The 144,179-nt window shown below is 39.3% G+C and overlaps 1 non-coding gene across 1 annotated transcript; it reads left to right on the top strand.

The window, feature by feature from the left end:
* The first annotated feature begins 120,557 nt into the window (after window positions 1-120,557).
* LOC126068532 (U6 spliceosomal RNA) lies at window positions 120,558-120,664 on the top strand. The gene has a single exon (XR_007515728.1). It is a non-coding gene; the product is annotated as a U6 spliceosomal RNA (small nuclear RNA).
* Window positions 120,665-144,179: the final 23,515 nt, after the last annotated feature.

Here is a 144,179-nt window from a genome sequence, read left to right as displayed (position 1 = left end):
TATGGAACACTCCAAGAAATTGAAAGTTTCCATTCCTAGCCTTCTATAATATTGATTCTGTTGGTTATACACCTTTGTTGTTGTTAGGCGTTGTCAAGTTCATTCTTACTCATAGCAACCCTATGTAAAACAGAAGGAAATGCTACCAGGTCTTGCACCATGCTCACAATCATCGTATGTTTGAGCCCATTGTGGCAGCCAACGTGTCAGTCCATCTCATCAAGGGTCTTCTTCTTAATCACTGACTCCAGGGACTCATTCCTTCTCATAACATGTCCAAAGTACATGAGACAAAGTCTTGCTATCCTTGCTTCCAAGAAGCACTCTGGCCATACCCCTTCTAAGACAGATATGTTCGTTCTTCTGACAGTCCATTGTATACAGGCAATCTTTGGGTTATGAACTCCCAACTTATGGACAACTCATACTTGCCTTTTAATGTTATGTGAAAAGATTGAACTAACCCCTACTCACAACGAACTCTTCATCACAATACCTTCACTTGCTGGACTTGCACCTTTTAAATCACTGAAAAGGCTTCAAGCTTTTTCTTGCACTAAGATAAGGTTAAATAGAACAACATGTGCCTGCTCCGACTTACCTGCAAACTGAATTTAAAGACACAGGAATGGATCTCGTTCTTAACCCAGGAACTGCCTTATTCAGTATTCTTCACCAGCGCCATAATCCTAATGCATCAATTCTTCCTCGGTCTTCCTTATTCATTGTCCAGCTTTTGCACGTGTATGAAGCCACTGAAAATATCAAGGCTTGGGTCAGGCACACCTTAGCCCCTTCAAGCTGACATCTTTTTAACACTTTCAAAGAGGTCTTTTGCAGCGGATTTGCCCAATGCAATGCATCTTTTGATTTCCTGACTGTTGCGTCCATGGGTGTTGACTGTGGATCCAAGTAAAATGAAATCCTGGACAACTTCAGTCTTTTCCCCATTTGTCACAATGTTGCTTATTGGTCCCGTTGTGAGGATTTTTGTTTAAACTGACGTGTAATCCATGCTGAAGGCTGTAGTCTTTGATCTTCCTCAGTGCTTCAAGTCCTCTTCACTTTCAGCAAGCAAGATTGTGCCATCTGCATAACACAGGCTGTTAATGAGCCTTCCTCCAAACCTGATGCCTGGTTCTTCTTCATATAATCCAGCTATTTGCTCAGCATACAGATGGAATAGGTATGGTGAAAGGATACAACACTGACACGCACCTTTCCTGACTTTAAACCACGCGGTATCCCCTTGTTCTGTTCGAAAGACTGCCACTTGATCTATGTACAAGTTCCTCATGAGCACAATTAAGTGTTCTGGAATTCCCATTCTTTGCAATGGTACCCATAATTTGTTATGATCCACACAGTCAAATGTTTTTGTATAGTCAATAAAAACGCAGGTAAACATCTTTCTGGTATTCTCTGCTTTCAGCCAGGATCCATCTGACACTGGCAATGATATCCCTGGTCCCAAGACCTCTTCCGAATCCAGCTTGAGTTTCTGGCAGTTCTCTATCAATGTATGGCTACAGCTGCTTTATGATGATCTTCAGCAAAATTTTACTTGCATCTGATATTAATGATATTGTTTGATAACTTCCTCATTTGACTGGGTCACCTTTCTTTGGAATAGGCATAAATATGGGTCTTTTCCAGTCATTTGGCCAGATAGCTGTCTTCCAAATTTCTTGGCAGAGTGAGCGCTTCCAGCACTGTATCTGTTTGTTGAAAAAATCTCAATTGGTATTCCGTCAATTCCCGGAGCCTTGTTTTTCACCAATGCCTTCAGTGCAGCTTGGACCTCTTCCTTCAGTACCATCAATTCTTGTTCATATGCTACATCCTGAAATGGTTGAACGTCAATCAATTCTTTTTGGTATAGTGACTCTGTGTATTCCTTCCACCTTCTTTTGATGCTTCCTGCATTGTTTAATAGATGTATATAACACATTGTATGAATATAACACAATGTATTCATCTACTCTCCTGTGTATCTGCTTTTGAATAGCTTCTAATTGTTTTATTTTTGTTGGTTTTAATTTTATTTTACGAGCAATCATCATTATTTTACAAATACCTTGGTGCAAATACACAGGACTATCCTTTGGGTGGATGCCTAGAGATGAAATTGTTTACTTGGGGTGAAAAGAAATGAACATGTATAACTTTGCAAGCTAATACCACAAGGCTTTCCTAGGTGGGTATGTCAATTTACACTCCCAGGATTGGTGCAGAGAGTTCATGTGACTCTATATCCTCGCTGAATTTGGTATTATTTACCTTTTTAAATTTTGTCAATGTAGTTCGTGTGAATTGGATCGCATTGTGGTTTTAATTTGCATTTTCCTGTTTACTGAAATTGAGCATCTTGCTATGTGTTTGTTAATCATTTAGGCTTTCTCTTCTGTGAAATGCAAGTTTTATGTCTTTTGATAATTTTTCTATTTGGTGGCTTTTCTTTGTTTTGATTTGTGGCAATGTTATTCTCAAAGCTAATGCTTCATTGGTTATATTTGTGGCAAATATCTTCTTCTAGATTATAACTTTGCTTTTCAGATTTTTACATTGTTGGCAAATGGGGATGTTCAATTTTAATATAATTAAATATTGTCATATTTTCATTTATGGTTAGTGATATCTGTGTCTTGTTTATGAACTCCTTCCCTATAATGAAGTCATTCTGAGAGTGACTCATCCATCCCCTCAGTCCCTAATTTAATGCCACTACACTAGTGCCATACAATGCCAGTCCTTATTAAACTATGCCAAATACAACATTCCAGCTGAACTCTGTGACTCCACTATTCTCTCTTCCTAAATCTATGAATCTTCCTAATTGTAGCCAGCATCTTCTTTCACCTATTACAATCCTGTTGTGAAACCCTTCTCCTACATTGTTGTCTGCACGTTTTGCCTGCTCAGAATCATCCCTGCCCTCCCTGCTTGATTCGTATGGGAGGAGGAGGGGTGGACCCCCTAGGCAGTATTTCTAAGGCTTCTGTTGACCAACCATTGGGAGACAACCTAGGAAAGGGGAGGCCAGTTTCTCCTCTCCACCCCTTGCTCCCAATGACTCGGCAGTATCTCTGGCAAAAGCTGCAATCTTTCCTCAGCTCTGGCAGGTGACAATCAAAGGGATCCAGCTTCCATCAGGAATTCTGGCCCTTGGGTTCCCATAATACTACCTCCTTCCTTTGCTCCTCTAGTTGAGGGGTGGTTATGGATTCTTGTTCTGGTTAATATCTCAGTTGCCTCACAATCCCTTGTTTGGCTATCAAATTCCCCGTTATCAGTGTGACCAATTCCTGAATTACTCTTGTTGTGAATACTGGAAGTCCTGTCTGTTTTCTTGGTTTAGACCCCAACTGATGAGATCCCCATTATCCACATCTGAATCTTCTCCCATTGCCTATGACTTTGCAACTCTGCAAGGAGCTCTGTTGGCACAGTGGTTAAAGCGCTTGGCTGCTAACTGAAATGTCAGTGCTTCATGGAAGAAAGATGTGGTAGTCTGCTTTCATAAAGATTTACAGCCTTTGAAACCCTACAGGGCATTTGTACCCTGTCCTATAGTGTCACTATGAGTTGGAATTAACTCGAAGGCAATGGGTTTGTTTTTGTTTTGGTTTTGTGGCTCTTCTTTCGCTGCTTCCTTCTCCAACTTTATCTCCTTAACTCTTCTTGCCCTTAAATTTTATGATATCGACATCCAAACGTCCTTTCACTTGTATCATTCCTTCTCTTCCCTGTCTGGGATATGCCACCATGACCATCTCAGTGTTTATTTTCCTTATCTTCTTATGGCAACTCTACTCACTCTTCAAAAGTCTGCTCAGGACTCAATTCCACTGTGAATCCTTCTCTATAGTGCAGTCAAACAGAATTAATCAATCCCTCTTCTTTAAGAACTGCTGCTGTGCACCACGGAGGACAGGGAGAGGTTATAACATAATAGTAAGCTCACTGATGCCTGAGCCAGGTTTTCCTGGGTCCAAAATCCCAGCTCTATTGATACCTAAATATACACCTTCAGGCAAGTTATTCAACCTCCCTGTACTTCAGCTTCATCCTCTATAAAATGCTGATAACAACAGTTACCTATTTCATGGACAGTTGCCAACATATAGTGATCTCATACATTTATAACATTCAATAAATGGTCACTTATTGTTGTAATTCTATATTGTCTCATACTTTTGGTTTAAATGCCTCTGAACTTTTTTCTTTTCTAAGACATCTCTGAGTTCCTTGGATTCCCTGGATGGCACAAACAGTTTGCACTTGACTTATTAACCTAAAAGTTGACTGTTCAAACCTACCTAGTGACTTCATGGAAGAAAGCCCTCATCATCTGCTTCTATGAAGATTACAGCCAAGAAAGTCCTATGGGGTAGTTCTATTGTCTAACACATGAGGTTGTCATGTGTCGGAATCAATTCCATGGCAAAGTTCTTGTTCTTGTTTTGTTTTGTTTATGAGTTTTTAGAGGATGGGACCACAACCACTTTTTGTTCTTGTTTTGCAGCCCCTTAACTTTGCCTTACTCTTAAAATCTTGCTGAAATTTAGAGACGAAATATGAAAAAGGTACTCCTTCCCTTAAAGCTTTTGCATATTACTTTGTAGAACTGATGCCAATAAAATTCACCATGATTAAAAAGAAGGAAATGAAACAACTAAGCCAGTATCAAGACTTACACCAATATTACTGACCAACTTGTTTCCTAGCATCAGTAAACTTCTATGGAAAATTAATTCCATGCTTGTTTTATAAATGTAGAAACCCTGGAGGCGTAGTGGTTAAGAGCTACGGCTGCTAACCAAAAGATCGGCAGTTCGAATCCACCAGGCGTTCCTCAGAAACCCTGTGGGGCAATTCTACTCTGTCCAAAAGGGTTTCTATGAGTTGAAATTGGCTCGATGGCAGTGGGTTTCTTTGTTTGTTTTTCTTAATAAATGTTTGTTAAAAGGTCCATATCTGTTACAACCTTTGGATAGAGTCCAGCAGGGAGGTTGGAGACATTTTTCTCTCATCTCGCCCTCCACCTTTCAGAGGGTTTACCTTTCTTCCACCCTTAGTTGTCCAGTCTCTCAACTCCCAAACATATTTAAATAGCACAAAATCAAGCAATAAGTCCTTACCTCTCTATGGGAGTGGACAAGCAAGAGATTTGCTACATCTATAAATGCTTCACTCGCCAGAAAATGCCCAGGAGAGAACACCACTTACAAAACACACACTAGTCTCAGAAACTAAAGGAAGAATTTTTTCCCCTTAAATGCTATCAGCAGAGAATGAGAAACTCAGCAGGAGCTTACGTCCCTGGTGATGCCTCCAGGTGCAAAGGGGAGAACCAAGCCGGACCTTTCAAGACGAAGAAGTGATGTATTTGGCAGAGGTTGTATAAGGAAGGTCACCTAAGGAGCCAAGCAGTGCAAGAACAGTTCAGATCACCAGTCTCTGGAAACCTCTACTCTGACCAGGTCTGCTGAACAGCGAACTTCTCTCAGCAAAATACCTCGGGCTTTGCAACACTTCACAAGTTTCTCTGAGAATTGAGAGGGGCTGAGACTGGCAATTCTTAGCTCCATAAAATTAGGAATAATCTCTCCTATTAATCAAAAACCTATATCTTTAAAACAAGTGACATGCAGTTTCTGAAGAATTTAATGCAACAATTAAGTCTAACTGAGAAATCTATTGGAGCCCTGGTGGTGCAGTGGTTAAGAGCTCAGCTGCAAACCAAAAGTTTGAACCCACCAGCCGCTCCTTGGAAACCCAATGGGGCAGTTCTATAGGGTCACTATGAGTCAGAATCAACTCGACAGCAATGGGTTTGGTTTGGTTTTGGAGGTATCTATTAGGTTGCCAGGAAACCCTGGTGGTGTAGTGGTTAAGTGCTATGGCTGTTAATCAAGAGGTCGGCAATTCGAATCTGCCAGGCACTCATTAGAAACTCTACGGGGCAGTTCCACTCTGTCCTATTGACCAGACAGCCGTGGGTTTGGTTTTTTGGCTGTTATTAGGTTGCCAAGACATAGGAAATGTTTTCGGCTTTACATGGGGAAAGGAATTATCCAAGTTAGAGTTGCTTTTTAAACAAAACAAAACAAACAAATAAAAAACAGGTCATTGCTAAAGCAGAAGAGGAGTTTCGGGCCTTTGGTTACTCTGTGGAGGGGTGGCACATTTTTCCTCCAGCATTGTGTATGCTAGGTGAGGCCACAGCCAAGACTGATCATTAAGTTGTCTTGCTAATAACAAGAAAAAACAGAGTATTGTGCTACTATAAATCTTGCTAAAAGTTAGAGATTAAATTAAAAAAAAAAAAAAGTATTCCTTCCCTTAAAGCTTTTGCATATTATATACTTTGTAGAACTGATACCGATAAAAATTCACCACAATTAACAAGAAGGAAATGAAACAGCCAAGCCAACATCAGGACTTATACCAATGTTACTGACCAGCGAGTTCCCTAGCATCAGTAAACGTCTATGGAAAATTAATTTCATGCTTGTCTGCTCTTGTAAAACCCCTCACGGAGTTGTTATTAAAAGAGAAAATTGAGATTGGCTGTGGGAATACCAAAAAGAGTTGATGCAGCTAAAAAGAATTGTCATGTTTACATGTTTTATTGCTTTAGGGCTTTCACACATCTAGAACCTTCTGTAAGGTCGCCTTGCCTGCTGATGTCAGGGCTCCAAAGTATTACCCACATGGGTCCTCGCAAAAATTTCAGAAATACACATGTGCACACAGAACAAAAATTAATAATAACAATAAACAAGAAATAATTAGCTCATTTAAGGAACAGGTAGACAAAGTCCCTCTGTGAACTACTAGCTACTCATCTGCAAATCTGTATAATGTGTCCTGTACAAAATTCAAACCTCCATTCTATAATATTTGTCTTTGCTTTAACTCGTTTCACAAGAATAATGTACGCTTATACAGGTTAGGGAGCTCCATAACTTCACAAATTCCATAGAAACAATTCTGAGTAGAAACAAAACATATTATTTATCTTTGTAAGCAATTTGCTTCAAGGCTAAATTTCAAAAACTTCACCTTCCAAATGATTTCACATTTTTTTGTGATCATGCATTTGAAAACAGCTTGGTCATGACATACCACACCTTCTGCTCTCCTCAATAAGACTGGGGAGCAGATGGCTACTGACCTTTATCTCCAATCAGGTTCTGCCTGCCTGCGTATGATCTTATTTATAAAAATTAATCTTCTTTCCTCCAAATATTTTTCAAACTGAAAGAGTTGATTCAACAGCCAATCAGTAATTGGCACAGTGATAAAAAGCTTGACACACATATATACATTCTCCCATAAATTCCTGCTTAGGAAACAAACTTTTTAGTGTTTTTAACAATCAGAATCCCAGGTAGAGCTGTAAAAATATAAATATATTTGCAAAACCAGTGTGTCCACCCTAAAATGCTCCGGTACATTTATCAGGCAAATGGACAAAGCATTCAAAACCATCAGCATAGAAAAACCAATTTTCAATGGTCCAAGCCACATAGAAAAATGTACTTGGGTTAAGAAAATATATTATCCTCATTCTAAAGCAGGTAATTATTAACCAGGAAAGGAAAGCAATCATACATGAAAATTCTTTGGGCTATATACTGTTTCTTAAGCAATTAAACACACATCTTATGCAGATAAAATTTTTGTACTTCATAGGAAATATTTCTAGGAACACAAAGTTTATGTCTGCACACCCACAGGTACAACAGACAAAGGACAGACCAAGGGAGTGTTTATTTACTCAACAGGGCACAAATCCCGCCACATATATTTTCTCATTTCATCTTCATAACATCCTAAATGGTGTATATTATTTCCCGGTAGGTGGGAATCTAGAGAACAGATACATATTCAAAAATTTCCAGCAATAATCTACTATTTCAGAAGGCATTTTGTTTTAGAACTCAGAAATTTAAAATTATCCAAAATAATACTTTGCACATTTTAAGACCCAAGAAACATGGGACACAATCAGAGAGAGTACAAAGTGATAGCATAAAATTTAAAGGAGACGATCGTTCTAGAATTGTGTGATTGTTTAACAAATTTGGTCACATAAGTTTTTGTTGTCAGGAAATAATCTTTTCCAAACTAGTAGTGGTATGGCCACTGGCAAAGGGCTTAAATTTTTGCTCTCTCTGGTCATGTAGTGGTTGAGAGCTACAGCTGCTAGTCAGAAGGGCTGCAGTTCGAATCTACCAGCCGCTCCTTGGAAATGCTATGGGGCAATTCTACTTTGTTCTGTAGGGTCACTATGAGTCAGAATAGACTCAGTGGCAATGGGTAATGGGTATGCTGGTATTTTTTAACAGAACAAATAAGTCAGGTAAGATTTATCTCTTTGAAAACAAAAGTTTTATTGTATTTGTACCATTTTTTGAAAAAAAAAAAAAAACCCGTTGCCGTCAAGTCGATTCCAACTCATAGTGACCCTGTAGGACAAAGCAGAACTGTCCCATAGGGTTTCCAAGGAGTAGCTGGTGGATTTGAACTGCTAACCTTTTGATTAGCAGCCATAGCTCTTAACCACTGTACCACCAGGGCTCCAAGAGTTTTTTTAATGCTAGCATTATTAACCTGATATTTTCTACTTGAAATACAAAAAAAAAAAAAAAATTTTCAGGGTGGACACAGCTGTGCTTACAGATTCAACTCAGTATGACAATTTATAAATACCATAAAGTTAAAGCTACTTACTTGGGGGCCTGTTAAAACTTTTCTTATGATCCTGAAAGTGAATAATAGGGTCAGAGTCCAGAATTCTACTTGCATGAGTTTTTATGAAAATTGACTATAAACATTCAAATACTCTTTGGAAAAGATTTTAACTGATCATCTACCTGGCTGATTAATAGGTTGAAGCAACTCAGCAATTCAAGCTACAATTATAAAAAATAAAAATAATAATGACACTAGTATTTCCGTGAAGTATTAGTGAATGAATACTAGCTTGTCATTAAAAATATACAATGTTACAGTCAAGATAATTTATGCTTTTATGGATAAACTTGATTAACTGGATTTTTCAAAGCTAACAAAAAGAGATAGGTCCTAAGACATCATGCAGTGCATCTATCTACTATCACATGCTTGTTGTCCTGAAATGCAAACTGTACGTGTATATAAATAATATCTCCCAAATACTTATTTTATCTTAAAACTATATAACTATAATTCATACTAAAAATAATTCATACTAAACCATTTTAAAGGCTGTATTTTATAAATGATGCTAATTAATATTACACTCATTTGTTGAGAACCAGAGATCTTGAATGAAAGAGATTATTGAAGGTGTATAAAGACAGATGACAATAAAAACAAGCATTGTAAAATCAAGGAATTTTAGTCCTAGAGGCTTGAGACTTCTCTAACTTCCCCTATCAAAATATTTCTAGAGGTTTGGAACATATTTCCAGGCTACTCAAGGAACTAATCCAATGCAGCCAAGACATTGATTCCAAATTTCTTTGAAGTCATATATTTTCATTTTAAAATTTGTGTGCCTTCTCCAAATATGGGTGTAAAAATGTTTTACCAGAAGATGAGCCAGGTGAACACTATGAATTTTCTTAAACTCTCGTAATTGTAGCACCCCAAAGTCCTGGGCTATGGGTATCCTTGTTGGAGAAGTGTAGATTTGTTGTAATCTCCACATACACTCAGCTAGGTTAGGTAGGGCTTAACCAATGCCAGCAGCTACATAATGATAGCCCTACAAGGAGAAGCTACCTTCTTGACTCCCAGTTCAGGAGCTATGGGTTCCACTTCAGCTTTACTGATCCCTATAGAACCCGTTTTAACACAGCTACTTATTATACAGATCCAGATATTATGTAAGATAAAAATTAATCCCATCAACACCCCTGCCATTAAGAACAAAAAATACATAAACAGGAAGATCAGATTTACCCTCAAGAGTCTTCCAGGGCCCTCAAATTTCTAGAATAGTTTTAAATCTAAAAGGTGAAGAATGAGGAAAGGAAGATAAAACATACTAGAGTAATTATGAAGAAAAAGGAAAATCTTTAATAATGAAAATAAAATGTAATATTTACTGAACCTTTACCTTTTCCCCAGCACTGTGATAAATTATTTACATGAATTTATTATCTTGGTACCGAGAATAATCCTGTGAGGTCATTATCATTAACATCTCCTTTTTGCAAATGGGAAAAACTGAAATTTAGACCATTTAAATAACATGTACAAGTTAAACAACTAGAAAGCATTAGACACAGGACAGACTAAAGCAATTCAGCCACAGAGTGTGAGCTCTTCATCACCAGGTTCTAATCCTTGTAATACAAAAATGAATTGCTGAAATATGGAGGTCAACCACTAAACTGTGGCTCATTAGTTCATCAACCAGAAATCTTGGAAGGTTCAGTTCAGAATGACTGTCACTGCCCGTCACGAGGTGGTTGGCATAGAAACAGATACCTGAGAGACTAAGAAAAAAGAAGAAAAGCAGACAAAGAATGAGCGATATTAGAGGCAGATTGAAACGGTGGTGGGGCTGGAAGTAGCAAAGGTGATAGGTGAAACATCTGAAGTCTCAGAGGGAATGAGAATGGAAGGAAGGCCTGTGCATCAGACCCTGTGACAAAAGACAGAAGCAAGGAATGGAGATTGAGAAAAGAACAGATATTTCTGCACTGAGGTGATGCATGTTGGGTAGGAAGAGGAGGGAGGTGCTGGAGGTGGGAAGAGGAGAGAGAGCAAGCTCTGAAGTTGGCATTAACACCATTCATAAAAAATAAAGACAGCAAAAAAAAAAGCAAAGTCAGTTAGTGCAAATTTCCCTAGCAACAAGAACATTTAAAATGTCCAGAACTGTGTGATCTCGTATAAACCAGAGTGGAAGATGTGAATTGTTTCCTAACAGAAGACATATTGGAGAAGGCATAGAAAATCAACTCACGCATAATCTACTTGTGCGTGATTATACTTTTAATTAGTTGCCGTAGTTCTTTAATGGGTGATTTCCCATAAAAATCCAGATTTGCAGATTCTTTTCTTACAATCACAGTCCTTGGCAACCCTGGGTCCTTTTAGGCAGGGTGTGTCTCTCTAATTTGCCAAAGTGCATAATATTCCTATGTCCACAACAAAGCCAGTGTGATCTTTCTACAATGTATAGTCTTTGTCACTTTTCTATCTAGAATCATTCAGAGTCACCTCTCTATCTTCAGGATCCAAACTCTAGCAAGACGTGGAAGCCTTCTATGGCCTGGCACTGCCAACTTCTCCAGTGTCATTTCTGTCTGCTTTCCCATATGCACTTTCAACAACAAATCATTTACAGTGTCAAGAACACAGCGGTCTTTCTGCCTGCACACCTTTTCCCAGGATGAGCCCTCTGTCTTGAACACCATTGCTTTACCTTCTTTGCCTTCGAGCTCAGAACCACCTGTGCTGAGAATCCATCCATGACCCATGGATTGTCTATGTCATAGTCCCCCACTTGTCTGCCAGAAAGATGTTTATTTGTGTTTCATTGGCTACGCAAAGGCATTCAACTGTGTGAATTATGGATAACTTTGAGGAAGGTTGGGAATTCCAGAACACTTAATTGTGCTCATCTGAAACCTGTACATAGACTAAGAAGCAGTCTTCAAACCAAACGAGGGGATACTGCTCGTTCATGTTTAAAATCAAGAAAGGTGCACGTCAGCGTTTTATCCTTTCACCATACTTTAGTCAATCTGTGTGTTGAGCAAAGAGTCCAAGAAGCTGAACTATATGAAGAAGAATGCAGCATCATGTTGGAGGAAGACTCATTAACAACTTGTGATACACCATTACACAACCTTGCTTGCTGAAAGCTAAGAGAACTTGAAGAGCACTTACAGATGAAGATCAAAGACTACAGCCCTTAGCATGAACTTCACCTCACCATAAGGAAAACAAAAATCCTTACAACTAGACCAATAAGGAACTGATGAAAAATGAAGAAAAGATTGATGTCGTCAAGGATTTCATTTAACTTGGGTCCATAATCAATGCCTATGAAAGCAGCAGTCGAGAAATCAAATGACATATTGCATTGTGCAAATCTGCTGCAAAAGATCTCTTTAAAGTATTAAAAAGCAAACATGTCACTTTGGGGACTAAGGTGCACCTGAACCAAGCCATGGTATTTTCAACTACTTTGTATGCATGCAAAAGCTGGACAATAAATAAGGAAGACCAAAGAAGAATTGATGCCTTTGAATTATGGCATTAGCGAAGAATATTGAATATACAATGGATTGCCAGAAGAACGAACAAATCTGTCTGGAAGAAGTACTGCCAGAATGCTCCTTAGAAGCAAGGATGGCAAGATTGCATCTCACATACTTTGGACACGTTATCAGGAGGGACCAGTCCCTGGAGAAGGACATCATGTTTAGTAACGTAGAGGGTCACCAAAAAATGGGAAGATCCTCACTAAGATGGACTGACACAGTGGCTGCATCAATAGGCTCAAACATAGCAATGATTGTGAGGATGGTACAGGGCTGGGCAATGTTTTGTTCTGTTGTACACAGGGTCCCTATGAATCGGAACCAACTTGACAGCACCTAATATCAACAATAACAATGTCACAGTATTCATCTCACCACTTCACTTTTCCCCATTTGATGTCAATACCTGAAGTCTCCTACTACAATGACCCACTCACCAGATAATACTCAATCATGTATCTTTTCTAGCCTTAGCCACCTACTAATCTACCACACCATTTGGACAAGGTGTATTGGCAATACCTGGGAGCTCTTTAGAAATGCAGACTCCTAGAACATCTGAATCAGTATCTACATTTTACAAGAATTCCTCAGATGATGTATATGCACACTACAGTTTGCAAAGATTGCTCTAACTAGACTACTCCTCAAATTCCACTTCCACCTGTTTCCAAGATCCTGGTCCTTTCCGTGGGCAGATTATCCAAGTACCAGAGTGATTCATATGGAGCTCCACTTAGTCTTGGCATCCCTGTGGATAACTTCTCTTTTTCTTTAAATTAAGGAAAGTTGTCTGTTGCCATGTTTGGCAGGAGGTGGGGAGGAATTTATTCTAGGATGTTGTTGCAGCAAAAAAAAAAAGAAAAAAGAAGGACTATTTTGATGAAAGCTTGGATAGCCCTTGTTAGACTAGTCAGCAGTGCCATCTACATTTCCTGTGAATAAGGAGGAATCCTATTATAACTACAATAGGATTTTAAATGGAGAGGGGAAGTATAAAGCCTTCCCAAGCTCTATGATAGTCACTTTTAGTGATTGCTTCAAGGCCTTGGGTTCATTAAGGTCACATGAGTTGCCTCATGTATTTAGAGGAGTAGGACGCTCCTCCTACTTCTTTATTAGAGTAGAAACTTCAGATGCCTGTCCATCAAGCTAGCATCACAATGACTTTGCCATTTCTCCCTCACTTAGAAACAGGTTTTGCTACTAACTACCACCAAGTAGATTCTGACTCATGGTGACCCCGCGTGCGTCAGAGTAGAACTGTGCACCACAAGGTTTTCAATACCTGAATTTTTCAAAAGCAGATTATCAAGCCTTTCTTTCAAGGTGCCTCTGGGTAGATTTGAGCCTCTAATCTTTCCGTTAACAGCCAAACATGTTAACTGTTTGCACTGCCCAGGGACTCCAGACATTTCACAGACTTGTGGAAATCTAGATAACGACATCTGTTATTAGGGCGTTTTAAATGCCATAAGGAGAGCCTATAGCCTGTTGTAGATACAGCTGTTTATATCAAGAGTTAAGCCATCAAGAGCTGGTATTTGGACTCACCATTGTAGCCCTGTGTGCTCATCAATCAAGCTTAGGGCCCTTTAACATTCAGGGGAAGTTTAGAGGAAGCAGAGGTCAGGTGGCTTCACAGAAACTCGATTCATTTTTCATCCACAGAGTATCTATCATGCTATGGCAGTCAAACACAGCCCTGGTCATAGCCTGGATAAAAGGAGACTCTTTAAAGGTTTTACAAGCTCCATTTTTACGAAATAGCCTTCAGCCCCTCCTAATTCCTTCTTTTGACCTTATCACCACATACATAAGAAAGGGGAAGAAGTGATGTTTCTGACATTTATCTTACTCGGGGGGCCTTATCTTGTCCTTTGATCTCCATAATTTACACCACCCAGGAAGTCACAGCCAGGTTCCTCATCACCTGAGGCAATAAATCCAAAGGCTTAAGTTACACAGATAGAATTATATCTTTATCACTGATGAGGCATGCATTCTTCACCTTCCCCAAACCCCATCCTTGCTCATAGGTACCACAGCTGGTCCCCGGTGAAGATGCCTTCTCATTGTCCATGGAGAGTTAATGTCTGAGGGGGAACTTTGTATATGGATAATAATCTTTAAAATCACTATGTTTAATTTATATTAAAATTGCAAATGCTATATTTTCTTAAGTCTCCTGAGCTCAACTTACAAATCTTGCTGTTTTATTTATATATCTAGTGATTTGGGGTTAAATTTAAAAATACCCATTTTCGCTTTTTAATTGATTAGTTTCCAAATCTAGAAGCTTTATGTTCCCTAAACACTTGTATCCATTATCAAATTTAGCTGATTAAATTTCATTAAGAAATTTAAATGTTAGTCATAATTTTTCTAAGCATTTAAAACACCTACAACTTAAGTCATGATTTTCTTAGAAATTAAAAACACCCTCAGAAGAAGAGAAAAAGCCCTACACAGATTATAAAATGTTTACAAAAATTATTCATACAAGTATAACAGAGCCAAATAAGTTTGGTTCATTTATTTATGATCTCTATCATAGTGGTTAAGAGCTACTAACCAAAAGATCGGCAGTTCAAATCTACCAGGCATTCCTTGGAAACCCTATGAGGCAGTTCTACTCTGTCCTTTAGGGTTGCTATGAATTGGAATTGACTCAATGGCAATGGGTTTGGTTTTGTTGGTTATCCTTACTTTCATACTTTCTCTGGAGTTGTGAAGTCATTTAATTTTGGTGGAGAGCAGAATTAAGATCACAGTAACAAGCTCAACCAAGCGTGATGAGGAGAAAATTTAGGGATGAGGTTAAAATTCCAAGTTTGGGCTGTTGATCAAAGAGATATAAATAGGACACAGAAACCTGGATGCCTTCCAGAATAATCTAAGTAGAAACACATATAAGGGCTATTCAGCTGCTGTCAAGTCGACTCCAACTCCTGGTGACCCCATGTGTGTCAGAGTAAAACTGTGCTATACAGGGCTTTCGATGGATGATTTTTCAGAAGTAGACTGCCAGGCCTTTCTTCTGAGAGAACCCACTGCCTCTAGGTAGACTCAAATCTTCAACCTTTCAGTTTGCAGCTAAGTGCATAACTATTTGCTCCACATAGAGAATCCACGATCCTATTATTAATGGTTGTTTGTAACTGATTCTTCTCATTTTGAGTCACGCCAACACAGCAAATGAAAGTCCCAAAAGCTTGACTCCATCCACATCATTAGGTCAACTCTACTTTGAGGAGGCACCTCTTCCCCAGTCTTGTATTGAATGCTTTTGTACCTCAGGGGCTCATCTTCCAGCACGATATCAGACAATGGAACACATAAAGACCAATATCCTAGGCATTAGTGAGGTGAAAAGGACAGGTATTGGCCATTTTGAATCAGAACCTCATAGGCTCTACTATGCTGGGAAGAACAAATTGAAGAGGAATGAGGTTGCAGTCATCGTCAGAAAGAACGTTTAAAGATCAGTCTCGAAGTACAATGCTGTCAGTGATAGGATAATATCCCAATGCCCACAAGGAGAATCAGTTAATATGACTATTATTCAAATTTATGCACCAAACACTAAAGCCAGAGATAAGAAAATTGAAGATTTTTACCAACTTCTGCAGTCTGAAATTGATCAAACATGCAATCAAAATGCATTGATAACTACTGGGTGATTGGAATGCGAAAGTTGGAAATAAACAAGAAGTATCAGTAGTTGGAAAATATGGCCTTGGTGATAGAAATGATGCCAGAGATCGCATGATAGAATTTTGCAAGACCAACAACTTCTTCTTTGTCAATACCTTTTTCAAGAACATAAATGTTGACTACACACATGGACCTCACCAGATGGAATACACAGGAATCAAATCAACTACATTTGTGGAAAGAGACGATGGCGAATCTCAATAGCATCAGTCAGTACAAGGTTAGGGGCCAACTGCAGAACAGATCATCCATTGCTCATATGAAAGTTCAAGTTGAAACTGAAGAAAATTATAGCTCCACAAGAGCCAAAATATGACCTTCACTATATCCCACCTGTATTTACAGACCATCTCAAGAATAGATTTGACACATTGAACACTAATGACTGAAGACCAGATGAGTTGTGGAATGACATTAAGGACATCATACATGAAGAAAGCAAAATGTTATTAAAAAGCCAGTAAGAGAAAAAAGAGCTAAATGGATGTCAGAAGAGACTGAAAGTTTCTGTTGAACATAGAGTAGCTAAAGCAAATGGAAGAAATGATGAAGAAAAGCTGAACAGAATATTTCAAAGGGCAGCTCAAGATGACAAAAGTAAATAATTATGAGGAAATGTGCAAAGACCTGGAGTTAGAAAACCAAAGGGAAGAACACACTAAGTATTTCTCAAGCTGAAAGAACTGAAGAAAAAATTCAAGCCTCCAGTTGCAGTGCTGAAGGATTCTATGGGCAAAACACTGGATGATGCAGGAAGCATCGAAAGAAGATGAAAGAATAGAGTCACTGTACCAAAAAGAATTGGTCAACGTTCAACCATTTCAGGAGGCAGAATATGATCAAGAACCAATGGTACTGAAGGAAGATGTCCAAGCTTCACTGACGGCACTGCCAAAAAACAAGGCTCCAGGAATTGACAGGATACCAATTGAGATGTTTCAAAAAACAGATGCACTGCTGGAGGTGCTCACTTGTCTATGTCAAGAAATTTGAAGGCAGTTTCCTGGCCAAATATTTATGTCCATTTCAAAGAAAGGTGATCCAACAAGATGTAGCAGTTATCGAACAATATTATTAACATCACACACAAATAAAATTTTGCTGAAGGTCATTCAAATGTGATTGCAGCAGTACATCAACAGGGAACTGTCAGAAGTTCAAGATGGACTCAGAAGAGGACATGGGATGAGGGATATCATTGCTGATGCAAGTTGGATCTTGGCTGAAAGCACAGAATGCTAGAAATATGTTTACCTGTGTTTTATTGACTATACAAAGGCATCCAATAACGTGGATCATAACAAATTATGGATAACATTGCAAAGAATGGGAATTCTAGAACACTTAATTGTGCTCATGAGAAAAGTGTACATAGGCCAAGAGGCACTCTTTCCAACAGAGCAAGGGGATACTGTGTGGGAGGGACCTATACATAGACCAAGAGGCGGTCTTTCAAACAGAACAAGGGGAAACTGCATGTTTTAAAGTCAGGAAAGTTGTGTATCAGGGTTGTATCCTTTAACCATAGTTACTCAATCTGTATGCTGAGAAATTAATCTGAGAAGCCGTACTACATAAAAATGAACAGGGCATTAGGATGAAAGCAGAAGTCAAGAAGTCAGGTGACGTATTGTGTTGGCCAAATCTGCTGCAGAAGACCTATTTAAAGTGTTGAAAAGCAAGGATGTTACTTTGAATACAAAGTTGTGCTGACCCAAGCCATGGTATTTTCAATTGCCTCATATGCATGCAAAAGCTGGACAATGAATAAGGAAGGCTGAAGAATTGATGCCTTTGAATTATGGTATTGGTGAAGAATACTGAATATACCATGGACTGCCAGAAAAACAAACAAATCTGTCTCGGAAGAAGTACAGCCAGAATGCTCCTTAGAAGTAAGAATATTGAGACTTGTCTCACATACTTTGGACATATTATCAGGAGGGACCAGTCCCTGGAGAAGGACATCAAGCTTGGTAAAGTGGAGCATCACTGAATAAGAGGAAGACCCTCAATGAGATGGATTGACACAGTGGCTGCAACAGTCAGCTCCAGTATAGCAAAGACTGTAAGGATGGTGCACAACTAGGCAGTGTTTAGTCTGTTGTACCTAGAGTCGCTATGAGTCAGAACTGACTCGAAAGCACCTAACAGAAACAACAGGGACTCCATGTAAGGCCTAGTATCCTTATAAGAATTGGTGTTTCTGAGCCCATGTCTTTTCCTACAAATTATGCATCAAACATCCTCTGGATGGTCTTAGTTTTTCATCTTACATAATTATAACTGTGCCTTTTACCAAAATTTTCACATTATACTTTAACCTCTATCACAACTTAACGTTAGTTTGACTTCCCAATCTTTTTGATTCCTAAGTAGGGTTATAACACTTTACAGTTTGTAGTGGCCCCAGGGAGTTGTGTATCAGTATCCATTACACCCTTCCACGTTCTAACAGATGCTAGTTTTGTTCAATAATTTACCTGCCAGACATTCCATATAATCAGAGTAATCTGCCTCTAGCATTAGATGCAGGTGCTTCTCCTAATGACTGTAAGCCAATCAGAGCAAAGGTAGATGCCTGGAGGCTATTGTTGGTCCACAGGCACGTGCTGGGCTAAAGCTGTCCCAAACACACTGAAAAGAAGGAATGGGTGAGAGGTTCTCCTCCTGAATGTGAGAGTTTCCACTTACTGTTGGAAGCTGTCTTATGATCACTGTAATCATAAGAGAACCACCCTTGTAGAGGAGCCAACACTGTGCAGGATCAGACAAAGACATGAAAAGGACATGGATTCTTTGGTGATATGGATATTGGAGCTTACCCTACCTCTGAGTGGTCTTATGTGAGACCTTTTTTTAAAAATGATGACTTTCAGTGGAATGCTATGAACTTGGTAAGGAGATTGTAATTTGATGCAAACTTGAATGTAGTGTGCACACAATTAAATCTTTTTCATAATAATTTATTTGAGATTTATGGTTGTCTTCACTTTAATGTATCTCATACTATTTGCCCATTTGGATATCATTAGGGGTTTATAGGAAACCTGATGGCATAGTGGTTAAGAACTATGTCTGCTAACCAAAATGTCGGCAATTCAAATCTACCAGGAGCTCCTTGGAAACTCCACGGCAGTTCTACTCTGTCCTTTAGGGTCACTTTGAGTCAGAATCGACTCAAGGACAACAGGTTATAGCTTTGGGAAGGCCCCTGGTTGATGCCAATGGTTTGAGCTCGACTACTAATCTAAAGTTGGGCAATTCAAACTCACTCAACAGTGTCACAAAAGAAAAGCCTGGCAACATGATTCTGTAAATATTACGGATAAGAAAACTGTACTGAATAGTTCTACTTTGTAACACATGGGGTTGCCATGAGTTGGAATCGACTTGCAGGCAGTGGGTTTACTTTTGGGTTTTTTTTTTTTTGGTATAGCTTTTAGGAATTATTGTTTTCTTTGTGATGCTCAAAATGTAACAACTTCATCTGTGGGAGTCCCTTTAACCTGGCTTCTTTGTCATTTCAATAATACTTCCCACCCGCCCCATTTTTTTTTTTTTTTTAATATTGTTTGTCTCTGGAAACAACAAGATGGTGGGCTCATCCCGTTTCCTTGCCATAGGACCCCTGGTTCCTTTTTTTTCAAAACAGTATTAGAGACCAAAATCAGAGGGCAAATTAGATTTTTCCACATGATTAATGGTGGCTTAAAAGAAAGTGACAGATCTTACAGGCACATTTAGTAACGTAGCTGGGAAATATTTTTAAAGGTGATGACTTCACATTGCTCTTTCTAATTTAACTCTTACAATACTTAACCCCTATTAAAACCTATTCCAAAATACATATATTTATAACATCCTTGCTTAAGTTTCTTTAGCTATTCATCCAAGTTGCGCATCGAATTCTTTCCTTAGAAATACATATTTGTCCCATGAGATACCCAAGTGTAGTCCCTTTAATAACAGATATTCTAAAGTGATTTTCTGCAGGCAAAAGGAAGGACAGAAAGCTCATTTTGTAGGAAAGAGCCTTTCAGTTCTAGGAAATGTGAAAGGCTGTAGAGAAGGTAGCTCCAAGCTTTCTGGCTGTCAATTCTTTCCAGTTGTGTGTGAGTACAAAGGCTTTCTATAAATAATACTAGGGATCTATACCTTCAATCTGATTGTAATTTACTAGTACCCACCCATAGCATCTGCATAAACCCTGAAATTTAGGGGAGCCATAAAGGATGAACTGCGTGATCACCTTGCACGTGGAATTTACAATACCACTCTCCAAGGATGCATCTTGACTGGGATAAATACAACATTTATAGTGTTCCATAAAAAAGCACCAGGCAGTATAGCTGTACCTTCATATGCCAGACAAATTTAAAGAAGTAGCTTATAGCACACTTCCAATTTTCATGCAATAGACAAAACTTGCAAGTAGATAACTTAAAACGTGCCCTGTGCTTGAAGGAAGGAAAATAAAAAAGCAAAAGATTGGAAATGTCCCCTTTGGGGTATCTACTGAATATACCAACCCACGCTTTCCTTATAGTATCTAATAGGCAAAATGTATATTCTGAACAAAGAGGAGCTAGTTTCAGAGACTAGGCCTTTCAAAATTATTACAAAGCAGCAGTTTTACACCATAGGGTATCACATGATTATTTACAAGGCAGCAGAAGACAGGAATTTTCTAAATTCTGAAAGATTCCCAGAATACATAAGACCAAATATATAACATGGATGCTGTCCACGTTGTGTTTAAAAGAACGCCTGTAATATTTTCCCAAAATGCCCTTTAACAAACTGATTTGACATACTGTGCGTCCTTGAATATATCTATGATTAAGCCAGTTTAGAGCTGGGTGTTGTCATGTGAATCTGGGGTAGGACTTTTTCCCAGGGAAGACTTTGCTCCACACAGCAAGGGGGATCACAGATACCTCTTGGGAGGAAAAAAATTAGTTCACACCAGGAAGAAATCAGAGTGCAAAGCATTTTACCATTAAAACAGCCTGACTAAAAGAAACTGTCAATAGGTTTCCTAAATTACTCTCAGAAGAACTGAGAACTTCAGTTAGACAAGGAATCCAGCATGATTCCATCTGGTCCAGCCCTTGCACTAATTCACTTGAACTCTATCAGCATATGTGATGCTTGAAAAAAGAAAACTGGGGACTACTTGGAGCCTCTAATCAAAAAAGGCATCCCTAACTCAGTTATACACAGGAATTCTCTAGAACATTTCCCTGAGACTCTCTCCATCCTCAATGTTGTGTCTTAGCACAAGTGGACTTCATGAAGGTCACAGAAACATAATGTCCTTGAGAAGCACAAATAGTTAATTGCCTTTAGAACTCATCAAACCGGGTGTATTAGTTTTGTAGGAATGCTGTCACCACAAAATGGTTGGCTTAACATAACAAACATTCATTGATACAAAAATTGAAGTGTTTTCTTTTTTTTCCCCAAGATGTTTCTTCTTAAATGACTTAAAGCTTTTCTTTGAAGGAATGTTGTTTTCACTAAGTGTACTGTAATCTTTTCTGTCCCGTTACTGTCTAATACCCTCAACACCCCAAAAGAACTGCATTTACTTTGCTGGGCAATGAACTGTTAAGAGTTTGAATTACTGCACCAGATTTCCTCATCCATAAAAAATTATTGGATCATAAGTTGACCAATTCATAAGCTGCATCAAGGTGACTAGGACACGAGAGCTTGATCTACAAAATACTGTTCAAATTTATGTAGCTTCTAAAACACCCAATTAATTCTCAAGATATAATCTATTGCTGGGAAGAATCTATCTTATCAAATTTATTTTCCTTCAAATTCAAAGCTTATTTTAAAATAAAGGATGAATGAACACTCAATATCTCTTTGATCTCCAGATGGGACACCCCAAATGTGGCTGTATGTAATTAGCTGAATAATCATACTGTTCTGCAGTGTTTTATAGTTTTTGAAGCACTTTCACACTTGGCCCTCATCCAAGACCTTTGAGTCCATCAGACCCAGCATCACCGACTTTAGCTAACAGTGTAAAAAATGGTGGTTCATTTTCTAAGGTTACATCTCTAAGCAGAAGCAAAGCTGGCACCTGTTCTAATGTACAGTTCACTACTCCACCCTCCCTTTCTCCCAACAAGGTATTTGTGATTTTATATACTCCACATGAGCTTATCCACCCATACATTGTTTAGGCGTAGCCCTGGTGGCGCAGTGCTTAAGAGCTCGGCTGCTAACCAAAAGGTCAGCAGTTCAAATCAACCAGCCATTCCTTGGAAATCCTACGGGGCGGTTTTACTCTGTCCTGTAGGGTCGCTGTGAGTCAGAATTGACTTGACGGCAACAGGTTTGGTTTTTTGAGGGGTTTAATGGTACGTCATTATTTTAAAACTCTCTTTATGGCAAGATAAACCTCCTACCTATACTGCACATATTCCCGCTACTGCAGCATCAACTTTTCCAAGGTAAATATGCAATTAATGACGCTCAACATGTCAGAGTGATGGAGATGATAGGAGGAAGAAAAGGAAGTCTCCTGCCAGTTTTAAGGACACTCTTCATTACCTCTTTTCTTCACTCCATTACATACACCTTAGGGCTTGAGAAAACAAATTAGCACAGCTCACCATCAGCTGGCATGTTTATAAGTAAGCAAAAGGGGAAAGTAGCCATTGTCCTCCAGAACTGTAAAGGTGAAACATAGACAGATGAGGACAGTGAGACAAAACTCTACCTCTATTTCAGGCTCATATTCTACTTGTGTTCACAATGACTATAAAGAGAAATGAACAAAGACAATTCAACAGAACTTAATTTGAATTTGCCTTTCACAGGCCTGACAAACCCAATAAAATGAAAAACGAGTGGCAGAACAAACATGACAATTACGTTGGAGGCCATAAGGGCAGGGACAGTCAGGCAGCTGGTTTTGACATTCATTGAATTGTGTTTCTCTCTTTTGTTATCTTTATTTTGAATTCTCACCGAGGAATGAAGGAAGTAAGACTTCATTATAAAGAAAGAGGTCTCCTGTCAAATTACCAGAACTTTCTTGAATTAGTCTCAGAAGCAAATGAAAGAACTCGTTAGACAACAATATGACAATGAAACCCAATATATAGGCTCATGTTCAGGACAAAAAGTCAAAAAGGATAGAGCTGGCACCCTAACTTTGGACTTCTAGCCTCCTAAACTGTGAGAGAATAAATTTCTCTTTGTTAAAGCCAGCTATTTGTGGTATTTCTGTTACAGCAGCACTAGATAACTTAGACAGTGGATAATCAGATAAAGACAATCTGTTGGTACAAAAATACCTTATGAATCAATAAGCAACTTTGTACTGTTCAATAAAACTGTGCCTGTGACGTCATGGATCACAGTTGTGTGGCCTTTCTAGCCATGGACTTGAAACTCCCACCCAGGTGATTGGGCGGAACTGTGTGATAGGGTAATTATAGCCCACCAAAAGGGACTGGTCAGTTTTGCCATCCTTCTGGGCTTGAAATAAGCCCTCCCAAGGGCAAGAAAGAAAGAATTCCATCAACACCAAGGAAGAACAGCCAGGAGCCGGCACATTCTTTGGACTTGGGATCCCTGAGCTGGGAGGCTTCTGGGACCAGGAGACAGAAAGAGAGTGAGCTGTAACCCTGAAGATGGTGAGAAGCAATGGCAGGAGAGACCTGTTAGCAGAGACCTGGCAGCAGAGACTCAGAAGCAGGGAGAAGGGTGGTGGGCTTCCCAGCCCATGGAGAGTGAAAGCTAAGTGCCTTTGGGCAGAGGCCTAGTGCCAGGGAGTGGTGTGCCTGCCAGCACAGCTGGGAAAAGAACTGTATCCTTGAGTATTCCGAAGCCTGCATTGTAACCTATTGCTTCCCAAATAAACCCCATAATCGTGGGGACAAAAAAAGTCAATAAGGGCCCACAAATACAAAGTTTCATGCTTTCACTTGAATGCTTTTGAACATTTTCCAGTTTAAACAAGACCTGTTGTCAATCTAATAAAATAGTCCCATGATGCTCCATACTCAAAAAATTCTTGAATTTTAAAATAGAAAATGGATCATATCCCTGCTCCTTATTAAGAAAAGAAATAAGATATACTGAAAAGAGCCAAACCAGGAGTTAGGGGACCTGGATTTTAATCTAGCTCTGGTTTTGAATGTATGACTGAGGAGGTCACTTGACTTTACTAAATCCCATTCCCTTTATTCCAGTGTACTTCAGTGGGTTTTCATCAGAATTAAGTAAATCAACTCTGGGGAAGCATCTTGTAAAGGTACTAACTTTACCTTTCATTCCACTGACTCTTCAAAAAAAGAGTGCAAAGGTACTGAGTGTCCAGCCATATGCTCCGAGTCCATCATATTCTTTCTTAAAAGAATTTTTATGACAGTAACTTATGTGGCCTTTCTGGTTTACGTTCAGGTTTATAGTCCAATGAACACAGAGTAAACTGTGTTCTTGCTTCCGTACAGCAGAGAATCTTTGCTGACCCAAATTTGAGACACATACAAACTTGTCATCTACCGTGTGGAATTAAGCGCAATCTCAGTCCGAGGTCTACGTTAGGCAGACAGGGCTCTTTAACCAATTCTGGGATATTTAAATGTCTATAAATATACGGTGATTTACATGAAACCCACAAGTCCCAAGAGAAAGACGTTTAACTTTGTCTGCAATCTAGAATCAGACATACCCAAACAGATTGATTGAGGCTTTGGGAGGGCAATTGGCAATTGGTAAAAGGCAATTACTGAGAGGAACAAAGAAAAAATTTGACAGAATGGAATAGAGTCAGTTTGGTTTCTGATTCCCTCCGAGGATGTGTGTAATGAGTCCTCAGATTAGCTTTTCCTAAAAACATCTGTGTACCCTTGGAAAGGAGAGTATTATGTCAGAAATGAAAGAGCTGTATCATTAGAAGCACAACCAGCAATGCTGTGAGACCGCCCTCTCAGGGAACTTGACACACACACACACACACACGAAGTTGTTTTAATTATTATACATATTTTTTGTTCTTTTTCGCTAGCAAAAAGAGTGAGAACTTAAGCTTCACGGACAGACTCATAGATACACACAGGAAGTCTAGGTGATACCTGTATGCTAAATAAATAATCGTTGAATAAATAAATGAGGAGAAAACACCAAAATGCTAGAATTCTGACTATTCAGACAGATGGGGGAAGAACACGTGAGGCATCGAGGGGTTGCTGTTAAGGTGACCCTTTAGGTACAAGCCCAGGATGCTCCAAATACAATTGTGATGACATCCAGATACTCCAGTCATAATAATGATGATGACAGAGTAAAATTATATTTGTTCACACAGAGTCATATTTCTGTAGTTAGATGCTACTACATCTGGGTATTTTTTTATAAATTGTTTGCACTTATAACTTTGTTATACTGTCTGACTGTATACTGCAATCACCATTACATTTTGGAAAGGGTGAGCAGAGAACCAATTCCAAAAGTAGGCTTGGGAGCACCTTGGCAATGGCATTCATGTCTTCCACCTCTCCTTCCCAAATGTTAGTATTAAAAAGTATTACAACCTATATAATTCACTTCTCTCCTCTTGGGACTACTGCAACCAACTTTTCTACACAAAAGAAGCAGTGATGGAGGCTTTGTGATATTAAGAATTTCTATGGCTCACCCAGACTGAAAGGATTTCTTGTTCAGATGTATTGAAATGAAATTCCCAGTCCAATTCAATACAAATCATTAAAACCAGCTACAAGATGTAGAAATATACCACCACCCCAGTGCATTCAATGTATTTACATAGTGCAAATACTGTGCACACATGATTTAATCTAAAATGCAGAACAAAACATTTATTATTTATAAATGTATTCGCTAAACTGATTCTGATGAAGAGGGGTTTCTCTCTTTAGGTAAAAATTAGGATTACAGAAATACCTGGTCCTGGTAGAACTTTTGCCCAGGCTAGCCTTCTCCATATACCATTGATTTCATGTGAAACTGACATAAACTAATACAGTTATTTAACAAATATGAATTAACTACCTATTATTTTCTATGGTAAATGGGAAAAAAAAAAAAGTGGTTCAGGAAACACAGAATTTAAAGTGCTGGGGAGAATACGCCATTTTAAATACCAGGGCTGGGGTACACTTCATTTGAAAGGTGACATATGACCAAAGATTTAAATGTAGGAGTTCAGGGTGGTATCCATGAGGATATTTGGGAAAATAATATCTTAGGCAAAAGGAAATATCAGTGCAAAGATATAATATTCCATAAATACTGTCTTGACCAGGGCTTCGAATCTTCCTTTTTTTTTTCTAGTTCAAACTTGAGAATTTGCATTTCTAAGAATTTCCCTGTTGATAATTTGCATTTCTAACAAGTTCCCAGGAAGTTATACATAAGAATTACCTGGGGAATCTTGTTAAAATTTAGATTCTGATATATCTGGAGTGGAAATGCAAATTCTTAGTGGGAGTTTGAACTGGAATGAACCAGTTCAAAGCCCTGGTCTTGGCCCAATTTTGAGGCCCAGGCTGGAAGCTGGTCTGCTCGTCTTCTGAAGCAGCTGATTAAGTCTACCTCCAACCACTTCCCTTATTGGGCTCTCAGGTTCTGAGGTCACTATGTGTCCATCCTAATCATCTTGAAGCCAGGTACCAGAGGTAGCTCCTATAGCCAAGAGCCTGTGAAGTATTTAAAATACCATATCTGCAGGAAGCCTGGGAAACCTACCTAACCCTACCCTGCTTCTCAGGCAGAGCTGTTTCCTACAATTCCCGCTTATTATCATCCTGTCCCCAAGTGTAACTCCCTGAGTGGCCCTGACTGGTAGACTTCTCCTGTTTGGAGCTATAAGTAATAAAGCATCTGCCTTTCATCTATCTAAGTATCTTTGTGTTGTATCCCACCATTCAAAGAACCTATAAACTAATCAAAAACCAAACCCACTGCTGTCAAGTCAATTCTGACTCATAGTGACCCCATAGGACAGAGTAGAACTGCCCCATAGGGTTTCCAAGGAGTGCCTGGTAGATTCGAACTGCCAGCCTTTTGGTTGGTGGCCATAGCTCTTAACCACAATGCCACCAGGGTTTCCAGTGGCTGAGGTACACCTCACTGGAAAGGTGACATGTGAACAAAGATTCAAATGTGAGAGTCCAGGGCGATATCACGGACTATAATTGAACGTATGATCATACCTAACATCATATGATTCTTTATGTTGAGGTGCAATCCATACCGAAGGCTGTGGTCTTTGATCTTCATTAGTAAGTGCTTCAAGTCCTCTTCAATTTCAACAAGCAAGGTTGTGTCATCTGCATAACACAGGTTGTTAATGAGTCTTCCTCCAATCCTGATGCCCCGTTCTTCTTCATATAGTCCAGCTTCTCGTATTATTTGCTCAGCATACAGATTGAATAGGTATGGAGTGAAATGAGTGTGGGAAAGAGGTTTTAGAAGAAGCCAGAGAGACAAGAGAAGGCTAGACCATGTAAAGTCTTATAAGCCATCACAAGAAAACTTAACTTTTATTCTGGGTGGAAGGGGGTGCAGAGGATTTTGAGCAGAGGGGGACATCGTTGGACATATTGTTAAAAAGTTTGCTCTGGTTTCATTGTTGAGAATAGACCATAAGGAGCAGGGAACAAAGCAGGGAGCTCAGTACAAAGCTATTGATATATTTCAGGGGGAGATGATGGTGGCTTAGACTAGGATGGTAACAGTATAAAAAAAAAAAAAAAAGTGGGCAATTTATCAATCTATTTTGAAAATTGTGTTAGCAGGATTTTCAGATGTGAAGTGTCAAGAATGGCTCATTGTAAATGGATAAGTTCTTGTGATAGGCATACTAAATCCCAATTATAATAGTTAAGAAACTGTTCTATTCCTCTCCACCATATAGTCAATAAATACTCTATGCCATGATGAAGATCAAAGACTATAGCCTTCAGTATGAATTACACCTCAACATAATGAAAACAAAAATCCTTACAATGGGACCAATAAACAACATTATGATAAATGGGGAAAAGATTGAAGTTGTCAAGGATTCCATTTTACTTGGATTCACAACCAACACCCATGGAAGCAGCAGCCAAGAAATAATGCGTTTCATTGGGCAAATCTGCTACTAAAGACCTCTTTAAAGTGTTAAAATGCAAAGATGCCACCTTGAAGACTAGGGTGCACCTGACCCAAGCCATGGTGTTTTCAATTGCCTCATATGCATGTGAAAGCTGGACAATGAAAAAGGAAGACCAAAGAAGATTTAACACCTTTGAATTATGGCACTGGCAAAGAATATTGAATATACTATAGACTGCCAAAAGAATGAACAAATCTGTCTTGGAAGAAGTACACCCAGAATGCCGGCATAGAAGCAAGGACGGTGAGACTATGTCTCACATTCTATGGACATATGATCAGCAGGGATCAGTCCCTGGAGAAGGACAACATGCTTGGTACAGTAGAGGGTCAGAAAAAAGAAGAAGACACTCAACAAGATGTATTGACAGTGGCTACAACAATGGACTCAAGCATAATAATGTGAGGACGGCACAGGACTAGGCAGAGTTTCATTCTGTTGTATGTAGGGTCATTATGAGTTGGAATCCACTGGACGGCACCTAACAACACAACAATACACAGGAGACAGGAATTTTAAAAAGACCAAGAAAACTCCTGAGAAGGATAAAGTTATTTTGTGGCCAAATCCACTCCTAGTGAATTCATGTGTTCATGAGGAAATGGACATTTTAACCTTATAATCTAGTTGCAGTTGGCCCTTGGGTATTACAATAAAAAAAAATAGGAGATGGAAATGTATCGCAGCTTTTGTTGTCTTCATTTAATAATACTAATAGCCATCGTCTCAATTTTTTAATTGAAGTGCTCCTGCTCCCAAGGATATACTAGATTCCTAATTGATCCATTTTTAAGGTTACACACTTGGGCTCTCTTTGATATTATCTTTTAATAGCTAAAACTGTTTTCCATCTCCCCCTTGAGAACATCTGAATCTTGCCTCTCATTAAAAAGTCTTTGGTAGTCCTCCTGGGATGCTGATCTTGTGGAAGCAAATAAAAACCACTACAAGAGGGACAATTTTGATGAAACAAAGAACAGATATTTGTAGAAATCTATTGTTGATCTAAGATACCTTATGTATATTAAAAACCTCAAAGACAAATTGGTTTTTAAATTTAATAGCATTTATAGAAAAAAAAAATCTGGTCACATACTTTCCTTAATTATTTCAGAATAAAATTGAGAGGTAAAAGGGACATCCATTAAAAAGAAATGAAAATATGAAATACATATTAACATAACATGTAGTATGTTGAATGTGGAATAAACTTTTGGGGTTTGTAATAATGTACACATACATAGTAGAGAAAATGTAATTTAAACCTGGGCAAACAACTTTCTTTGCACAGATAGGTTTAAACCTAATAGCTCAATCACTAAGGAATAGAATATATTGCAGCCTCAATTACTAATAAGAAACAATGAAATTTAAAATATTCATGAAAATTAGGTTAAAAACATTTAGCTTATAACATATAATTGGAAGGCTTTTATATTTTCAAAGCAGACAATCTTCTAAAATAGCTTTAATAGAACAATAGCAAACCAAGTGATAGAGAGTGTAGAATGTGGCCTTGATCTCTAGAAATACATACAAACATGCATTCAGTGGGAGCAGAGAGGCAAATATATTATACTGTCGAAATGAGAATAAGCAGGAAAATACCAAGGTTGGCAATTTGCTCCAAAGGAATGTGAGTTTGAGACAGAGTCCCCACAGTGCTGTATTAAAATCATATTTTTTTGCTTAGCTTCCTCCCCCACAGTGTTGTATTAAAAATTCTGTTTCCTTTTCTGGGCTTCCCTCCACCCTCAGCTTTGCATTTGAATCCTGCTTTTGCTTGCAGGTTATATGTAAACCCCATTGTGCCTGATTCATAGTATGATTAAGAATGTTGCTAACGTAACTTGTACGAACTCCCTACTTACAAACCCCTTCAAAGTAACTTGCCTGAAGAAAAACTAGATAACTGGGAGCTTCTAAAAATCAAACACCTATGCTCATCCAAAGACTTCACCAAAAGAGTAAAAAGACTACCTACAGATTGAGAAAATGTTTTTAGCTATGACATTTCTGATCAGCGCCTGATCTCTAAAATCTACATGATGCTGCAAAAACTCAACTACAAAAAGACAAATAACCCAATCAAAAAATGGGCAAAAGATATGAATAGACACTTCACTAAAAAAGACATTCAGGTAGCTAACAGATACATGAGGAAATGTTCACGATCATTAGCCATTAGAGAAATGCAGATCCAAACTACAATGAGATTTCATCTCACTCCAACAAGGCTGGCATTAATCCAAAACACACAAAATAATAAATGTTGGAGAGGCTGTGGAGAGATTAGAACACTTCTACACTGCTGGTGGGAATGTAAAATGGTACAACCACTTTGGAAATCGATTTGGTGCTTCCTTAAAAAGCTAGAAATAGAACTACCATACGATCCAGCAATTCCACTCCTTGGAATATATCCTAGAGAAATAAGAGCCTTTACACGAACAGATATAGGCACACCCATGTTTACTGCAGCACAGTTTACAATAGCAAAAAGATGGAAGCAACCAAGGTGCCCATCAACGGATGAATGGATAAATAAATGATGGAATATTCACACAATGGAATACTATGCATCGATAAAGAACAGTGAGGAATCTGTGAAACATTTCATAACATGGAGGAACCTGGAAGGCATTATGCTGAGTGAAATTAGTCAGTTGCAAAAGGACAAATATTGTATAAGACCACTATTATGAGAACTTGAGAAATAGTTTAAACTGAGAAGAAAACATTCTTTTGTGGTTACGAGAGCGGGGAGGGAAGGAGGGTGGGAGAGGGGCATTCACTAATTAGATAATAGATAGGAACTACTTTAGGCGAAGGGAAAGACAGCACACAGTACAGGGGAGGTCAGCACAACTGGACTAAACCAAAAGCAGTTTCCTGAATAAACTGAATCCTTCGAAGGCCAGCGTAGCAGGGGCAGGGGGCTGGGGACCATGGTTTCAGGTGACATCTAAGTCAACTGGCATAATAAAATCTATTAAGAAAACATTCTGCATCCCACTTTGAAGAGTAGCATCTGGGGTCTTAAACGCTAGCAAGCAGCCATCTAAGATGCATCAATTGGTCTCAACCCACCTGAATCGAAGGAGAATGAAGAACACCAAGGACACAAGGCGATTATGCGTGCAAGAGACAGAAAGGGCCACATGAACCAGCGATTACATCATCCTGAGACCAGAAGAACTAGATGGTGCCCGGCTACAACCGATGACTGCCCTGACAGGGAACACGACAGAGAACCCCTGAGGGAGCAGGAGAGCAGTGGAATGCAGACCCCAAATTCTCATAAGACCAGACTTAATGGTTTGACTGAGACTAGAAGGATCCCAGTGTTCATGGTCCCCAGGCCTTCTGTTGGCCCAAGACAGGAACCATTCCCAAAGCCAACTCTTCAGACATGGATTGGACTGGACAATGTGTTGGAGAGGGATGCTGGTGAGGAGTGAGCTTCTTGGATCAGGTGGACACTTGAGACTATGTTGGCATCTCCTGCCTGGAAGGGAGACAAGAGGTTGGACGGGGTTAAAAGCTGGTGAAATGGACATGAAGAGAGAGAGTGGAGGGAGAGAGCAGGCTGTCTCACTAGGGGGAAAGTAATTGGGAATGTGTAGCAAGGTGTATATGGGTTTTTGTGTGAGAGACTGACTTGATTTGTAAACTTTCACTTAAAGCACAATAAAAATTATTAAAAAAAAAAAAAAAGTAACTTGCCTGCCTGCTCTTGGAGAGTAGTCTTGGCAGCAGCAGATATGACTTAGTCCTTTTCCTTGTACAATGAAATAAAGGTGACTTTCCTGTTCCCCACCTCAGTCTCTCTTTTATTAGCCAGTATGAGTCATGTTGAGCAAGAACTCGGGGTTTCTACCAGGTAACATTTCCGGCGAGCCAGCCAGGAGCTATCTGCTCAGTTTCTGAGGTGGACCAGAAAACAGACTGGCCCTGGTGCCTGGTGCCTGGTGCCTGGTGCCACCAGGAGATTTCTCCTGGAGAACTTGGAGCAGCTCTGAAAGCTGATCGCCCTGGGACCCAAACCATGGCTCTGAGGGAGACACGAAATGTGCCTGGGTTGTTTGGAAAGTACCTAGGTAAGGCCTTAGAAGAGTCCCAAGAAGCAGGAGGAACCAATCACTGAGGGCGTAAAAGGCTCAGGTGCCTGTTAAGTTGGTGCACCAAGTTAGGCTGTGTGAGTGTATAAGCATGTGTATCCAGAGAATGGGAAATGTTCAAGGGATCCCCGAACGTGGCCCACTAAGAAGATGCATCCTTAAGAACTGGGAATAGACTCGGACAGACATGACTCTGGCAGCGTGCTTGTCCCTTCCTTACTTTTGCCTCTTTAAATATATGCTAAATAAAACCTTTCTTTTTGCTTTACTAAATTTTGTGGTGTTTTCACCCTACAAGAGTTAATGGTGTAGTTTTTGCAAAAACCAGCCACATCTACTGCTATCCAGTCAATTCCAACTCATAGCAACCCTACAGGACAGAGTAGAACTGCCTCATAGTTTCCAAGGAGTGCCTGGTGGATCTGAACTGCCAACCTTTGGTTAGCAGCTGTGGCACTTAACCACTACACCACCAGGTTTCCATAGTTGTTGCAGGGACTCTAAAAACACAAATTTGGTCAACCTCAAGGAGACCTGGACTGCCAATCAGAAGCCAGCAAAAAAAAGGTCCTATCTCATGGACTCAAGTGTTCACACTCCTGTCCTTTTGACAATGACGGGGTAAGTGCCCTCGGAAAATGGGCCTTCACTTATTCTTTTTGTTCTGTTTCTCATGGTTTCTTAAGTTTTGTTTGGCATATTTGTTTGAAAAACTGCTTGTTTGATTAAGGACAATCTTTCTTAGATTTTTGCTCTGTTAAGAGTGATATTTAGTAATTTTTAGCGAATTGCAGTTTAGGTTTGAATTCAGGCATTGGAAACATTAAAGAGGTAATTCTACTTGCAAAGAGCTCAGAGCCACTATAAGCAGCAAAAATCCAGGCACAGGTCAATCAGTAAGAGCCATTAGGGTGGTTGCCAGTGCTCATCATGAGTGTTAAAGATTCCCATGACAGGATAAGGTAGTCACATTGGCGTTCCTTATTAGAGTTCTTTTTGTGACTCAGAAAATCTGGAAGAAAGTGCCCTGTTTGGCCAAATGTGCAGGGGGAGGTGGCAGCTCCTGACTTGTCTTACCAAATTTGCAGGGAGAAGTGGTAGCTCCTTGACCTGCGTTATGAAATTTGAAGGGAAAAGTGGTAGCTCCGTGCCTGTCTTATGATAGTTTCTCAATAAAGAATCACAATGTTAAAATTAAAATCATCAGTAGCTACTTTAAAGTACTTTCCAAATCAGAGGAACTAGAATATTTAAGGTCGAAAATGAGAGACTAGGTCTTTAGCCAGGAGAATGAATTAAGTTCAAAAAGAAGGAAACCAAAAGCTTGAACCTTAGAGCTTTACATCTTTGATAAATAAGCCTGGATTCCGCCCCCCCCCCGCCCCTGCTACACTAGTTTGGAGTTCATAATTTAAAAATGCTATAAATTGAATATTCTAGAAGTAATTTGGAATTTCAGTGACTACTTTGGGAAAATAAACTTTCATTTGTGTTGCCTTTGCCTTTTTGGGGAACTTTTGCTTGCTGCTCAGTTTTTGTCAAAAGGTCCTCTGGCAAGTTAATAAGTTTTAACTAAAACCTGTTTGTTTTGTTTTGTTTTTCTGTGAATTGAGCCAAGACAGTAGGACATGATAAGATCAGTCCCCTCTCCCCACCAGCCCCCAGTCTAGCAAGCCAAGAATTGATGGATTCATTTACCAAATTGCCAAAGACCTTTGGCATGTACTGGGTAGACAGCCTTTCAAAATGCCTAGGCCAACTTAAACATATGCAAAGGAATTGGGATGACCCAATCTTGTCTTCCTGAGTCAAGAGAGTAAGGGCAGGACAGGTTCAAGCCTCCGCAGTCCCCAGTCTCTGAAGTCAGAGCTCCAGGGAAGCTTTTGAAAGATGCCTTCCAACTGAGTGGAGGTTATTTTAAGACAAAAGAAAATAAGAAAAAATTGCTGCTTTACTATAGTTACCAAAAATTAGAGCAATCTCAATCATAAAAGAGCTTTAAACAACCTTTATCTTAAGAGAACTCTAAAAAGAAAAAAAAAAAAATCACAATGAGACACACCTAAAATGGCCTAAAAAATGCTTCCACCCCTAGCCAGAGATATGGTTATATCCATCTCAATGAACTGATCAGTTGAAAAGAAACTTTGTGATTTCCAAAACTGCTTGATAAAAATCTTTAAGGGCTAAAATTAGATTGAGAAAAATAGTAAAATAAAAACTTGGGGGGGCGGAGCCAAGATGGCGGACCAGGCAGATGCTACCTCGGATCCCTCTTACAACAAAGACTCGGAAAAACAAGTGAATCGATCACATACATAACAATCTACGAACCCTGAACAACAAACACAGATTTAGAGACGGAGAACGAACTAATAAGGGGAAGCACCGATTGTTTCCAGAGCCTGGAGCCAGCGTACCAGTCAGGTACGGCACAAGCACAGAGAGCTGCTCCACCCCCCTGAACTAACCCCGGGAGGGGGACCAGCCGGTTCCACGGGCGGCATGGGACGCAGCCGGTAGGAGAAGTCCCCGGGAGGCAGTGACTGGTCTTGGAGCAGAAAGAGCAGCGTCCGAGCCAGGGAACCGTCCTGCAGGGATTTGGACTGGACACAGGTACGGCATAAACACGGAGAGTTGCTCCACCCCCCTGAACTAACCCCGGGAAGGGGCCCAGCCGGGTCGCGCGGGCGGCGTGGGACGCAACCGGTAGGAGAAGTCCCCGGGAGGCAGCGACTGGTATTGGAACGGGGAGAACAGCATCCCAACCGGGACACTCGGTCACGGCACAAGCACGGGGAGCTGCTCCACCCATCTGAACTAACCCCGGGAGGAGGCCCAACTGGTTCTCGGAGGTGGCACGACCACGTGGCTGGAGGGACGAGAAGTCCCCGGGAGGCAGCGACTGATTTTGGAGTCGAGAGTGCACCGTCCCAGTAGGGGAGCCTTGACGCTGGGCGTGGGGCTGGAAGCGGAGGATCTGACCGTGACTCCAGCGGGCCAGACACCCCAGGGGCAATCTCCACACAGCCAGCACACATAGGCGACGCGCCCACGGGAATCTCAGATATAATAGTCATTCCAAGCAAGACAAGCAACTCTGGCTATATTCTGAGGTGCTACTCTCCTATCTCTCTGTTCCCTCCCCCACCCTCCCCAGGCGGCTTCATTAACATCTGAATAGCCTGAGCCAGAGGGAGAACTCTGACAGGGATCTGACTGCATTTTTTTTTAAGCAGATTTTCTGGAAAAACTAGTTTCCCAGTGATGGCTCAGAGACAACAATCCATATCAAACCACTTAAAGAAGCAGACCATGACAGCTTCTCCAATCCCCCAAACAAAAGAATCAAAATCTTTCCCAAATGAAGATACAATCTTGGAATTGTCAGATACAGAATATAAAAAACTAATTTACAGAATGCTTAATGATATCACAAATGAAATTAGGATAACTGCAGAAAAAGCCAAGGAACACACTGATAAAACTGTTGAAGAACTCAAAAAGATTATTCAAGAGCATAGTGGAAAAATTAATAAGTTGCAAGAATCCATAGAGAGACAACATGTAGAAATCCAAAAGATTAACAATAAAATAACAGAATTAGACAACACACTAGGAAGTCAGAGGAGCAGACTCAAGCAATTAGAATGAAGACTGGGACATCTGGAGGACCAGGGAATCAACTCCAACATAGCTGAAAAAAAATCAGATAAAAGAATTAAAAAAAATGAAGAAACCCTAAGAATTATGTGGGACTCTATCAAGAAGGATAACCTGCGGGTGATTGGAGTCCCAGAACAGGGAGGGGGGACAGAAAACACAGAGAAAATAGTTGAAGAACTCCTGACACAAAACTTCCCTGACATCATGAAAGACGAAAGGATATCTATCCAAGATGCTCGTCGAACCCCATTTAAGATTGATCCAAAAAGAAAAACACCAAGACATATTATCATCAAACTCACCAAAACCAAAGATAAACAGAAAATTTTAAAAGCAGCCAGGGAGAAAAGAAAGGTTTCCTTCAAGGGAGAATCAATAAGAATATGTTCTGACTACTCAGCAGAAACCATGCAGGCAAGAAGGGAATGGGACAACATATACAGAACACTGAAGGAGAAAAACTGCCAGCCAAGGATCATATATCCAGCAAAACTCTCTCTGAAATATGAAGGCGAAATTAAGATATTTACAGACAAACACAAGTTTAGAGAATTTGCAAAAACCAAAGCAAAGCTACAAGAAATACTAAAGGTTATTGTTTGGTCAGAGAACCAATAATATCAGATATCAGCACAACACAAGGTCACAAAACAGAACGTCCTGATATCAACTCAAATAGGGAAATCACAAAAACAAATTAAGATTAATTAAAAAAAAAATACACATAACAGGGAATCATGGAAGTCAATAGGTAAAAGATCACAATAATCAAAAAGAGGAGCTAAATACAGGAGGCATTGAACTCCGATATGGAGAGTGATACAAGGCGATATAGAACAATACAAGTTAGGTTTTTACTTAGAAAAATAGGGGTAAATAATAAGGTAACCACAAAAAGGTATAACAACTCTATAACTCAAGATAAAAACCAAGAAAAACGTAACAACTCAACTAACATAAAGTCAAGCACTATGAAAATGAGGATCTCACAATTTACTAAGAAAAACGCCTCAGCACAAAAAAGTATGTGGAAAAATGAAATTGTCAACAACACACATAAAAAGGCATCAAAATGACAGCACTAAAAACTTATTTATCTATAATTACCCTGAATGTAAATGGACTAAAGGCACCAATAAAGAGACAGAGAGTCACGGACTGGATAAAGAAACACGATCCATCTATATGCTGCCTACAAGAGACACACCTTAGACTTAGAGACACAAACAAACTAAAACTCAAAGGATGGAAAAAAGTATATCAAGCAAACAATAAGCAAAAAAGAAGAGGAGTAGCAATATTAATTTCTGACAAAATAGACTTTAGACTTAAATCCACCACAAAGGATAAAGAAGGACACTATATAATGATAAAAGGGACAATTGATCAGGAAGACATAACCATATTAAATATTTATGCACCCAATGACAGGGCTGCAAGATACATAAATCAAATTTTAACAGAATTGAAAAGCGAGATAGATACCTCCACAATTATAGTAGGAGACTTCAATACACCACTTTCGGAGAAGGACAGGACATCCAGTAAGAAGCTCAACAGAGACACGGAAGATCTAATTACAACAATCAACCAACTTGACCTCATTGACTTATACAGAACTCTCCACCCAACTGCTGCAAAATATACTTTTTTTTCTAGTGCACATGGAACATTCTCTAGAATAGACCACATATTAGGTCATAAAACAAACCTTTGCAGAGTCCAAAACATCGAAATATTACAAAGCATGTTCTCAGACCACAAGGCAATAAAACTAGAGATCAATAACAGAAAAACTAGGGAAAAGAAATCAAATACTTGGAAAATGAACAATATCCTCCTGAAAAAAGACTGGGTTATAGAAGACATCAAGGAGGGAATAAGGAAATTCATAGAAAGCAACGAGAATGAAAATACTTCCTATCAAAACCTCTGGGATACAGTAAAAGCAGTGCTCAGAGGCCAATTTATATCAATAAATGCACACATACAAAAAGAAGAAAGAGCCAAAATCAGAGAACTGTCCCTACAACTTGAACAAATAGAAAGTGAGCAACAAAAGAATCCATCAGGCACCAGAAGAAAACAAATAATAAAAATTAGAGCTGAACTAAATGAATTAGAGAACAGAAAAACAATTGAAAGAATTAAGAAAGCCAACAGCTGGTTCTTTGAAAAAATTAACAAAATTGATAAACCATTGGCTAGACTGACGAAAGAAATACAGGAAAGGAAACAAATAACCCGAATAAGAAATGAGAAGGACCACATCACATCTGAACCAAATGAAATTAAAAGAATCATTTCAGATTATTATGAAAAATTGTACTCTAACAAATTTGAAAACCTAGAAGAAATGGATGAATTCCTGGAAAAACACTACCTACCTAAACTAACACATTCAGAAGTAGAACAACTAAATAGACCCATAACAAAAAAAGAGATTGAAACGGTAATCAAAAAACTCCCAACAAAAAAAAGCCCTGGCCCGGACGGCTTCACTGCAGAGTTCTACCAAACTTTCAGAGAAGAGTTAACACCACTACTACTAAAGGTATTCCAAAGCATAGAAAATGACGGAATACTACCCAACTCATTCTATGAAGCCACCATCTCCCTGATACCAAAACCAGGTAAAGACATTACAAAAAACGAAAATTATAGACCTATATCCCTCATGAACATTGATGCAAAAATCCTCAACAAAATTCTGGCCAATAGAATCCAACAACACATCAAAAAAATAATTCACCCTGATCAAGTGGGATTTATACCAGGCATGCAAGGCTGGTTTAATATCAGAAAAACCATTAATGTAATCCATCACATAAATAAAACAAAGACAAAAACCACATGATCTTATCAATTGATGCAGAAAAGGCATTTGACAAAGTCCAACACCCATTCATGATAAAAACTCTTACCAAAATAGGAATTGAAGGTAAATTCCTCAACATAATAAAGGGCATCTATGCAAAGCCAACAGCCAATATCACTCTAAATGGAGAGAACCTGAAAGCATTTCCCTTGAGAACGGGAACCAGACAAGGATGCCCTTTATCACCGCTCTTATTCAACATCGTGTTGGAAGTCTTAGCCAGGGCAATTAGGCTAGACAAAGAAATAAAAGGTATCCGGATTGGCAAGGAAGAAGTAAAGTTATCACTATTTGCAGATGACATGATTATATACACAGAAAACCCTAAGGAATCCTCCAGAAAACTACTGAAACTAATAGAAGAGTTTGGCAGAGTCTCAGGTTATAAGATAAACATACAAAAATCACTTGGATTCCTCTACATCAACAAAAAGAACACCGAAGAGGAAATAACCAAATCAATACCATTCACAGTAGCCCCCAAGAAGATAAGATACTTAGGAATAAATCTTACCAAGGATGTAAGAGACCTATACAAAGAAAACTACAAAGCTCTACTACAAGAAATTCAAAAGGACATACTTAAGTGGAAAAACATACCCTGCTCATGGATAGGAAGACTTAACGTAGTAAAAATGTCTATTCTACCAAAAGCCATCTATATATTTAACGCACTTCAGATCCAAATTCCAATGTCATATTTTAAGGGGATAGAGAAACAAATCACCAATTTCATATGGAAGGGAAAGAACCCCCAGATAAGCAAAGCACTACTGAAAAAGAAGAAGAAAGTGGGAGGCCTCACCTTACCTGACTTCAGAACCTATTATACAGCCACAGTAGTCAAAACAGCCTGGTATTGGTACAACAACAGGCACATAGACCAATGGAACAGAATTGAGAACCCAGACATAGATCCATCCACGTATGAGCAGCTGATATTTGACAAAGGACCAGTGTCAATTAACTGGGGAAAAGATAGCCTTTTTAACAAATGGTGCTGGCATAACTGGATATCCATTTGCAAAAAAATGAAACAGGACCCATACCTCACACCATGCACAAAAACTAACTCCAAGTGGATCAAAGACCTAAACATAAAGACTAAAACGATAAAGATCATGGAAGAAAAAATTGGGACAACCCTAGGAGCCCTAATACAAGGCATAAACAGAATACAAAACATTACCAAAAATGATGAAGAGAAACCCGGTAACTGGGAGCTCCTAAAAATCAAACACCTATGCTCATCTAAAGACTTCACCAAAAGAGTAAAATGACCACCTACAGACTGGGAAAGAATTTTCGGCTATGACATCTCCGACCAGCACCTGATCTCTAAAATCTACATGATTCTGTCAAAACTCAACCACAAGAAAACAAACAACCCAATCAAGAAGTGGGCAAAGGATATGAACACACACTTCACTAAAGAAGATATTCAGGCAGCCAACAGATACATGAGAAAATGCTCTCGATCATTAGCCATTAGAGAAATGCAAATTAAAACTACGATGAGATTCCATCTCACACCAACTAGACTGGCATTAATCCAAAAAACACAAAATAATAAATGTTGGAGAGGCTGTGGAGAGATTGGAACTCTCATACACTGCTGGTGGGATTGTAAAATGGTACAACCACTTTGGAAATCCATCTGGCGTTATCTTAACAGTTAGAAATAGAACTACCATACAACCCAGAAATCCCACTCCTCGGAATATACCCTAGAGATACAAGAGCCTTCACACAAACAGATATATGAACACCCATGTTTATTGCAGCTCTGTTTACAATAGCAAAAAGCTGGAAGCAACCAAGGTGTCCATCAACGGATGAATGGGTAAATAAATTGTGGTATATTCACACAATGGAATACTACGCATCGATAAAGAACAGTGACGAATCTGTGAAACATTTCATACCATGGAAGAACCTGGAAGGCATTATGCTGAGCGAAATTAGTCAGAGGCAAAAGGACAAATATTGTATAAGACCACTATTATAAGATCTTGAGAAATAGTAAACCTGAGAAGAACACATACTTTTGTGGTTACGAGGGGGGGAGGGAGGGAGGGTGGGAGAGGGTTTTTTATTGATTAATCAGTAGATAAGAACTGCTTTAGGTGAAGGGAAAGACAACACTCAATACATGGAAGGTCAGCTCAATTGGACTGGACCAAAAGCAAAGAAGTTTCTGGGATAAAATGAATGCTTCAAAGGTCAGCGGAGCAAGTGCGGGGGTCTGGGGAACATGGTTTGCAAGGACTTCTAAGTCAATTGGCAAAATAATTCTATTATGAAATCATTCTGCCATCCCACTTTGAAATGTGGCATCTGGGGTCTTAAATGCTAACAAGCGGCCATCTAAGATGCAGCAATTGGTCTCAACCCACCTGGAGCAAAGGAAAAGGAAGAACACCAAGGCCACACGACAACTAAGAGCCCAAGAGACAGAAAGGGCCACATGAACCAGAGACCTACATCATCCTGAGACCAGAAGAACTAGTTGGTGCCCGGCCACAATCGATGACTGCCCTGACAGGGAGCACAGCAGAGGACCCCTGAGGGAGCAGGAGATCAGTGGGATACAGACCCCAAATTCTCATAAAAAGACCAAACTTAATGGTCTGACTGAGACTGGAGGAATCCCGGCGGCCATGCTCCCCAGACCTTCTGTTGACACAGGACAGGAACCATCCCCGAAGACAACTCATCAGAAATGAAAGGGACTGGTTAGCGGGTGGGAGAGAGACGCTGATGAAGAGTGAGCTAATGATATCAGGTGGACACTCGAGATTGTGTTGGCAACTCTTGTCTGGAGGGGGGATGGGAGGATAGAGAGAGAGGGAAGCCGGCAAAATTGTCAAGAAAGGAGAGACTGAAAGGGCTGACTCAAGAGGGGGAGAGCAAGTGGGAGTAGGGAGTGAGATGTATGTAAACTTATATGTGACAGACTGATTGGATTTGTAAACGTTCACTTGAAGCTTAATAAATGTTATTAAAAAAAAAAAAACTTGGAATGTCTGAACAAACTTCAATTCAAAAATTATGTTTTATGGTATACATGCTTAAAATGACCTCCAAGAGCATTTAAGTAATTTTCTGATATTAAATTGAGTAAATAGGTATTCATCTTAATTTAAGTTTATATACTTTTGCTTTTTATAGCACACACACACACACAAAAGATACGTATATATATATTTGGGTCTGCTAACGAGTGCATCCATTTTTGCCATTTTAAAAGAATGAACTGTAAGAGATATAAAACAAAGACAACATTTAAGCGGTTTACTAAAATGAAGTTTATTTAATGCGGTCAAAAGTTTTATCTGTCTGATTAAAGTTTAGTGGCTTAATTTATGAGATTTTCAGGAGATTTAATGTTAAGTAACATAAAACAAAGAATTCAGTTTCTCACTCTTAAAATGACAAAAATTTTCTTTGATTTCTGAGTTAAAGGATTAATTTATGCTTTGTGTAATCTGCCTCAAAGACAAAGGTCCAGCCTCTCATTAAAATTCCCGAGTCAAAAACCAAACCACATGGCTTGAGGAAAAATGATAATTTTTATATCATACGCTAGAAATTACATGGAATGTACTGTCAAAATCAAGAGAAACACCTGATTCTCTTTAGGTCAAAATTTGTATGTTAGGATTTCCTCTTATGTCTTTGCCTAATGTTAGACAGCAAACGCATAGTATTATGCCATACTTTTATTATTATTTCTATATTGCTAACTTGGCCACAGCTTTATTTTTTTGAATCTAGCATCAAAGACAGTGGTCTGACTGGGGCATTCACATCACTTACCTATGAAGTCTTTTTATTACTATTCAGGTATTTGGAAACTTAATAATCTTGACATATTCTGACTATATGCTATTGTCTCAAAATTATTATGTAGTGTATTTATTATATCTAAACTCTTTAAAAAATAAGGTTCGTTATATTTTAAAATATTTTTGTCTAAAGTTTTTTTAAACTGACTTTATTTAGTTCTGAATTTTTTGTGATTAGGAGTATTCTTTTTGTAAATTAATCATGGCCACATACAGATTTGTCATCTGCAGATAAATTTTTACTTTGCTGATTTGCTGAAAATGTTTGACCGAAATATCTTAACAAAAAGATGGACTGTATTAGACTTATGAAAAGAACTGTGACTAGACGGAATCGAGATTTCCAAAAACTCTTCTGTAGAAGCTGATGAGTTCACAGACTGTGGCTGATCCAGAATCATGTGGAACAGAGATGAACCGCATAAGACTGAGGAATACTATGGGTTTCATGTGGGAATACTGCCGATCTTTTAAGGTCCTACTTTCTGGGTATAACAAACTGTGGTGGATTAATGACTTTTGTGTGTGGCCTTTATAACCATGGTATTATAACTCTCACCCAGGTGACTGTGTGATAGGGTAATTGTGGCCCGCCAAGGGATTGGACAGTTTTGCCTCAAAAGAGAGTCAATTGCAGAGCAAAGAGGAGAGACCCAAAGCAGAAGCCAGCAGTAGAGACCCACGGAGTGAGAAAACTGAGTGCCTTTGGGCAGAGACTGAGGGCCAGAGAGGTCTACACCTGACCCATGAATTTGGGACTTGCTAGCCTTCAAAAAGAAACCCTAGTGGCGTAGTGGTTAAGCACTACAGCTGCTAACCAAGAGGTTGGCAGTTCAAATCCTCCAGGCGCTCCTTAAAAACTCTATGGGGCAGTTCTACTCTGTCCTATAGGGTAGCTCTGAGTCGGAATTGATGCGACAGCAGTGGGTTTGGTTTTATTTTTTGGTTTTAGCCTTCAAAAAAACTCTCCTGAGCCATTTCCTTTATATGGTCCGTGAGTTCTATGAAACATTGCAAGAAATTAGGGAACCCAAAGACAGGAGGGAGAGGACTGAGGTGAGAGGGAGTAGTTGATGTTAGAGGCGATGGAATGGTACAGCAGCTTGGAAAAGTTAGACGCCTTTAACCTCCACCTCATAGCAACCAGCTTCGTGCTGATCCTTATAAAATAAATTATTCATTTAGAAACCATTTTCCTTTCTCCTAAATTATTTAACTAACGGGTTTAGACATTGCAACTCTTGAACTAGAAATTTGTCTCTCATAAAAACTGTTTTGTGACACTTCTGCTTCTGAGAAAGTGACTCAGGACCGTTAATAAGTAAATCAAGGAGGGGCAGTTTGCCCTCGAGAAGAATACTTAGTATGTTTTAAACAGATTAACTGAAGACCTCCAACAGGAAAGATTCATTCTATATTACCTTGTTAATCCTGTATTCCCCAATGAAAATCTGGTAGTCACATGTGAATTTTTCTATACCTTTTATTTCCTCTAGACAAACTTTGTGTACTCCTTATGGAGATATGTTTTCATGTGCTGGATCCAACTATACTAGTTTAAATGACCCCCTTCCAACTGATAGTGTGTTTACAAGGGCAGTCTTGTTTAGATTGCTGGTGAATGCATGGGAAAAGCACTGTAAGAATTTTAAGATTACGTTTCGATACCCGTGGTTATGATGGCAGTAAATATTTAAAAGTTGACATAAATTGTTACATATTATAAAACAAAAGTAAAAAAGAAACTCATGGGTCCAATACTCAGGGTATGGTTGGTACCTTTATTTCCTCTTATGGTATAGTTAAATTGGAAAAAAAAAAAACTTTAAGAAATTTATCAATCATTATGGGACAAATAACAGATGAAGTAGCTAACGAGATAAAAACACAACAGTAAATCTCAAACCTCATTAACCAAGGTAACATGAAATAACAAAGTAGCCTTCAATTTTTTTTTTTTAAATTAGCCCAAGAAAGTATAGTCTGTACTGTAGCAAATACCTCTTGTTGCATTTAGATAAATAACAGAAGAGAAGTAGAACAGGATATACATAGAATTAGACAGCAAGCTACTTGGCTACACACCATCACACCCTTACAAACACCAGGTTTATTTGGTTGGTTATCATCAGGAATACGTACATGGGCTAGGTCACTACCACAAGGGATAGTAATATTCTTAGTCTGCGTCCTGATAGTATTAGGCATAATAAAACTCATCTTCTATTGTCTTACACGCTTAAAAAAGTCTCAGGCTAAAAGGTTGATGTATGCTGAATCTGCTCATTTCAGCAGTGTGATTGAGGGGAACCTTGCTCTTACTTAAGATTCTAGGGAAGAACCAGATGGCATCTGGTGGAAAACCAGCACCATGAGTTTAAAGAGCCTGCCAAGGCCACCATCTAAGAGCTGGACTAAGTCCAGGTAATAGTCACCAACGTGTTATATCCCAATCTCTGATCAAAGAAAAGAATGACTCAGAAGATAATATTGGAGCCATTTTTCCCTGTCCTTGAGCATAAAGAATGTGACCCAGCTGAACTGGATGCACAAAGACTCATAAAGATACATCAACTGGGACCTGAGGTATAAAGATAACAGTTAAGACAATCTGGAAAAAAAAAAAAAAAAAAAACTTTTAGGGCAACATTCACATAAACAGGGCATAAAAGCCATTCTTTGTCTTTTAATATTTAGTAGATAATTAGTCAGTTATAAACCAACAAGAGGTCAGTAGCCATGATGAAAGGCCTAGGTCCAATATCTGCCCCTCCCGGAAGATATGTCCAACAGTTCCAAGCCAGGCTACAGGTAAAAATAGACACTGCTCTTGAATGACCAAAGTCCAGAAAGAAATGGAAGGAGTCAGATAGAGCCCCCACAGTGCTGTATTAAAAATCATGTTTTCTTTGCTTGGTTTCCTCCCCCACAATGTTCTGTTAAAAATCCTGTTTCCTTTGCTGGACTTCCACAGCCACCCAGCTCAAAACTCAAATTCTGCTTTTGCTTAGAGGTTATATGTAAACCTCATAGTGCCTGACTGGTGTGTTAAGAATGTTGCTGACGGAACTTGTATGAACTCCGTACTTGTAAAGCCTTAAAAGTAACTTGCCTGCCTACCCTTGGGGAGCTGTCTTGGCAGCAGCTCTGACTGACTCCTTTTCCTTGTACAATGAAGTAGAGGTGCCTTACCTGTTCTCTCACCTTGGTCTCTCATTCACTGGCCAATATGAGTCATGCTGAGCAAGAACCTGGGGTTTCCACCCAGTAACATTTCAAAAAAAAAAAAAAAGTGGCCATAGGTTTTTTTATTGTTTTGTTGTCTGTTAATTGAGAAGAGCAAATTCTGGAAGACCACAGAGCAGAAAATTGATTTTTTGGTAAGGTTGTAATAAATTCCTATTTATCATTCCATGATTGACTGAAAGTCAAGTACCTAGAATGGGACCAACTCAGGCAACAGAAGAGGAAAGATCAACAATCCACTACTGCTACTTGTTTCCTCAGAGGCCAGGCGTTTGCAGAAAACAGCACAGCTACCCAAAAGATAAAATGAATACAGCTGAGAGGTGAAGCTAGCCAGCCTTACATATATTTGCTTTATACAAAATTCTCCATTCAGTAAGTTACTTTGTATATTCTGAATGACCAGTGGAAGGCAATGTATCTGCAGGTTTTCCTGAGAAGAGCAAAGGTGGATGAACTTTTCCAGGGCCACAGACTAAGTAAAAAAACTCCTCTAAACCCTTTGGTGACACAAATAAACCATGCTATGGGAAATATCATAAAGTTTTCACTGGCTAATGCTTTTCAGAAGTAGACTGCCTGGTCCTTCTTCCCAGTCTGTCTTACTCTGGAAGTTCAGCTGAAACCTGTCCTCCATGGGTGACCCTGCTGGTATCTGAATATCAGTGGCATAGCTTCCAGTATCACAGCAACACACATGCCCCCACAGTACAACAAACTGACAGACACGTGGAAGCCGGATTATATGAAGAAGAATGGGGCATCAGGATTGGAGGAAGACTCATTAACAGCCTGCGTTATGCAGATGACATGACATTGCTTGCTGAAAGTGAAGAGGACTTGAAGCACTTACTAATGAAGATCAAAAACCACAGCCTTCAGTATGGATTGCACTCCAACATAAAGGAAACAAATATCCTCACAACTGGACCCATAAGCAACAACATGATAAACGGAGAAAAGATTGAAGTTGTCAAGGATTTCATTTTCCTAGGATCCACAATCAACAGCCATGGAAGCAGCAGTCAAGAAATCAAAAGACGCATTGCATTGGGTAAATCTGCTGCAAAGGACCTCTTTAAAGTGTTGAAGAGCAAAGATGTCACCTTGAAGACTAAGGTGCACCTGACCCAACCCATGGTATTTTCAATCGCATCATATGTGGCCAGGAGGGATCAGTCCCTGGAGAAGGACATTATGCTTGGCAGAATACAGGGTCAGCAGAAAAGAGGAAGACCCTCAATGAGGTGGGTTGACACAGTGGCTGCAACAATGAGCTCAAGCATAATGACGATTGTAAGGATGGCTCAGGACCAGGCAGTGTTTCGTTCTGTCGTACACAGGGTTGCTATGAGTTGGAACCAACTCAATGGCACCTAACAACAAAAACAGCAATAAATACTAAGAAATTTTAAAATACATATTATTTACAATAGCATCAAAAATATGAAGTACATAAAACTGAATCTGAAAAAATGATGTGAAAGATCTATGCACTAAACATTGTAAAATGTTGCTGAGAGAATTTAAAGAAGACCTAAATAAAAGGATAGTTATACTTTGTTCATGAGTTAGAAGACTCAATATCGCTAAGCTATAAATTCTCCCTAAATTAATCTACAGATTCAATGCAATCTCAATCAAGCTTGCAACAGGCTTACATGTATACATATACCCAAAGATATTGGGTAGAGTCAGGAATCTTTAAGATGTAAACACTGATTACATGTACTACTTATTTTTTCAGATGTGTTTCTCCTTTCCTTTTCTCACCTCAAGAAGGAGATCTAAAGAACTCAGAAAATAAAATAAGCCAAACTCATTGCCACTGAGTTGACCCCAACTCATAATAACCTATAGGACAGAGTAGAACTGCCGTGTAGGGTCTCCAAGGCTGTTATCTTTACTGAAGCAGACTGCCACTTCTTCCTCCTGCAGAGCAGCTGGTGAGTTCAAACCACTAGTTAGCAGCCCAGCACTTTAACCACAGTGCTCCCAGAGCTCCTGTGAAGAACTCAGAGGTTGAGTTTTTCCTGAAAAGAGCATGAATTAATTGTCTCAGCCAAGAGTAAGAGAATCAATATGCAATACATTTGTTACAGAAATTCATATGTATATGTGTATGAGTGTGTGTATAACAGGTAGCAAGACTAGATAAATATAGAATATTCTTTCAAAATAGATTTACTAGTGAAAAAATACTTCCCCTGAACAAGTCACCTCTAATAAAAGTTGTATGGTTGTATGGGTAACAATCCTGTTGTTGAGTAAGAGAATCTTCACACATGTAACTTAGAAATCCAATCATCTCCACTTGTGCTCTGTGTTCATTTCTCACCAGCCTCAATATAGTATTTCACAAAGCCCTCTATAAAACCCACTCCCACAAAAATTATTACTGAACAATGAATTTATTACTAAAGAATTACTGGAAACAGACACCATGCATGGTAGAGTAGAGGGTCAGTGAAAAAGGGGAAGACTCTCAACACGATGGACTGACACAGTGGCTGCAACAATAGCATAACAACTATTTTGAGGATGGTGCAGGACCGGGCAGTGTTTCATTCTGTTGTACATAGGGTTGCTGTGAGTCAGAACCAACTCGACAAGCACCTAATAACAACAACACTGAAGAATTTATCAAAGATTTTATAGGGAGATGTAGGAGAATCTTTACCAAAGCAGAGCAAATCTATACCAGAGCCATCTCAATAGCCTTCATCAAACAAGCAGGTATCCATAGTTTTTTCTCACATGTCCTGCCACCTGAAGTACCCCTTCTCTGCCATCCTAGTGTCCTAGGTCTCAACTCGGTCCCAAGCTTTGGTACTACGTTCATCTCAATGTCTGGCAAAACAAATGCCTTCCAGTTAATGGAGTGGTTTTCCTTAGAAGACTGTTAAGATACCATCTGTTGGTGAGTGAGCATGCTCCGTGGGGGTTTCACCCCATCTCAAAAGGCTTATCAAAGTATGCCTTATAACCATATGCAAGTCTCTTTTTGAGAGAGTTTGCAAAATAAAATCTTCTCCATCTCATTACATGCAGTGTAGATAGATAGATAGACAGACAGACAACCAATCCAGCATGCTATTTGCCATTTATGTGAACACTGACACTGACATGCAGGCATCAATATTCACAAATATTCATACCTGAACAGTTAGTCTCCTATACACTTTGGGGGGGGGCGGGGGATTCTCTTAGATTCACTCAAGAAGCCAAAAAATCAAGGTGCACTTATTCACAGCTAAAATTATCTCTGTGACTGGTAGGTAGAGTCTTGATCATCTAGTTCATGGAAATGTTTCATCAAACCCTTGACATTACAAAATTACCCATTCATTCATCCAAACAAGGACATATTGACTTTTTCAAAACATTTACTAAATCATTCATGTGCATGATTGTCTAACCTCCTTTTCCAGATATAATAAGGAAATACCCTCCCATAAAAGGATGAGCTCCTCTCCAAAATCGTAGTGAATTTGGTGTGCACAAGAGCATTGGGCTGGGAAATCTTATATCTAATCTGAAGTTAATTGCTCCTTCTTTGCTCTTAACACATATTGTTTAAGCTTTTTTTTTTTTTTTTTTAATGGTAGAAGGAAAATTGGAGACAAGGGTTAAAAAAAAAGGAGTATTATCTCTAGTTTTAAGGAAAGTTAAATGAAAATTAAATTCCCTTAAAAGACTGATATTAGTCTTTCCATATTTGTATCATGTTTCTAGTCTTTAAAAGATTATGAAATACCTTTTAACTACATCATTGCATATTTCTGAAAGAATCGATGAGGATGAATTTTAGCAAATCATGATATTCTAATAATGCTAGTAGTTTCTTTGGGTAAAAACTTTTGTAACTGCTATTATGGGAAGAGAATTATCATTTCCTGTAAGAGTCATTTGGATAATGACATTCCATGATTTCATCTTTCATTTTGATGTTTTGTTCTCTGGTATGTAATGCTTGTTACATATGCAGTAAAATATACATTTGTTTAATAAAATAACAAATGTGTTATATTACAGACACATATAATTTAGAAATGTGGTTTATTTGGCCAAATATCAAAATCTGCTTTTTATTTATCCAAGTCAGTCATTGAATTATTTATTGACAATATCCACACAAGCATTAACTTAGCAAATTGGTATTGTTAATCTCAGTCATTGGGGAGAAAACAATATCATTACTGTCAAATTACTGACAGCATGGTGTCTGGTCAAATTAAGTAAGTTTGCTGTTTCACAATAAATCAAGTTAATGGGTTGCTTTGCAAATGTAAGTGTTAAAATTAATCTTTTCAATGGTATAAAACTACTTGAAATGACATTGTTTAATGACTAAAAAAGTATTCATTGGTTTTACCTAAAACCTTGCTATGAGCAAGTCAGAACAGACAGTGAGTTGTGTTACTTACATTCAAAAATAATACACCTGGGTTTTTTTTAATTATTTTTCAGAATATGCCAATAATATGTATGCATGCTAGTGTTTATATCTAGATATAGACATATACAACTGGAAGACAAGGAGAAGCAAAAATAAAATATTAAAACTTATCCACATCTTGATGTGTATCATTGATTCATTTGTTGAGTCTCTACCATTGATTAAAAAACAAAAAACAAAACCCATTGCTGTCGAGTCGATTCTGACTCATAGCAACCCCAGAGGACAAAGTAGAACTGCCCCGTAGGGTTTCCAAGCCTGTAATCTTTACAGAAGCAGACTACCACATCTTCCTCCTGTGGAGAAGCTGGTGGGTTCAAACCACTGACCTTTTGGTTAGCAGTCCATCTCTTAACCACTGCGCCACCAGGGCTCCTTGGTGGCAGTATGGAGACTGCATATTAACAGGGGAATGTTTTGTGCAGATGGGAAAATAGGCAAGGAGCAGAGAAAACTAGTCAGAAATCTATTGTAATAGCCCAGTAAACAAATGAAGATGTTTCATACTAAGTAACAATAGGAATCCAGAGTCAAAAATTTGAAATACTGATTCATTTATTTTTCTTTATAACTCTGAGTGGTATGTACTATTACAGCTTTGGAGTAGATGAGAAAAAAATTCCAGAGACTTAAATAAGACCTCATAGTTAAGTAGGTCTATCAGCCTTATTATCGGATATATTCATGGAAGAGTCAATCAATTGGTCAATCAATTGGCCAATCAATGGATTAATGACCTCAGTAGAGAAAACCATCAGCATATACATGCTGTCTGATTCTTGAATCCCTAGCCAGGTGTGGTATTGCCAGCAAGTATATGCAGAGAAAGCGAAGAAGGGAACTTTTTTTTTTTTTTTAGTAATTTTTCTTGAGGTTTAAGTGAACGTTTACAAATCAAGTCAGTCTGTCACATATAAGCTTATAAACACCTTACTCCATACTCCCACTTAACTCTCCCCCTAATGAGTCAGCCCTTCCAGTCTCTCCTTTTGTGACAATTTTGCCAGTTTCAAACCCTCTCTACCCTGCTATCTCCCCTCCAGACAGGAGATGCCAACACAGTCTCAAGTGTCCACCTGATACAAGTAGAAGGGAACTTTTTAAAAGGCTAACGTGAGTGGGCATGGAAAATACTGATAAGATGGTCAAATTCAAGCTATTTGCAGTTATCACTTCAAAACTTCCTCCCTGCAAGTGGAGCTTATTTCAGTTTTTTATTTATCATTGCTCCACAGGTCAAGAGGAGTCCAAATTCCTGGCCCCTGCCTGAGAAAATCCAATCAGATCCCACCAACATGTTAACCCCCAGTCAGGATGCCTTCGCTTGAACTCTTCAGAGCTTAATACTCTCCAGGCTGTCCTCATTTGAAGTTAGGGCCTGACTTTTCCTGTTGCTCAGTATTCTGCTTTGTTGGTTATTAAAATTCTTAACAGTGTTATTGGATGCTTAGGTTAGTTGTTTATTCACTTTAATGATTTGGCTATTCTCTCCTGCTTGCCTGCTGAAATAAAATCTGAATTCCAGTCACACACTCTGATTAAAAGTAAATGACATTATGACCATGGGAAATTTAAAATGAATCAGGTGTTGACATCACACAAACTATTTCAACTTTGATACTAAATGGGAATGACTCTCAAAGAAAATAACAATTAAAAAATCCTTCTTATCTCAGACCCAGTCCCGGTGGAACTCAAATCATCTCCTTGCCTGGCTTTTTATACTGATCACTGCAAGAGCTGGGGGAACTTTTGTTTATATGATTTCCCTCCAATAGTATCAGCTGAAAAATAAGTAATATGTGTACGTGTAGCTGGTATACCCGTATGCATAGCTTTCGGGTCATTATCCTTCACTGGCATCTAAATGAAACCCATGACTTTCATAAAAACAATTAGCAGCAAACAAAACACATGGGGAAAGATCCCACTTCCTAAATAATTCCATCTACTAAGTCCATCATTGTATTATTTTCTGTCCGTAAAACAAGTTTCAAATAATTATTTTCTTTTTTGCTTATTCCTTGGCCAGAGGTGGTTTATATTTGATGAAAATATTTTTTAAATATTCACTTGCTAAAGAAATGCATATTTTCTTTCAATCCAAGTCTCTGGGATGGACCAATTCTGTAGGATATAGAACAAAGAGGATTCATCTGCTGCATAAACCAAACCAGAGTCATTGCCAATGAGTCAATTCTGACCCATAGCAGGATGGAGTAGAACTGCCCCATAGGGTTTCCAAGGCTGTAATCTTTATGGAAGCAGATACCACATCTTTCTCCCCACAGAGCAGCTGGTGTATTAGAACTGACAACCTTTTGGTTAGCAGCTGAGTAGTTAACCACTGCACCACCAGGGCTCTTTCTCTGTTGCATAGATATACATTAATGTTTATGCACAGTTGGTAAGAAAGCAAGATAACAAAATACAGAAGAGTATCATAATGGAACAAGATAATTTGTCTGCTAACACAAAAGCATCCTTGATTCAAATTCTAGTAGCAGCTAAATAGTGCCATTCTCAAAAAATTCAACTACAGCACTCTAACGGACATTTTGAGGTGCAAGAATTTATACCCTGAATATGAAATGAGTAGAAGACACTTTTGTTGAAGCCGAGAAAGGGACACAAAGAGCAAAATTGTCCTCTTGGCTTTGCATGCTAATGTTGTGTACATAAATATCAATTTTATACTACATTGATGATAATAAACACTAATTCTGGCACAGTATTTGGCCTCTCCTTTGACATTAAGTCCCATGACTTTTTATTGTATTTAGCAATAATATGCTATGTCTGTCACACTGAGTGCTTACCCAGCACTTGTTAATGTTTATAGGCATTTTACATGAGGAGCTTCCATTGACTGATCAAGTACGTGTTGAATCACAGAGCAGGGCAGTGTCTTGCAGTTAGAATAATTAAAAGCAGTTTAGTCATAGAGATCACACAAATTTTTCTCAATATTACTTATCCAAAGACATTTAGGCAATTCCAGAATTGGTTCAATTTTTATCCAAAAATACGTGGGAGATATTTATTCTTCTTTCTTATTTAAAGTGTTCCTGTGTTCAACTCAGAAAAGGAAAAGGAGTTCACAGTTTTATTGCCATGAATTAATATACCTCATTTATTACAAATTATATGTATATATAAAAAAAATTTTTTTATAGAGAGTACAATATATAGTTACTACATGTACTATGTATGTAAAATTTGCTTATCTCTTTGTCATAGTAAAAAAAAAAAAAACCCAGATAAATTAAAACTAATAATAAATAAACTGTAAAATAACTTAAAAACTAACAATAAGCATAATCAATGAGTATTTCCTGTTTTCTAAGGGCTTTACCTATGTTAAGAAGCTCTGCTAGTGCAGTGGTTAAGCGCTCACCTGCTAACCAATTGGTTGGCAGTTCAAACCCACCAGCCGCTCCATGGGGGAAAGATGTGGCAGTATGCCTCCGTAAAGAGTCTAGCCTTGGAAACCCTATGGGGCAGTTCTACTGTGTCCTATAGAGTTCACTATGAGCTGGAACCAACTTGACGGCAATAGGTTTGATGGGTTACGTATATTAACTTTTTTAATATTTATAATAACCTCATGAGATAAGTATGTCTGTATACTCTTTTTGCAGATTAGGAAACCAAGTAATAGAAGGTTAAGTGAAATGTTAAAGGTCATGCAGAGTGACTGGAGAGCCAGGGCTCCAACTCAGCCAAGTGAACTCAAGAATTGGTCCTCATAACCCATCCATCATATTTATGTAATACACAGAACAAACAGCTTGCAAGCATTCAGAGAACTCACCACTGAGAGAAGCCTCCAAAGAGATTCAAATTAAATTTCACATACAAATAAAATAAATCCTACATCCCAACCAGGTAAAACAATGATTGCTTATCTACCCAATTAAAAGTTCAGAAGTTTCCAGAAGCACAGATTTAAGAACTGTTTTGCTAATATGAAAGCCATGTCTTTAATCTCTAAGGTTTAACATTTCTATTTATAGCGCTCGTCTAGTAATGTGGAAACCCTGGTGGTGTGGTCGTTAAGTGCTACGGCTGCTAACCAAGAGGTCGTCAGTTCAAATCCACCAGGTGCTCCTTGGAAACTCTATGTGGCGGTTCTACTCTGTCTTATAGGGTAGCTATGAGTCGGAATCAACTTGATGGCAGTGGGTTTGGTTTTGGGTTTTTCTAGTAGTGTAACTCAAAAGTGCCCAGTACTTTCAGAAATGTTAAGGAAAATATTCCCAAAGCCTTTTGAAATAAAATCCATGTTACTATTTCTCTTCAAAATAGAAGCCAATTCACTGAGGTTTTCTAAAAAGGAGAGAGTGAGAAAAACAGTATCACTTTCATGGTTATATCAAATACTAGGGCTTCACTATTATTAACACTATTGTAAATCCTACAGATATTGTAAATGCCTCCTAAAAACTCTTCGAGGTGGATATTATTATCCCATTATGCAGTTGGCATAAGTGAATTTTGAATCCAGAAAGTAAAATCTCATAGTCTTTGCCCGTAAGCATTATTCTACCTTGCCTCTCTCTCTCTCTAAGCAGTCCGCAGCAGAGTACCCCCAACAACTCCCAAATGAAGTTACCATGTCCCCAGTGAATAACTGGAGCACTGTAGCGGGAATCTCATGTAGGGAGAGAGTAATACTTCGAATATTGAACTTGGAAACTTCAAGGACGTGGGAACAGCAGGACTACAGCTTATGTGGTAGGGCTGAAGGCACAAGTATTTAGTCCCAGAAGAAATTGCACATGGAGGTGAATTTAGAACAATGATAAATTTAGAATCTAGGTTTAGAGGACCAATGCAGAATTCCAGTTTCAGGAGAACACTAGACCATGGCTATGTTTGGCTTTATCAAGTTCCAGAACACTAAGCTAGGGTGGGAGTTTGGAAGTGAGATTGACTTTGCTTGGAAACTCAGCACTACCAATGAGTAGCTGTGAACTTGAATAAGTTACATAACTATTCTCAATCTTAGCTTCTTCATTTGCGAATAGCATGCAATAACACCTATTTTGCAGAATTAACATGAGGATTAGAAACAATTGATATTTAAACACTATTTATACTGTCTAGTTTTATTAGATACTCAGTATGGTACTTACTCAAATGGTACTTACTAGTAAAGGAATGGCATTACATTCATTGTCAAAAAGAACATTTCAAGATCTATCCTGAAACAAAATGCTCTCAGTAAAAGGATAATATCCATATGCCTACAAGACCAGTTAATATGACCATTGTTCAAATTTATGCACCAATAAAATGCCAAAGATGTAGAAATTGAAGATTTTTACCAAATCCTGCAGTCTGAAATTGATCAAACATGCAAACAAGACACATTGATAATTACTGGTGGTTGAAATGCAAAAGTTGGAAACAAAGGATCCAAACAAACAAAACAAACCCATTGCTGTCGAGTTGATTCCAATTCATAGCAACCATATAGGACAGAGTAGAACCACCCTATAGAGTTTCCAAGGAGTTGATAGTGAGTTTGAACTGCTGACCTTTTGCTTAGCAGCTGAACACTTAAGTCTTGGTGACAGAAATGACAGAGGAGATAGCATGATAGAATTTGGCAAGATCAATGACTTATTCATTGAAAACATCTTTTTCAACAACATAAACAGCAACTGTACACACAAAATTTGCCAGACGGAATACACAGAAATCAATTGCTCATATGCAAGTTCAAGCTGAAACTGAAGGAAATTAGAACAAGTCCACAAGAGCCAAAGTATAACCTTGAGCATATCCCACCTGAATTTAGAGACTATCTCAAGAACGGATTTGACGCATTGAACACTAATGACCGAAGACCAGACAAGCTGTGGAATAACATCAAGGACATCATATGTGAAGAAAGCAAGAGGTCATTAAAAACACAGGAAAGAAAGAAAAGACCAAAATGATGTCAGAAGAGATTCTGAAAGTTGCTTATGAATGTAGAGTAGCTAAAGCAAAAGTGAAAAATTATGAAGTAAAAGAACAGAACAGAAGATTTCAAAGGGTGGTTGAAGAAGATAAAATAAAATATTATAATGAAATGTACAAAGACCTGGAGTTAGAAAACCAAAAGTGAAAAACACACTTGTCATTTCTCAAGCTGAAAGAAAAAAATTCAAGCCTTGAGTTGCAATAGTGAAGGATTCTACAGGCAGAACATTGAGTGACACAGTAAGCATCAAAAGAAGAAAGAAGGAATACACAGTCACTGTACCAAAAAAAAAAAAAAATTGGTCGACATTCAACCATTTCAGGAGGTAGCATATGACCAAGAAACCGATGGTATCAAAGGAAGAGGTCCAAGCTGCACTGAGGGCACTGGCAAAAAACAAGCCTCCAGGAATTGACGGAACACCAATTGAGATGTTTCAACAAATGGGGGCAAGGCTGGAAGCGCTCACCCATCTATGCCAAGCAATTTGGAAGACAGCTACGTGGCCAACCAATTGGAAGAGATCCATTTTTGTGCCCATTCCAACGACAGGCAATCCAACAGAATGCTGAAATTACCAAACAATACCATTAACATCATGTGCAAGTAAAATTATGCTGAAAATATTTCAAAAATGGTTGCAGCAATACATCAACAAGGAACTGCCAGAAATTCAAACTAGATTCAGAAGAAGGTGTGGAACAAAGGACGTCATTGCTGATGACAGATGAATCTTGGCTGAAAGCAGAAAATGCCAGAAAGATGTTTACCTGTGTTTAATGAGTATGCAAAGGCATTTGACTGTGGGGATCATAACCAATTGTGCATAACATTGCGAAGAATGGAAATTCCAGAACGATTAATTGTGCTCATGTGAAACGTGCATAAATCAAGAGGCTGTTGTTTAAACAGAACTAGAGAATACTGAGTGGTTTAAAATCAGGAAAGGTGTCCGTCAGAGGTGTATCCCTTCACCATACTTGTTCAGTCTGTATGCTGAGCAAATAATCCGAGAAGCTGGACTATATGAAGAAGAATGGGGCATTAGGATTGGAGGAAGACTCATTAATAGCCTGCATTATGCAGATAAAACAACCTTGCTTGTTCAAGGTGAAGAGCACTTGAAGCACTTACTGATGAAGATCAAAGACAACAACCTTCAGTATAGATTATACAGCAACATAAAGAAAACAAAAGTCTTCACAACAGGACCGATAAGCAAATCATGATAAATGGGGAAAAGGTTGAAGTTGTCAAGGATTTCATTTTACTACAATCACCACCCACGGAAGCAGCAGTCAAGACATCAAAGTATTGCACTGGGCAAATTTGCTGCAAAAGACCTCTTTAAAGTGCTAAAAAGCAAAGATATCACCTTAAGTACTAAAGCACACCTGATGCAAGCTGTGGCATTTCCAATCACCTAATATGCATGTGAAAGCTGGACAATAAATAAGGAAGACTGAAGAAGAATTGATGCCTTTGAATTATGATGTTGGTGAAGAATATTGACTATACCGATATAACGCAGACTGCCAGAATAATAAACTAATCTGTCTTGGAAGAAGTATAGCCAGAATACTTCATAGAATGGAGGATGGCAAGGCTTCATCTTATATACTTTGGACATCTGGAAGGACTTGTGCCTGGAGGAGGACGTTCTGCTTGGTAAAATAGAGATCCACGAAAAAGAGGAAGACCGTCAATGGAATGGATTGATGCGGTGGCTGCAACAATGGGCTTAAACATAGCAACAATTGTGAGGATGGTATAGAACCAGGCAGTGTTTCATTCTGCTGTATGTAGGGGTCACTATGAGTCAGAAGCGAGTGGAGTGCACCCAACAGCAACAACACTAGTAAAGATAAAGTGTGTGTTGATGTGGGTCCTGATATTAGTGGTAATGATTCTGGTATGAAGCTGAATCTTCAAACAGGGGTTAAGTTTTCCTGGTAATAGTGTACGGCGAGTAATGAAAGAATTTGTACATCAAGCAGAGCCTGATAAAACCGGACTGAAAAAAAGATTTTGCTTCTAAAATACTATTTGTGGTTGCCAGTCATCATTCATTTATCCACCTTTTGGGAACTAAGCCCTAATTGACATCTGCAAATTTACCCTCCCCTATTCTTTATCCCAGAAGCCTTGGTGGGTAGTGGTTAAGAGCTACGGCTGCTAACCAAAAGGGTGGCAGTTCTAATCCACCAGGCACTCCTTGGAAACCCTATGAGACAGCTCTACTCTGTCCTTTAGGGTCGCTATGAGTTGGAATTGACTCAACGGCAATAGGTTTGGTTTTGATTGATTCTTTATTCCTACCACCCATCTGTCACTTTGTCATACTGTGATGGTATACATGTTATTATTAGTGACCCTGTTATCATATGCATTATGTACATGTATATACACACGATAAAGTGGAGGAATCTACGTAAATAATTATTACTGAAAATTATTGGGTAATTTAAAATATTGAAATACAATATTTTGAGTAAGCCATTGATTTTGATAGGGTTAAAATGAGATGTACAAGTAAAATTAAAGAAATCTTCAGGATATATACTCAAAATTAGTCTATAGCAGATAAACCACAGTATATACTTTTCAAAGAACCTTCCTTGACTGAGTATGAAAAAAAAGGAAGGAAGGAAGGGGGGAGAGAGAGAGAAGAAATGAGAAAGAGAGAGAGCTAGGGAAGAAGGGAAGAAGAAAGAAGGAAGGATGAAAGGAGAAAAAGAAGAGGAAAGAAGAAAGAAAGAGAGAAACAAAATCCAAAAACTGACATCAAGTCAAGAAGACAAAAAAATCACTAAGTAATTCTGCTTATTATTCAGCCCAATGTAGTAATACAGCAATAAACTAAATGTGATCCTGTTAGTCTGATGAGTCTCCCAAAAATGTCAAATTTAGAGCTGGGCAGTGATTCAATAAGAGAAAGGAAAACAGAGTGCATTACTTATGTAAAATATTATTCCCCTATTACATTCAAAGTCTTTGTTCAGTAGTAGATAACAGAAGCATATCCAGATATTTTTAAAATCAGAAAATGATTAGAGTAAGAAAGCAAATAAAGTGATAGTACTATTGTGAAATTCAACATTTAATGAAGTTTTATCATCATTTTTTGCCAATGCAAAAATAGTCAAAACAGAAGGATTAAGTTCTCCAGAGATGTTGCAAGTTTAATGAAACTTCCTAGAGGATTTGGTCTGGGGAAGCCTGGCCACAGGTTGTAGAGAATAAAGCAAAAGGGGATTTGAGAAATAGCCTCCACCTGCCATATCAAAGGAAAAAAATAAATAAATAAAAGTCCAGGCAAACCTGCTACTCGAGATGTCAGTCAGAAGAGAAGAGGCAGAGAGGCAAAACCTAGATAGGACGCACTAGATGGAAATGGAGCCCAGACCATACAAGACTGCTAGGGACGTAAAGTAGGAATCAGAGTTGGAGACAGTCCCTGAGCAGAAAGTTGTGAATTGTGAAAAAAACTGTTAGGGACACACAACTGAAAAACCTACAAGGCCCAGGCTGGTAAAGTGAATGAATCAAAAAAGTAAGGTATAAAAAATGTTTTAGTCTATCTTGTATATTTCCATATTTGAGGGAGCGTTCCTAAGGCAAAATCAAAAGAATAAACATGATAACAAATGGAAACTGACAGTTCCCTATTGGGAATGGTGGAGAACATGGAAAATTAGAGAATTTATTCATTCATTCATTTATATGTATTAAGTATGTGTTTCTTTTATGATGAGTATCAGCCTCCCAAAGAACTGAAGATGGGCTCCATAGTTCTCCAGGAAGCATCATCGTTTTCTCAGCCCTGGTTATTACCTCGTGAATTGCCAGACTGCTAAGTCTGCACGGTCATTACACTTAAGTTTCCAAGTAACCAGAACCCTGGTTCTGTAGAACGGACCCCGGCTGAGTTCTAAGGCTACATCTTTGGCCATTAATTAGCACATGCCTCAGCAACATCCTTCCCACTCTTACAGTGGAGTGGGATGAGGTGGCCTCTCTCTCACAGACCTAATACAATGCATCAGCTTCATTCACCCACTTTCAATAATTAGTTAATCCAGTACCCTCCTGATATATTTTCATTCTCTTTCCAAGTTTTTCCAACAACTGAAGAAGTTCCTAAAAATGGGCATATATATCTGAGCTTCTGCCCTAAGCAGACTTAGTTGATCCATAAAATTCTAGCCAAATAAATAAGATAAAATAAGGCAGACGTTCTGGCATTCTCAGACTTACGGCCTTGGAGCGGACTTTGAATTAAATCTTGCATTTTCACACTCTCCACCACTTGCTCTGAAATATAAACAGAAGAGATGGAGTTATATAGCAAATTTATTAAAATTTTGGCTTAACATGTTAAGATTACCCTTGTATATGTAACAAGTGAAGGGGGCTGATAGACATTAAAGAGAGAGACCTGGAGTGAAGGGAAACTCCAGGTGATACTGCACATCAGTGTAGAAAATAGAAATAAACCATTCCAGATTGATATGGTTAGAATATTCCAGGAAAGATGACAATAAGAAAATAAAATTGTAAGAATAACTGAAGTGTTTGAAAATATTGTGATGAATTTTACACAACTGAGAAAGAGTCTGGAACTAAGTAGTGTGAACTACTTAGGAAACGAAGCAAAGAAAAGGAGACATTTATTACTATCAGAGGGGAAAAAGTAGGCAAGAAATAAAAGTTAGTCATTGTATACAATATGACTCAGACAAAAAAAAACCCAAACAAAAACAGAAACCAAACCTGCTGCTATTGAGTTGTTTCCGACTCATAGTGACCCTATAGGCATAGTAGAACTATCCCATAGAGTTTCCAAGAAGCACCTAGTGGATTGGAACTGCCAACCTTTTAGTTAGCAGCCCTAGCTCTTAACCATTGTGCCATCAGGGCTCCAAATAACACTTATCTGGCCATAAAAGTGAAAAGACTAATTATTGATCTCAGCAAAATTACGATAAACTCTATTTGGAAGATGGGGGAATAGAAAGCGTAACCATTTGCAGAGGGGGCAGGGAAGCCATAATGGGAAGCCAATATGCCTAAAACTTTTTTAAATGAAGAACTGGCAAAATTAGCACTTTAGCTGGAGAGACGTGGAGACAAATATTAAAATAAAAAGCTAAGGTAGTTAGAAGTGGTGGCCTCTGAAAAGTAGGAAATGTGGTGAGGTAGAAGCAAGAAACCACTGCTTTCCTTAATTTTTATAGACTTTCTCACTTTTTAAACTCTGTGCATTATAATTTCTAAAAATAGAAAACTGCATTAAAAACAAAATTCGTAAAAACCAACAGAGTATATGCTGACAGACTGCAGGTAAAGTCATGGAAGAGGCTGAATAGGATATCTTTGCTGGCTGAACAGGATGTCACCACTGCCACCACCAAAAAGACCTTCAGAACACTGCTACTGAAGGTACGGTCTTCCAGGCTGGCAGCATCAGCACCACTTTGAACTTTGTAAGAACTGTTAACCCTTGACCTACCCTAGACTGCTTGTTTCTGGTGCCTTTGAGTTGGTTCAAATCATAGCTGCCCTAAGTGACAGAGTAAAACCGCTCCACAGGGTTTCTAGGCTGTAATCCTTACGGGAGCAGATCACCTCGGCTTTCTCCTGGCAGGTGCTGGGTGGGTTACAACTGCCAGCCTTTACAGTTAACAGCCAAGGCCTTAACCGTTGTGCCACCAGGGCTCCTTGCACCAGACCACTGGTGAGCAGAAATGTATAATTGAATAAACTCTCCATGTGGCTCTGATGTAAGTTAAAGTTTGAGCATTACTGCTATATGTCTAAGCTTAATCCACTGCCATCGAGTTGATTCCAACTCATAGTTACCCTATAGGACGGGGATGAACTGCCCCATAGGGTTTTCAAGGAGCAGATGACACATTCAAACTGCCAGCCTTTTGTTTGCAGCTATAGCTCTTGACCAGGCAGTGCCACTAGGCCTCCCTGCTGTAAATCAGTGGTCCTCAAATTTGAGCAGGGGTTAGAATCACCCAGAAAGCTTGTTAAAACAAAAATTCCTGGGTCCAATCACAGGGTTTCTGATTCGGTACATTTAGAGTGGTGCTCTAGAATTCACATTTCTAGCAAGCTTCCGGAAGATGCTGATGTAATGGACCTAGAGACCACACTCTAGAGCAGTGATACTCAAAATTTTTGGTCACAAGGTACACTTAAAATTCTAAAATTTGCCGAGGACCCCTATGGGTTTTTGTGTATATGGGTTATATCAATTGATAATTACCAAATTGGAAATTAAAACAGGATTTATTAAATGAACTGTTTTATTTAAAATCATAATCAACTCATTACACGCTAATATAAACAGCATAATTTTGAAAAATAACTATATTTTCCACATACAAAAAATTTAGTGATAAGAGTGGCTTTCATGTTTTTGCAAAATGTCTTCAATGTCCAGCTTCATAGAGGACAGCTGGAATCTCCTCTCTGCTTCTGCATTCGATTCATTCTAATATCATCATCATATCACTTCTGGAAAACTCCACTGTACACTCGTGAGACAAAAGTGGGAAAGAAGCAAATAATATCCTAGTGTTATCATGAAATTAGCTTTGGTTTGTGGAAACCCTGATAGCGCCTAGGGACCTGCTGTGAGACTACCCCTACTTCTTTATGGTACTCATTCTTGCATTAATTTCCAGGCAGGATCTTTACTCGGCTGAGTTCTAAGTGGCAAAGTTCAGAAGGAGCAGGCAACTAGCCTTTGTTATTCCCAGTAGTGGAGGGTACAGCTCTGCCTCCCACCATAATTCACATGTTAGTTTCTCTAAACATAGAAAAGTGTTTCAGATATGGGTCAGCTAAAGAAATAAAAAGAAATCATCACAATTTTGAATTCTTTCACCGAATTCATTCTGACAACCACCCACGTGTGGCACTGCAGGAGTGCATGGAGAAGAGCCATCGCTTATTTAAAAGGGAATGAAAGATACGAAGGGAAGACAGAGGAAGAAATGGCAAGCGATCACCGTTATAAAGATTTTGGTGTGCCATAGTACTGGAGATGTTCAAAGCCAGCCCATTAAGTGTCCAATAGACTCAGAATAGCTGGTGGGCAAAGAAATGTGTCAGGAATCTGAATGCAAACATAAGCTATTGGACTCTTCATTCAGGCAAAAAAACAAAATTCTCCTAGCCAAACATGAAATGGAAATTTTATTTTCTAATCAGTGAAAATGCAATAAAGTGAATTTGTTGATCATAAGCTATCCACTTCATTTTTTTATAACAATTCTTTCATCTTTCTTCCTCGAGAATTGTCCAGAGAAACATTTCATATGCGCATTTGTATTATAGCCTATATTTTAAACTAGTTTAGAGCCTATTTTTAAACTGGTTCACATTGTATTGGGCATTTTGTGTGAGCTACTTTGTTTTTCAAACAACTCTTCCTTTTCAGATATGGCAGGGTTTGGCTTCTTAATACTGTTTATAGACTTCACCGTTAATTCTGTAGTTAGAAATGATCTTGAGTCGCGGTTGACAAAGCACCTGCAATTTAATAGCATCTTAAAGAGTGGTGATGCTATCCTAACGGAGTTGTTGTTATTCAGAGCACCAGGCAAGCAGGGAAGAAGCTTATCGACAGAATGATTCTCTTTCAGGTGCGTGGAGGTCAGCCTCAAGAAGAATGCAAACTAGTAGAAAGCTTAATTTACCAGCTCTGTAAGCTACAAAGCTACAAAAGTAATGGACTCAAAAATTGACGAAACGGCAGTTTCATCAGCTGGTAGCAGTGTGCAAAAGGGTGGAAGAAAAAGAAAAGACTGTCCCGGGAAGAAAAATAATCCAACATTATATCAGGATACCGATAGCAGTTCATAACCACACATTTTACATCAAGTGTAAAAAAGAGAATTATGCTTTGAGTGACATAATTCTTTTGGTATTCATGTAGATATTAAACAGTTGAATATATGCCATCTTTAGATTAAAAAGCATAATGAGATAGAGTGCATTTAACACAGAATAAAAAATTACAATATGCTGTGATAATATGGCAGAGCCCTCATGGTGCATTGGTTAAGAGCTCAGGCTACTAACTAAAAGGTCAGCAGTTTGAGTCTCCCAGGCGCTCCTTGACAATCCTATGTGGCAGTTCTACTCTGTCCTATAGGGTCACTATGAGTTGGAATCGACTCAATGGCAACGGATTTGGTTTGGTTTTGGCTAACTGAAAGGTCAGTGGTTCGAACCCACCAACCACTCTTTGGGAGAATGCTGTGGCAGTCTGCTTCTGTAAAGATTACAGCCTTGGAAACACTACGGGACAGTTCTACTCTGTCCCATAGGGTCACTATGAGTCAGAATGGACTCAATGGCAATGAGTTTATGATAATACGACAGTAAAATATTGAAATGGGTCGTTGTTCTTAGCCTGGAAACACCACTGAAACCTACTCAGCGTCATAGCAACGCGCAAGCCTCAACCGCCAGATGGAGGTGGTGGTTGCACGTTAGGTGCGCTGGCTGGGAATCGAACCTGGATCTCCTGCATGTAAGGGGAGAATTCTACCACAAACCACCAATGCCTTGGCAATTGCTGTAGAGCATAGGGAACACTCTGTACTAAAACTCAGAGTTCTATAATCAAGAACATAGAAATGCTATTTCTACCTACTAACAGAGAATCAGGGAATGACTATTTGGAAAGGACATGTGATAATTAAACCAAAGGCAGGGCAAGGATCTCTGCCACAGTGTGAATTACATATCTTTACTTTCTTTGCCCTACTTCTTTCATATGTGGCCTAACTCTGCAAGTTGAGGGCCATGTGTATATATGCATGACCATATGAATCTACGGTCCATAGGTTTAAATAAGCAGTACTACAAGTGCTGGGCTACTGGGTGGCATAAATGATTTGCGCTTGACTACTAACTTAAAGGTCGGTGGTTCAAATCCAGCTAGTGGCACCACAGAAGAGAGGCCTGGCAATCTGTTTCCATAAAGATTAAAAAAAAAATTTTTTTTTTAAATATAAAGATTACAGCCAAGAAAACCCTATGGAGCAGTTCTATTCTGTAACACATGAGGTCTTCATGAGTTGGAATCGACTTGAGGGCAATGGGTTTGGTTTTATTATTCTGATAGCATGACTAGAAAAATAATTCTAAACGAATGTCCTACCTTCACATTTTCTGTCAGCAATATAAATGTCTCCTTTCAAAGAACACTTGTTTCTGAGGAGCCATAGGGAACAGGAGTAGATTTCTAGAGAAAAAAATCATTAAATATAAAAGGGGTTAAATGTATTACCGAGTAAAATTATAGACCTTTAGCTTGCAATGTCGATTCATATGACAGGATTCGTAGGATGAAATGAGGAAACTCAAATTTACTCTCGCTTTGTCGCTATGAGTCGGAATCTACTCAATGGCACTGGGTTTGGTTTGGTTTTTGGTTTGTACGTCCCAATCTGGAAGCCCTCTGAAATCAGACGATTTACAATTCAAGCAAATGGTTATCACTGTAAGCATGAGCAGGATCAAAGTCTTACGACACAAAAACATTTACTCTCTCCAGCCAACACAGTCAAATCTTCTCACACATTCATTCTGAATTACACTTATCCCTTTTAAAATGGGATTCTTTACCAGTTGCTGTACTTTGATGTGGTATTCAAATAGATAGTATAAAAATAAATAAAACAAAATAAATCCAAATAGGTATATTTGAGCACCTCTCAGCAGCCCCCTGTACTTCTCCGTTCTAATCTAATCTAATAGTGGTTTTGTGTAGCTTGAGTTGTTGCTATTAGTTGCCGTTAAGTCTATTCTGACTCATGGCAACCCCTTGTGTAACAGAGTAGAACTGTGCTCCATGGAGTTTTCTTGGCTGTAATCTTCATGGACGCAGATTGCCAGGCCTTTTTTTCCATGGCACCGCCTGATGGGTTTAAACCTCCAACATTAGGTTAGCAGTCGAGCTAGGCTTGAGTGGAATATGCCTTTTATTCACCCTAACCTCTTCTTGCCATGTGGGGCTTGACTGTAGTTTCAAAGCCTTTAGACAGCTGAGTAGAATCCCTTCATCTTTCTTCTATTGCAGACTTCCAGTCACCTTAGTCTTCTTTCTTACATCAGAGACCAAATTAGAACTTAGCATGGAAAAAGATCCACTTGCCCACTGGAGTTTTCTATTCTTTCTTCTCAGGAGACAGAAAAATAAATAATATATTTAAATAAAATAAATGGGCACAAATATGCTGACCTATCTGAGCAAACCTATGATGATCTTTCCCCAAGGAGGAGGCACTCAGAGCTGTTGAACTGGTGCATGTTGGTAGCACAAATTCTTTTTAATCAACCACACTATACACGGTAAAGTGACTTTGGCTAATACTCTGGAGCTTGCTACTTTATCCAAACCAAACCCACTGCCACCAGGTCAATTCCAACTCACAGTGACCCTATATAGCAGAGTAGAACTGCCCCATAGTATTTCCAAGGCTGTAATCTTTTTTTTTTTTTCTTAGTTCTTATTGTGCTTTACGTGAAAGTTTACAAATCAAGTTGGACTCTCATACAAAAATTTATATACACCTTGCTATATACTCCTAATTGCTCTCCCCCTAATGAGACAGCCCGCTCCTTCCCTCCACTCTCTCTTTTCGTGTCCATTCCACCCGCTTCTAACCCCCTCTGCCCTCTCATCTCCCCTCCAGATAGGAGATGCCAACGTAGTCTCAAGTGTCTACTTGATCCAAAAAGCCTATTCTTCACCAGCATCTTTTTCTCTCATTCTCCAGTCCAATCCCTGTCTCAAGAGTTGGCTTTGGGAATGGTTCCTGTCCTGGGCTAACAGAAGGTCTGGGGGCCATGACCACCAGCATCCTCTAGTCTCAGTCAGACCATTAAGTCTGCCCTTTTTACAAGAATTCGGAGTCTACGTCCCACTGCCCTCCTGCTCCCTCAGGGGTTCTCTGTTGTGTTCCCTGTCAGGGCAGTCATCGTCGTAGTCAGGCACCATCTAGTTCTTCTGGTCTTAGGCTGAGGTAGTCTCTAGTTTATGTGGCCCTTTCTGTCTCTTGGGCTGGTAAAAAGGCTATAGTCTTTATGGAAGCAGACTTCCACATCTATCTCCCATGGAGCTACTGGTGGGTTCAAACTGCTAACCTTTGGGTTAGCAGCCAAGTGCTTAACCACTGTTAATTATTTTAAACACAGTTTAAAAGCAGATAATGGTCTAGGGTGTTGTTTGATATTAAACATAGATATAAAGCAGTTTCTCTCACAGAATTCCATATTTTTTTTCTGGAAATCAGAATACTGCTTCCTTCAATGTCAGCCTCACCCTCAGGGCCTATTGGAAGCAACTGTTGTACTAGACAACTGCGTCAGCATCTCTGCCACAATCAGGTAGAGATCTTCATTAATCAGGCAGGCTTGATGAATCCAGTGCCGGAAAGTTTCTACCTACAGGTGACTCAGGATTAGTTACTGTGTAAACTGCCTCCAGAAAGAAAAGATTTTCCATCAGGTGCATGTACGAAGCTTGTTACAAAAGGAAAAAGAAAAAAAAAAGTCTAATTTCATGATAGCTCTTCCAATGAAGAAGAAGAAGAAGAAAAAAAAACAGAAACCCTAAGTAGAACTCTCAAATATTCACAAGTATTAAAATCTCTTCTGTTAAAATGAGAAAAAGAATTATAGCCCAGACAGATCAGTGTGAAACTGCTTTTAAAGGTCATTTATCTCTTGTTTTGGCCCTGATTCGTCACATGGATTTAATCAAAGTAAAAAGACCATGTGATGGGACATTTGTGATTAATAGACTAAATATGTTCATCATTTTATAACAGCTCAGTATTTTACAGCTGAACCCAGAGATCTTGAGAACATGGTACCCCAAGCAATTAATTTTTTTCTCTTAAAAAAAAAAAAAAACTTACAGAATACCATAGAAAGAAGAGTGCTTCAAACTTTCCCAATTCTGAATTTACAATTATTTTCCATTAGCTGGTAGGGCGAATCTTACAAATTCCTGCACAGCCTCTGATTAATCTCCCTTATTCTAGCAAGCCGGCTGCAACAAAGAGCTAAGAATTAACTATCTAAAGGAAAAGCAGTGGCAATTTTGCAGCAGAAACTCAGACCTATTAAAGAGATTTTTCCCTTTCTTACTTCCTTCCCCCCACCCCCCCACCCCCCGCCCCGATGACTTTCAATAGGCCTTGGGGTTGTTATGGCTGGCAAAAATGAACATGTCAGCTTTCATTGCAAATCACTGCCCAGCTAAAATGGGATTTTGAAAAGATGTGCCACCTGCGTCATTAACAATAACATCAAATTCTTTTTTCTTGGTTTGTTTTATAGCTACATCCTTCTGTGCTCCACAAAACACTTCTTTGTATGACTCAAACTGAAAAAAAAAAAAAAAAAGGCTGAATTTTTCTTCTCTGTCGTTACAAATTAAATCAATACAAGATACAGAGCAAAATCTTTCTTCCTTAAATACGAAGGAATTCCTTCCAAAAATGAAAAAAGGAAAGAAAGAAAATAGGGAAGTATCATGGATTAAATTGTGTCCCCCAAAAATCTGTGTAATAAATTGGCTAGACCATGATTCCCAGCATTGTTGATTGTCCACCATTTTGTCATCTGATGTGATTTTCCTATGCGTGGTAAATCCTGCCTCTGTGATGTTAACAAGGTGGGATAGGCGGCAGTTATGTTATGAGGCAGGACTCAATCTACAAGATTGGATTCTGTTCTGAGCCAATCTCTTTTGAGACATAAAAGAGAGAAGCAAGCCAAAAGACAGGGGGATCTCATAACACCAAGAAAGTAGTGCTGGGAGCAGAGCGTATCCTTTGGACCCGAGGTTCCTATGCAAAGAAGCTCCTAGTCCAGGGGAAGATTGATGAGAAGGACCTTCCTCCAGAACCGACAGAGAGAGAAAGTCTTCCCCTGGAGCTCATGCCCTGAATTTGGACTTCTGGCCTCCTAGACTGTGAGAGAATAAACTTCTGTTTGTTAAAGGTATCCACTTGTGGTATTTTTGTCATAGCAGCATTAGATGACTGAGACAGGAAGGAAGGAACAGGAAGGGAGGAAGTAAAGAACAAGGGGGTGAACCCCTAAGATAATAGCCCACAGACACCCTGCTAATTCAGAACTAAAGCCACTCCCAAGGTCTACCTTTAAGCCAAAGATTGTTGTTGTTGTTGCTGTTACGTGCCATCTAGTCGATTCTGACTCATAGTGACCCTATAGGACAGAGTGGAACTGCTCCACAGTGTTTCCAAGGAGTGGCTACTAGATTCGAACTGCCAACCTTTAGGTTAGCAGCTGAGCTCTTAACCACTGTGCCACCAGAGCTCCAACCAAAGATTAGACAGGTCTAGAAAACAACCAATAACACACGAGGAATGTGCTTCTTAAACCAATCAAGTATATGAGACCAAACAGGCAATACTTACTCAAAAGCAAAGACGAGAAGGCAGGAAAACTGGATGAATGGACGCGGGAAATCCAGGGTAGAAATGGGGAGGCTGCTACACATTGCAGGGATTGCAACCAATGTCATGAAACAATTTGTGTATAAATCTTTTTAATGAGAAACTAATTTGCTCGGTAAATTTTCATCTAAAGCACAATAATATTTAAAAGAAGAAGAAGGACAAGAGAGGGAGGAAGCAAGGGAGGAAGGAAGAAATCTCTATGGAAAGAAATCCAGATCTATAAAAGAAGTACTAGAAGAAAGTACATCAAAAGACTGACTTTATTCTCAAAAAAAAAAAAAAGAGAAGGTAAGAAGATGGAGGTTAATTTAATAATTCAAACTGTTAGTTTATTTGCAAACCACTTTTATTACTAATAATGCATGATTCAGAAGCCAGAATAATATTAAAGCTTAATACTTGATTGTCCACAATCTGATACCACAAAAAGTCAGTTCACTGTTGTATTTACAAAGCACAGATGAGATTAACTTTAGTAGAACCCCAATAACAATTAGCTGATCTTCTGTGAGTCGTCTATGGGTATTGTGGATTGTTTTTGTTCTTCTTCTGTACAGCATTCGTCCTCTCTTTGCCTGGCTCGATTAATACATGGCATTTGTATTTCACATATTTAACCATCAGACTGTCATTTTTTGCCTCCAGGTAGACTTACACAGTTTGAAGCAATTGTTCTTTCAAATTGCCAAACCAGTCCCTGATTGATGCAATGCTAAAGTTAGAAAACGCCAGTAGAACAAAAAACTCGGTCCAGGTGTTTTGTGGTTTTTATGATCTTGACTTTCAAGGGCAAAGCAATACCTTTGCAGGCAGGCCCCACTGCAGCTCAAGAGAAAGTGGTGAGGTCTTGGATGGGGTGTCAGTGGGAATGTACCAGAGACTACTTCTCAGAGTGTGAGCCAAAGAGAAGCCGCCTCGCATCACCTGTTAGAAATGCAGAATCAGGGGAGCCCCAGGCCTGCTGCATCAGGATCTGCGTTTAAGCAGGCCCAAAGGACTAAAGAAACCCTGGTGGCGTAGTGGTTAAGAGCTACGGCTGCTAACCAAAAGGTTGGCTGTTTGAAGCCACCGAGTTCACCTTGGAAACCCTGTGGAGCAGCTCTACTCTGTCCTATAGGGTTGCTATGAGTCGGAATCGACTCAATGGCAATGGGTTTGGTTTTAAGGGACTAAAGTTTGAGAAGTCTGGCTGTCGAGGTTGCGTCAAGTGTACGAGATATTTCAGCAACTAGAAGCCCTCCAGGTGAACTTTGAGAATGGCCCTACACCAACCTGAATCCTAGACTGTTTTAATTATGCTACTTGTGTTGATGGATTAAGGATCCCAGGTCACTTAGCTGATAACGGAAAGGTTGGAAGTTCAAACCCACCTACCCAGAGGCTCCTCAGGAGAAACACCTGATGATCTGCCACTGTAAAGACTATGGCCTAGAGAACCCTATGAGGTTGTTCTACTCTGTTACATGGGGCCACCGTGAGTCAAAACTGACTCAACAGCACCTAACAACGGCATTGATGGATTCTTTCAGGCATAATCCAATAACAAAAATACTACTCATATGCATGAAATTTTTAGAACTATTCTGTCAATCAATCCTACAGCCAGACTTTGACTATGAAATTCCTTGACTTAACTTATTAAAAGAAAAAAAAAATCAGTCACATGCAGTAAAACTCACAAGCCTGTATATGTGGGAAGAAAAACAGTAGCTTGTGTCCTCAAAAGATATTTAAATGTTATATTATTGTTGTTAATTACTCGTGCGTTTAAATGTGCAGTTGACAAACTTTTTCTGTAAGAGGCCAGATAGTATTTTAAGTCTGGTGGTTCAAGAGGCAAAATAATTTAATTTGTATTCAAATTTAGTGTTCCCTATCATTGAAATCTACCACCTGTCTGTCATACTATGGTGGCTTGCATGTTGCTATGACAACGAAGCTATGCCACTGGTATTTCAAATATAAGCTGGGTCACTCATGTTTTTTTTTTCAGTAAAGCTTTCAGCCTAAGATTAGGTAGAGAGGCCTGGTTATCTACGTCTGAAAATCAGCTAATGAAAACCTTATGGATCACAACAGAATATTTTCTGTTACCATGCTAGAAGATGATCCCCCCAGGCTGGAAGGCATAACACAATAGCCACAACAATGAACTTAAACACACCAAGAATCATGAAGATGGTGCAGGACCAGGCGAAGTTCAGTTCTGTTGTACATAAGGTCACTATAAGGCAGAGCTGACTTGATGGCAACTAACGACAACATCATTAAAATGTAAAAATCATTCCTAGCTCTTGGGCCACACAAAAACAGGCAGTGGGCATGCTTTGGCCCACAACCCTTAGCTGCTGATCCCTGGTTTTTATCAACAATCTAAACTGTACTTAAAGAATGAGGGCTTGAGTGTAAAGAAATGCCATATTCTAGAAGACACCCCACAAGCCATCACCATGTATTTTCTGTGTTCATAGCAGCTGAGTCATCATTGTGGTCTCCATACCAGCCAGATCTTTAGTCTGGTGAGGCCAAGAGGCAACATGACATTTATCTATGTGATTCTGAAGAGAAAGGATAAAGATAACATGGATTTCTTTCATCGTATTATAAATGAGTGGGTACTCTACTGAAACTCAGAGGAGGTAATCTTCACTAAAGAAAAAAAAAAAGGCTTCCTCAAAATCGGGAGCAAACTTACAGAACTCTTTGCAACAAGAAGTGACAAGGATGTTTTTTGCAAACAAACCATTTTAAATACTGAATAGAAGAATAATGTTAAAGGTCAACAATTAAAGCTCTGTACAATAGTAAAAAAAAATAATAATAATAAGTACACCTGAGAAATTCACAAATTTTCATTTTCTATTTTCCAAAGAGTACTCTGCAACTTAATTAATGACAGATCCTAAAGAGGCTATGTTCAAGGTCAGAGGAATTGCCCTGCAGTTGTCTGTTAACTTGAGACTTTAGTTTTAGGGGCTACAGAAAACTCACTCACTTGCCTACATTCTTGGCAAACACTGCAAATCTTTCACAGAACATCCTCCCTGGACCTGGAACAGAGTTCTCAAACAGACTGCAAATCAACTGATCTAGCATTCAAGCAAAAGTCTGTGGCTATCCTTGGGCTGCAGCCATATTTTCCCAAGCATAGTGCTCAGTGTTAAACCCAAAGAGAACATCCCTGGGCATGAGGGAATGTGCATTTGACTACTATTTCAATTCTCCTATCCTCTGTGTCCACTCGTAATCTTCCAGTTTGTTGTACTGTGGTGGCTTGCATGTTGCTGTGATGCTGGAAGCTATGCCACCAGTATTTCAAATATTAGTAAGATCACCCATGGTGGATAAGTTTCAGTGGAGCTTCTAGACTAAGACAGAGGAGGAAGAAAGACCCGGTAATCTACTTCCAAAAATCAACCAATGAAAAACATAGGATAGGCAAGTGTCATGGATTGCACTGTGTCCCCCAGACATGTCTGTCAGCTTGGTTAAGCCATGATTCCAAGTATTGTGTGATCATCCGCCATTTTGTCATCTGATCTGATTTCCCTGTGTGTTGTAAATCCTATCTCTATGATGTTGATGAGGTGGGATTAGTGGCAGTTATGTAAGTGAGGCAGGATTCAATCTATAAGACTGGGTTGTGTTCTAAGCCAATCTCTTTTGAGATATAAAAGAGAGAAGTGAGCAGAGAGACATGGGGACCTCATACCACAAAGAAATAAGAGCCAAGAGAATAGCACAACCTTTGGACCAGAGGTTCCTGCACTGAGAAGCTCTTTGACTGGGGAAGATTGATGACAAGGACCTTCCCCCAGAGCCTATAGAGAGAGGAAGCCTTCCCCTGCAGCTGGCACCCTGAATTCAGACTTCAGGGTTTCTAGCCTCCGAAATTGTGAGAGAATAAATTTATCTACGTTAAAGCCATCCACTAGTGGTATTTCTGTTATAGTAGCACTGGATAACTAAGACAGCAAGTATAAAAGAGACTAAAGTATATATATGGGAGCAAGGGGGAAAGGAGGACTCAAGCTTAGGGGTCATTGAACTTATTAAGGGTTATGATACAATTTGGGAACAGGTAAGGGTGATGAATAGGTGACATGATAAATATAATTAATGTCACTGCATCATACATGTGAAAATTGTTGAAATATCAAACGTTTTATTACATATACATTTACTAAAGGAGTCCCGGTGGTACAGTGGCTAAACACTCAGCTGCTAACTGAAGGTGGGCAGTTTGAACTCACCAGCCGCACTGAGGGAGAAAGATGTGGCAGTCTGCTACATAAAGATCACAGCTTTGGAAACCCTATGAGCCAGTTCTACTCTGTCCTATAGAGTCACTACAAGTCAGAATCAACTCAATCGCAATGGGTTTGGTTTTTTTGTTTTTGTTTTATACTTACCAAAACTAAAAAAAATAAAATAAAATAAGAACTATGAATCACAACAGAATATTGCCTGGTATAGGGCTGAAAGATGAGCCCTGTAGGTTGGAAGGTACCCAAAATACAGTGGCCGCAACGATAGACTTAAGCGTGAAGATGGCACAGGACCACACAACGGTTTTTGCTCTGTGTACGTGGGGCCACCACGAGTTGGAGGTGACTCAGAGGTAACTAACAACAGCAATATGCTCCTCTGTGTCAGTGAGGCCTAAGACTATATACTAAAAAAAAAAAAAAAAAAGACTATATACTAGAGGAGCCTAATATAACACTGTAAACCTCCATAATCCAGTGACGAGTGATCCAACTTGCTCAAGAAGCTCTGCCTTGTGCTACCAGCAGTGGAGTGGTGTCCAGCTATCAGCGTACGCTACTTCTAGATTGCATCACCTAAAGTTCACTAGGTAGCAATGAATAGGGACTTTTCTAAAAGCATAGCATTGTATACCAGAACCTATTTTTTGCAAAGACTCTTTAGGTTCTGCTAAGATATGTATTGCTCAAAGTGCATTAGTAGAATCCCCGGCATTTAGCCATAAAAAGTACTGATCTCAAGATGCATAGATTTGAGGTAAGGGAGCTGGACTCTCTTTTCCTACGTACCTCAGCTCACAAGCTTATTAGTGGAATCCTTACCCTCAATAGTGGAAGGAAATAGGAGATGAATGAAAAGAAGTTTGGGTTTGGTTAAAATATAATATCCCAGGGTTTTTTCAGGGGCGGTGACAATGAAGATGTCTCTTCTGGATGTCATTTCAGTGAGCTGGACATTACATTTTCTTTCTGCTAGTCAAGATACTATTCATTCTATTTAGGTCAATATATATGCCCCTGACATGTACATAAAAGTTTGTACAGGAGACGTAAGTGTTCGTCCAATTTTAACTCTGTGCTTAGGTTGACACTTCCTATCTAGCCTCCTAGAGTTGGTGATCTAGTTTCAGACTGTCTATCCTATCTTGAACTGCCATCCCTCAGGAAATTATTTTATTGCTCCTTCAACAGCTCAAAGTACCAGTGTGCCAGAACATAAACTAAAAAATAACTACTTCAACTTCACTCCTAATCCCTTCACCACATAGGTGATAAGAGACAAAGAATGGAAAACCACTAGAGACTTTTGACAGAGTTCAAAATCTTCAACATTATCTCTGTGAAGCCCAGGAGGCTTCCAGTATCTCATGTATCTCAGAGATGAGAAAGCCATTCTTAAAAGAAATGAATAGCTGTACTGTAAAGAATTTAACTTCACTTAAAGTAGCATGGTCTTGCCCTGTTTCCTGATGGATAACTCTAAACTCTTGGGATTTCTTGAGTAATTGAGGTGACTTCATTATCTAAATCACACCTGAAGGTTTGTAGTAATGAATGGAAGCTAGCCAACGCAGAAAGACCACCTGGTAAACAACATCAACTAACTTCAGAAGGTATGATTTAACCTATCCTGTATATGCAATAAGGCCTCAATCAGACCACATAATGAAGCCAACAAAGGCTCTGAACATGTAGGTTCCAGGGGCTTCCTGGTTGGCAAAAAAAAGGGAAGGTAATATGGGATATGGGATACGGAAGCTCTATGTTGGGAACCCTCCCAGACCCCAGCCATGGCATCTCTTTCTTATGATAATCCTGATTTGTATTCTTTTGCTATAACAAGTCTGTAATTATAAATATAGTACTTATTTGTGTGTTCTAAGAATTATTTCAGCAAATTAGCAAACCCAAAGGAGTAGTGGGAGCCAGCAGGTGAAAGTGAGGAAGCCCTTGGGAGGTCCTCGAGCTTGCAGCTGGCATCAGGAAGGGGTAGGGGAAAAGCCTTAAATTTGCAGCCAGCAGGTCAGAAGCAAGAGTGTCATGTGGACTCCTGAGTTTGAGCCAGTGTCTGCTTATCTGTCAGTCTGAAGGACTTGTGAGCTCCAACCTAGCTCCCGGTGGCTAGGGGCAGAGAGAGTGCCACATGTTTGGCTGGAGTCAGAGATGATTGAGAAGTGGGAAAGTCGGGATTTGACTAATCTCCACATTTCAGAGACTCGATCTATGTTGATTCTTATCCACAAAATAGCATAGATTTTATTTGTTACTGGTAGAGTTCAAACCTAACCAAACCAATCCTGTTGCCATTGAGTTGATTCTGACTCATAGCAACCCTATAGGACAGAGCAGAACTGCCCCATAGGGTTTCAAAGCAGCAGCTCGTGGATCTGAACTGCCAATCTTTTGATTAGCAGCCGAGCTCTTAACCACTGCACCACTGGTAGACTTAGTTTCAATGCTCAAAATGGATGGTTTCTTCCAGAACCCCACTGTTACGTTGGTTTCTGTGGTACCGAACCCTAAGCAGCAGATCTGGCCAATCTCTGGATTCTTTGCTGATATATATTGAAAACCAGGTATAAAGTCACAACACTTTGCCTATACTCATTCAGTAAAAAAATTCACTAGAAAGTATCGGGTTTTAGTGGGTAGAAAGTATCTAGACACCAACAGTGAAAGTCAGAGACTCTGCCATTAACAGGAAGTAAAAACAGAGGAAATGTTGTGTCAACAAATTACTATGGCTCAACGAGAAACCCTGGTGGAGTAGTGGTTAAGCGCTATGGCTGTTAACCAAAACGTCAGCAGTCGAATCCACCAGGTGCTCTTTGGAAACCCTATGGGGTGATTCTACTGTGTCCTGTAGGGTCGCTATGAGTTAGAATTGACTCAGTGACAATGGGTTGGTTTTGTTGTTGTTGTTATGGCTCAATAGATTGGGAAGGGCAAAACAAAAAAATTCCTCAAATTAATTTGAAGCTTTCCCTAAAAGAAGAAAACATTATTCGAAAGTTAAGTTGTATAAAAGAAATATAAACTGAATAGCTTTCCTCTTCCACTACATACGGAGACCATTACTAGCTATCTCAACCACCAGCAGCTCATGTATGTATATACCCATATATTTCTAAGATACTCTTGGTCACACTAAAATTTTGAAGGTTGCTCACCATGGGCAGAGTTCTCATACTTTTTGTGCCTTTGTCCCCATTTGTGAAACTAAAAATCCCATAATCATCTGAAAATGCTAATATGCCTACTAGGGGGCATTCTCCCAGTTAAGATATTAAATGTACTAAATTCGACAAATACGTATGGAGTCGTGACTGTGTGCCAAGATTCCAGGGTAGCACAAACAGTTTGGCTCCACTACTAACCTAAAGGCTGATGGTTCAAACCCACCCAGCAGTGCCATGGAAGAAAAACCTGGCAATCTGGTTCCATAAAGATTACAGGCAAGAAAATGCTATGGAGCAGTTTTACCCTGTAAAGTGGAGTTTCTATGAGTCAGAATCGATGTCATCGTGTTTGGTTTGGTTTTTACTATGTATGACATTAGACATTTGGCAATCACAGTGAATAAAACAAAGACCCTTGCCTGCATAGAGTTCACATTCCAATTTCAGGGAGGAAAAGTGCAGAGTGGCAGAGACAGATAAGAATCACTGATAAATTAAAAATAACACAGTATACCAAAAAAACAAACCAAACCCAGTGCCGTCAAGTCGATTCCGACTCATAGAGAGAGACACAGTATGTTAGAAGAAAAACCAGACCAGAGTCGAGGAGAAGGGGAGTACAAAGAATGTGGAAGGGATACGAAAAGAGCGTCTGATACAGACAGTAGGAACCCATATTTCACAAGAACCCACAGAAACTTGCAGCTCTTATTTGTACCCACCTTGTATAAGAGCCTGAATTTGAAGTCAGTCTTAGGATTCAATCCTTGGCCCACTATTTATTGGCTAAGGATTTTGAGAAGGTTATTTAACATCTTTAACAAGTTATAAATAATAATCATAATATAAATAAATCATAGTTTCCTTATTTATAAACCTGGAAATATTAATACTGTCAATCGTTTATATTTTTTAGAAGTAAAAAAAAAAAGGCAAAAAATTAAACGTGTTGCCATCAAGTCAATTCCAACTCATAGAGACCCTATAGGACAGAGTAGAACTGCCCCATATAGTTTCCAAGGAGTGCCTGGTGGATTCAAACTACCGACCTTTTGGTTAGCAGCCATAGCTTCTAACCACTACGACACCAGGGGTTCCTTTAGAAGTAAAGGAAATTTTTAAGATGGCACCAAAAACAATGCCTGGGTGTATTAAGAACTTTAAAAATGCTAAAAGTCATTGCCTTCTGCATACAAAGTGATATAATATGAATGTATAAACTCTGTCTACCTGTCTTTTCCCCTCTAGTAGGCTGCAGACTTCCAGAGCAGAGCTTTATCTGCTGCTGCTGTGTCGGGCGGTAGGAATCCTGAATGAATGAACAACAGAAGACTTTTACTTTTCTAGCCCCAAATCTGGGCTTCACGTTTCTTAATCAGCAAAATAAGAACTTTCTCATAAATATTTAACCAACTGATAAAATGAATTAAGGTATTAAAACCCTGTAGTGCAAGGTAGATGCTCAATAAATGTCTCCTGAATTGAGTCAGTGAAGATTGTAGCTGTAATGGAGCTGACTGGAGAGGATCACCCTGATAAATAGCTGAAGTGTGTTCTCGGTAGAGAAAAGAGGATTAGGCATTGACAGTGTCTGCAGCTCCTCCTGGATGACACTGATTCTCCGAAGGAGTCTTTAAGATAAGACTTTAAAGGGGCCCCTCAGCTGCCATGTGTGGATATAAAGTCACCCTGTGACTTTCAGCAAAAGGAAAAGAAAATGATGAATGGCTTTAGTCAAAGCTCCTTTTCCCTATTCCAAGGTTAGGTGCCAGGCTACCACAAGCAGCTTCCCTGCCTGATGAGGTTTTTCAAGAGGAAAGTGTTTATATAAGTACCAGGCTTTGCTCTTGGTGATGTTTTAAAATAAAGTAGAATGTCAATGCAATATCGCTTTCCGTGCAACTGTGCTCTCCTCCACTCCTCCCTGTGAAACTGGCCCAGGGTTTCTTATGTCTCTGCAGCCCAGATGCCACCTCGTGACTTGGCGTGTCTGTGACCCACCTCCAGATGGACCTCCACAGTCCCTGCAATTGTAATTGCTATTATTGACTGGCTGCTGCCACTGAGTCTATCAGAAAATAAAGATACGTTACGGAGGCTTAAATAACAGTCTGTCAGCTTCACAGTTGAGTCACAGCTGTGTAACATGCCCAATAATGCACTAAAACTTGGAGTACAAGTAGCTTCATCATCATATAATTGAAAGGAACCAACACGAACAGGGCAAGAGATATTCTTGGCTTAGCAAAGCATATGATGAGAAAACAATACTGGAAAAAAAAAAACACATGATAGGACATGTCATTATATTAAAACTGTAATTTTTCTGGAAGTGGGACTGCAATTTTGCTTATATTTTTTTAGAATGTCAGAGTTTTCAAGTGGATATATATCTTTATGAGTGGCTAATATTTTAAACTGATAACCCATCTGCGTATCTTTATTGATTCTTTGTTTTTAACACACCTCCCAAGTGGGCTCATCACAGGTTTTCTGGTTGATCTTCTTTCCAGGCACTTCGGGGATTGTACTTCCTTCTTTCCAGGCACATGGAGGGCTGTACTTCCTTCTTTCCAGGCACATGGGGGCTGTACTTTCTTGACTCCAATGAAGTTACATGTGTCCATGCCACTTGCTTGGCCAATGAAATGTAAGTGGCAGTAACTTATATCACTCATGAGAAGCCAGATCAGGTGGTGATATTCCCTTCCCCCATCATGGCAACCATGGAGGCACAGGTGAGATGGAAACTCCTCCATCCTTAGCTCCTGGCCACAAGACTAGACTGAGTCCATCACTAGACATCTAGCATGAGTTAGGAATACGCTTCTTTGGTGCTTGGTCACTGAGGTTTTCGAGTTGATGGTAACTGCAGCATAATGTAATGAATATCAATTGACATAGATCATTACTTTTAAATGATTCATTTTAAAGCACTTAATGCTATCTTGGTGATGGCCTGGCATCGAGTATTTAACAGTAGAAAGTCTTCAGTAAAAGATAAGAATAAAAAAAAAAAAAGATAAGAATAGCACAGATCAAAGCATGTCTCTAGACTTCATAGCTCTAAGTAGTTCTGAAGCGGAATATGTGATATTTCCATATATTACAAAGAACACAGATCCTTCCCTCCACCCCACCCTCTGACAAGGCTTCACGTGGTTATAGAGAGACGCCTTGACCACACCAGAAATTTTAAAATTCTGCTTGAAATCTTTGGTGAAGGACAAGAGCTAATCAGAGCCAACTGTGAGTAGATAATCCTCCATGTTGAGGCTGCATTCAGGGAAGATAAGCTTGTGCTTGGTTGAGGTGAGCTGTGGCTAGCACTGAAATACATAAAAGAAAAGGCAGAGGGAACTTTTTGAACTGTACACTACTCAGGGTAAATATTGTCATCGGGTGCCAAAAAGTCGGTTCCAACTCATTGTGTCCCCGTGTGACAGAGCAGAACTGCCCCATAGGGTTATCTTTGTCTGTAATCATTATGGGAGCAGATCACCAGTTCTTTCTCCCGTGCAGTTGCTGGGTAAATCTTAAACCCATTGCCATCAAGTCAATTCCGACTCATAGAGACCTTATAGAACAGAGTAGACCTGCCCCAGAGGGTTATCCAGGGCTGTAATCTTTATGGAAGCAGACTGCCACATCTTTCTCCTGACGTACAAACCTCCAACCTTTCCATTAGCAGCTGAGCACCTAACCGCTGTGCCACCAGGGCTCCTTGGGTAAATCTTACTGGATGTCAGTTATAAGAAAATTTTTAAAAAGAAGGGAGGAAAAAGAAAAGACTTTAATAAAGAAAAAAGTTGTTATGAAAGACATTTCAATCATAAGGATACTAGACTTATGAGTACAAGTTGTTTACTAAATGGCTGGGTAAGAAATCGCTTAGACTGGCCTTCCAGAGTTGCCTTGATGACCTAGACTTACGATGCATAGAAAAGGATAAGACCTTAAATCTAATAAAAACCAGTAATTAAAAACGAAGTATGGATTAGGCTCAGTCTAAGTCTTTTTAATGAAGAGTGTGCCTGCCTGACATGCTTTGGTCTGTGTCCTGCGAATATGGAAGAACGAATTGTAAACTCCTCCTGCCGTCTTTAGTCAAAGGGGGAGAATCAAAATTTTAAAGGCTGGACTGGTAGTACAGCATACTCTTATAAAATTAACAGTGACAGCCCTCCTGAAATCCTTTAATGCGATGATTAAAAAGATCCTATGACATCAAGGGCAAGTACAATTTAAAAATGCATTCTCAGCCCTGAGAAATGAAGGTTAGGCAAATGATCTAAGTTTCTAAAACTTCTTTTCATTAATAATAGCTTACATTTGTGTAAGGATTTTAACTTTTTGCCAAAGTGCTTTCATAACTTCTACCTAATTGTATCCTCACACCACTGCTGTTAAGTAGCCACAGAGGAGTAACAATCCCCGTTTGCCATTGTGGAAAATGCTTCCAGAAGAATTTATTAAGACTCGCCCAGGGCCATGTAAATCAGTGGGGGAACTGGAATTCACTTTGTGTAACTTTAAGCCCAGTCCCCTTCCGCACCGAGAAAACAATCCCAGTGGTAATAATATCTTTTGCTCAAGGATTATTCATTCTCATAAGAAGACTGTTATTTTGTTCTGGGAACCACCACATGAAGTAAGAAAGAAGAAACTTGGAGGCAGTCCAGAGACAAATCATAAAAATGATCTGCGTGTTAGAAATATACCCTAGGAAGATAATGTCCTGAAACTGATTTGTTGGGGCATGTTAGTGTTATGGGCAAAATACCAAGCAAGGACATGCTATTATTAACTCTAAGAAGAATTAACATAGATCTTTTTCTGTTTAAAGTTTAAGACAGGAGGCCAAAGTGTATTACATCAGAAGATAGATTCATGTTGGGTTGCTAAGAATATCCTAGGACAAGAATTACCAGATGCTTTTATCACCAAAATGGCTTGTGCTAATTTGTTCCTAAGAGATTTTAAAGACTAGGTGGACAGTGCAGCAAATTTGGGTATAAACCCGGTAACTCTCTGACCTACGATGACTCACCCAATCATCTCCAAAAAAGAGACTTCGGTCCAAAAGCAATAGAGCCTTTTTTGAATCACACTTAAGTTTGAACACTTCTTTGTTTCGGGTAGAGAGCAGGTCATTCAGAATTTCCAGAAGTCTCAAAAGTCAACCAAAATCCAGCGGTTATTTCTAGAATCCATACAAACATCAATTCATCTCAGAAAGCTACTGTATACAGCATACGTGAGGTAGGTTGATAGGACTAAACTGGTTCTCTGTGTTTGCAGTCCATCTGGGGATGCAGTGTGGCAGCTGAGTACATACCCATGGCATTCACCTAAGTTTCAGATGTTCTATAATTATTGTGTATAAAGTAGAGAAGTACTTTATATGAACGGAATAAAAGAATATAGTAACACCCAATTCTGAAGACAAAGTACAATGAGAATAAGCAAGGTTCACCTGGTTTTTCCAAGTCTAGGTCCCACCATCCTTACTACCCACGAAAAAGTCTCACTTCAAGCATTGTCATACATAATCCATAAATACAAAACAAACCCACTGCCATTGAATCGATTCCGACTCAGAGAGACCCTATAGGATAGAGTAGAACTGCCCCATAGGGTTTCCAAGGCTGCAAATCTTTAAGGAAGCAGACTGCTGCATCTTTCTCCTGCAGAGCAGCCAGTGGGTCCAAACTGACAACTTTCGGTTCGCAATTGAGCAATATCTACTGCACCACCAGGGCTCCCTATATTGTTGTTGTTATTAAGAACTGTAGAGTCAGTTCCAACTCATAGTGACCCTATGTACAACAGAATGAAACATTGCTCAGTCCTGCGCCATCCTTATAATTGTTATGTTTGAGCCTACTGTTGCAGCCGCTGTGTCAATATATCTCATTGAGTGTCTTTCTCTTTTTTGCTGACCCTCTAATTTACCAAGCATGATGTCCTCCTCCAGAGACTGATCTCTCCTGATAACACGTCCAAAGTACGTGAGTCGAAGTCTTGCAATCCATACTTCTAAGGGACATTCTGGCTGTACTTTTTTCAAGATAGATTTGTTCATTCTTCTGGCAGTCCGTGGTATATATAACACCATAATACATAATGATATATAAACATAATACATAATGACATGTGAGAAAAATTCAGCAGACGGCAATACAATGTGCTGAAAATGACCAATAAGAACCACGAGGCAGTTTATTGTAGATGTGATTATATAAAATGAACTATAAAAAAAAAAATAGATTCAAAGTCAGTCCCCTGTTCTTCGTGAAAGAACTTGTACACAACTGTCTTAGTCTGGGAGCTCCAAAGGAGCAAAACCAGTGACATATATACAGATATATATAGAGAGAGATGTTTACTTCAAGGAAATGGCTCACACAACTGTGAGGAAATGCTTCACGCAACTGTAGGGGCCGGCCAGTCCCAAATCTGTGAGTCAGACAACAGGCTGACAACCTCTGCTCTCTCACATGGTTGCAGGGACTGACGAACCCAAAACCTGCAGGTCATGTGACCAGCTGAAGGCCTCTGCTGGTTGATGTTCCAAGAATCAGAGGTCAGGCGCCAAGAAGATTTTAAGGTCAGAGAAAGATCAAACTTTGCCAGAACATCCATTTATAAACTGGATGCAGGCCGTACCCTAAGGAAACTCCTCTTCCACCTGATTGGCTGCTCACATTAGATGACAAAATGGGAGGCGATTACACTGTGTCTGCCAAACTGCTGAGAATCACAGCCTAGCCAAGTTGACTCATATCATTAACCATCCCAGTGCCTTTAACCACATGCCTAGAAGAATAAATGTGGTCAATTTTAGAGGTTTCTATGTACCTTAACTGAGATCCTAAGTCTTGAAGGTTTATTAACTGAGTCCTAAAACAATGATAAAAATACTGTTGGACTGACTGAGTCACTAAGTCCAGAAATGCCTGTAATGCTGTGACTCTGTTCCCACCTAACCTGAGCATTCTTCATATTGTATACCCATAGCACACAGCATGGGTACATTAAATTTGCTTAGAAAAAGTTGCAACTTTTTTCCACTCTAAGATGCCATCCATTGTTAAGATTCATCACCAGTTTAGTAAAAGCGCAGTTTATTTTTTCTGGGGGGTGGAGCGGAATAAATATTGCTGCAGTCAGTTTGCACACAGTGTGAGATGCATGCTAATATCAGGAATGTGTACAAGCAAATCAAGTTGTTACTAGAATTGAAGGACCATGGTACTTCCTGCTTAGTCTTGAGTTAAGACCAAACCATTCATTTAGCAGTACCCTGACACTTCCTAATTTATATACAAAGCTCTGTCCCAATATAATAGCTCAGTACCTGGTTGGTATTCACCCTGTACTCAATATTGCGAACATTGCAAAGGGCTGGATGGAGTCTATGCAGAATTATTACAATCTCTGAGTAGAAATCTACTCTCCCTACTATTTCTGTTCATAGGGCCTCTTCTGCTACTTCCTCACACGTCTCCTTCACTTGAGGACCCAGCTTTAGCCATAAAGGGCTTTATCAGAAGGAGACAAAGGTAGAAAACACATCACTATTTTATCAGTATTACTTTAGTCAACTGATTGTAGGATAATTATACTTACCTCACAAGACTGATGCGAGGATTAAATGAAATATCAGAGCATGTGAGCATTTAGCATTCAGTGAGTCATTTAATAAACACTCAGTAAGGAGCAGGGCCCCCAGTAAGTGGTAGCAATTATTAATTTGCTTCACACTGCACAGATGCTACAAAATATCCTCTAAAAATTCCTCCATTTCCCTAAAGATTCCACCATTTGTTCACACAAGTCCCAAGGGACTGGTCTGCCAATGGCCAGGCCTTCCTTGGAGATCCGCCATTTGTTCACACAAGTCCCAAGGGGCTGGTCTGCCAATGACCAGGCCTTCCTTGGAGATCCGCCATTTGTTCACACAAGTCCCAAGGGACTGGTCTGCCAATGGCCAGGCCTTCCTTGGAGAGCAGGGGAGAGGAAGACAGTAAATCAGCAATGCCTGGATCCTCCTTTGCAGAAAGATGAAGAAAAGACTGGAAATACCCAAGCATTCATGCATTTTGTCTGTCATCTCCCTTTGGTGGCTCATCTTAGGTAGGTCGTGGTAACTGTCACAAACGAGACAAACCGGGCTATCTTATTGGAGCTCAGACTCCAGGCTGTGATAATTACTGAGTGTGGTGAGTTTATAGCAGGAAACGTAACTCAGCCTATGTTTCTGTGTGGTGGGGGAGGTGGCCAAGGAAGGCCGTTCTCAGTGAGATTTACACTGGGATTTAAGAGAGAAGCTAGAGTTGGTCAGGCGCAGTTGGGCGGTAAGAATGGAAGATTCCAGGCAGAGGAAACACTATGTGTAACGATCTTAGGTTTCAAACGATTTTTGCAGGAACTGACCACCAGTGCAAACAAACATGGTGTATGAGGAGGAGGGTGGAAGGTGAGCTGGAAAGGTTGGCAGGGGCTAGATCAGGCAAGGTCTTGTGGACCTGGTTAGTCAGCACAGTGACTAACATATTGAAGATACTCACAAACGTTTTTTGACTGAGGCATCAACTATTTCTGGAAGTAAGAGATCTATTACTCATACAGGGATTCATTGACTAAGGAACCCCAATACCAGAATTGTCTGAATCCCAAACTCTGTAAGCTTCCTCTCTGTGTTTTTCATTTGCCACGTTTATGCTGGATCTGTTATATGTCCCAGGATTTGGGACTAATCTTTATAACAATTAGAGAGATTTAAGGAGGTAGATAGTATGGTAGCTAAAGTGAAGTCTCTGTAGTAAACAAGTCATACCTTAAATCCAGACCCTAAAAGAAGGACAAAGAGAAACAAAGTATACGTGTTTAAATAAAGCAATATGAAACAAGAGCACTGACAATATTGATAATTATTGAAGCTGAGTAATGGAAACGTGAGAGGTTTTGTTGTTTTTATTCTTTCTATTTTTGTGCATCCTTGAAAATTTCCATAATAAAAAGGGTTTTAGAAATCCAGGCTCAATGACTTATAAGCAGAGCAATTTGAGGTAAGTTACTGAACAGTTCTATAACCCAATTTCTTTATTTGTGAATTAGGGAAATACCCACCTCACAGAGTTGACATAAAGATTAAACTAAAAGAAACAAGAAAAGAACTGAGCACAAAGCAAAACATGAAGAGGGCGTTCTACAGGGATTAACCAAAAAACCCACTGCCGTCGAGTCAGTTCCGACTCACAGCAACCTACAGGGATTAGGTGACCTAAAGTTCAATTTTTAAGGATACATAATTAAGGCAAGCTTCTTGACCCTCTAGCCCTGGCCCTAATGAGCACATGAAACATCTGGAAACCTTATTGAAGTTCAGGTTCTGATTCAGATGATCTTAGGCAGGTCTAAGGTTCTGCACTTCTTAGTGGTTAATATGCTAGGTTGCTAACCAAAAGGCTCGAGGTTCCCGTCTACCCAGAGGCACCTTGGAAGAAAGGTCTGGCAATCTAGGTCCAAAAAATCAGCCATTGAAAACCTTATGGAGCCCAGCTCTACTCTGACACACACAGCCATGAGTTAGGAACATCCTGAAGGCCACTGGTTAGCAGACTTCCAAGTGACAAAAGAAGCTTCTGGTTCGTGGACCACACTTTACAAAGCAAGCCCTGTCTTCTGCTGTATTCTTGCAACTATGTTTCCAGTTTTACCCTCTTCTGATTGTTTGATTTCTATCTTATTCTCCTGTTCGGAATCGCCACCTAGACAATTCTCCCAGAACTGCATGCAATTCCTCCGGGACTGAGGCTCTGGCTATGTGCTACAGGTTACCCCAGGGTCTGAAATCTCCTTCCTGAGCTCCCGTGTTGTTACTTGGAAGATACTTCTCTGCCATCAATGCCTCAGACTCTCATTTCCTGCTTGGATCCATGGGCGAATTATGCTTCTAAATCTGTTGTTGCTGTACTGCCTCTGATTGCCTGTAGGGGCGCCCTTGTTATCCCTACCTGCAGCACTCTTCCTTAGAGCTGGGCTGCTTGCCCATCTCAGCACTGTGTGGACCTGCCGGACAGAACATCCTCCAGCTACCTCACCTGGAGTTCTCCCTTCAGTGTTTCTCAACCCCAGTGGGCAGTTTCAGGTCTTCATCCTTTGCTATAACCCACTCCCCACTAACGTTTCTCTGAAGCCAATGCCTTCACACTTATCAGTACCAAGAGAGATATTTGAATATCTAGAAGTGGGGGAAGATTTTTCTCCCAACCACACATATACATTCAGTCATGTGTTTGTTAGTAAACAGATGCCTCACTTGAATACACCCCTCAATGTATGAACGTAAGACTTACGTAGTGTATGCAGAACTGTTGAACAAAGCCTGCAATTATTTTTTCTCATCCACCAATTATAATTACCCTTGTAACTTTTAGATGAGCCGAGTGTATGAATTCTGAAACCTTGCTAAGAAACCCATCGGTTCTGCTATATGTAGTTAGATTACAAAGCTATATTCTGGCAAGGTTAATGGAAGGAATCATCTCCTATATATATGTTTTCCATCCCCTCAGGAACAATCACAAAAGCTATTAGAAATCATGACAAAATCAAACATTGAGAATAATGCACTCATGTTTAAACATGATGCCTCCATTTGACAGGAGTAACCTTGACAAGCTGCCAACCATCAACACTTTCTAAACCGTTATTCCAAATCTTGACGGAAACATTCAAAGACAGTTTGCAAAATTATCAACTCACAGTGAACTCCAAGGGAAGTTTCTCACTGTAATGAAACAGTAACTCGTAAGTTCATTAGACTCAACGTTCAGGAGTAGTTAAAAGTGCTTTGCATATAACTCACCAGTGCTCTTAGGGCTTACTTCTGGGCAGAGTTTTCATCTCTCGTGAGGCTTCATGTTACTGTTAAAAAGTGTCTACTTCTCAGTTTTTAGTTGTTGTGATCTTGCTTTAGTTCATTGCAGATACCTAGGGAGCACAAAATGGCACATGATCTCAGCTCTGAGTTTGTTGGCAGCTACTTTCTGAAAAAAAAGTAAACTTTACAGATTTAAGTGGTAGTTTTTTTTTCAGTGGATATTTGGAAACCCTGGTGGTGTAGTGGTCAAGTGCTACGGGTGCTAACCAAAGGATCAGCAGTTTGAATCCACCAGGCGCTCCTTGGAAACTCTATGGGGGCAGTTCTAATCTGTCCTATAGTCGCTATGAGTCGGAATTGACTAGAGGACACTGGGTTTGTTGTTTTTTTTTTTAGTGGATATTTATGGCGTAGTGGTTAAGTGGTACAACTGCTAACCAAAGGGTCAGCAGTTCGAATCCGCCAGGCACTCCTTGGAAACTCTATGGGGCAGTTGTACTCCATCCTATAGGGTTGCTATAGGGTCGCTATGAGTCAGAATCGACTCGATGGCACTGGGTTCGGTTTTGTTTTGGTAGTGGATATTTGGTAGGTTTTGACTATTCTGCATTCAATTCTTCCTATTCTTTTGGAAAAAGAAATTCCCAATTACACTCTGAGGGAGTATTGCCTCTGAACCCATCCATGGGGACATCTAAGGAGCCTGGCTGGTGTTGACTCATTCCTAATATTAAGGACTGACATTTGGTTCAGGCCTGGCCTGGCCACAGTGACTGGTTCAAAGCCACCGAAAAAAAGTGAGACTTTTGCTGGGCTACTGGGAGAAAAGCAGGTGTTCTTTCCCAGTCTTGAATATGGGAGGCTTTAGGCCAGAGTGACTAGCCATATTGCCATGAGGGGCAAATCTGAGAATTTAATTAGCACAGAGAAAGTAGAAATGAGAGGTGGAGAGGGAGCTTGAGAGTTGCCTGAGCTCCTGGCCTGAGGCAAGCCCTATTGTTGACTTTTTTAATGGCATGGATCAATAAATTCCATTTTTTCTTTATCCAGTTTGAGCTAGGTTTTCTGCCACAGGCAATCAAGAGAAATACTAACTAATGCAGGAAGTTCAGTGGAGGCTAGGTTGGAGAGATTGGGAATACCTAAGAAAATATCATCTTCCCCTATAACGCAAGAAACCTAGACAAAATCTTCAATTACTAGTGTGTAGAGTTTTTTTTAGAGAACATGGAAAAATAACATAATTATCTGCGGCTATTCCTCCCTTTATAATTGTATCACCATTATATAGGTGCAAGAACTTATCAATTACTTAAGTCAAGCTGATTTTGTGTGTCATTTAGACACACACACATTATTAGTCATGAAGACAAACTGTGGGAAAGTCAAATCAACACATTACATAAAAGAAAAATTTCTGTGGGAAAATTACAACTTTAAAGTATCATTTGATTTCAAGATTTTACCCGTAAGAGTTGGACTGGTTTCAACTTTTTGAACATTGGTTCTCTCACAATCATTATTATTTACTTTGTAATAATACATTACATCTGATTTAAAAAAAAAAAAAAAAACTCATTACCACCGAGTCAATTCCAACACATACCAACCCTGTTGGACAGAATAGAACTGCCCGATAGGGTTTCCAAGGAGTGGCTGGTGGATTTGAACATCCGACCTTTTGGTTAGCAGCCGTAGCTCTTAACCACTGTGCCACCAGGGCTCCTTACATCTGATAAAAAAAAGAAAAAAAAAATTTGCCAGTGATTATTTATCAGGATGTTTTCCATATGCTATATGAGACTTAACAGGAGATGGATATCACATATACTCCACACCTTAGCCACCTCATCCAGCCAAGCCCCACCTCCCATATCTTATGACTGCAGACACTGATAATCATAAGTTATGGAGCTCAGTACATTAACCATCCAAAACCCACTGCCGTCAAGTCAATTCCAACTCATAGCGACCCTATAGGACAGAGTAGAACTGCCCCACAGGGTTTCCAAGTCTGTAATCTTTATGGAAGCAGACCGCCACATCTTTATCCCATGGGGCAGCTGATGGGTTCAAACTGCCGATCTTTCAGTTAGCTCCCGACCACTTAACCACTGCCCCACCAGGGCTCCTCACAAGAACCATATTTTAGCAAAATTCGTACACAAGTTGAATGTCAAATGTGGCATAATTTATCTTACGGAAAAAGACCAAGTCTTAGCGCAAATAACGTGCCACATCATTTCAGAGATTTAATAAAGATAAAAAAGCATCCCTGGGTGGTACAAACAATTAAGCACTCAACTACTGACCGAACTGTTGGAGGTTCAAACCCACCCGTACAAGCCTTGACAAACAGACGTGATGGCCTGCTTCTAAAAGATCGAAGCCTTGAAAACTCTGTGGAGCAGTTCTACTTTGCATACATGGGGTCACCATGAGTTGGAATCATCTTGATAGCAACTAACAACAACAACGGGGATAAAAAGAAGATGATGGAGATGGACCTGATATTGATATAACACTGCTACCGTATTGACATGAATTTGGAACCTAACTATAAAGCCATTACCTAGGTCAAGATAACTTGATAACTCCAGAACAACATTATCTGGGTGGTCACATAATTAGAAGATAGCAAGGAAGAAGAGCTCAGGCTACAGTGGAGAGAGCTAACTTTGAACCTGGCCACACCCACTTGCCTGCTGTGTGACCTTCAGCAAAGTACTTAAATTCTCTAAGCCTCCATTTCTTCCTGGCAGTAAGGGGATCATCACCACAGCTAACTTACGGAGATATTGCTATGATTATATAAGGGATGCCATGTAAGAGACACAGCCCAGTGCCTGATAATTGGCCACCCTTCTTCAGAACTGAGGCATGCATGCCTCCCTCCACTGGGGTTGTATTTGACAGTTTCAGCTCAGTCATTTTGCCTTCGGCCAAAGAGAGCTACCTCTTTTGAGGGTATCCTACATCCAGTTCCTGGTCAATGAGAGAATATAAAGTCATACTCCTTTTCTGTCATTCCAGGACAACTCTGAAAGGCTAGGTCCAGAGCTGCCCCTGGAATTAGCTGAAACTGCTCCTATAGCCACACCGAAGTCCGACTTTTCCTCTGCACAATCCTGCTTCCCTTGCTCTCCTACAGGTGTTGATCTTCCTGCATGCAAATCTCCATCTTAGAGTCTACTTCTTGGGAAAGCTGACTCAAGACACTGTTGTATGGTACAGGTTTGATCACTATTAGGCATGATGATGATGGAGATGAGACGATGATGAAGGGGGTATAGAAACATGAATTTGTTTTATACTGATTAAGTCAGCATTAAACACGTATGGAAACTGTTTTCTTAAATTATGTTCTCTAACAGTGTACAGAAAGTCTCATGTTAAGAGTGCCTGTGTGATGGGCTACTCTCCATTAATAATCAGCTTAATTACTTGATTGTACCTAAATTAATACTTCCATTTTCAACTCAGTGATTGTTTAGCTATTTCTATTTTGAAGTTTTTATCACATTGAATAAGTGTTGATAGAAATTTAAAAAATGAAAATCTCCCTCAACAACCGTTTTCTCTAAGGGCCCTTTATACTGTGATATCCCATTCTGTAATTTTGACTATGGCAATATCTTGAATAATGCATTCTCTGAGAAATACGGTCATTTAAATAGAAAAATTGTTCTTGAAAACAACACTTCACAAATTATGCAAAGGAGCGGTAGTGTGAAACACATAATTCAAGTGGTAACATGCAAAACGCAATTGAGGAAGAATAAGGGTGTCAGGAAGGAGTCCCTGGCTGGTACACACGGTTCAGTGCTCAGATGCTAACTGAATGACTGAAGGTTTGAGTCCACCCAGAGACTCCTCAGAAGAAAGGCCTGGCAATCTACTTTTGAAAAATCTACCATTGAAAACCTTACGGAGTACAGCTCTGCTCTCACTCACATGGGGTTGCCATGAGTTGGGGCCGCCATGAGTTGGAGTTGATGAGACAGTAATTTTTTTTTTTTTTTTTAAGATGTCAGGAAGAGTAGTCTCAGACTGTGTCATAACAGAACTGAAGGGGCAATGACACAGCGTATGTGCTAGCCTTGGATGTTGGAGAGCTTCCAGGAGTAAAAGAAAAATGTCATTCAAATTGTAGTGCTGGAAAGGACATTGGAGATCACCCTGCCAAGTTTTCTCTCTTCATTGATAAATGGTCCAAGGATCAATAAAGTTAATTGGCATACCCACAGTCAGGCAACTAGCAAAGGACAGAGCCCATGCCCAACACTAGATCTTCTCACTCTTCACAGCTTCTCACCCAGACTCTGCCCACTCTCTCTTCTTCTCAGGCCTTGGGGCAACCCATGGAAACTTCTTCCACCTCCTCCTTTCTATTCCCATCAATTATTTTATGTTCTCTGTCTAAGCCCAGGTAGGCCATTTTTTCTCTAACACATCTTCATAACATTTCCATCTAGGGAATTTCTTCAGGATATCCATTTTTCCTATCATATCTAATATAATGTTAAAAAAAATAGCTATTACTACATAATACATGATACCATAATACCCCTATTGATGTGCTTTTAATAAATCCATTTGGTTTCTTTATTATTTTTAACAGTGCAAAGTTACAGAGAAATGTAATGAGTCAAAACAATTCCCTTCATTTGCAAATGTATTAGTATCATCGCTGGAACAAAAGAATAAAGGAAAATATTTTGCTTGGCTCAGAAAACACTGTTTCAATTTAAATGAGGAGGGCTACCACTAGTCACAACCAATAATACAGTGGGTTTTGGAGACTTTTTCTAGGCATTTTAAAAAGTTTGATAAGTAACACTCTTAACTTCAGATTAGAGTAGTTTTTAAAGCCTGTTGACAGAGATGATTGAAAGGTTCCAAGAAAATTTGGAGGAGGCTGAATATTAATTTTTAAAATAATTATTTTTAGGACATTCTGATAAAAAACGGTAGGGACCAGCTTTGTGGATGAGAATTTAAAGCAAGAAATGGGACAAGGACAGTCTTAATAAACTGAAGTAGAATAAAATGCTCTTAAGTAACGAGTGTTTTCAACACAATTGAAGAATATGATACGTTTTAAATTAGCCCATAAAATCCCCTACGTATTATTATTTATCTTCATAGAAGACATTCTCTAAGGCACAAACATAATTTAGCCCAATGGCGCTTGCAAAGGCAGATGTTTATTAATGGGCTGACACTAAGTGCAATCATTACACGTGCAGTGAATTACGTGTAGCACGTACCATCCCTGCCTGATTCCTTTCAATTACTCATAAACTCACTCTTTTGAGTGTGTCATATGGTTCCATCTTTATTTTGTAATTAAAAAGACACGTACATGCTACAGACCAGAAGTGCATTTAATATTTCCAAAGGACCCTGGGGAAGAGGACCTGTTCATTACCTATTGCATCGGGAAGGAAATATCTTGCTGTATTTTATTCTAAAATTTTTGGTAATTGTTCCACCTTGTTTTGCTTGGAGGGAGCTAAGAGGGGGAAAGGCAAGAAGTCAGTCTGTTCTGTGTTTAGTTCTTGACATTGAATTACCCATTCCCATTTCATCAAGTCGATACCGATTCATAGTGACCCCACAGGACAGAGTAGAACTGCCCCTATAGAGTTTCCAAGGAGTGCCTGGTGGATTTGAACTGCTGATCTTTTGGTTAGCCGCCATAGCAGTTAACCACTATACCACCAGGGTTTCCTGACATTGACTTATATAACCCAAAAACAAACCCACTGCAGTCAATTCCAACTCATAGCGACCCTATAGGACAGTGTTGAACTGCCCCATAGGGTTTCCAAGGAGCGTCTGGTGGGTTTGAACTGCTGACCTTTTGGTTAGCAGCTGTAGCTCTTAACCACTACACCACCAGGGTTTCCTTGACTTTTATACTGCCCAGGATATGTTCTTACCTTCTTATTTAGGGGTTCCTTACTAAGCAAAGTTTATGAATATATATAAAAAGGTAAATCCTTTTAGCCAGTATATTTGAAGCCAAGTTTTTGCACACTGCTATGCTCCTGTGGCTAGGTAACTACAAGAATATTCGGAGTATGTTAAGGCTAAGCCAATAAGGAACCAAACAATTACTACCAGTCAAAGAAACAATTTAAGTCTGAGGAGGGAAAATTAGTTAAAGCTGGTTAAAATCAATCAGCCTCAATCTTTTTGACTTCATTATTCAGTTAAGTCTGTCAAAACAGTCGATTTGGTAAACCACTGTGTAATAAGTAGTTTTAAAATGCTAATATTTGCTTCCATTAATTTTATGTCTGCCATGTTAGGTTCTGGCTTAGTTCTTTAAATAGATAATGTCATTAAACCCCCACAACAGTATTGCATCAGGCGGTGTCATTCTCATTTTACAAACGAGTAAACTGAGGCTTAGAAAGGAAAAGAAACTTGCCCAAGGACAAGTAGTAAATGGCTGAGCTGTGGCTGAAACTCTTAACTGTCTGGCTACAAAGCGTTTGTAAATTTTTTTTTAATTTATTTTTTATTGTACTTTAGATGAAGGTTTACAGAACAAACTAGTTTCTCATTAAGCAGTTAGCACACATACTGTTTTATGACATTGGTTAACCACCCCACGACATGTCCAACACTCTCCCTTCTCAACCATGGGTTCCCTATTACCAGCTTCCCTCTCCCCTCCTGCCTTCGAGTCCTTGCCCCAAGGCTGGTGTGCCCCTTTAGTCTCATTTTGTTTTATGGGCCTGTCTAATCTTTGGCTGAGGGGTGAACCTCAGGAGTGACTTCATTATTGAGCTCATTATAGCCATACTCTCCGGGTTTCTCCAGTCAGGCCAGCAAGTCTGGTTTTTGTTTTTTTTTTTGTACATTAAATGAAGGCTTACAAAACAAACTAGTTTCTCATTAAACACTTAGTACACATATTGTTTTATGACACTGGTTAACATTTTTACCCTTACATGTTGCATTCTTTCATATACAAAGTGCAAGGATTACAACAGGAGTTCAGAGTCATGGAAACCCTGGTGCTGTAGTGGTTAAATGCTATGGCTGCTAACCAAGAGGTTGAGAGTTTGAATCTGCCAGGCACTTCTTGGAAGCTCTATCGGGCAGTTCTACTTTGTCCTATAGGGTTGCTATGATTCAGAATCAACTAGATGGCAGTGGGTTGGGTTTTGGGTTTTTAGAGTCATGTACCAGGCCAGAGCTGACTCTCTTCCCACCTGGCTCTTTCCGCATAGTCCTTCCCAGCCTTGGCAGTGGAAGGCTAAAGACAGAATGTTGAAGGCAAAGCTGAGTGTATATATACTCAGCTTTATGTATACTGAGTGTATACATAGTTTATTCTCCAGGGGTTTCTAATACATACACCCTGATTCAAAACATCCCCCCCCCAAAAAAAAAGCCCACTGCTAGAGTCAATTCTGACTCATAGTGACACTATAGGACAGAGTAGAACTGTCCTATAGGGTTTACTAGGCTGTAATTTTTATGGGGATCCCTGGTGGTGCAGTGGGTAAGTGCTTAGCTGCTAATCAAAAGGTTGGGGGTTCGAACCCACCAGCTGCTACATAGGAGAAAGTTGTGGCAGTCTGCTTCCATCAAGATTTGTAGCCTTAGATACACTATGGGGCAGTTCTACTCTGTCCTATAGGGTTGCTATGAGTCAGAATCGACCCAACAGCAGTGGGTTTGTTTGTTTCTTTCAAAATCATTACAGAACAAGACTGGACATCTTTCTCCCCTCAGAGTGCCTGGTGGGTTCAAACCAGGGACCTTTCAGTTAGCAGCCAAGGGCCTAACCATTGTGCCACCAGGGCTCCTTGACTCAAAACACAGCACATCACAAATAGTTGCATGTGCTGAGCCCTCTAGTATAAATTTTCCTAAAGGCTTAAGCTGTCTCTTCCCTAAACCCAAGCCATACCCTCTTGAACAATCCTTTATTCCAACTACTTACAGGCCCTGTACTCTGGAGCAGTGCATTGTTCTCTACAACCATCTCTTTTAAACTCCTTCAAAGATTTTCAGAATCTCCCAGGAACTTGAAGAACCTTGCAGGACTACAACTAGCTATGTTATGAGACACAATTAAAGGGCGCCCAAATCCTCAAGCATGGCAAGAAGGAAGAAGGGAAGCAAAACTAATGGAGATGAGGAAAGCAACCTGATTTTGTTTTTACCCTGAATACTTATGACGGCCATTTCTAAAAGAGCAAAGGTAGCTTGCTGACAGTTTTCTATTTGAATACCATGACTGCGCTGTCAAAGGAATACCTCGCATGTGTCATTTGTGCAAATCACAGGCTGTTTGTCTTGTGTTGACGGGTTTAGGTGTCTGTGTGTTTTCAGGTTCCCACAACCCACAGCTAAAACGAATCATTACGCGCTGATTAATGATTCCCCCATCCCTCTTAACTACCAAAGCCAATAACGAGGACAGCGAAACCAGAACCTAATATACGCTGCTCATTTGTGTCTACAAACAGAAGTAAATACCCAGTGGCAGGGGCTTGCTTTGTTCCAAGTTTACTTATAAAAGACAGGGAGAGTGTGTAAAACTCAGACTAATTACCCCCGAATGACTGGCTGAGGTTGAATAGAATATAGGCTCATTAACATTCAACAGTGCTGCTTAGAGGAGAAAGGATGGGCAAGAAAGATTAAAGTTAGATGAGAACGAATATATGTACAGCATTGGAGTTGGTTTTTTAAGGATGAACCCTTCCTCTACCCCAAATCAAATTCTGTTGATAAGTTGCATATGAAAATGCAGACTCAAGTGAGAGATTGTTTGAACTCAAATTCGCGTTTACTAGCCACCTACCTTGGGCAAACTACTTAACTTCTCTGCACCTCCATTTCTTCGCCCATAAAATAAAGCTAGCGATTCTGCCTACCTTATAGGGTTATTTTGATGTTAAAATAACTTAAACACTTGTGAAGTGCTTAAACAGTGCCTAAAACAGGGCTCTCTGCAAGTTATAGCAGCCATGACCTAGAGAAGGGCCCTATATAAAACAGGACAGACAGCTCCTCTCTGTCCTTGTCCCGAGGGTTTCAGCTCAGGGCTTTGAACCCCTGCAGAGAATTTGCATTTCCACCCCAGATATGCTCAATCAGAATCTACATTTTAACAAGCCTCCCAGGTGATCCTTGTGTATAACAAATTTTGAGATCACTGCTCTACTAGTGGTTCTCAGAATGGGTCCCCACCCAGCAGCATTAGCATCGCCTGGGAACTTGTTAGAAATGCCAGTTCTCAGTAGGCGTTTGAACCTGAACCAACAGGTTCAAAGCCCTGTTTCATCTAGATTGAGCAGTAAGAAAATAACATGTAACTATTGTTTTTTGAAAAAGCAAAGACAATCTTCAAAAGTTCCCACCAGCCAGTCCTTTGTTTGGGTTTATCTTTTGAGCAATAAATCAAGAAGCAAAGGAAAACCTGCAATATCTGGGAAATCTCCACATGTGTGTTAAAGACTTCTTTCTGTCTGCAGGAAGGAGGCCTGTCGTAATGCCTTTTGCCACACAGGTGGTGAACAGGCAATAAATATTCAGGAGTGACACGCTGGGGATACAAAGGATACTCAAAAAAACAAAGAAAATCCAAACCTGTTGCCATGCAGTCAGTTCCAACTCACAGTAATCTATAGGACAGAGTAGAACTGCCTCGTAGGGTTTCCAAGGCTGTAATCTTTACAGAAGCTGGCTGCCCCATCTTTCTCCCACAGAGCAGCTGATGGGTTAGAAGCTGACCTTTTGGTTAGCAGCTGGGTGTTTTGACCACTGCACCAAGAGGCTCCTTAAAGGATCCTCCAAGGTAGGTAAAAAGGCAGGTCTGTTTTCCAACGTTCTCCTACTAATTTCTAGAAGCTTTTTCTTTATTTTTTAATACGAAAGGTGGTGGTTCTTCTTTTGAGAGCTTTAAAACATCCTTTTGGATCAAACAAAGTAATAGAGTGGCAGGATTTTATAAAGCATTAAGTGTTATATAAGGACAGGGGCAAGCAGCAAAGGAGAGAAAAGTGCATGTGACTTTAGCAAACAGTTACTATTCCTAAGGTGACAATAATAAAGATTACACCTCCTGATTATATAGACAGTAGTTTTGAAGCTACTACTGGGTCGTTATGTTCCGACAGACCATTTCCAGAACATAATTATGCTATGTACATTAATAAAAGATAAAAACCCAGTTATCGTCATTCCCCCTTTTCCAGTGACTAATCCATGATTTTAAAAAATCCGTTTGATTTAAATACTCCCCTCTATGGTAATCCTGATGACAGTGCTGACTCTATGTGGGCTGCATGCCCAGAGAGTTGTCTGGAGTCCACTTTGCACCCTTTATACAGTCTATTCATTTAGGTGACTATAGCTGAAGATACCGAGGAGACGAGGTGGGTAAGAAGAGTGACATAGCACAAGGATGAAAAAATAATTCATTAGTTATGACATATATGGACCTATGACCAATGTATTATCTCAGCATTATGGCTAGACATGAATGTGCACTTATCACTATCTCAGAGACAGTCTGGGTATCAAACTCACTCGGTTGATATAAGGTAAGACTTCAGCTTACAAAATTAAAAAATCGAATTATGGGGCAAAAAGAATGAAGCTCTCCAGGCTTTAAGATTTGAGAAGAATAAGGACCGTATCCTTGAATAGGCAGCTTCCCAGAATACTTTCTATTTGTGCCAGAGGAAGCTTTACTGAATTGGGTTATGTCTCACTGCAAGGTCCTGCTTTCATGTCCCAACTGGCATTTTAACACCCAATAGATATCAAAATACAGAGTCAGTAATATTTTGAATTAAAAATTCTGGGACATACGTGAAAGCATCCAAATGGATGCCATAAATCTGTGGCCTTCTTACTGTCATTGTAGCTACCAACAACTCAATTCTGACTCATGGCAACCCCATGTATTAGAGTAGAACTTCTCCGTGGGGTGTTTCAATGGCTGTGGCTTTTCAGGAGCAGATTGCCAGGCCTTTCTTCCAAAGCACGTCTAGGTGTATTCAAACTGTCAACTGTACAGTTCGCAGTCAAGAGTCTAACTGTTTTCACCAGGGACTGAGGTTACGTTCCAGGCCTCATTTCCTACGCATTTATTTACTTACTATAGGTGCACATACATATACCTTCTTTCCACACCCCTCTTCCCTTCCCCCAACCCACGTCCCAGTTGGGAACCTGAGAAATGATTGTAGATGTTTTTCTGCTGCTGCTAACAGGAAAACAGAAAATTACACTAAGCAGAAAGCAGTTTCTTAACCAAAACAATGTACAAATTTCAAGGAGATTTTATCTGAACCCGATACCCAAAGACAGGAGCTTATACTCTGAAATTTATGGCAGGACCATTGTCTACACTCTATAACCTCAATTACGCCAAGACATAACTCAGGGCCTCGGGAACACTTTGGTAATTAACCCAGGAAAATGTTACAATTCTTTTAGAGGCATAATTGCTGCCCTCCCCTTTTGAACCCTGCAGGCTCCCCAGTAGGGCAATGGCTTCTGGACCCAACTGTTCCTCTCTTGCCTCTTTAGGTGATTACACTTTCCTATCGGTGGTACTTGTGTGTTTGCTTCCATTTCTTACTAATTTAGGTGGGTCACTGAGTCTTGCTTTCTTTATCAGGTAAAATAGCATTAATAATAATTGCCTGTTTATTTCACAAGGCTGTGGAGTGGACTAAAAGAAATCAAATATGTAAGCCATGAAGTGTAACACAAATATTTAAAAAAAAACAAAAAAAGTTGCCCTCGAGTCAATTCCGACTCATGGTGACTTCACAAATGCAGAGTAGAACTGGGCTCCACAGGGTTTTCAAGGCTGTGACCTTTCAGAAGCAGATCTCCAGGCCTTTATGCTGAAGCACATCTAGGTGTACTTGACTTGCCAGCCTTTCGGTTATTAGTCAAATGCTTAACCTTTTGCATACTCAGGGACTCCGTAACACAAATACAAGAGATAGTTATTTTTCCCACCTCGCCCCTGTTCTTTTTTTAAGAAATGAAGAGGCTTCATCACCGGGCTCTAGGACATTCTTGCTCCAGAAAAGACAAAGAGAGCTCAATGAATTGTCCTTACACACCTGGTACCACCTAGGTTGCCATTACTATATAAGGCAGCCAGGGCTGCTGGCTGAGGGCATGTGCTCCTCCTGGAGAGACAGCAAGGAGGACTCCATTGAGGAAAGGACATATTCAACCAATACAATACTGGGTGGAGAATAGAGAGGAGGCGTAGGATCCTTTGTATCTGTTGAATCTAGGGTCCCTTCTTAGTGAAAATTCAAGCTTTACAAAGCCATCCCCCACCCCAAATCAGAGAGGTACCATCAGATAACACCACGATTAGACAGAGTCAAAGAACTGAGAAGCTGCACAAATAGAGAGGCTCTTCATCGAGGTATCAGCAAGTGTGGCAGGCATTTAAAAATAAATAAATAAATAAAGTCTGAATCATATTAAAGTTTACAAATGCATATATTCACAACAGCTGGAAATATAAAAATGCAGCTGTTTAAGACTCTGAATTTAACGTGAGACTTTTCAGAAAATGATTCTTTTCTGGTCTTGATAAAAAGCATCTTTGTGCATGCTTACATTAATTGCAAGGAGCCCTGCTGGTGCAGCGGTTAAGCTCTTGGCTGCTAACCAACAGGTTGGTGGTTCGAATTCCCCAGTGCTAAGTGGGAGAAAGATGCGGCAGTCTGCTTCTGTAAAGATTACAGCCTTGGAAACCCTATGGGGGCAGTTCTAGTCTGTCCTATAGGACAGACTCGACAGCAGTGGGTACATTAATTGTATAGGAAACTCATATAACCCTCAATCTTTTGTGGAGGTTTAATAATTAATTATTAGGTCCTGAGTTTATGAGTGAGTGATAGATAGTGATAGATAAATAGATGGATGATAGATGGATGGACGGATGGACAGACGGATGGACAGATGGATGGACGGACAGAGAGATGGATAATTCAGACTCCAGCTGACAGCTGCAGATAACAGACCAACTGCAAAAGCAAGCAGCACTTCTTAGAGAATGGCCTCTTACCAAAGCTGAGCACTGTCTGCTTCTGCTACTTTGTGGAAAGAAATTTCTTAACAAGCTTAACCAATGTACAGATTACAATGGGGTTTTATCTGCACCATTATCCCCAAACGGAGACTTACATTCTTAAATTTATGACAGGATCACTCTACAGCTTCAATTGCGCTAAGGGATATCAACAGGGCAGACGTCCTAGATTGCCTGTCATGGTGGTGGTCCATCCAGGATTTCATTGTTATCTTGGTTACCCAGAACTCACATCTGGTTATAGTATGAAGACATGCTACAAAACTGTTTACTAAGTAGTTCATATGCTAACTGGCCCAGGTTGGAAAGGAAACCTATAGTCTTGGACTCAAAAGTAGGACTTCATATACAAATGTGCAAACTGGCTGGCACCAACAACCAGAATTTAACTAATGAGAATGGCATTCTTCAGCGCCAATACACACTCAACTGCAACTGTTACAGATTTGTTTCTTCTGGAGCTAATTGTATTAAACCTAATCTGTGAAGATTTCTGTTATACTTCTCCTGGTTTAAATAATTTTTATATTGAAAGAAATCATATATTGTTATTATTGTGCTTTCCTAGGATAGCCTATTTCCAAGCCTGTTTTGCACGTTTATTTTGTAACTTTCAGCACACACACACATACAGACTCACACACCAAACTCTGTATCATGGCATCCTAGGATCTGCTTATAGCAGTTAGTCTTTTTTTTAATCACATCCTTTTTGGACACTTTCTTTCATCTAACAATCTGATTTTCTTTTAAATTACATTTGATGCTTTCTTTTCCTTGATTTCTCTATGTGCTTCTGATTTCTGATCCACTCTCTGTCCCATAGCTTTCTTCAACTCAAACATATCCAACAAAGGCATTCTACTATCAGGCAAAAATAGTATTTCTCCATCTCTTCTTTGCAACTTCTAGCTTAACTGACAGGAAATATTACAGAAAGAAAAGTCTTGAAAATAATCAAGGGCTTCAAATACCTTGTTGGAGCACATACGCTCTCAGATTTAGGTTAAGAGGAAAAAAATAAAACCAACTGGGTCTTAGTAACAATGCAGCCAACAACTTGGATTTCTTCCAAGCTTCCATGTGAAAGACTCCTTTTAAGAAATTCTAACTACTTTATTCAGAAATGTAGAAGGAGAGGTTCTTTATTTTCTTCTTTCAATTCCAGATAATTTTCAAAACATCCTTCCCTTCCAGTGGAAAACAGAAAGGCCATGAATCTGAGCCTGGCTCATCAGTATCCAGATTGCTTTAAAAGGAAGCACTGAGGTCTGAAAAGTTATTTTCAATATTTCACAGAACTTAATGAGGATTGTGAAATTTTTCCAAAATGGAAATGTAATGACAGACTAAAACTGCCATTGGCTGTAATATATCAACCCAGCGTGGTTCTTTGGGTTTCCTAGGGGTCACAGAAACTCTAATTGTCACTTCCTGTGTCTGTGACTTTAACATAAAAAGAAGAAAAATGAATTATGACTTCATAACATATTAAGCTCTTAACCACTACACCACCAGGGCTCCATTTTGCTTCATAAAAAAAAAATAGGCACCATTTTTTCCAAATAGTATGTCTATACAGAAATAAATAATTCAAGACTTCTTCATTGATAGAAAACTTAGAAAATGATGAATCCCTGAGGGTCTGGACATTTAACCTTACTTTGAAATTCATTTAATTATACACCCTTGAGCTATGTTCCAGAAATCTCTTGGTTTTCTCCCCAACCACATCATATATAGTTTCCCCCATACTCAGCTGATAATACATTAATACCTTCCTTTATTATCTCTTATGTGAATAGTCAGTAGTCTCCAACTGTGACTACTCATCAATAAAAACACATTCACTTCTTAAAAATTCTTTAAAAACAAAAATACATACAAAGCAGTAAAACTATCAGAATCAATATGCTATTTACCCCACTTCTGTTGTACTCTGAGTCAGCTACTTCCTGTCTCCTATCTGTGTTAATAACCTATTCAGTTCAGACCACAATGCACAATCTCTTGTATTTTATTTATGTATTTATTTTCCCTCATCAGTTCCTTGGCTGAAATGTGTTTTAATTTCTGTCCTTCTTCCAAACCACTCCATTATTTTGCCTCCCATCATCATAAACACCTTTGGCTAACCTGTATGTGGTACCCAATTTTTTTCTAAAATCTCTAATATTTCTTCATTCTCCAAAGGAATCCCACAAAAAATAACTTCCTATTTGTATTTCCCATGTTTTTCCAAAATGTCCGCTCAGCAGTAATTATTTCCTAATTTCTTCCATATCAGTTTGCTGACCCTGCCTATCACTGCTGTTGTTGACTACCCACCCAGCAGAAGCTGACAAAGCAGAATCCTGCAAAGTGTTAAGAAACCTAAAATAGAAAGAATGACGCTACCCAAAACACCTTGTTCCCATTGAAACATCTGAGACACAGCCATGAAAATAAATAAATAAATATACCTTGAAAGTGAGAATACATTGCTGTCAAGAGAAAGATATTCTTTCACAGGTATCAGGAAAAGGACAAAAGATTGATCCCAGAGCTGGAAGCAGCCAGAACGTAACTGTAACTATAACCAAAATGCTATTGTTTTACAAAGTTTTCTACTGGTTTTTAAAATAATAAAACAAGAGCCGAGAGATGAGTGAAGTGTCTAGATGCAAAACGAAGTATCAAGTGTACGCTGATCTCCAACCATAAAAGCCTAGTGGGGTTTGTGAGAGAAGTCAACCACTCAGAAAGGAGGGAGGGTGGGATTAGGTGAGCAATAGGAGCTGATAACCTAGGAACCAGTAGGCTCAGGAGTGTATTAGCAGACGTTACATACCGCACAGGAAAATCAGAACACTTATTTATGTGTGTGTCCTATACACAGAGAAGCAGAGCTCTTGAGAAACACATATTGTTGTTGTTAGTTAGTCGAGTGAATTCCAACTCATGGCAGCCCCACATGTGTAGAACAGAACTGCTCTATAGGGTTTTCAAGGCTGTGACCTTTTGGAAGCAGATCACCAGGCCTGTTTTCTGAGGTGCCTCTGGATGGGTTCAAACCACCAACCTTTAAGCTATTCATCAAGTGTTTCACCATTGCCCTGCCAGGCACTCCTCTATAACTAGTTATGAGCACCTAATTAGGTAGCTCTGATCTTTTTTTTATTATTATTACTGTACTTTAGATGAAGGTTTACAGAACAAACTAGTTTCTCATTAAACAGTTAGTACACATATGGTTTTATGACATTGATTAACAACTCCACAACATGCCAACATTCTCCCTTCTCAACCTTAGGTTCCCTATTACCAGCTTTCCTGTTCCCTCCTGCCTTCTAGTCCTTGCCCCAGGGCTGGTGTGCCCCATTAGTCTTGTTTTGTTTTATGGGCCTTGTCCAATCGTTGGCTGAAGGCTGAACCTCAGGAGTGACTTCATTACTGAGCTGATAGGGTGTCTAGGGGCCATACTCTCAGGGTTTCTCCAGTCTCTGTCAAGCCAGCAAGTCTGATCTTTCTTTTTGAGTTAGAATTTTATCCTACATTTTTCTCCAGCTCTGTCTGGGACCATCTATTGTGATCCCTGTCAAGACAGTCAGTAGTGGTAGCTGGGCATCATCTAGTTCTACTAGACTCAGTCTGGTGGAGGCCATTGTAGATGTGGTCCATTAGTCCTTCAGACTAATCTTTCCCTTGTATCTTTAGTTTCCTTCATTCTTCCTTGCTCCCGAAGGGGCGAGACCAGTGGAGTATCCTAGATGGCCAGTCACAGGCTTTTAAGATCCCAGACACTACTCACCATAGTAGAGTGTAGAGTATTTTCTTTACAAACTATATTATGCCAATTGAGCTAGATTTTCTCTGAGACCATAGTCCCTGCAGCCCTCAGCCCAGCAATTTGGTCCTTCAGACAGTTTGGATATACATATGGAGCGTCCATGATCTTTCCTTGTACAAGTTGTACTAGCTTCCCCAGTAGCTCTGATCATTTTAATTAAAAAAAAAAAATTTTTTAATAGTAGGTAATAATTGCTGTGTGGGAAGGGGTGGGAGGATGTTTCTGTGAGCTGATTTGGCTATACCATCATGGCAAACCCAAAGATGGCCAGCAGCCAGGAAAAAGTATTTGCATCATCTTTGGTGTGGAAGCTATCGAAAGTATGTGGCGATCACATTAAGAAAGTATCCTGTAGGCAAACTATCTCTTCACTGCACCAAAGTATACCCCTTGGGAAGAGCTCTATGTCACCTAACCAGGAGCCCCCTCACATACCCACATCCCCCTCGTACCGAAAACTTCTAAACTCCTATCACTTCACCGGTTTTATAATCAGGTCTCAGCCACCTCAAAAGTAAAATCCCTCTCTGAACTCCTATACCTTTTATTCCTGCCCTAGTGCTTTTTTCCTTTCAGAGTTAAACTTTTTCAATAACTCATATCGGCCTGGCTTCATTTTGACACCAATACAGTCTGCACCTTGACTTCAATCGACAGCATTCAGCGAGCTCTAAATCATGAAGTTCACCTCAATTTCTCTTCTCTTTGACTATGGTTATTCAGCCACCTAAAAGTTATTAAATACTACTTTATTCTTACTCAAATATGCCTTTCTGATTCACGCTGTTCTCACCAGCAAGCTCCTCTTCTCATCCCCTTGCGTTACACTTATAATAACAGCCTTCTCTGATGCCCTGTCTCTGGTTCCCGACCTATTCCATTGCATTATTCACACATGGCTGCCAAAATAATTTTCCCAAAAGTTTTCCATTTCATTCCTTTAATCAAATATTAGAGAGGTGATTTCTGGTCAAACTTGGCAAATTGAATATACATGTTAATCTCCACTACTTCCTGACACTCTATTAAAATAACAGAAAAGACATTTCAAAACCTATAACCAGCAAGGACGATGAAAAGGGGAGGGGACCAGTCTGAGGAAAGCTGCAAGCAGAGGGCGGAGTCATATCAACATTAAAGAAACATTCAATGCCAACTCCTAAGGGCTGTGGGAGGCAGATGCCAGTCAGAACCTCAGAAAACCTCCATTATGTGAAGCTCCAGGAAGAGTAAAACGCAGGGATGGGTGACTGGGTTGGAAAAAAAAAAAAAGTGTTTATTAAAAATCTGTGTAAGAAACAGTGAGACTCCCCCGAGGCCTCCTTCTCTCTTCCAACTAAGCCAAATGATAGAACCCCCAACCTGGGGAGGAAGAATTCATTTTATTATTTGGAAAAATAGGACATAGACGCAGTGCTTGAGGCAGATGGTGCATATCTGAAGGCCTATGAAGTCAATGTTTAAACTCAGGCCACTTTCCCACCATAGTTCCTGAATGCTAGCAGCTAGGTATATAATCACCAGGAAGAAGATGCAAGATCCATCTCCGAAGAAACTGAATAATTCTAAGGAGACGGCATACAAATATGGATTTTGCAGTTCCCCAAATAAAACAGCCTGATTCCCATTGAATCATTTGACAACAACCAAGGGTACCTGCAGAGCTTCCAGTTAGCTTTATAGTGTCTTACTCTTAAAAATGAATAAGCAAACAAGAATCAGCAGCTACTTGAGAGTCTGCAACAGGAAACACAGAGACGAAATAAAGAAAACACAAAAACATAAGAGGACCGGGAGGAGGAATAGACAACTGACACAGAAGATTATTTTAAAAAATACAAAATATCCTCAGAGAGATAAAAGAAGATATCATATGTACGAGAATGGGAAACTGTAAAAATAGGAGAATAAGGAAGAGATCCTGAAAATAAAATACATAGCAGAATTTTTTAATGAAAAAATAACAGGTAAAAGTTCAGAAATTTAAAGTACTAAACCAGAAATTTAAAAAATCTGATTACTAGATATTTGAGGAAGAGAAGAGACTAAAAAGAGGGATAGAGGAGGTAGGGAGAGAAGTTATCAAAGAAATCACATAAGACAAGTTTCCAGAACTGCAGGAACTTCCGGGAATCCCTGACACAATATTATTGTGAAATTTTAGAGCATTGGAAATAAAGAGAAGATCCTAAATTTTCCTGAGAAGGGGAAGTAAGAGTTGGGAAAGGAGAACACATACAAGAGCAAAGGATTATGATGTCATCAGATTTCTCAACAGCAGTACTATAAGGCAGAAGACAACGGTGCAACAACTTCGGATTTCTGACATATCCTTCCCAGACTTCTATACCAGCAAAGCTATCATTTCTAGACTACAGTAGAATAAAGGCGTTTTACCACATGCAAAGGATCTAACGTGGGCTTCCTCTGTACCTCTTGCTAGAAGCTATTAGATAGCAAATTCTATCAAAATAAGAAAGTGAAGAAAGAAAACAAGATCCAGGCAACAGGAGATTCAAAATGGGAGAGATATGAAGGAAGCTCAAAAGATAATGGAAAATACATTTCCCAGATGACACCTGGACAGCAGGTCTAACAAGTAAGCAGTTTAGACTGGTGCAGACAGATGGCTGGACTCTATCATAGTTACCTAGTGCTGCGTTCACAAAAAATACTATCAGAGGGTGCCTTTAGAGACTAAAAGTTTATTTTCTAACAGTTCTGGAGGCTAAATGTCCAAATCAGGATCTTGGCAATGCTGATTCCTTCTATGAACCTCTTTCCTAGTTTCTGGTGACTGTTTTTTTGCCAGCAAATTTCAGTGTTCTTCTGTTGTTTATAGATGCATTTGGGGCATCTTCCCCCACGTGTGTCTATTCTGCTCTTATTGTAAAACACTACTGAGAAGGAATTAAGTTTACAACCCACCCTACCCTGGTATGACCTTATTAACATAGCAAAAGAGAACTCCTATTGCCAAGCACGGTCATATTTACAGGTACAGGGGTCAGAATTTCAACGTATCTTTTGGGGGGGACACAATTCAGTCCATAACAGGCTCCTGGGGGGGATGAAAATGATGTATTAACTGACATGTTTAAATGTACTGAAAAGATATTTTTGCTTCATTTTATTCATTCATTCAAAAAGCATTTCCTGGCTGTTTAACATGTCCTGGGCATTAGTCTAAGAGTTGAGGATACCACAGTAAACAAATCAAAGTCTTTGCTCTCATGAACTTCCCTTCTAATGGTGGCAGTGAGTGTTATGATGAAAATCAAAGCCTATAAGGACAAGGAGACTGGTAGTAATGGGAAAGAGGGAAATTAGTTTAGACTGAAAAATACATGAACCAGTAACTAACTGGTGATACCAAAATCAAGCCTGTTGCCGTCAAGTCAATTCCAACTCATAGTCACCCTACAGGACAGAGTAGAACTGCCCCATAGGGTTTCCAAGGACAGGCTGGTGGGTTCCAATTGCTGACCTTTTGGTTAGCAGCAGAGCTATTAACCACTGCACCACCAGGGCTCCAAGTAATCGGTGATAGTCACAATTAAATCTAAGCAAAAAATAAATAAGCAAACAAATGAAAACTGGGCAATTCTCAACTCCATAAACATTTTGGCCAACAAAGAAAATATAATCATAGTATTTGACTTGTCTCACAAGAAAATAAAATACATAAAGTTATAACAATGTAAATATGGAACGTTGATTTAATGATATATGATAAAATTATGACATGGCTATATTGGGATAATCATTTTCAAAAACCATGTGGGAATATTTTTACAACAATAAAAAAGAAAAAAATATACAACTTACTGGGAGAAAAAGCATGTGAGAGTGCGATAAAAGAGTGCTAAATTCTTTAATATAATAATAAGTCAACAGAGAATTTTAAAAATTGACGAATGAAGAAATAGCCATATAAGTATATTGGATATATGAAGGTAAATTTCAGAGAAAAAAGTAAAAAGAGTTGAAAGTGAAGTTGGATTTGTGTCTCTCTGATGTCCTCAACTCCAAAAGCACACAACCATGAGGACAAAATGTGAACAAAAGAACAACATGTGTGAGAGGCGTCCTGCCAACAAGATTTACCCAGCAATGATTTCCATGAGCCCAATGCCTATCATTGGAAATGGAATCTACTTGACCGAAAAATCTGATTATAATGACAAGGCGGAGGAGACACGAGAAGAAGCCAAGGAAGAGGGAGAAAAGGAGGAGAAGAAAGAGAAGGCACACTACAGCCATGCGTTTGTCACTAGGAAGTATGATACCAAAACCAAACCCAAACCCATTACCATAAAGTCAATTCCAATGTGTAAAATCGTGCTCTACAGATTAGTAAGTAAACACAAGTAAGCCCAGGCATACCTTGCTTACTGGCTAATCTGCTCTAGGTGGGAGGCAGCAAACGCAGAAGCAAGTATCTTTCCAAAAATTACCTGAAGAATTATCATTGTATCACACAGGCTCTAATCAACACAGTACCCCCCCCCCCCCCGGCCGAATCAGTCCCTGTAGTTAGGCCAATGCTATGCTGTGACTGGGCAGGCCTGACTCACAGGCCAAACCTAAAGCCAGCTGTGGAGTTAATGCCACCATAGACTAAAAGTGGGGGAAATTAAGCCTCCCCCCAGACAGGAAAGCTGGTAATGGAGAACCCAAGGTTAAGAAGGAACGAGTGTTGACATGCCATGGGGTTGGCAACCAATGAAACAAAACAATACGTGTATTAATAGTTAAATAAGAAACTAGTTTACTCTGTAAACCTTCGTCTAAAGTACAATAAAAAAAAAAGAAAGAAATTAAGGCTTCCCCCCTCAAAAAATAAAAAATGAAGCTGTTCCCAGAAAAAAGGTGATGTTGGGCAGTCAAAAAACAACAGAGATCCACTACAGGAAACCCATTTTAAAAAATAAATATGTACCATTAGCAGTTTTAAAGATAGCCCATTAGAGAGGAACAGGCCCTTCACTGTCATCTACTCTAGTACTTCTGTGTAACCAAAATCAAACCCATTGCCATCAAGTCGATTCTGACTCATAGTGACCCTATAAGTCAGAGTAGAACTGCCCCCATAGAGTTTCCAAGGAGCGCCTGGTGGATTCAAACTGCAGACCTTTTTGGTTAGCAGCCATAGCACTTAACCACTATGCCACCAGGGTATCTGTACTTCTGTATAAGAGGGAGGAAATTTAGGCCTCATCATGAAAGTATGTTATTCAAGTTCACTGTCTAATCACTGACAAAACTGATAGTAAATTTGGGTCTCATGACTCCGAACCCATTGCTCTGGGTAGCTTTGCCACTATAAAATTCCAGATTATGACATGAGAAATTGTGTTCAAATGAGAATATTACCCTGACAATGGACAGTTCACCAAAGAAGATATGGAAATGGCCAGTAAATACAGGAAAAGATGCTCAACATCATTAGTTATTAGGGAAATACAAATCAAGACCACAATGAGATACCACTTCATCCCCAGTAAACCAGTTGCTGCTGATTCGATCCTGACTCATGGTGACCCAACATGTGTCAGGGTAGAACTGTGCTCCATACGGTTTTCAATGGCTGATTTTTCAGAAGTAGATCACCCTTCTTCCAAGGCACCTGTGGGTGGGCTTGAACTGACAATCTTTCAGTTAGCAACGGAGCTCGTTAACCATCTGTACCACCCAGGAACTCCTCAGCCTCATTAGGATGTTATTAACAGAAAAATGAAAAATAACAAGCATTGGTAAGGACATGGAGAAATTGAAACCCTCACACACTGTTGGAAGGAATGTAAAATGGTGTAGCCTCTGGAAAGCAGTCTGGCAGTGCCTCCAAAAGTTAAAAATAGAATTACCACATAACACAGCAATTCTGTTCCTAGATACATACCCAAAACACTTCCAAGCAGGGACGCAAGCAGATACTTGTACACCAGTGTTCACTGCAGCACTATTCTCAATAGCCAAACGATGGAGACAACCCAAATGTCCATGGTTAGATGAATGGATAAACAAAACAGAATATATACGTACAATAGAATATTATTGATCCATACACAGCAATGCAGTTCTGATATATACTATGACCTGGGTGAACCTTGAAAACTTCATGCAGAGTGAAATAAGTTAGACACAAAAGGACAGATAATCTATGATCCTACTTATATGAAATATCTAGAATAGACAAATGCAAAGAGACCAAAGTTTATCAGGGGCTACCAGGGGTGGCTGAAGAGGAAAAAGAGAGAGTTACTGCTTAAAGGGCACTGAGTTTCTGTTAAGAATGATGAAAACACAGAAATGGATAGTGGAGATAGTTGTACAACATGGTCCGTGTAATTAAGGTCACTGAATATACATGAAAAATTAATTGAGATGGCAAATGGTTTGTTACATATATTTTAACACAATTTTTAAAAAAGGGGAGGAAGAGTGGAGGGTAAGAATAAATGTGTGTTTTTTCTGCAGCAAATTTAGAAGAAGGTGTTTTTAAATGACTGGCTTCAGGTCTTCAGGTAATAGTTCTAGAGTCTAGAAGAGCAATTTATCAGCTTACTGTAGCTGGGGAGGATATCAATTTTCTTTGATGAGATTTAATAGGCGGTAAGAAAGCTTTTTAAGAAAGCTTATACTTTATTGTGTCTCTTGAGCTGGAGTAATTATAGTCTTGTTGCTTGCCAACCCCCACTAACTCAACCCCACTGCATACCCATCACCCCCCAAGTCCTCCTAGGTCTCAGGTGAGGCATATTTCCTACCGTAAAACAACCCTGATTTATGAGTCATTCTCTTATGATTTGGTTAGTATGAATCAGCTTGCCAGAGACTGATTGCCTCTTGGTGAATTCATAAAATTGAATGTCTTATTCTGTAATCCTGAGTAACAGATGCCTGAACCAAACAAGTGCTTCGAGGCTGACCTGAAACAGCCAAAAAACACCTACCCTCTCTTCTGTCTCTCAATACCTACTGCATCAGGCTTGAACGATGGGAACCCCTCCAGTTGTCTTCCTCACTAGTTCTTAAAAGGTCTCCCCTGAGCAGCTAGACCCACTTCCTGCCAAAATCGTTCTTTGTCCTCTGTTTCCATGGCTTTCTGAAAGTTGCTCTGTAATGCTTTTGAAGCGAAATTCAAATCCTTTATTCAAAAAGCAGCATCTGCTTATTCTGACTTTTTTTTTTTTTTAATAGAACCACCCTCTGAAGTCAGGAAGCCTAGGGTTTAAATCCCAGCTCGGCCATTTACCAATTTGGACAAGCCACTTTAATTCCCTGAATCGGTTTCCTCGTCTCTAAAATGGGAATATTCTATGTGCTTCAAGGGAATCTGTAAAGACTGATGAGATAGTGAAAGTGGAAGTCTCAGCAAGGTGCATCACAAATAAATATTGGCTCCCACAGGGTCGCTACAAGTTGGAATTGGCTCGACCGCAACGTTTTACCTTTTTTTTTTTTTGATTAGCTGGAGTACAATATGTCGGAGTGGGACGGTAAAAATTGCAAAAAAATAGAAATACAAGATTAGGCTTCAGAACCACCACAATTTACTAGGCAAAGAATTCAAGGTAAGTAACTCAACTTCTTCGAGTTCCATTTTTATCAGCTGAAAATTTTATTCATCCAACCAGGGGTGGATTATTCAATAGGCTAGGTAAGGACAGTGCTTACCTTGCTTACCAGATCATCTGTAGTGAACAATTTCACATTTTTTCACCACATCAAAATGTTTACCTCTAGGTAAGGCAGGCATTTGTCTCTCTCCCAAAACCACAGCACCTTCCTACAAAATGAAAACCTCTTTTCAAATTTATAATCCCTGACAGGGGCAGATGACCCAGTAAGCAAAGTAAGCGCAGGCTTAGTTACTAATTTATAGTTGTTAACCCACGTGACATTGTTTCACTATACATGATCTGACATGCAAGGTTAGCTCTTGGGGGAAGATTGAGGAGAAGGCCAACTGAGAGAGAAAGCCTTCCCCTGCAGCTGACACCCTGAATTTGGACTTTTAGCCTACTTAACTGTAAAGAAATAAATTTCATTTGTTAAAGCCTTCTACTGGTAGTTTTCTGTTATAGCAGCACTAAATGACCAAGACAGTCACCATTGGTGGACAGATTTCACCTGAGTTTCCAGACTAAGACAGACTAGGAAGAAGAACCTGGCAGTCTACTCGTGAAAAAATTGGCCAGTGAAAACCTTATGAATATGCATATATATATACACACATATATGTTCGTGTGTGTGTGTGATTATCAACATATGTAATATATAAATACACACATATGTGTGTATGCTTCTAGTTAGCACATTTTTAATATTTTAATAAACTTTTTACTCTACATGGAAGTTAACTTGTGGAAATCCCAGTTATATTATTGTAGGTACATATCTGCCTCTTTGCATTGCACATGTAGACAGGCCATGCCTCAAACTTCCTGGCAGCCGTGAAACTGCTAGAATGAGACCTATCCCCTGGCATCAGCCATTCCATGGATGCAATGTTCATCTGTGATGAAGCCGGACACACGAGACACACAGTGTTGACAAAGTGAAAGCCATTATTATCTATAGAAAGCAAACAGTAAACAGTAACAACAGATTCCCAAAGGAGAACCACTTACCCTACCCCGAATTACCCACATCTATTCTCATGGGTATTCTCATATTGGAAACCCTGGTGGCATAGTGGTTAAGTGGTATGGCTGCTAACCAAGTGGTCAGCAGTTCAAATCCATCAGGTACTCCTTGGAAACTCCATGGTACAGTTCTACTCTGTCCTATACGGTTGCTATGAGTCGGAATCGACTCGACTGCAGTGGGTTTTTTGGTTTTTTCTCACGTTGCTGGGCAGGCACACTGTGTTCACGTCACCACAGCCTCTGGCTACCACCACACTGTGGGAGGTGGGAGGCTTGCGTGGCTCCTGAGGCTTCTGCTCTGCCACTGGGCCTCACTTGCTGGCTGGAAGACCCCTGCACAGGATCTCCCAAGCCTCTGCCACTGGGCCGTTCTATGCTTCTGCTGCCGACTCCTTCCTGCGCTGCCTAGGCCTGCAGGGCTCTCTTGTTGCCACGCTACCTGGGACCCGATGCCTGGCAGGGGGAAGTGAGCAACCCCTGCACAGGTACAGTCAGCCCTCTGCCCTGCACAGGCAAGTGTTACAGCTCTTTTAACTCCACTGCCAAGCCTCCTGCTCAAAGGCACTCAGCTTTCGCTCCACTGATGGGAAGGCTCACCACTGCTGATTCACGCTGCCTTCAGCATTTGCTCTTTCTTCTGAGTCTAGGAGGTTTTCAATGCAGGGACCCAGGGTCTTCAGTCCAAAGGATGTGCTCTGCTCCAGACTCTTCTTGATGATAGTGAGGTCCCCCAAACCTCCATGGGATTAGTCCACAGGATGACAAATTGAACCAATCCCCTAGGTAGGCCACAGTCACCTTATTTGCATAGTCATAGTAAACTGCCCAATCCTTGCAAGAGTTTTACACATCTTATTTGCATAGTCTCATTTTGTGAAAATGACAAGACCATGGCAAGAAAGGCCACATAAAAAGTAATACGCTGCCGCACAATAATCAGCCCCCAACATACATGGACTCAGAAACGTGTGCTCACATGTGCTTACTTGAGAGTAAGTTCATGGTAGATAGGGATTGTTCAAGCTCACTTCAGATGCAGTTCATGTCTCTGACCCATGTAATACTAAGATTCCTGCATTGAGACTTTGGATTTGAAATAAAACAAAACACGGTGATTATAAAGACAAAGATATGGTATTTGAGTTACTTCAATTCTGCCATTCTATATGACAACTTGGAGTTTTTGCTTATGTTTACATTTAAAACAGTGAAACAGAATGTAAACTGCAAGGTGTAATGTATTTGCATTTGGTAAGTGCAGACTTCAGTGTACACACACACACACACGTCTATTTACTCATTCATTCATTTATTTCTCTCACTTTACCATTATTACAGAAGTGGTATTGAAATATACGGGGCAGGGTGGTACTGGTCTGCTCCAGATATCAGATATGTTCAATACAGCAAGGCTTTAATACAGGCCTAGTGAACGCACTGGATGAATGAATAATAAACTCAAAATGCAAATAAAAATGTCACAACATATGATCTAATCCTCATTTGAAGTAAATAAGTCATGTACCTTTGAAGGAAATCATTTTAAAATATTCAGAGAGATTCCATCAGATGACAGGATCTCCAAGGCAGGGAGAAGACGCCACACATACAAACACCACTGGGAAGTAGCATCTGAATAATTTTCTTTCTTTTCCTATAGTCAGGTAATGTTTGTTATGAAGTTGTTATGAAGCTATGAATTCACATGTTTGTGAATTCTCCTGTTTGTCTCTAAACTAAGGAAAACATACAAATACACATACTCACATACACTCTTGCAGATTTTTATACCAAGGCTCCAGTCCCAGGCTGATGACTGATTAAGATTTTGATACCACTTATATTTTCCATTTTGGAAGCAACTATGAAGTTAACTTTCCTGGAAAAAAATTTGGTCAATTCTTCCTTTTCTCGAAATAAAGAGGAAATCTGAACACTGGTATTTAAATTAACAATGTGAAGAGCCACGGTGGGTAGATTCAACACTGCAAGCTACACCCTCCATACAAAACCCCCCAGATAAATCTTACTCAATTGAAACAGTCTCTAAGGCAAATTGGAGCCCTGGTAGTGCAGTGGTTAAGAGCTCTGCAGTTCAAATTTACCAGCCATTCTTTGGAAACCCTATGGGGCACTTCTACTCTGTCCTATAGGGTCACTATGAGTTGGAATCGACTCAAGGGCAACGGGTACCGGTCTAAGGCAAATTACTGGCTTTCATTTCATCTTCTTGAAACACGTGTCGTATGAACTTTAATTGCCTTTTCTTCCCTTAAGGACTACTGCGGAGGTGAAGTTGCGTTGTATACAGATCACGGAACTGATTCATTCAGTTCTCTTCCACAGTTTCTTTAGCAGTTGTTATTTACCTACAGGAGCAAGCTCACAGTGAATGCTGCCTTCAAATCTAGGACCAGATACCATTGCTCAGGGGGTCAAAACTAACACCTTGAGTTTTGTACAGTGACTTCCAAGCCATTACCCCACACAGGGACCATATCCCCTTCATTCATAAAACAGTGTGGACACTTAACTTTCAACTGTGAGAGAGAACACAGCAGGCCTCAAACCCCAGCCTTGCTGAATTAAGTACTGATTTGAAGAACAATAAGTTAGGTAGCGTTTGTTTTGGCCTGGGAGGGGATTTCTTCAATTGGTAACCCACTGTGTCCCAAACACTGAATTATGGAATGGTTTGTTTTGTTTAGATCTGCTTTATTCTCTAAGAAACACAAGCAGCACTTTTTTATGTAAACTTAAATGTGCTCACAGTTCTTCTGGTACAATTGAAATATGTTTTCAGTATTTCCTCCAGAAATTCACATGGAGTCTACAATGATTTGCACAGCTTGAGTTTCTTTTTTTTTTATTGACATAGAATTAACTTTGCTGACTTGATAAAACAAAACTAAATTAAACCAGAATTACATTAATTTTGTTGGGGGAGAAAAAAAATAGCTGCTTCAGCTAAGATAGTCTTCGTGGAAACATCCAATTTATGCTTTATTTAACTCTGTGGAGTTTCTCTCTCATTTAAGACCAAGTACACTGCTTCATTTGGATTTTTTGTTTACTTATTAGCTTGGCAAAGAAGTAGTTTTGCTGATATTTTTCTTTCCTTTTTAGGAATTCAATCCTTCCAAAATATAAAGACCATTGAGCTGGCTAGGGCAAACAGTAAAAAACAGACAGCTTGTAGCATAGGTGAAGGTCTAATACCTTCCATTTGCATCTAAATGCAAAAAATTCTTATAAATATATAATCAATAGTAAGAATAAAGAATCCATTTCCTTTTCTTAATAGAGCATTTCTGTCTGAAGCCACTTAGAATCTTGCTCCACGACTCTACCTCATAACTAATCAAACAGGAGGTTTTTCTCACTTCTCATTCTTCCATTCTTAGAGACCATTTCATGGAAAAAGTACAAGACTTATCCACCTGTTCCCTGGCAACCATATCAGATATACACTGTTACAAACAATGTTGTATACCAACCACAAAATACCAGAGGCATACAACAGTTGTCTATTGCTCATGTGTCTGGGGTGGTTGGCTAGGTGGCCCTGCTGATCTTGGCTGGGTACATTCATGTATCTTAAGGTTCACTAGCTGTCAACTAACCTAGGCTGAGAGGTGTTGTGACGCAGCTCTGTTCTATCTTAGCCCAGAGTATTAGTTTTCTACTGCTGTCACAGAAAATTACCACAAATTTGGGGGTTTAACACAACACAAATTTATTATGTCACTATTCTGTAGGTCAGAAGTCCAGTGTAATTTAGCTTGTTTCTCTGCTCCTGACTTCACAAGACTGAAATCAAGGTGTCAGCCGACTGCGTTCTTACATGGAGGCTCTGGGAAGAATACATGTCCAAGCTTATTCAGGTTGTTAGCAGATTCTATTTCCTCAGGGTTTTTTTTTTTTTTTTTTTTATAACACTGAGGTCCCTGTTTCCTTGCTGGCTGGTAGCTGGGGGCCGCCTGTAACTCCTAGAGATTTCCATCTGGTCCTTGCCCATGGGGCTCTACATGTCAGGGCCACCAATGGTACATTGACTTCTTCTTGTGCTCACAACCTTCCCCTTCTGCCCTCTCTTCTGCCTCCTTTTCTGAACATCTGACTCCAGCCTGAGAAAACTTCTCTGCTATTGAGGACTCAAGTAATTAGTACAGGCCCATCCACATAAAAAAAATAAAAATAATTTTTATTTTATTTTATTTATTTTTTTCAGGATAATCTCCCTATTTTAAGGTCTGTAACCTTAATTAGATCTGAAAAATTCCTTTTGCCATGTTTCACAACATATTCAGAGGTTCCAGAGATGAGGGTGTAGACATCTTTGGGGGGTCATTCCATCTGCCACACCCAGGCGTGGTGTCTTGGCAATGGCAAGGGCACAAGACAGGGCAAGCCCACTCACTCATGCACTTTCCAAGCTGCTGCTTGCATCACATTTGTTACCATCCCACTGGTCAAATCAAGTCACCGGTCAAGCCCTGCATCAGAGTGGGAGGGCACTACACAGTTACAGGGCAAAGGATGTGGATACAGAGAAAAACAAAGAATTGTGATCTACCACAGCTTCCTAAGAACAGCAGAGTGGTGAAGGCATTGGCCATGTTAATCATCCAGCTCGGAGCACTATGTAGTAGACAGAAGGAGTACATACATGGTTTCACAGCCTACAGGTGGTCCAGAATGCAGAACCAACTGTACAATTACCACCAGCCTTAACACACTGTAAGTGACTATTGTCAAAGACCACGTCTTCTTCATCCCTAGGACTCCTAATGCCTAGAATATAGCAGGGGCTCGATAATAAAAATAATAATTATGGCTAATATTCTATGGTAGGCACTGTATTAAGCAGTGAACACATGAAAATCATAACAATGCAATGAAGCAGATATTATATTTCCTGCACATACACATTTCATAGATGATACAATAGAGGCAAAATGACATTATGGAATTTGTCCAAGGTCACACAACTAGTAACTAGAGCCAGGATACGTTCACGGAAAGTCAACGAATATTTGATAAAAAGCAGGAAGTCTGAGAGTCTCAAAATTCTTTTAAGGAATAGGATTAAGTATGGATCAAGTTTCAGAAAATAGTTCTCAATGAGAGCTTTGATTTTGAAAACACTTACTCCAACATTTATACCACTGAGCAACAGCCATGTATATCATAGATCAATTCCATTAATGTATTGAGTTCAGTTGTTTACTGAATGCCTACTATGTGCAAAGCTCAATGCCAGGGGTTTCGAAGATATATCATTGTCTTCAAGATCACAAAACTACTATATTAGAAGCTCTAAGCACAGCGGTGGGTGCGGGGGAGTTGTTCAGTAAGTGGGGGTTGGCTGGATAAAACATACACACAAAATTAATATCAACATAGTCGTCCCTTGGTATCCACGGGGGATTGGTTCCAGGACTCCCATGGATATCAAAATCTGCACATGCGCAAGTCCCTTATATAAAATGGCATAGTATTTGCATACAACCTGGGCACATCCTCCTGTATACTTTAAATCATCTCTAGATGTGTAAATGCTATGTAAATAGTTGTCATCCAGTACCGTATTGCTTAGGGTATAATGGCAAGGCATGAGGCAAACAATGGTAAAACAGGGAGTGCTAGAGAGAGACTGGGGATCTATGAAATGGTGGGAGGCTACAGCAGGGTATGCCTACATACCTCACTTCATTCAGGGTGGTGCTCTGCAGGCAGCAAATTCAAGTTTTGCTTTTAGGAACTTTCTTTTTTTAGTATTTTTCATCCTCGGTTGGTTGAATCCATGGATGCAGAACCCGCAGATGTTGAGAGCTGACTGTACTATAAGTGCAAGACGTGTGAAAGTGACTAAAGCTCGAGGGCTGGTGAGATCAAGGACATTTTCATAAATAAGGTGAAACTTGAACATGGACATAAAGGAGGGATGGGAAATAGGACTTCATCCCAAAGACAATGTGTTTCAAGACCTGTGATCCCTTTGTGTTTCACTGCTCTTCTTTCCTTTGAAACATTTATAATCATGACTTACTGAAGTCTTGGACATACAATGAGAAATGACATACCTGGCTCTCATGGAAAGTTTATTCTAGTGGAGAGAGAGAGACAATAAGTGAAATAAAAATAAATAAATGTAGCAAATACTTACAGATTGTGCTAAGTGCTATAAAAGAAATTCACAGGATTCAATGAGAAAGGACACAAGGACTGGCGGGATGTTATTTTAGATGATGGCATTACCCAGGCCTCTGTGAGAGGGTCCTTTTATCTGAGACCTTAAATATGAGTAGGTGGCATCCATGGGGATTGCTGAGCACTCTGGTTAAGTGCTTGGCTGCTAACCAAAATATTAGCAGTTTGAATCCACCAGCTGCTCGTTGGAAACCTTACTGGGCAATTCTACTCTATCCTATCGCTATGAGTCAGAAATGACTTCATAGCAACGGGTTTGGTTTTTTGGTTTTCCAGGCAAAGAAACAGCAACTACTTAGATCTGGAGATGGGGAAGAGCCAGGAATGTTTTAGACACTGTCTGAAGGTGTTTTGGATAGTATAGGAAGTGAGGGGGAGAGTGGTTCCCAATGACACCAGAGAGGTGGGCAGGAGACAGACCAGGTTGGGCCTTTTGCCCATGGGAAGAAGTTTTGGTTTAGAAGTAAATAATTAATGTGATTTTATTTATATTTAAAGATCTCTCTTGCTGCTATCTAGGGAATGGATTTTCACAAAGCAAGAACAGAGTTGGGGTGCTTGCTTCAGCAGCCCATATACTGAAATTGAAATGATGCAGAGAAGACTAGCATGGCCCCTGCACAAGGATGATGTACAAATTCATGAAGCATTCCATATCAAAAAAAAAACAAAGTTGGGAGTCCAGGTAGAAAACTGCTGTTCTGATGAGAAATCAATGTAGAACAGACCAGGATAATGGCAGTGGAGGTGGGGAGGAATGGACGGACATATTTGGGATGTATTTTAGTAATCGAATCAGTTATCTTTGTTAATGAGTCAGACAGGTAGGGCGAGAGAGGGAAAGAAAGGGGAAATTCTAAGATGACGCTTAGGTATTACCAGTACAACACTGTTAAACCACTCTTACTGCTAGTGCTGGTTTGATCTTTTGCCTCTCACCTTTGAGTCGGCTTTGGCGCGTAGACATCAGCCCTGTTCCTTTAAACCAGGACTTTATAAACTTGCTCAGCAGAACACTAGGGAGGCTGAGAAATTAACTTTGGGGTTACTACGTCACAGGAAGAAAGGGTGAAGAGCATGAAGACTATAACTGTGGCAGCTTTGCTGTTATCTGACTTATATATTGGAGTTCTGTATATTTCATTTGAAATAAGGGGATAGTATTTAAAAGCCACTGCCTTGTAGATGAATGTATATCTCTAAATCCTAGCTGTCTTTTTGAATTTGAGCCCTTACCTTTATAACGTCTCATGCCTCAGTATCCCCAGCCTATTTAACTACCCCTGTGTCTGCAATCCAGTCCTGGGACTCAGCTCCCTACTAATACCTGCCTGCATGGATCTATGCATAATCAATGCTCCCAAATTCTGTGCCCTCAATCTGCCTAACTGAAATGAGACTCTCTCGGTGGGGTCTCTTTAATGCCAAGTGCTCGTCTGGATGATGCCACATTCTATCTATCATTATACTCTTCAGGGCACATATAAATTGAACTTGTTTCTGGACCTTTCTCCCCAGTGTTTGCTCAGCCACAGTGGATAAGGTTGGTTTCAGACGTTAAGCTTCTCCATTACGTCCCAAGCACAGTTAACCCTTCAGTGTTATGATACATTGGGAGGTAGCCAGTAGGGAACCAACAAATGATTGATGATTGTGGGCAGAGGTTGAACACCAACCTTTTTGGTTTGAGGAAACTTATTTTGTGACTGTGTGCAAGATGGTCAAGGGAGAGTGATAGAGAGCAAGGAATCTAAGGATGAGGCTTAAAAAAAATGGCCTATGTGAGAGGCTAAAAAGGCCTAAATAGCAAAGTGACAAATGGAATGAAAAGAAAAAAGTTAATCAGGAGATAGATGAATACATAGAATAAATATGGTAGACATTACTTCCTGGCACGAAGGAGGGTTGTGGTTACATGATTCGCTTCAACTAATGAAGTGTGGGTACAAATGATTTTATAACTTCCAGGTGAAAGCACTTAAGAGCTGGTAAGAGAGTCCCCATATCCTTTCTTCCCTCATCAACCTGGAAGCAGGAGCCATAGGGCCAAAATAGCCTGGAATACTGAGCCTCCATCAGGTGAATGGCCTGAAGAACTGCTCAGAGACACATTCTTGTTGTTGTTGTGTGCCATTAGTGTCGATTCTGACTCATAGCAACCTTCTGGGTCAGAGTACAGGTGCCCTGTAGGATTTCCTAGGCTGTAATCTTTACAGGAGCAGATAGCCAGGCCTTTTCTCTCATGGAGCCACTGTTGGATTTGAACCACTGACATTTTGGTTAGTAGTCAAGCACTTAACCATTGTACCACCAGGGCTCCTTTGAACAGCTTTTGTAGGTATGATATTGCATAAGTTTATAACCTGTATTTTCTGGACATCTTTAAGACCTAAATGATTATTTTCCTTCTAATAGAGCTCCAAGATCATCCAATGAAAATAAGATTGTCCATAAACTCTCTGGGGCATCTGCCTAATAACCACCGCCATGGCTGTTCAATGTCTTCAGGCCTCCCAGGATGAGACATATAAGATTTTGTGTACTGTGCTAAACCACTTTTTTTTAGCGGGTGGGGTGAAGGGGAGGATGTTTGATTCTTTAACATAACCTAGCCTAGCCTGTCTAATGCAAACTTTATAAAAATTCTCTTACTTCGTGGCAAAGTATGACATAGAGTATGAGTATTATACCCCTTCCACTACCAGGAAGTCTCTCGTTTGCTCAACCATTGCCTGTTTCTTTTCTGGCAGCTGAGCACCTGCTTTTTTGCAATGGCCTCAATAAAATAAAGCTTTATCAACATCTGGCATTTTAGCACCATGTAGTAAAGGTGTTTCCGTATTTTTCTTTACACTGCTCTCATTTTTGATGTAAGGCGAAGTCTCTGAATAAATATTCCCAGGACTAGACCTCATAATGCCTGAGAAAGAGGGAAATAGGAGGCACTCATGTTCAGGCTTCCTTTTCTTTCTAGTTTCTTTAAACTAAAGTTCAAAGTTTGGCCAGGTACAATTTTTCTAATAGATTTGTGTTTCCCTTGTGCAGTTGCTGACTTGACCTGAGGTCTTTTGAGTTTGCAAGAAGTCAGAAAGTTTTGGATTCTTTTCTGAGGCCTGGACTTAACTGTCTTCCTACTTAAATCTGGCTACGAATCCTATGTTAACATCCTTATTTGGGAAGAACACATTATTGTTAGACAGTTAAATAGCCTATGGGACAGAAAAAAAAATCTGTATTTATACTCTCTAAAACATCTTGACCACATACTGCCCTGAAAACTTTCCACTTCTCGTTAGGTAATGTTTAGATAGTTTTCATTTCAGTGCTTTGTGATGCCAGCTACTTCAAGCACTAGAAAATGCTTGGCATTCTGTGTTAGGATTATTTTCTACAAAATACAAACACATTGTCAAGTGGCAAAATGTTTAAAATAATGACACAGTATATTTGCAATTATAAGAATAATAGCAAGCAAAATGTTGGAATAAAACTGGAAAAAATGTAACTTAGAATTTATGTTGATTAAAAAAATGCAAGTGGGTTTTTGAAAATTGCTAATGTTTTAAAATATATGTGTTTTAAATAACATTCTACGACTCACTGAAAATTTAACAGATAAAATTGCCTAACTTATAGCTAGAGAATTATTCATAGAAAGTCTGAGAAAATTGAACTATAAATGCACACGGACTCAGATCTGACTTTACAACTGCATATTTGTAACATTCATTCATTTTTTATAGCACTCAATCTTGATATGATTCAAAAATATTACAGGGTTCTATTTGACCTCTTTGTGGCTGAATTGGCTGTATAGAGTGTGATAAGAATTCTGAGCCTCCTTTATGGGTTTCAAGGACTCCTTCATCATTCCTGTGAGGACTGTGATCTACAATGAGAAATTATGATATTGATGTGACCAAACTGTGTGTATATTTCATAACCTCCCAGAGGGTACCAAAGCCCCTTTCAAGTGCAGAAATCCATGAGGGTTGCATTCACGTCGTAGCACCTTTCAGATGAAAAGACAGAGCTCCATAGGCTTATAAACTTCATGAGGAAATTAATACGTTATAACATGCTCATGGACTTTAGTCTTGTTTGGTCCTGGAATTAGTAGAGATGCAGGCGGAGGCACCAAGATAGCCAGCAGTGAATTCCATGAAGAAGAGACGAGCCTGAGACCTGTTGGATGATGGCTAAATCCTTGATGTTCAAAATGTGGTCTGTGAACCAGCAGCTGCCACATCACCTAGGAACATATGAGAAATGCAGAATCTCAGGTCCCACCCTAATCCTTCTGAATCAGACTTTGCCATTTAATAAAATTCCCAGGTAATTCTTTGGCATGTTAAAATTGGAGCAGCACACAGTTGTGAAAATTAGCCTTTAGGATTAGGGCCTATAGCAAATTATGTTGCTTCCAAATAAAATGATGAACCAGATAAGAGTCTATGGCCCTAGAAAGTACATCAGCTATTGTTATGCTCCACTTGAGGTTTGGTAGGGTAATCTACTTAAATTGTTATCAATATTCCTTTGGTTTTAAGCTGTGACAAAGGTGATGCTAACGGCAGCTACCTTTCTTTTTCCATTAATTAGTTTTTGTAATTAAATTAAGTACATTATAATGATTATATATTTAATATAGATTAAATAATACATGGAAATACAATAACCTGTTTTATTGAACTATAACCTTTGCCAGACACTGTGTTTCGAGTTGGGAACACAGAAAAGAGGGATATATTCCTCAGAACCATCTAGCACTCTTCTCTTTTTAATGTAAGAAAACAATAGACAATTTTCCAGGACAGGGATTGTGACAGGAGTAAAAGCATCTTTTAATCCTATTTAAAACATATATGTGTATATATTACCATCGAATCGATTACGACATATAGCAACCCTATGGGACAGAGTAGAACTACCCCATAGGATTTCCAAGGAGCAGCTGGTGGATTCAAACTGCCAGCGTTTTGGTTAGCGGCCATAGCTCGCTGTAGCTCTTAACCACTGAGTCGCCAGTACTCATTTAACCTTATTACTAGATGGGTTTTCTCCATCCTCTGAAATCCAGAGCACTTTTTATTTAAATAAGCAACTTGAGTAGAACTCAGAGTGTTCTCTATCCCTTTAAGTTTTAAATAGATGATATGGCTCCTGAAAATAGGGGCTCCTTCTTCACTTTCCCCACTGCCTAGCGTAGCACCTCACTCTGTAAGTGCTTCTAATTAATGACCTGAACTGGCTTCTCTTTGAGAGAGTGCTACAGTCAGTACTGACCACCCCAATGCTTGATGTCCTATTCAAAGTAACTACTTGAATGGTAATGTCATGGCAAGTGTCACTACCTCGGTATAGGGCTTATGATATCTTGTGCCTGATGCTGGATAATGACACTAATTAAACAAGAAAACAACAACAACTACCATTAATTGAGCAGCTAGTTGTGTGATACACTATAAGATCTATTTGAATATATGCTATTTGATCGTCACAATAGTATAATGATCTTATCAAATAATTTATGATAAAACCATACCTTTACAGAGGAGGAAACTGAGGCCCAGAGAGCTTAAATGATTGGCACATTGTCACAGAATTACTAAGCGGCAGAGCTGTTACCTGAGCCCTGCTTTGCCTGCCTCCAAATGTTATGCTAATTGACCACGTGCAACAAAATTAATACCAACGACAATGATGACCACTTTGTGCATTTCTGTACAATCTTACTTTCAAAGTATTGTATCTAGAAACGGAAGAGAGAACACATTTCTTTCAGAGATAGCAGGACTTTGAGAACAACTTCTCCCTTTGCACTGAGCAGTCAATGTGCATTGTGAAGTAGGGCAAGAAAAGCCTTCTGCTTCATGCTTCCAAGGACAGGGCTTCATGTTCATTCTTTAATTCATCTAAGAAACAAATTCTGAGACTGTATTTGCCTGATGTTGACCTAAATGTTAGGGATGCTAAGAGGAACAAGACACAATCATTGCCCTCAAGTTGCTCATACCGTTGGGGACACACACCATGACCCACAAACCCTAAAGTATTCATTAACTGGCTCTGTACGGAAAATGTTTGTTGATTCCCTGTGTACATGAATGTGAAAACCAGGGAAGAGGTCAGAGCTGGGATCATCAGAGAACAGATGCTATTTAAAGCCATGAGACAGGAGAAGACAACTAGGGGGATAAACAGAGGTCTGAGGACTGAGCTCTGGGTCATAGCTTTGCAAAAAAATGGTGCCCAATATACTGGTTAAGGGCAAGGAATTTGACGTTGGAAGCAAAACTAGTGATTGAAATGCATCTCAGCCAATTACCAGCTGTGTGTCCTTGACCTACTTATATTAAATTTTATGAACCTCATATATAATCCAGATTAAAATACCCGCCCTCTAATAAAGTTGTGGAGCCCTGGTGGTACAGTGGTTAAGAACTACAGCTGCTAACTAAATGGTCGGCCGTTCAAATCCACCAGCCACTCCTTGAAAACCCTATGAGGCAGTTCTGTTCTGTCCTATAAGGTCACTGTGAGTTGGAATCAACGCGACAGCAACTTTTTTTTTTTTATTATTTTTTTATGTGGTTGTAAGCAATAAAGGTATGAAACCAGAAACCAAATCCTTTGCTGTTGGGTTGATTCCAACTCATGGTGATTCCTTGTGTTACAGAGAACTGAGCTCCACAGCATTTTCTTGGCTGTTGTCTTTACGAAAGCAGATCACTAGGCCTCTCTTCTGTGGCTCCACTGGATGAGTTCGAACCTCCAGCTTTTTGGTTAGTAGCTGAGCACAGACCACATGCGCCACCCGGGAACTTTAATCAGGCCCTTAATTCATACAAAGTCCCTGGATCTCAGTGAAAGGCCATAAAGGAGAATGATTAGAAGCACAGACTCCTGGGCTAGAACCCCAGCTCTGCCACCTACTAACCGAGCATTGGCATAATACTATTTTCAGTGTGCCTATTTGGAAAAAAAAAGTTACCGTGAAGTCTCCTCCAACTCTTGGTGGCCCCATGTGTGTCAGAGTAGAACTTTGCTGTGTTCCACTGGGTTTTCAATGACTAATTTTTCAGAAGTAGATTGCCAGCCTTCTTTCTGAGGCCCCTCTGGGTAGATTTGAACTTCCAAACTTTTGGTTAGCAGTCCAGCACATTAGGCATTTGTACCACCCAGGGAAACAGGGTGGGGCTGATGACCAGACCTACCTCCTTCGTTTCTGTGATGATGTCTGAGTTAATTCACAGAAAATATTTAAAATAGTGTCTGACAGATAGTTAAGAGTTATAAAAGGGTTAGCTACTATTAGTCAGTTAACAAGAGCAGTTGTTAATAACTACTCAAGAGGCCACATTTCTATCTGTAAGGGCTTTTACACTAGAGAAACATACTGGGGAAAAAACCCACAAGGGAAATCAAAACCAAGCTAACTAAGCAAGCTCTTCCCTTGAATCAGAAACAAATGGGTGCTGAAAAGAGTAGAAGGCTTTAATCAGACCCAAAAGAAAGAGCCAATCAAGCAAAATTCGGTAAGGCCAAGTTTTGCCTGAACAAGCCAAATCTCAGAGAGAACACACCTTAGAGGACACTGAACACAGAAATTGAGTTTCGGGCACTGAGCCACAATCTGAGTGATTTAGCATGCAAGCAGGTCCTGGTGTCAGAGGTTTGCATCATTCGGGAGGAAGGTTTTACTTTAAAAAGTCATCTCTTTCCATTATCAATGGATTACACTTGGTTTTCTTCTAACCTAATACATGATGAGCATTCAGTCGAGGCTTTCCCCCCTAATTTCCCTCAGTCATTACCCTAAGTGAGCTCGCCTTTTCTATAAATGCTCACCATTCAGAGGCTGCTGCCATTTCTCTCTGGCTTTACCAACCTTTTGGGAGGTCAGTGGGTCTACTGTAGTCACTCAAATGGAAAATGTGAAAAACACCTAAAGATTAATGGGTTAGGAAATTTTGAGCACAAACTCCATTTGGCATCACACATACATCAATGTACAGGATAGCATAAAAGAAAATAAGAACCCTAACAGGGCCCTTACTCACGTTTCAAGGTCTAATACAGCCAAGGATTATGGAAATAGAAAGCTTTTGCTTTGACTATATGCATACCTTTCTCCCAAAACATTATTTCAGCAATTCTATTCCCTTTCAGCTTCTTGCCACCTGGAAAATGCCTACTCGTCCTTCAATACCCAGGTCAAATGACACCTATTGGGTTATGCTTCTCCAATTTCCCAAAGCTAAATTGGTTGCATCCTTTATTAGTCTGCCTTCAGGCTCTATACTCACCCTATAACTATATAATGCCAAGTTGTAATTACTTGCTCATCTGGAAGTCCCCACCACTAGACCATAAATTCTTTCAGGTCAATAACAGTGTTCTGTTTTATCTCCAGTACTTATCAGGGTATTCATGTACCCTCCCAGGCCTGTAATCACAGATCCAGAGGCGAAATGAACCATTTGGTTCCATTCAGCTGGAATTCACCTGGGGTCACAGGTGAGGTGAGGATGTCTATCAGGATACAAAGATCTGCATTCACCCAATATCAGATCCCAAAGACCATAACAGAACCTTAGGCATCGTACTGCCCACTGCTCCTGCAAGAGTGCCAGGCTTTTTTTCCAAACATCTTAAAGTCCTTCCTTTCAGATAAGGGTGTGTGCTTCCAAGGTCTAGCAACACTGTGCCTATGTTTCCCTTATTGACAAACTATCCATTACAAAACAGGTTGTGTTTTATTCACTATGCAAAGGCATTTGACTGTATCATAATAAATTATATTATGTATAATATGTATCATAATAAAGTATGGATAACATTTCAAAGTGTGGGAATTCCAAAACAATTAATTGTGCTCATGTGGAACCTGTACATAGACCAAGACGCAGTCATTTGAACAGAACAAGGGGACACCGTGTGGTTTAAAATCAGGAAAGGTGTGCATCGGGGCTGTATCCTTTCACTATACTTATTCAATTTGTATGGCGAGCAAATGACCTGAGAAACTGGACTATATGAAGAACGCAGCATCAGGATTGGAGAGAAAATTGATTAACGACCTGCATTATACAGATGACACAAACTTGCTTGTTGGAAGTGACAAGGACATGAAGCACTTATTAATGAAGATCAAAGGCCACAGCCTTCAGTATGGATTACACCTTCACATAAAAAGAAAACAAAATCCTCACAACTGGACCAATGAGCAACATCATGATAAACAGAGAAAAGACTGAAGTTGTCAAGGATTTCATTTTACTTGGATCCACAATCAATGCCCACGGAAGTAGCAATCAAGCAATCAAACAATATATTGCATTGGGCAAATCGGCACAAAACACCTCCTTAAAGTGTTAAAAAGCAAAGATGTCACTTTGAGGATTAATCTGTGCCTAACCCAATCCATGGTATTTTTAATCGCCTCGTGTGCATGCGAAAGCTGGACAATAAATAAGGAAGACCAAAGGAGAATAGATGCCTTTCAATGATGGCGTTGCAAAGAATATTGAATATACTGTGGACCGCCAGAAGAAAGAACAAATCTGTCTGGGAAGAAGTACAAGCAGAATGCTCCTTAAAAGCAAGGACGGTGAGGCTTTGTCTCACATACTTTGGACATGTTATTAGGAAGGACCAGTCCCTGGAGAAGGACATCATGTTTGGTATGATGGATCGACATACCAAATGAGAAGGATTGACACAGGGGCTGCAACAATGGGCTCAAACATAGCAATGACTGTGAGGACGGCTCAGGACCAGGCAGAGTTTCGTTCTGTTGTACTTACAGCCTCTATGAGTCAGAACTCATAGACACCTAACAACAATAACAACATCCATTAGCGCTTTCACCTGTTTTGCAAACACAACACCCCCTCTATTTCCAACCATGTCCAAATTCAGCATATGTTTATAGAATGAATGAATAACAGGCCAACTGCATCCAGGAAGGCTTAAAAGTCTCCTGTCATCTTAGCATATGTAAACGAATATCTCTGTGACTTCTACTCCTTAAATATTCTTTACAATGAGAAGGGGAAGGAAGTAAAAGGAGAGGACAAAGTAAGGCAACACTCATAACACACTAGTATGTGAAATACTAAGTTTCTGAAACAGGAGGAATAAGCATGTCTGCCCTGAAATCAATATGCTTATTCCCCCATGGAGGCACAGGACCAAACAATCTCTTCACCTGGTTCTAGCCCCGGAATGGAGCTGTCTTTTGTATGGTGGTCACATCTATTCATACAAAAGACAAAAAAAAAAAAAAATCGAAGGACTATAGATAAAATCCAACATCTAACGTTGCAAAACTCTAAAAACTCAAGGTCATAAATGGCTTCTACTTTAAAATCAGATTTTTTTTTTCCTCTCCGAGTCTGGATTTGGAAACCCTGGTGGCGCAGTGGTTAAGAGCTACGTCTGCTAACCAAACGGTTAATGGTTCAATCCACCAGGCGCTCCTTGGAAACCATCTGGAGAAGTTCTACTCTGTCCTATAGGGTTGCGATGAGTCGGAATCGGCTCAACGGCAATGGGTTTGAGTTTTTTTTTGGAAGTCTGGATTTACATTGCATCCCTAAATATTTTTTTTTTAATACTGACTTAAATAACTTTTCAAGAAATTTCAAACTCTTAAACCTCTTTTTTCATAGTGTCAATCATTAGAATTAGCAATATTTTACTCAATTTATAGTGTCATGTAATACAGTAGGTACCTTTGGGCACACAAACAACTCATTTGACAGAATTCAGTAATTTTTGCAAGTAGAAATTAATTAACTAGTCTTTTTTTCTATCACATAGCACCAAATAACTCCTAGTAGATTGAACATTTTACCTGTAATGTTTAACGGCATGTTTAATTTTCCAACTAGTTATCTTGCTGCCCCTGATATACAGCCTTTTTCAAGCTATACTTTCCAAAAAAAATTTGACTGTATCTATTTCTACTCGTAAAATAAATTTTTAAGAAGTCGACTCACTGAATATGAGAAACGATGTTTTTTGGTTACTGAAAAATTGGGAACTACCATCACAGATGCAAGGAAAATACAACATTAGAATTTCTCAGTAGCCAAGATCTACGATGGTGGAAGGTGGGTGCTTTGGAAACTATTACAGCCAAGAACACCCTATGGGGCAGTTCTACTCTGTAACACATGGCATCACTATGAGTCAAAATCAACTTGATGGCACCTAAAGACAACAACAGGCCGGGAGTTTGGAAGGGGGGGATATAAAGTCACTGTTAAAGGGTAAAAAGGTTTTGGGGGGGATAATAAAAATATTCTAAAATTTGATTATGGTAATGATTACACAACTCTGGAATTATACCAAAAAATATTGAATTGTATACTTTAAGCAGGTAAACTTTATAGTACGTAAATTATATCTCAATACAGCTGTGGTTAAAAGGCAAAGAGGCTCTTTTTCAGTAAAGAAATGAAACTTGATATTAAGTGTTTCAGTATTTTCACAATTATATTTTATCATGCTTTTAGCTAAAATTATTATTTTTATTAAAGAATAAAAATACAAAGTATTCATCAGAAAATTATTTGAAATGCTTAAGCATAGCACCAAATGTAATTTTGGAAATGGATACATTTAACCAAAACATTTACTTCTTTTTGTTCTTATATGTTTTATATGATATTTTAAATATGATGATGTATAGTATAAAATACGTAATTTTTTTCTTTAATGCTTAAACTTTCTTATAACTATACAGAATTATTACTACTGAAAGTTTCAGAAAAGGAATTAGTTGAACTGCACTGCCCAGTACAGTAGCCACTAGGCACATGTGGCTATTTATATTTAAAAAAAAAAAAAAAATTATATTTACATTTAAATAAATTCAATTCAATTCAATTAAAAATTAACTTCCTCGATTCCTCTAGCCACATGTGAAGCGCTCAATAGTGATATGTGGCCAGTGGCCACGATGTAGGACAGTGCAGGTATAGAACATGTCCAACATTAGAAAGTTCTATTGGATAGCACTATTCTAGAAAAACATTTGGGACCTGGGGGAAGATAAAATAATTCTGATTTAGGACCCATTCTTCCTTTTGTAATTACTTGTTTTAAAATTCTTTTAGTTATTGTTACTTGGATTTTTATTACTGAATGTAGAAAAACTATTTCTGGTCATGACTATTATAATCATCTCTTAATGAGGCTGTTTTTCCTATTACTGATAATTTTCAGAATTAAGGTTCATAAGGCTTATTCCAGGTCCTGCCTTAGCCCTAACCTGTTGCTGTCAAGTCGACCCCGATTCATAGCGACCCTACAGTGACCCTAAAATCAACCTAGTAGTCCCTCAGATGATCACTGGGCATTAGAGTGAAATAATTTCCACTGTATCAAAATGCTTAAGAGGATTCATCACTTCGATAACTTGGGAGGGGGTGATAAAGGGAAGTCATTAGGGAGGAAAATAAAACCAGCAGCGATTAAAGAGAAGAAGAAAATGGGAACAATAAAATAATCACTGATTCCAAATGTAACCTTTAGGGCAGCTTTGAAATTGGGACCCAAACTCTACTCACTGAAAAAATTAACAGATTAGCAGTTCATTAGCTTCTGTTGAATGTCAGAGGGGCTTTCCAAGGTAACTACCGAATTCCAGCACACCCGTAAGATGAATTAATCAATAAAGCAAAATAGAAAAATTGCAGCAGTTAAGTGCTCGGCTGCTAACCAAAAGGTCAGCAGTTCAAATCCGCTAGCCAGTCCTTGGAAACTCTGTGGGGCAGTTCTACTCTGTCCCATAGGGTCGCTATGAGTGGTTCCATTTTTGGTTGGTTTCATTCCATTTTTGGTTGGATTCATTTCTCTGACTCTCCTAGTTGTTCCTGATCAGCTATTCACAGAAGGTATCCAGTCCTTTGCTGGAGACAAGTAATATATCACTACCATAGCAGAAAGCAGGATGTCCAATTATTTAGAGAATGGTTGAAGGAACTGTCTATTCAGGTTCAAACTCCAATGTCTCCTTGCCTTTCATGGCTTATAATGATGCTGTGAAGTATGGCTAGTTTTTTTGTTTTGTTTTGTCTTGTTTTTTTATTCTGTGGCCATTGGTCCTTTTTTTTTTTTTAAGGTTACAAATAGAAAATATTGTTAACCCCCAGTGTGAATGCCTCTTCCTCAGACACGAGTTAGTATTTCAAAACTCTTAGAACAGTGATGGGCTCATTGTAAGACACTATGTAAGACAGATAGATGATGATGATAAAGACAGGAAGGCCGACATAGAATAACAAAATTTTTTTTTTTTTTAAATAGCAGTCATTAATTTCTCCTTGTGAATAAGTACCCTGAGCTGTAGAACACTGTGATCTTGCCCCAATCACACAAGGTTTTCCAACAACCTTTTTATTTTTTCCTTACTCCAATGGGGTAGGATCAGGATTTTGAAATTTCTTATTCAGATGTGAGTAAATATGATATATCTAGCAACCCTTTCCCTCTACCCCAACCACACAGGGCCAACAGACCATCTTATGACAGGCCTCATGACACAAACCAGCTCTCCCTGATTTTTAAACACTAAGGAGAAATCAGGATTATTATTATTAATGAAGTTACTAGATTCATCTATCCTGTCACAGATATGATGACCAGATACAACTATTCAGCTGACAGTGTTTATCTCTTGGCAAAGATTTTTAGGAAAAACTCTTAATGACTCAAGGTGTTATCACCGAGGCTGGAAAACTAACCCCAAAATGAATATTTCCTACAATAAGCTATTTAAATCCAGTTAGACTAAACATTGCCAGCTACATCAGGGCGTTAATAATGAAACACTTCATAACTAACATGAAGCTTCCCAGTGCCTAAAGCCCATTGCCAGAATTCACTTAGCTACCTCATCTTCGCCAGATAGAAACAATTTCCCATTTCTTATAAAAATGTGTCAGTTCTTACAAAGTAATAGAACACAGTCTATAAAATCTAACAGGTAAACTTTGTTGCCTTCTAGTGCTTTTATCACGGATTCTACACATTGGGGCAAATTTTTTTTGTACGTTTTTAATTTTTAATAATTTTGCTTAGAGTACACATGGGCTTAATCTATCAAGAAGAATCAAGTCAGTTGAGAGCGTAAGCCCATGGATAATTCTCTTAGTTGTGAAACAAACTTTCCTGCTTATATTCCTCTGACTAGCTCTTCTGTACATTTACCAGAGAGTGCTGCCAAATTACAGTTCAATTTGAAGCAGATGATATACTTTGAAGCAGCAGATTAAGATCTGTACCCACTGACTCATAAACCAGCTTAAAATTACTATTTAAATGTGTTTATGATAACTGTAAAATAATGTGGTATTAATAAACCAGTTTATCCATCCTCTGCCAAGCTAAGCATGAAGAATGTAATCAGTATTTCTAAAGTCTTCTAAAATTAAACCGAAATTGTAAATAGAGAAGCTAAGCAAAAGACAGCCAAAGAATGACTGTAGAATGCTGCCTGTTCCCAGTATTTTTGGAAAAGAGTGAGCTTAGTTTTTCCAAGTCTGTATAAAAGTCCGTATAAGTAAATCCCAGAGCAACTCTGATCATGCTTTCATGTTCTAAGGAGTAAAAGGAAAAAAAAAAACTCATATATATATATGAGTTCAGTCGAAAGGAAGGGGAAAAGTAATTTAGAAAACAGCAATGGGGCAGCCATCCTAGCAAGTTTAAGACAGAAGATTCACTGAGGAATTACCAGTATGCACTCATTCATTATGCAGTCTTCATAGAGAAAGCCCTGCTCCCTATGGGCGTAGATTCACTTCCCAGTTCAGAAGTTACAGGGCACTCCTTTTTAAATGGAGCAGAGATCCCAGTTTTGCTGTAGAGGTGGGCCTATTTTACAAAGCAAATTAAAAAACAAAAACAGAGCTTAATAGTGAACACCCCACATTGCCACCCAGGCAAGGAGTCATGAGTGCTAGATAATCACAACATAAGGGCAATGTTTCCTTCCCTAGAATGTTTTCCATACGATTATCACACTTTTGAAGACACAAAAACATTAGATGAGGAATATCATACATAATGCAATTATCTGAAAAAGTTCGTCTTGATTTAAGGAAAAAAAGAAAAAAGTTGCAAAACTTTTACATATAGCCCAGTGTGAAAGTTGCCAACTGCAAAGTTAGAGGGTACAGTCCCCAAAAGACCATTCTCAATTCTGACACCAGTTGTAAAATCAAGAGATTCTAAAAACCACTCTCAGTTTTGATTATGCCCTAGACAGAGTCACAGAACTCACAGAAAGCTGTTATGCTCAGAGTTACGGAAAGGTTACCAATTAAAATCAGCCAAGGAAAGAAGCGAATAGGGCAGAGTCCAGGAAAATATCACACACAGAGCTTCCATTGTCCTCTCCCCCATGGAGCCACAGACAGTGTTACGCTTCCAGAATCAATTTCGTAAAACCATACATGGAGTGCACCTATTCCTCACCTATCAACTGTCTCTTTATCAGACATTTTGCATTTACAACAATATTAAAAAATCTATTTTGCTCATTAATGATGTACATCTGGCAGTAATGAATGCCAGATGTATCTTACGTGGCTGCTTGCAAGTTTACAAGACCCCAGATGCTACTCATCAAACTAGGATGTAGAACATTGTCTTTACAAACTATGTTATGCAAACTGACTGAGTTGTCCCACAAGTCAGTGGTCCTAGCCTTTTAAGCCAGTAAACCAATCCTGAGAGGTATTTGGACGTGTCTACATCCCGGTGCCCACTATATGCTTTATTATATATATGACTATATACGCAGTACACTCAAACATGTATATACATATGTCTACAGATACAGCTATACATGCAAGCACACGTGTATAGTGAGTTTTTTGGTTAGATCTATATAATCCCACTCATATATTTTGGTTGTTAGGACTGTTGCTGCAAAACCGTACATATTATAGCATCCACCAAAATTGTTTCTTCTACTTGCATACTTCTTAGTCTATTGGTCCAGTTATGTAGACTTCACCCACATTGGATAATGTCTTTCCCATCACTAAAAATAACACATCTACTGTCTAGAAAAGTGATTCCCCATATCTCCACCTCCCATTCCCTGGAAACTATTCAAGAATGTTTATTTCTGGTTGTATACCTAGTCTTGACTTTTTGCACACTTTAGATCACACAATATTTGTCCTTTGGTGATGGACTTACTTCATCAGCATAATGTCTTCCAGATGCCTCCGTGTTATAACTGATGGACTCCTCATTATTCTTCACAGTTGTGTGGTATTCCACTTTATGTACATACCACAATTTGTTTATACATTCTTCCATTGATGGGCACTTTCCATCTTTTTGCCATTGTAAATAATGCTGCCATGAACATAGGTGTGCATATATCTATTCATGTCACTGCTCTTATATCTCTAGGACATATAACTAGGATTGGATTGCTGGATCATAAGGTATTTCTCCTTCTAGCTTTTAGAGGAAATATCATACCATTTTCCTTAGTGGTTGTACAGTTTTACAATCCCATCAACAGTGTATAACAGTTCTAATCTCCCCACAACCTCTCTAACATTTGTTGTTTTCTGTATTTTGTTTTGTTTTTTATCAGTGCCATTTTTGCATGAGTGAGATGGGATCTCCTTGTTCTGATTTGCATTTCTCTAATGACTAATGATCACAAGCATCTTCTCATGTGTTTGTTAGCACCTGAATATACTCTTTGTTGAAGTGTCTGTTCATGTCCTTTGCCTATTTTTTGATCAAATTGTTTGCTTTCTTGTTGTTGACTTGTGGAAGTTTTCTATATATTTTAGAGATTAGACCCTTATCAGATATGTCATAGCCAAACATTTTCTTTTCTTTTTTGTCTCCCATCCTATAGGTTCTCTTTTTACTTTTTGGGTAAAGTCTTTTGATGAGCATAAGCATTTAATTTTTAGGAGGTCCCAGTTATCTATCTTCTGTTGTTCACGCATTTTTAGTTGCGTTTAATAGACTATTTATGCCAAAAATTAGGTCCCCTACTTTTGTCTCTATGTTGTCTTCCAAGAACTTTATAGTTTTCATTTTAACATTTAGATCTTTGATTCATTTATAGTTAATTTTTGTGTATGGTGTGAGGTATGGATTCTGTTTCATTTTACTACTAAGGTATATCCAGTTTTGCCAGCACAATTTGCTAAAGAGACTGTTTCTTCACCGTGGAGTAGATGTGGACCCTTTGTCGAAGATCAGCTGCCCATAGATGGATGGATTTACTTCTGGGTTCTCAATTCTATTCCATTGGTCTATGTGTCTATCATTGAACCAGTACCAGGCTGTTTTCATTACTGTGGCTGTATAGTAAGTTTTGAGATCCAGAAGTGTGAGGCCTGCTACTTGGTCCATCTTCTTCAACATTGCTTTAGCTATTCAGGGCCTCTTACTATATAAAACTGAAGATTAGTCCCCCCCCCGCCCCATTTCATTAAAGACTGTTGTTAGGATTTGGAATGGGATTGCATTATACCTATAGGTCGCTTTGGGTAGTACTGACATTTTCTCCATGTTAAGTCTTCCAATCCATGAACATGGAATGTTTTTCCATTTATGTGGATCTCTTTTAGTTTCTTGCAGTAATGTTTCATAGTTTTCCTTGTATAAATCTTTTATGGCCCTGGTTAGGTTTATTCCTAGGTATTTATCCTTCTGGGGGCTATTTTAAATGGATATTGTTTTCTTGATTTCCTTTTTGGAGTTCTCCTTGTTAGGGTAGAGGAACCCAACTGATTTTGTGTTGATCTTGTACCATGCCACTTCGCTGAATCCTTCTATTAGTTCCAGTAATGCTCTTGTGGAATCTCTGGGATTTCCTATGTATAGGATCATGCCACCTGCAAATAAGAATACTTTTACTTCTTCCTTTCCAATTTGGATAGTCTTTATTTCCCTTTCTTGTCTTATTGCTCTGGCTAAGACTTCCAGTACAATACTGAATAAGACTGGTGATGATGGGCATCTTTGTCTCATTCCTGTTCTCAAGAGAATTCTCTCAATCTTCCTCCATTGAGAATAATGTTGGCTGTTGGTTTTGCATATATGCCCTTAATTATGTCGAGGAATTTCCCTTTTCCCATTTTGTTGAGAGTTTTTATCAGGAATGGGTGTTGAATTATATCAAATGCCTTTTCTGCACTGATTGAGATGATCATGTGATTCTACTTATTTGTTTTATTTATGTGGTTGAATTACGTTGACCGATTTTCTAATATTGAACTACCCTTGCATCATGGTATGAATTCCACCTGATCGTAATGTACTATTTTTTTGAAATGCTGTTGAATTATGTTGGCTAGAATTTTGTTGAGAACTTTTGTATTTATATTGATAAGGGATATTGGCCTGTAATTTTTGTATGTGTGTGTGCATGTGTGTGTGTGTGTGTGAGTGTGAGATGTCTTTGCCTGGCTTTGGTTATCAGGGTTAAGCTGGCTTTATAGAATGGATTAAGGAGTATTCCCTCTTTTTCTACGTTCTGGAAGAGTGTGAGTAAAATTGGTGTTAGCTCTTCTCTGAATATTTGGTAGAGTTCTCCAGTGAAGCCCTCTGGGCTAGGGCTTTTTTTGTTGTTGGGAGATTTTTTTTTTTTTCTTTTGGTGACATCTTCAATTTCTTCTTTTCTTATAGGTCTATTTAGATTTTCTACCTCTATTTGTGATACTTCAGTTAAGTAATATGCTTCTAAAAATTCATCCATTTCTTCTAGGTTTTTTAATTTGTTGGAGTGCAATTTTTCATAATCTTCTGTTATGATCCTCTTTATCTCAGTTGGTTCTGCTTAATGTCATCCATTTCAATTCTTATTTTTGTTATTTGTGTCTTCTCATTTTTTTTTTCCTTTGTTAATTGGGTCAGTAGTTTGTCAATTTTATCGATCTTCTCAAAGAATCAACTTCTAAGTCTTGTTGATTCTATTGTTTTTCTGTTTTCTATTTCATTTATTTTGGTTCTGATCTTTATTTCCTTTCTTCCAGTAACAATGGTCTTCTTTTGCTTTTCCTCTTCTATTTGTTCAAGTTGTCCCACTAAATTATTGACAGTGGACCTTTCTTCTTTTTAGATGTATGCATTTATTGCTATAAATTTTTCTCTGAACACTGTTTTTGCTGTGTCCCAAAGGTTTTGGTATGTTGTGTTTTCATTCTCATTTGATTCTATGTATTTTTTTAATTTCCTTTTTTTATTTCTTCTCTGACTCAATAGTTTTTTGAGAAATGTGCTATTTAGTTTTCCTTGTTCTTCCTGTTATTGATTTCTAATTTTATAGCACTAAAATCAGAGAAGATGCTTTGTATGATTTCCATGTTTTTTTAATTTATTGAGGCTCGCTTTGTGGCCTAAAATATGGTCTATTCTGGAGAATATTCCATGTGTGTTTGAGAAGAATATGTGCTGTGTTTCCGTTGGGTGATACATTCTGTATATGTACATGAGGTCCAGCTGGTTGATTGTGTTATTTAGGTCTTCTGTATCTTAGTTGATTTTCTAAATATCCTGTGCATCATAGAAAGATGTGTGTTAAAGGCTCTGTCTTAGTCAGCTAGTGCTGCTATAACAGAAATACCACAAGTGAATAGCTTCAACAAAGAGAAATTTACTCTCTCATAGTCTAGTAGGCTAGAAGTCCAAATTCAGGGTGTCAGCTCCAGGGAAAGGCTTTCTCTTGTCTGCTCTGGAGGAAGGTCCTTGTCATCAATCCTCCCTCTCCCTGATGTGGGGCAGCAAATTCCGGGAGGTCAGGGTACCTCCACAGTTCTTGTGGGACAATGTGGTGGTCCTTCCAGATTGGTGATAGCAGTTAGTGTGTCCACTGGATAGCAGGGCAGGATGTCTCCATAGCCACTAGGGGTAGTGATGTGCAAATGGATGGAAGAGGCATGAACAAATTGGTATCTCAGTAGGTGGTGGGAGATCAAGAGGTCTCAGTGCAATGTGCTATCAGCCTGAAGGAACTGCCTTGGTATAGGATGTGTGATGTTGCACCTGGGCAGTTGTTGGGTAAAGGCACTGGGGTCTCCTCTCATAGTTGAGCAGGGGCACAGGTAGTTTCTTCTGGGATGTGCTCGACCAGCTGGTCACTGGGCAGTGAGGCCTAGAGTACTCCCACTGATTGCTGGGTTATGGATGTAGTGAGCACACACTGCCAGTTGCCAGGTGGAGGGGGCAGGTGAGTATGTGCCACCTGTCGCTGGGTGGACAGGGAGCGATTATGTGCCATTGGCCACCAGGTGGGTGAGGCGAGGGGGGTGCACACTCCGCCAGTCGCTGGGCAGGGGAGCATATGCCACCAGTCACCAGGTGGGGGAGCATATGCCATCAGTCACTGGTTTGGGGAAAAGGCAGAAGCATGTGGCATGGTACTGCACATCACCCGTCTCCAGGGGAGTGGGGTAGGAGGACACATCACCAGTTGCCAGGTTGGTGGGGCATGGAGGGACGTGCTGCTGGCTGTGCAACACATGCTGCTGTTAGCCAGGTGGGGAGGGAAGCACACATCACCAGTAATGTGGCACAGAAGTGCATGCCACCAATTGCAGAGCGGGGTGAGCAGTGAGTGTCCACTGTTTACCTGGTGGGTGTGGTTGGAGCACACTCCACTGGTCACTGGGCCTGAGTGCTGTGGCACTACACATAGGCTACAGGTGGTGATCAAGGCTTGGCCTGATTAAAGATGTTGGGAGGGCTGCCTGGAGTCCAGATAGGTGGGGAATCTCTAGTTGTTATTCTATGATCCACTATTCTGTGGCCATTTTCTGTCCTAATGATCAGGCACCACTGTTCCTTCCTTGCTCTGTGACTACCTGGATCCCCGAAGTTCTAGCCTGCCACTCTACATTTTCTCTCCTTAGATCTGGTTCATGTTCTGCTCACCTTGCTTTTTTCCAGGTTTTTCTACACAGTACCTCAATCTCCTATTGGAAATTCTGTGAAGTTACCTTCCTATGCTCCTCACCCAGGGACACCACTAGTTTCATCTCAAGATAGCCACACTGTACCAGGCCAACTGGCAGGGTACCTACGATCTGTGAATCTGTGAACTCACTGTTTTCATTCAGTCTCTCCTTCCATTTTGTGTTTGATCTAATTCTTCATTCTCTGTTTGATGCTAAGGGTTCCGAGGTTGTCATCTGTATCCATTTCATTTGGTTCCTCAAGCCTTTGTTGTAGGGCTACACTGTGGTATGTCTGCCTAAGCCGCCATCTTGATCCGAGCTCCTGGATTCTTTATGTTAATAATTTTTTAGTGTTTTCTATCTACGCTGATGTATAAGTTTGGCTTGAAATTTTTCTTCCCTGTGCTATGCTTGTCAGATTTTGAAACAATGTCATATTGGCTTCCCTGAATGAGTTGAGGAATTTTTCTATGTTTTGAATATCTCTAGAATAATTTGTATAATGTAGAAATTATCCATTCCTTGAAAATTTGAATTCCCTTGTAAAACAACCTGTACAAGGGTATTTCTTTGTGTAACTGCTGAAAGAGTCTCTTTAATAGGCATAGAATTAGTCACACTATGTATTTCTTCTTGACAGTTTTGGAAGCATTTCTAAATGAAAATTATCTACTTCTGATTGCAAAATTATTGGCATAAAGCTGTTTGTTATTTTACTTTTGCCTTCCATTTTTTAAATATGAATTTACAATACTTTGCCAATTTTACTGATTTTTTTTTTAAAGCAACAATTTTATCTTTGTTGATCTTCCCATTAGATAGTTGTTTTCTCTTTCACTGATTTTAGCTTATTTCTATCATCTCCTTCCTTCTGTATACTCTGGGTTTATTCTTTATTTTTTCTTAATTTCTGAAGTTAGTTAATTTTTTTGCTTTCTTCTTTAGTGATAACACCTATAAATTTCCCTTTATATGCTGCCTTAGGTATATCACACATGGCTTAAATTGTAATATGTAATAATTGAGTCATATATATATATGTATATGACTGCTCTTCTATTTATATTTATAGTTACTTTATATTTGGAAGGTACTTTATTATATGCATACAAATTTGGAACTCTGACTGCTTTGATAGCTCTTTGTCTTAAAATCTATTTCATTCAATATTAATATATCTACATCAGCTTTTTGTTGTTGTTGCTGTTGTTTAGTTTTTCCTGACTATTCTTTCTGTTATTTTATTTTCTCTATGTCTAAGTCATTATATTTAAAGTGTGGCTCATGTAAAGAGCATATAGCTGAATTGGGTTATTTTTGGTTTTCTGTTATACTGTTTCTTTTATTTTTCCACTTTTTAAAATACAATTTGATAGTCTTTCTGGTTTTTTTCTTTTTTAATTTTATTTATTCTATTGTTGTTGAGAATATACACAGAAAAACATACACCAATTCAACAGTTTCTGTCTGTAGTCTTTCTGTCTTAACTGGAGTTTATTCAGTTCAAATTTATGGCTGTGTTTAACATATTTGGACCACATTTTCCCTCTTCTTTCACTGTTTCCTGATGACTGTTACCCTCATATGCTTGTTATACTCTATCTGAGATCGTCTTTATTTCAACCTAAAGGTCTTCCTAATATCTGATCATCCCACTATTAAAAGCAGAACATTCTTCTACCATTTGGCTGACATTTAAGTAGTTTCTAAATACTGGTGTTGCCCAAAATGCTGGAATATACGTCCTTTTGCATGACTCCTTATGGTCTCTATTAGATTTCTCTAAATTATAGCCAGGAGAATCACTTAGTATATGAATATTCAATTATATTCAACATAGCCAAATTGTTATTTAAGGTGCTTCAACCAATTTATATTACCACCCAAAGTGTCTGTGAGAATCCGTAGTTCCCTCCCTCATCTCCAACACTTGATATTGTGAATCTTTTACAATTTTGCCAGTTTGAAATAGTGTTACTTATCTCATTGAGATAAGTGTATATATTTAATTTGCATATATTTGTTTATTAGTAACCTTGAACTTCTTATGTTTGTTGGCTTTTTGGGCTTCCTTTTAGATGAGTAGTCTCTTCATATCTTGTGCTCATTTTATACTGGACAGCTTTCACATTATACAATGATGTGCAATGTTTTAATATATTCTTGATTATAACCTTATATATTTTTTCATTTTGTTTATACTGTCTTTTGCTGTAGAGAACTTTTAAATTTTTATACTGTCAAATTTTTAAGTGATTTCCTTTGATGAAGGTGTGTTTTGAATCATTTAAAGAATTCTTCCCTTTCCTCCTTTTTCCTCTTTTTCATAAAATTTTAGAGTTCAAGTATTCAGCTTAAATATGTGAAGGCAATCCTAATCAATAACATTTCCCCTCATTCTTCTAAAGAATATTTGTCAATCTCTTAAGAAATGAACAAGTAATTAAATATTTTTTTTTCCTTTGGTTTACTACTAAAAAAAAAAAAGGATTTTTAAATAAATAGAACACAAAAACGATAGTATTTGAACTTAATGGATATTAGAGCTTCAAAAGAGATTCATATTGTATTTAAATAAAAATAAAACATAAATAGAAAACATAATTGAGAGTTTTTACTCTATTGAACATCTATGATTTACTTACAAGAGCACTAACTTCACTTACATGAACAACTACCAGAGAATAAGAGATGAACAGTTATGATGAATCCCTCTGTTGTTTTACAGCAGTCTTCATCAAAACGCATCAAAAGCTGGATCTCCTCACAGATGGCTGAAGTAAATGAAATATCGCAGTTGTCACTTTGAATTAATGATTGGCAATATAACGTATGGATAAGGCATTAAAGCATGAAGAACAAAATAGTCTTTTATTTTAGGACTGCATACAAATTTCTAACCATCTTGCTACTCCCATGATCAGAACTTACACTTCCACATTGTAGAAGCAGTATACATGTCTAAACACACACACACATACACACATGTGCACACGCTTTTAGGTGCTGTCAAATTGGGTCGAACTCACAGAGACCACATAAAATAGAACAAAAAACTGCCCAATCCTGTGCCATCATCACAATCATCATTATGTTTGAATCCACTGTTCTAGCCCCTGTGTCAATCCACCTCACTGAGGGTCTTCCTCTTTTTTGCTGATGCTCTGCTTTACCAAGCGTGATGTCTTCTCCAGGGACTAGTCCCTCCTGATAACATAC

This window comes from Elephas maximus, chromosome 27, assembly GCF_024166365.1.
Source record: "Elephas maximus indicus isolate mEleMax1 chromosome 27, mEleMax1 primary haplotype, whole genome shotgun sequence".
Classification (NCBI taxonomy): domain Eukaryota; kingdom Metazoa; phylum Chordata; class Mammalia; order Proboscidea; family Elephantidae; genus Elephas; species Elephas maximus.
The sequence above is the reverse complement of the archived record's forward strand: the minus strand, read 5'-3'. Positions and strand labels throughout refer to the sequence as shown.